The 144,179-nt window shown below is 39.0% G+C and overlaps 4 protein-coding genes and 1 long non-coding RNA gene across 7 annotated transcripts in view; 3 read left to right on the top strand and 2 right to left on the bottom strand.

Moving 5' to 3' along the window:
• Positions 1-3,342: 3,342 nt before the first annotated feature.
• On the bottom strand, positions 3,343-82,662 carry fam168a (family with sequence similarity 168 member A). 3 transcript variants are annotated; one of them, XM_026191728.2, is made up of 8 exons: positions 82,453-82,662; positions 15,836-15,943; positions 15,109-15,200; positions 11,359-11,436; positions 6,984-7,129; positions 6,024-6,210; positions 5,332-5,458; positions 3,343-5,091 (listed from the first exon to the last, which is right to left on the bottom strand). In XM_026191728.2, exons 2-7 carry the CDS (start codon positions 15,895-15,897, stop codon positions 5,346-5,348), a joined length of 678 nt encoding a protein of 225 aa, XP_026047513.1. In that variant the 5' UTR covers positions 15,898-15,943; positions 82,453-82,662; the 3' UTR covers positions 3,343-5,091; positions 5,332-5,345. The 3 variants fall into 3 exon arrangements, with proteins under 3 accessions (XP_026047513.1, XP_026047514.1, XP_080145123.1); XM_026191729.2 differs by lacking the exon at positions 15,836-15,943 and having other exon boundaries at positions 4,933-5,091; positions 82,453-82,631; XM_080288997.1 differs by lacking the exon at positions 82,453-82,662 and having other exon boundaries at positions 4,933-5,091; positions 15,836-17,165.
• Positions 82,663-83,793: 1,131 nt separating this feature from the next.
• Positions 83,794-90,284, top strand: kbtbd3 (kelch repeat and BTB (POZ) domain containing 3). The gene is made up of 10 exons (XM_026160805.2): positions 83,794-84,080; positions 84,330-84,621; positions 84,763-84,928; positions 85,808-85,990; positions 86,450-86,623; positions 86,727-87,017; positions 87,178-87,420; positions 87,518-87,808; positions 87,934-88,083; positions 89,188-90,284. Exons 2-10 carry the CDS (start codon positions 84,341-84,343, stop codon positions 89,308-89,310), a joined length of 1,902 nt encoding a protein of 633 aa, XP_026016590.2. The 5' UTR covers positions 83,794-84,080; positions 84,330-84,340; the 3' UTR covers positions 89,311-90,284.
• On the bottom strand, positions 90,224-93,439 carry LOC113017691 (uncharacterized). Its single transcript, XR_013901445.1, has 2 exons — positions 91,316-93,439; positions 90,224-90,920 (listed from the first exon to the last, which is right to left on the bottom strand). It is a non-coding gene; the product is annotated as an uncharacterized LOC113017691 (long non-coding RNA).
• Positions 93,440-99,807: 6,368 nt separating this feature from the next.
• alkbh8 (alkB homolog 8, tRNA methyltransferase) lies at positions 99,808-113,223 on the top strand. The gene is made up of 12 exons (XM_026193453.2): positions 99,808-100,143; positions 100,820-100,953; positions 101,067-101,167; positions 101,988-102,119; positions 102,218-102,313; positions 102,455-102,559; positions 103,221-103,291; positions 107,390-107,496; positions 107,771-107,931; positions 108,743-109,023; positions 111,487-111,636; positions 112,354-113,223. Exons 1-12 carry the CDS (start codon positions 100,006-100,008, stop codon positions 113,083-113,085), a joined length of 2,208 nt encoding a protein of 735 aa, XP_026049238.2. The 5' UTR covers positions 99,808-100,005; the 3' UTR covers positions 113,086-113,223.
• A 10,908-nt stretch (positions 113,224-124,131) lies between these two features.
• cwf19l2 (CWF19 like cell cycle control factor 2) overlaps positions 124,132-144,179 on the top strand; it is a 51,164-nt gene continuing 31,116 nt past the window's right edge. Inside the window, exons 1-9 of the mRNA XM_026192193.2 lie at positions 124,132-124,288; positions 126,181-126,291; positions 127,022-127,147; positions 127,480-127,593; positions 127,952-128,071; positions 128,662-128,755; positions 131,385-131,500; positions 132,303-132,837; positions 134,192-134,396. Of these exons, the coding sequence (XP_026047978.2) occupies positions 124,196-124,288; positions 126,181-126,291; positions 127,022-127,147; positions 127,480-127,593; positions 127,952-128,071; positions 128,662-128,755; positions 131,385-131,500; positions 132,303-132,837; positions 134,192-134,396 (1,514 nt within the window). The 5' untranslated portion in view covers positions 124,132-124,195. The remainder of the gene's footprint in view (positions 124,289-126,180; positions 126,292-127,021; positions 127,148-127,479; positions 127,594-127,951; positions 128,072-128,661; positions 128,756-131,384; positions 131,501-132,302; positions 132,838-134,191; positions 134,397-144,179) is intronic.

A 144,179-nucleotide genomic window follows, 5' to 3' on the forward strand; every position in this document is an offset into this window, starting at 1 on the left:
CACGGTTAAGACAAGTTTGCACACCCGCCCCCCTCACGCTGCAAAGTGTGCAACTGCCCATTTTCACTTACGGTAAGTGCAAATTGAAATAAATGAAACAAGGAATGGAGTGAAATGAGGAAGCACTTTCATCACTCTGGAAAAAAACTAAACAAAACTGAAACTGTTCCCAGCCTCTTCACTGGGTCTCCACATTAAAACAAAATAATTTGTTTTTGAACTTTGTTCCACAATCAAAAAAAAAGGTCAAAAATACAGGTCTGTATTTTTAGTGATGTTCTGGTTGTCCAGACATCTAAAACTATCTCCCAATAAACCTACAGCAATTTGAGAAAGTGTTCAAAGGTGACATTTAATTGTGAGTTTTACATGCAAATGATTAAAAAGGCTCAAAGCCATCAGACACAGATGCCACATTAGACTTTGTCACCAGCGACATCTAGTGTTTAAAAAGGCGTCGATGTAACAACCATCGCTTCTGCAGTTCAGACGGGGAGGTGAGGGATGCAAACTTTAGGCAGGTTGGCACAGAAAGGTATGAGAGTTAAAAAACAAAACAAAAAACAAGTGCTAAGAGTGAAGACGGGAGGAAACAATATATGATCCGACATCATTTTGCATCCCTGAATGTGATGAAACCAGATGTGTAATGGAATGCCGAGTGGGCACAAAGTGAAAACGGGGGTAAACCCAGAGAGGAGAGGAGCAAAAGTTAAGAGTCAGGCAGACAATATGCATCAACAGTGTGAGAAACAGGACAGCAATATGGGAAAAAACCCCAAAACTAAACAGATTCACATGAAGCCAGACGCAACGAGGACTCAGAATTCACCACTTAGGAGAACAAAGTAATATTTATCGAACAACAACTGGTGAAATATGGCACAGAACAAAGGGCACAGAGGCTGAGGGTTTTCAAGACATCATTCAATACAATTCTTTGAACCCACAAAACAGAAACGGACAGAAAAAAAGGAAAACTGATTCTAAAGGCATCCATTTCAGTTCTGTCACCGATCCTCTTTTTTAGCTTTTTTTTGTAACATATCGTAACGTCTGTAATTTCAATGGGAATCTGGTGATAAGAAATCCCACAGTTTTATGTAAAGACCTTGTGTGAACTCCACTCCCTCCTATAGAAACGGATATGAAGCGGACAGATGCAGAAGAGGTAAAACAAAAACAAAAAATAATATATATATATATATATTAAAAGCACAAACAGTAGCTGCCACACTGATGCAACCATGCTTAGCTAGAAATACATTACTGTACCACTTGCTGTATAAATATACTGCATGTTTTTTAAACTTAGAAATCCAATGCTATAGTGAAATACACCTGAATATTATGCATACCCATTATGCTCAATTGACCATAGGGAAAGAAGAAGAAGAAAGGAAACAAGATTTAACTGAGAAATACTGACAAAAAGTAGTGGTTGGTTAAATAAATCCTAATGGAGTAACATCACTGCTGTCGCAAGAAAATGTAGTTTGTGAACTTGTGAAGTTTCACCAGCTTTAAATTAAAATGTACAAGATCCTTAAGCGGCGTCATTTCCTCACTCTCATGCTAAAAACACCCACTTGATATCGGCTAAAATACAAGAGTCGCTTTAAAAACGGGGCCCAAACGTAGGCGCTTTTCTTCCGACAGCGGAATTATGCGATATTTTCTTGAGAATTAACATACTAGTGTACAAACATCTGGACTAAGAATACCTCAAACACTCGACCTTATTGTTTTATTTTTAATTAGGATATAAATTGCTTCTTCCTCCGTCTTGCACTACAAAGTCTAGGTACCTGTTACTTAGCATTAAATTATAGTAGTATAGTCAAGTTTCTTTTTTTTGTCTTATGTTGTGCAATATTTCCTCACAATGTTATTCAATACTTCAAAAAAATTTGATATGTCTACTTTTCTTAGCAGTAACTGTAATAATTATTGAAAGGCGGCTGCATACGGAGCCTTGAATCCATATTTAGAGATTACAACAATATGCATTTGTTTATTTAAACCCCCCCAAAAAAGAAAATCAATTCAAAATGCTGATAAAATAATTACTGTACGTTAAAGTTGGAGGCATTCCCCTCTTATTTTATTGCAATATCAAACCACTTCATCCACATACCCGTGCGCTAAATGCTTTTTTTTAAAAGACCAATCTACCCTCACAGGAATGTGAAGTTCTCCTTTGAGCTTTTTTCTTCTTGTAAATCCTGAAAAAATGCCACAGGCCTCACCTAAAAGTAAATCCCACCACGATCACGACTACCCCACACTGACGAGGACCAATACACAAAGACTTAAAGTGCCGCTATTACGTATCTGTGTTTAGATTTGCTTACATAGCCCAATGTTCTCACCGAATGGAGTCATTCTCTCCCTGAAAACACTGCCATGGAAATGCTTTGGCTATAGCCCAGGCTCTTCTTGTGTTACATATCTATGTCGCTATGTAACAGCCATAATCTTGGCCTAGAAACCAAGAAGTGAAAAAACAAACAAACACCCCACCTACTCGCCTATTATGACCTTTTTGTTGAGTTCTTGTACAAAATGATCAGTTTCTGCTGAATTACATTTGTCTCCACAACAATAATGAACCCTACATGTTTCATTTTAGCATGGCGCACAGGTATAAATATTTACTCGATCTGTATTGTATTTGACTGTAGACAAATTACCAATAAAGTTCTTCTTTCTAACATAAAAACACAAGAAGAAATGGGTGAAATAATTCCACAAAAACATCTAACAAGACTGTCATATTTTCAATTTCCTGACATTAAAGTTCAGAGATGAGAAAATCTGGCTGAAGCTAAAAGTTTGTTAGTATTTGATGGCTCTTAGAGGAGCATCCAGTTATGAATGTGACCAAGTTTGATTGTCAAACTCCTTTAAATCTGCATTCTATCTAAAGACCAGCAGATGGCGATAGCTGTGGCTGCAAAAACACTTGTGGTCCTAAAGAAGTTCACAGGCTCATCAACTCACTTTGAGTCACACTGAACAAAAAAGTCTGTTCTGTAAATCTTGGTGATTTTTTTTATTTTTTTATTTTTTTAAAATGATGATTATTTGCTTGCCCATGGGCTAATGACTTGCCAATCAAAAACCAATAAAATACAGTTTCCCAGTCAGACCCACGACTCCTTGTAACATCCATTCTTTTGCAAAATGGGGCTTAAACAAACATGAGACGTCACAGTATCCATCCATCTTTTATACAGTCTGGGTACAGTGAAGATTTCAAGAGCCAGGAGCCAAAACAGAGTGTTTCGGAGAGAGAATGACAAAGTTGCTGAAGCACTGTGGGAACTAATGTGTGACTAAAAAAAAACATGTTGTTGTTGTTGTTTTTAATTTGTTTAACTTTAAAATCAACGAAGTGGAAAAAATAATTGTGAATACAAGCGTAACTGGGCACTTCAAGCTACATGAAGCTGCAACATGGACCTTATATGCTGAACAGATTATTAACAGACTGCGTCCAATCAGAAGGCTGTGATGTGCATAACATTTAGACGGATGGACTAGATTGAATTCTATTCATCTATCCAATGATATTTATCTGACAGGCCCATTATTTAATAAAAAATTCAATAGTCTGGGCTCTCATCTGCAGGCCGTTTGGTTATTAGTCCTCGTCTGGAAAATGGAAGGAGGAGGACGAGATGATATATTCACAGTGAGAAAAATCAATGTGCATCACATACAGCACAAAAGAGCCGTCTGTTTGTGCACCTCCTTGCAGGCGAGTAACAAACTTAACTCTCTTGTGCCTTAAGATGACAGCTGTGAATATGTCATCTTGTCTACTGTTCTCATTCCTTCCGGCTCTCCTCCGACATCACCACCGATCCCTTTAAACTCCATCACTGCTGGCTGTGTCTCCCATGCACACCCCAGAAATCCATGTGTGCGTGTGTGTGCGCGTGTGTGTGTCCACCAGCTAAAACATAACTGGAGGTACTGTACAATAAGCGCCACTAAGTGACGGTGTTTCCCAAAACACAACAGGAGCCCCTGTGTGTGTGTGTGTGTGTGTGTGTGTGTGTGTGTGTGTGTGTGTGTGTGTGTGTGTGTGTGTGTGTGTCAGAAAGTGTGCACGACCGTCCAAGCTGTTGTCACTGTTAGTATAGCTGTATTTTTTTAAGGTTTTAAATGTACTTACCTACTCTAACCACAGAAAGAAAGCTGACATGACCCAAACCACCCAGGAACGTCCTCTATAGCTAGGATAAAATTTTGATAGTGTTACAACATACTAGCCTGCATAGTATGTAGCATGATGTTTGTACTAGGTACAATGCTAAAGCAGACAAAAAATGTGACGCGTAGCATTACAGGTGATGGCTGGTCAGTGCTCATAGCACTCCTATGGAGGCGTAACAACCGGGATGACAAACTACTGCTGGACACAGCTACACTGGAAGACGACCGAGATCAAACTGAAAAAGGATGAGGAAGAATTTGGGGGGAGAGACTGCAAAGTAAGGTAACTCATCTGAGTGTAGCAAAAAGAAGGAACATTAAAAATCAACAATCTGTAAAACTAAAATCCTAGTTGTGTTGAAACCCTGTGCTGATATCTAGTCATTAAAAAATTTGGCAGCATAAGTCAATAAGTCTTTGTGACCAATGGAGATGAAGAAGAATAAGTGCCCAATATTCTCCAGCCAGCTGAGTTGCAGCAGGCAGAAACACACACACACACACACACACGCACACATACACACACCAGCACAACACAGTAACAGGAGCGCTCGACACCCGTGATTGGTCAAGAGTCCTTCTGGAGTTCCAATGACAGACACAGCAAAGGAAAATGAGGAAATGAAATAAAATAACAATACAAAATAAGATAATGATTGGTTGGCAGATGAAAAGGAAAAAAGAAAAAGAAAACAAAGAAAAAGCAGCTTTTGTAAAAATGTTAGAGAATGTCGCATAATAACAATGATAGTAAAGTGGCTGTTGCACTTTAGTTTTGTTCTTGCAGACAGATGCAGAGTTCCCGTGATTACTGACGGGAGCTCGCGGTAAGATTCGAGCAGTTGCATACGATGGTGGACTCCAGATCTGGTGGGAAAGAAAAGCAGAGGAACACATAGGTGATTGAGTTAAGACTGCCTCAGACCTCTGAGGGAAGAAGGGGAAAAAAATGGCGAGGCAGCGCAGTTTGTTAAAGTCGAGAGAGACGGGGATGAGATGAGGAAAGGAAAAGGTGGAGAGGAGGGGAAGAAAAGGAGGAACCACCAGATGGAGCACAGAAACATCTTAAAGAGGAGGATCTGAAACATCAGGAGGGGAGATACTTACATGATGGATGGGCTCTACCAGTGAGGCGGTACGTAGCTGTACCCAGGTGTCCCTTGGGGCCTGTAGGTTGGCACAGTAACTGGGTGTGCTCCAATTGGGGGGTGTTGTGGCGTTGTCAGCAGAGTCCCTACACAAAGAAAACACCACCAAGGATGCAAAATCAATTTGTACCTGAGCTGCATCTACCAATCATGCACTTCTTTTTGTTTTTTTGCAGCAAAAAGGCAATAAAATAAAGAATAAAATGTTTTTTTAAGTCCAGGGACTTAAGGTAGGACTAAAAAGGTAACAAAGGGTCTTTGCTAAAAACATTTAAAATACACCAACACGCATTGGCCTGCACCATCTTCACAGATACTATCAGGGCTATTGCACTTTCACCCATCACAGGTGGGCAACAAAATCACACATTTTCATTTTTCTTTACCTTCTCGGGGGGCAAAGATGAAGAAAACGATCCTTTAATTAATGCTACAGCTTTTTTTAAGCAAACAAATTCAAAAGCTTTCATCAGTGCCGTAATAATAAGATTACTACAAAAAAACACATCAGATGCCCTCCTGACACAGCTCCAAAGGGATTTGTGTCTCCTCCAGTAGAGCCATCACAAATTATGGTCGAGAGTGAAGAACAGTTATTATGTTGGTACCATATTAGGCCCACATGGAAAGAGTTCACAGTTGCTTTCATACCTGCGCTCATGGCCATGGTTGTCCCAGCTACCATCCCCATGGCAGCCATGCCGTTGTTGCGAGGAGCAGGTACAGGGACAGGGGCCGGGTAGAGGGCTGTGGAGGGGATGCTGTTAGGCTGCACCACGGTGGTGTGATGGATCACATGTGGCTGAGCGGCAAACACTGGCTGGGTGTAGTACGCTCCCTGTCAGGACAAAACATCGGAAAACCTTCAATGATTACAAAACATCTTAGCAGAAGAAACTTCAAGTGATTTTGCATTACAAGAACAAGCAAAACAGACTGAAACACAATACTTTGAAATGGACAGAAATTGAAGCCGTCTCTTCTTTCCACTGCACTTTTCAAAGCACCAAATTACAAAACAACAACATGATTGCCTTATTGTTGTTTTATTGTGTGCGACTGAATCTCAAAACCAAGTTCAATTCAATCGGTTTTCTAATTTAATAATAGCGAATGTTTATTTCCCCGCATTTTTGGATAACCAAGCGTGTTACTACCGGCTAAAGTGTGCCATAACAAAAATCAGCCAACGTCAAATGTCTGTGTTTTCATTCATCCAGGTCACGGTTGTCTAAGGACATTAGAAAATAAAGAGAGGGTTCTTTAGCCCTCGCTGATGGTAGAGAGTGACATGTTCTGTATCCAAACAGTGTCCCTGTAGGCTGGAGAAATGCGCTTTTCACTCAACAGTCCAATTCTGCAGAACAGAAGCTACCTATGAACATGATAAGTGCTCTGAATTTAAACGAGGAGAATCAACAGCCATGTGACAGACCATTTACTGTCACAAACGCTTCGCCCTAATTGTTTTTAATACAGAGTAAAACGACGCAGACTGAGCAGGCAGCACAAATGTATTTACTGGAGTGGCTGCGTTAAACGGTTATGGCAGCCGAGCAGCTGCAGCAACAAACCCCATCAACATTTTCCACTCACTCCAGACATCCTCACCTGTGTGTATAGGTTCTGCTGAGGGTAGGCACTGCGGATGGGGTACATAGCTGTCGGGTACGGGGTAGGGGTCGGAGTATAAGGAGGAGGGGCTCCATTTGACTGAGTGGGGGGCACTTTGTATGGAGTTCCTGCTGAAGTATATCCTATACAACGAAAGAAAAGAGAAATACAACATAAATTTACCAGCTCACCAAGAAGAGGTCTTCTTAAATCTAGGAGAGTTTCTTATTTACACGTCAATAACACATTAGAATAATGAGATTGAATTCTCCACACTGTCTTTAGTCAGTTGAGCTCTCACACTGGGTTTTTATGAGTAACTCTATACCTTAAACATTTCATTGTTGTGTGTGTTTCTATGTTTAGGGGGAGCAGCAGCAACCAAAGAGAGTACAGACTCACCCTTTTAGCACTCATCCTCACATCTCATTATTTGCATTTCCTATAAAATCCACCAGATGGGGACGACTGCCATCTTTTGATGGGATTTGAATATCGAAACAATAAAGCTGACAGTTTATGTATATTTATCCAGTTTAAGCACGAGCTTTGAAGATAGGGGCTTTGCACTGTGTATTGAAAAAGCCATCTACTGACTGTATGTGAGGTATTTTCAGGTTTTTTTTCACAGATTATATTCTGCAGTATACGCTGAAACCAACAACCACAGCAGAGCTGCAACATCATTTCACATAGTATCCCCCCTGTAGCTGACGCTACGTCACTGGATGAAAAGCATGACGTTGGGGACAGTAAAGGAATCTGGCTCAGACCGCTGCATTCATGTCCGCTCTGATCTCTGGGGGTGTAGTACCTCTGAGCCGCCACCTGGAGGAGCCTGAAGGTCAAACATGCTACTAGCTAGTTGCTGCTGCTGTGGAGCTTATGAAAGCGCTTTTCTCACACAAGGACAAGGGAACAAAGAGATGCTGGCGCTGCTCTGTGGCTAAAAGTCTGTGTGTGTGTGTGTGTGTGTGTGTGTACACACATGCTCTCACATTCATTCTTTGCACTAACATGCATGCAGGGCATTAAAGGACAATGGTGCGTGACAATCACACAAAAGCCCTGCTGATAGAAAACACTTTGTCTCCTCAGCGGTCTTGAGAAATAATGACCAAGACACGTTTTCTAATCAGACGGAGGCTGGCTTGTCTGGCCGATTCATTGTTGTCACTGATACAAAATCTAAACATTTTAATTTCCCCATAAATTAACCACTGTGGAGTAAAGGGTAAGATATCTGCAGTCAAGCACACACACACACACACACACACAAAAAAACAAAAACAAAAAAAAAAACCCAAACCAAAACAACCCTGATAATGAGTCTCGGGTTTCGGCTGGAACAAAGCTGACAGAGCTTTGCCAAAGCATACCTGATATTTGGTTAGACTTCCAAAAGACGGAAAACAAACTCAGGGAGGGAACAAGGGGAGGAAGCTTCAAAAGCGGCACAGATGAAAAGTACAACCCCCACCCTCTCTGCTCGAGTACCACACTCAATATTTAAGACAATAGAAAACAATTTCAGTCGCTATCTTCGCTCCCTGCTGAGGAAATTAAATTTAATCCATACGTCCAGTAGCATTTTTTTTCTGAAAGGTACTTTAATCAAAATTTAAAGCAATTAATAGATTCTTGCATGATTATATATCACATCTTTACTGCTGTTATAAAAACACATCATTATCTCTGAATTCAGTAACAATGCATGTGTTCAAAGACTCCATTAAATAAAAACATCTTGCTGACACTACAAATCATTTATTTATTTTTCCCTGAGCTCATTATCAGTCCCATTCATTTCACCATTCCTACTCTTTTGGTTATTTTTTTTTAAAAATCTTTTTATTTAATTGCTCAACGTTGAACAATCCTTGTTGACCTCCTTCCTCGCCTACCCCCAATCAGATCAAATTGCATTACTGTATAATTACCTTTATTACCACAAATCTGCACAAGATTGAAAAATTGATATCCCGAATGAGCAGAACGATGAATTTAATGCTTTCAAACAATGTAATAAATGGTTTTTTTCTTACGCTTGGACTACAAGAAAGCCTGCAATCACCAAACCTAAACCATCTATACATGCATATCAGGAAAGCACAACTGTAGTCCCATCTGCTGAGGGGACCACACAATGAACCCCAACAGAGCACGCATTTGCTGCTATATGGGCACTAGCAGCTGCTACTGGCTAGCTTCCCACTCCTTCGCCATTAATGCCCCTTTAGGCTGAGATCATCACTTAATTCATATTGCCTTTAAACGACTCGAGTCTGTGTGCAGCTCTAAACAACATTGTAACTGCATGAGTGATGGTAATGCTCCGTCAATTTTTATGAGCATGGTTTGGTTCGTAACTTAATTGTAACCGCACGTGACTCTGATAACCATTAAATATGTAGGAAACTGTATTTGCTTTAGGTTAAACACGCATCATAAACGGACAAACTCATTGCATCTCTACGCAGCGCTGCAGTGCCGCAGTAGCAGTGATGGATCCTCTTTAAATTAAAATGTCATCAGTGTGTAATTTATTCAATACATTAAGTGTTAGACAACCTTAACCTTAACACTGACTAACTTTCATTTCACACCATCACATTACTCAGCTGCCAGACTGCGCGGTTACAGATTACTCATCAGGAAGATAAAAACATTTCTGAAAATTATTAAGATAAATTGGAGGCGCAGTTTGTTCAGGCTTTTCAAGGCATTTCACAAACACTCGGTTCTGAGTTTTTAATGATCATTTCTGCATCACGGCAGAATTCACAACGAGCAAACTAGGAACAGTAATAACACTGGACTCAAATTCACCAATGCAGGGATGAAAAAGCACGTATGCTAGGAAAAGAAGGCTTGTGAATTTATGTACCCATTTAACTCCACCTCAGTGTGAGGTTCTCTCCTGTAATCTTGCTGTCATTTTAAGTCATGTTAGTTTCTCTCCTTTGTGCTGCTTCACTCTGCGTGTGGGCGTAACCACTCCTAACCAGCTTGGTCTCGTGGTAAAACGAGAGAAAATACTTTTTTAAAATTTTATTTTATTCACACGGACATGAATTGTCACATTTTTTGCCATTAAAGTCAGCATTCCTCTTAAATTCTTGTATTTCAGTTGGAATTATGCTTTGAGCAGCCTGTAGCTCGTATGCTGTCGTGAGGCTTTCAGCGAGGACGCATCACCCTGACAACCAACAAGTCTTTAAAAAAAGAAAAAGAAAAAAGGGGCAGCGGTTGTAGTTTGACCCAAACAATGATTGAAGTGCTTTTACTGGCTAAACTTAACAGAGCAGTTTTATTAAGGAAGTTAAAGCGCCTCTTGGCTGCTGTTGTGATGAACTGATTTTATATAAATAAAACTGAATTAAAAATAGCATGAGTGGCAAAAATGTAGTCATGTAGTTCTCTTAGAACAAAACAAAAAAATCTTCTACTTTGTTTACATGTAGATATGAGGAAACTGTGGTCAGGAACAAAAAAAAATTGAAATGTCACAAGCTTTTAATAAACTGGTGTGAGACTGTCGTGTTGACTTAATGCACACACAGTCATGTAGACATTCAGAGTCTCAGTAAACATGCCCTTCAGTAGTTCATCGGGCAACTTAGAATACCTTTTTTTTTTTACTAAACTACTAAAACTACATATATGTTCTCCATATTTTGTATTTTACTTTACTTTCCCAAGTTGATAAAATCATTAGTGTTTTTAAACAATCACAACCATGTGGATGTGATGTGGCCGCCTTGTATTTTGAGCCTGGTCGATGTTACTGTTACTTACTCGGGAGCCAAATGAAGCATGACAGAAATTATTTGTAAAAGCATTTGTCTATTTTCCATTCTGCGTTGCTTTGCCTTAATATAAATCGTTTCTCATGTTTTAACTATTCTAATCTTGTATTCAATTCAATTCATTTTCATTTATATAGCACCAAATCACAATAACAGTCGCCTTGAGGTGCTTTATATTATGAGGTGAGACCCTAGAATAATACAGAGTAAAAACCAACAAACTTCTCACTAACTGCTCGCTCATAGGGGGGAAGGAAAAAAAACCCTTTTAACATGAAGAAACCTCTGGCAGAACCAGGCAAATAAATCAACCCAGCAAAGGCAGGCAGAAGAAAACAGTCTAGTAGCTTAATACTTGTAGCTGCATGATAATGATTTGTCTGAATTCATCGTGCACACAAACTTCAATGGTTCCTTGTAGTGCAATTATCCTTTATTCTTCTTAGAAAAAGAGAAAGAGCCCCTAATTAACTCTGAAAATTACTCTAAACTGACAATTTCTCCCAAGATATTACCTTGTTAAATATGAGCTCTTTGTGTATGGGGAGGAGGGTAGAGCTTACCTGGTGGATACCCAGGACTGCCTGTTTGGTACAGGTTGGTGTAGGTAGGAGCTGTAGCAGGATACCCCCCTGGATAGCCTGCAAGACGCCACAGGCGAGACAGAAAATATTAGAAACCTTAACATCAAGCAGAGGGGACGCACAACTGAAGTCCCCCTCCTTTCCCCAACCCGCTCACTTATTCACACAGACACACAGGTAGGGGAGTATTTGGTTTGAAGCAGGATGTGCACAGATGGCGCTCATTAAAAAAATGTCTGCACCAATAACACAGTTGGCTGAATGCGTCTTACATACACCAATTTGGCAGACGGGACACACCTGCCAATATGGTGTGGGAGGAGAGACAAATTCAGAAACATTAGCAATGCCTGCAGACACGTGCGAGGGATGCACGCACGCATGCACCACGCATCCTCCCGTGCGTCATAAATTACGTGTCGAGCGAACAAAAAGTCAATCTGACCTGCGAAAAAGCTTCTCCTTATAAAAAGGTGCAGGTTCGACAGGGCGAGACAAAGACGATGGAAGTAAAAGGGGGGGAAAAGCAGCACAGAGTGAAGAGAGGGAGTGTAAGCGAGCTAAGTGCTGTTCTCTCCTCACTCTTTGCTATTATTGGCAGTCTCGCAGATCTGTTCTGTAGCCGTGAGCCTCCGCTATATCGAGCTTTGGCTGCTGTAGGTTGAGATACGGTCGGATGTAACAGTTCCAATAAACGCAGTTATAAGACGGTCGAGATGTTAATCACGATCACACAACATCCCGTGTTTATTTCGTTCATGCTAATGCAAAGAATACTTTTTAATTTAACAACACAGCAGACACACGCATGCATAAAATTAAAGCATAGCATAATGAGCACTCAAAAATTTACAGATTGGTTCCGGAAAAATCTGAAAATAGTAAGTCATCAATCTTCATTGTTTTTATTTCAGATTTGGAGGATGTGTTTCTGGTCAGGAAAAAAACAAAACCAAACAGAAATCATGAAGATTTAAAATAAACTTTTTTTTTTTAATTTCTCACCTTTTTTGAAGGAAAAAAAAAAGTGGCAAAATCTGCATTTACACTACAATTCAGTGTTATATTAAAGAAACAGCTTCTTGCCAGTTCATCATAAGCACCAATTAAAGAGTCCTGAATCAGATGACACATTAACACAACAGATGTTGCTACACTCCAGTTAAACATGCATGCTACGATCCAACTTTAACACCACAAGTTGGATTTTCCCCTTTAACTGAATCCATCTTAAAAATATATATAGATCAGTAGCTTTCACTTCTATATACTATAACTTTATAACCAGAGGTGGGACCAAGTCATTGTTTTGCAAGTCTCAAGTAAGTCTCAAGTCTTTATCCTCAAGTCTCAAGTCAAGTCTCAAGTAATGTCAGGCAAGTCAGAGTCGAGTCTCAAGTCACTGGTGTAAAAGTCCGAGTCAAGTCACAAGTCTGAAATTTTGAATTTCAAGTCCTTTCGAGTCTTTAAAAAAAAAAAAACGAAAAAAAGCATGTTGCAGTTATGCTAAATGTAAATATTAGACCATGTAATTTTTAAATCTGTGTTTTTCTCAACACATGACAAAATAGTGAACTTAGAAAATATACACAAATTGTGAAATTGCACCTCTTTAAAATGCAGCTCAATTAAACCTAGCTCCAAGAATAATTTTCACCGACAGTTCTGAGATAAGCTGCATGTTATTCTTGGATGCGGTTGTAGGACCGGCTTTAAAATCGCATGACAAAAATATCATACATATTAAAAAAAACTGCATCACCAACGTAGCCTGGAAAACATTTGCTAGTTAGATGAAGTCAGCTATCTCATCGTAGCATATTTATATGCACATTTATAATCATACGGTTCTTGGAGTGAGTGCATACACTCATGAAGTTTAGTAACTTCCGGTCACTGCAACAAGCCCAGGTACAGTTTACCGACGGATGGGTGCAGGACCTTGAAATGCACCGTGTAGAACGAAAGACCATCGTACGTATCATAAGTTTACCAGTCTCACAAATCGTCGTCATAAATACACATTCCTTAACCGTTTATTAATAGGACCTTTGAGCTCAACGGTAATTAATTAGTAGTGGAAATAATTTCTGGTAGCATCACAGAAATGTAGCAGTGACAATAATACTGTATGCTGTAATCGTACTGGGCAATTAGTGATACAAAAACCCTGTTTTACCCTGTGAATAAAAGTATATGTTTTTGTCAATGTACCATAATAACAGAAGCGAAACGCAATATTGTGTCAGGACAATTCACTATTTATGCACAATAAATAAAGGAGCATAGCGCGACAATTTCTGTTCAGCGCCAGACTTGCTTGTAACCTATATCACCAATTATGTTAAGAAAAATGACGCATTAACTACAACAGCAGACTGACCTTTGTGGAAATGCTTGGAGCAGACTAACCTGTGAGCTGGAGGGTTCTGGGACGTTATATTTGATCTTTGAATGGCTGCAATCCAGGCCATCCGTCGCCTCTTTGTTACTTCGGAAACATGGCTCGAACAATTTCTCTTCAACGACGTAATCCGATAAAAACGATCTCTTTACCCGTCGGCTTCCCGTGGCTGTCATGCGACCGGCTATTGCAGTTAATAATACAACAGCTTCTTGACATTTTTGTGTTTCTTTTTATCGCTGTATAACTGATTTTAATTGAAAGCCTGCGTGCGCTAGTACCGCTTGCCACGAGTTCCCAGAATCCTTTGCGGTTCTACCCGTGAATGACGTCACATTTTCAATCTCTATATAATATGCATGTTAAATTTTATATTTGGGGTAAAATATCAAGTCTTTTCAAGTAAACCGGTTCAAGTCCAATTCAAGTCCCAAGTCATTGGTGTAAAAGACAAGTCAAGTCTAAAGTCATAAAATTAATGACTCGAGTCTGACTCGAGTCCAAGTCATGTGACTCGAGTCCACACCTCTGTTTATAACTATTATAACCTTTGAGGCCCAAGATTAACAATGGCCTATATTTTTGTCTCTTTCCTTTTATCTCTTCTTGCAAACTCACTTCCTTGGGCACTTTATTAGGTGCACTTTGCTCCCTTTGCATTTGTAGCACAGATTCAACAACGAAACATTCAGGTTTTGACCCATATGGATATGACAGCATCACAAAGTTGCTGCAATTTTGTCAGCTGCACGTCCATGATGCAATCCTGTTACACCGCATCCCAAAAGATGCTCTACAAGACTGAGATTTGGTGGCTGTGGAGGCACTGTTCATGTCTTGTTGATGCCAAATGTCTATTCTCTGTAAACGTGAGAGATGGTTGTGTGGGGAAATCCCAGTAGATCAGCAGCTTCTGAAATACTCAGACTGCACAAACAACCACACCATGTTCAAAGTTACTTAAATCATCCATTGTGATGCTTTGTTTGAACTTCAACAGGTTATCCTAACAATGACATGTAGTCATTGTAAAAAAAAATAAATAAAAATTAAAAAAAAGCAGCTAAACAAGTTCTATTATAAAGTGCCCAGTAAGTGTATATACAAGAGAGAATATAATTCGATTTTTTACTGTACTGCATAATTGATTGCTGGAGTCACTGGTAGGGATGTTAATAGAAACAATGTTTTTTTGCACAAACTTGAATACAATGTCATATTAGCATTTCTGTCCTATCAGAACTCTGTTAGGCATATCTCAACTGGCTTAAACCTCGGTATTCAGTATTGAAGACGTCCACAGACGTACAGGTCTGCCATCTTACCTGTGAAGGCCATATTCTTGGGGTTTCCATATGGAGTTCCAGGCTGGACAGGGCTGTAGACTGGATTCATAGCTGAAGATAACCTGTTCTTACTAGGAGAGAGAAAGAAACAGAAAAAGTGGAAAACAGAAGAGAGAGAGTTAAGAAAAGACAAGGAGGGGAAAATGGAGGGGAAAAGAGACATAAGCCATGTAAACTGGAAAGAAAATTGTTACCATTATCAAGCACACTCACCACACGCATAATCCCAGAGTCAGATTCTTAAAGCGGCATCCAGCTGAAGGATTTTGCTGGCATGCAACAAAATCAAGCCCTGCGACTCCCCAACCTCAAAGCAGGCTCAATATAAGTATGGACTTAAAAACACAGACTGCTTGGATTTAAAAGAAAAATGCACAAGTTCTGACTCAAAGGCACAAGAATGCTTGGATCAATTGAAAAAGAACGCTTTGGTTCAATGCTGCTACCTGCCTTATTTTCCCACCACTGCACCAACAAGGCGCTACCTTCTGGGTTTTTCAGACACAGGGCCAGTAATCAATTCAGATTGGGGAAAATGGTCGGGCTGAAGGTGCCAGATAATGACCCATAAGGCATCCTTCTCCACACCGTAGAAGACTTCAAGTGCACGCTCTTCATTTCCACTTACCTGCTCATTGTGAATACAGGCCTACGAAATTTCGTGTGTGTGTGCGCATGTAAGTGTGTGTGCATGCGTGCCCCGTACCTCTTGTGCGTGTCTGGTTGATACATGAAACTGAATTTGTCTGTGGGATGCCCGCTCGCCATTCTTGCTGTATGCAAATGAGGAAGGAGTGGAAGTGGATATGCAAATCTGAAATTAAAACAGCGAGAGGTCATGATTACAATGAACACAAGGGAAAAAAATTAATTAAAAGAAAAACAGCAAAATAATAATAAAGAAAAAAGCAAGCACCAGTGCAACAGCAAATGGTTAGTGATAGCAGCAAGGGAGACAGTGATCAGGACCATGTCTGAGTGAGTGTTTGTGTTAACATTGTGTCTTTAATGTGCTCGATACAGCATGGATTAAAAAAAGGATGTGTGATAACTTCTCTCAGTTTTAAGGTGTGTGCAAGTGAAGCAGTTTCCAGAGGTGCTTGGAGATTATTAATATGGGTGTTAATAGAATAGAATAGCCCTTTATTGTCATTGTACATGTACAAAAAGAAATTGTGGAAATTTGCATAAACTTTACAATGCGTGTCCCAAAGGAGAGTGAAAAATGAATATGGACTTGCATGTACATGTGTGATGTCCTGTTCAGAACGACAAGTACAAGAAGCAAAGCTCAACATCAACACAGCCAATGGAAAAGCACAGCACATCCAGTGAAAGGTGCAAGTGGAAAAGCAACACAACGGTACTGGGGTGGGTGGGGGGGGTGGGGGGGGGGGGGGGGGGGGGTACCAAGCTGAGTTTTGCACCGAGCCAAGAGTAAGCGTGATCCAGAATTATAAGAGAGCTGCACAAACACAGAGTGAAACGGCTGAGCAATAACTGAAGAGAGGAAAGGTGTGCGCGGGCTGTGTGTTATATGAGTTCATGTGTAGCTTGTGTTGATTTTAACCCCCCTTCTCTTTGAAATTTCGGACTTGGCATGTGATGGCAGGGATCAGAGTGGTGCATTGTGGTTTTGAGTGCGGGCCCATAAAACACTGTGTTGGATGTTACGTGGTGATCCCTCTAAACACGGCACATCCCTCACCCAGTCGCCGTATAAAAAAACCTATCAAAATGTATTACGTGTGCGACTTCAGTTTGCACTGTTCCATCCTGAGCTTCTGCTTCATGGACAGTTAACAACTGACAAAACACAAACCCTTTACACGATTATTGCGTTGGTGTCATAAGAGCTGGGCATACGCTGTAACATGGTGATGCCAAACGGCACCAAGTGACACTTCAGATTAGCCAAGGAAGCATGCCGGTGCTTTGTAAAATAGCACTGACGTCAAAACACCCCAAAACGCAGACAAATAAATGCAAGCACAAAACACGTGGGTGAGGTTGCTTTTCAGTTGTTTTGTGTGCGAATCCCCTTTAAAAATACATGCTCATCCTCCCCCCGCCCCCCCCAAAAAAATAACATGAACCTGTGTGTCTGTGGGTGTGCAAGACAACAAAAGTGGTGATATGCAAGCCGTGCTTCATTACTGAAACTCATGTCTCATAGCTAAAGAATGTGTCAGGGGAATTGATTAACCTACTGGCACCTTCCTTTTTCTCTTCACTGCACTTCGTTGTTTAATTTATCATTAGCCTTCTCTACCTCAGTTAATCAGTACCTCTGCATGCAAAACAACACTTTGATTGTAGCAGAATTACGTGTACAGAGATACGTGCAAACCCGGTTACACTAAAGTACTGTAACTCGAGGGATGAAGCAATGCGTTTACACACAGACAACTTAGCAACAAATCACTTCTAAAATTCTATCTTGAGGCACTTTGTTACTAGCCTGCCAGTAAAACACTTCCTTTGTTCCCATTTCTTTGGTTGAACTTATGAAAAAAACAAAACAAAGATAACACAGCCCAAGACGGCATTTTTTCACCAACAACATGATTCCTAAAGAGCTATTAGAAAATACTGAGAAAAATGGAAAAATGGGAGGAGCAGCTAAAGAACTAGAAAGTGCATTTTCTGAAGAAACTGCAGTGTGAATGCTTGAATCTGAATGTATGCACTGAAATGAATTAATTGCTGAATTTTGAGTTAAAAATATTGAATGAGATTAAAAAAAAAACAAAAAAAAAAACGAATTTAACCTGAAAACAAAGGTGCTGAACTGCTAAAAGCTGAAGGTTACACAGAAGAAGGAGTTGGAAAAAAACTGAAAATGTTTTAATTTTAAATTAGAAAAACCTAAGAAATGAGAAAAGAACATTTAGAGTCAGAAAACATCTGAATGAATATTAAAAGGTCATATTCTTTGAATCACTGAATGACTAAAATGTGATCCCTCCACTTGGACCCACACAGTTTAAAAAGTTTACATCTCTGAGCTTTGAAAGACAAGATGTTGGAAAAAGAACAACAATGGCGACGTTTTGAGGGTAAAATGATGGCTGTGACACTGTGGACACAGCAGCAGTTGAAAGAGAAGTGTTTAAGATGAATCTTGGCAGAGTGGCAGGCAGAGGTCGTTAAGCAGGCAGGTGTGAGCCTGGTTGCTATAGTGACTGCACCCAATGGCTCCATACACACGTACACAGACATGCGCCTCACTTTTGCTGCTTAAAATGAACAGAAAAGTCAGGCCGAAACAAATCGTTCCCATATGAAAAGTAAAAGTCGTATTGACGAAATTCTTTCACCGTGAGCGACAGCAGCTTCTAGTCTACTGAATTCTCAGTTTTCATGCCTGTGGAGTTTATTATATGGACGTGGTGACAGTGGAAAGACACCATGCTCTTCTGATTTTCAAACGAACCTTCTGAGACATTTTAACATTAGAGTCTATGGAAGAGTTGGAGGGAGGAGGCTGTGCATTGGTGACATTTATGAAAGAACCATAACACCTAGGACAATAGTAAACACATTGGATGAAAGAGGACAGCCATGGCTACGTTTTGAGGGTAAAATCATACCTGTAGAGCAAACGCTGCAGACACAGCAGCAGTTTTAAAAAAGATTTTAAGATTAATTTTTTTGCTCCTCTCACTCTAGCAGTTGAGCTGCCTCACTCTAGCCCCAACATTCCGTCCCATACACACCCATTATAAACTCTGAAACGGGTGAAAAAACATCATGAAACTTAAACTGGAACTGAAGAAAAAGTATAATAGATATTGAAAAGATAAATACAAGTTGAATAGTTGAATGTCTTGTCTTCGTTTTAAAGTTTGAATGGTGGCTCTATGTCAACGTATGTGGAAGTAGTAGGAGTTTAAAAATGAGTAAGTTGAATGAGAATTTGAAGGGTCTCCCCATTGAAATACATGGGAAATTTTTGTTGAATAAAGTTGAATAAAATTAAAAATATAAATGTTAAAAATGAGAAAAGTAGAAGCAGTCATGTCCAAAAGAATAGGAATCTAATGGTGTTTGAATGGTTTTTCTAAGTTGAACGGTTTTGAAGGAGATAGATTACAAAAAACGTACGGAATAGATAATAATAAAATAGAACTAGAAAGTGCATTTTCTGAAGAAACTGCAGTGTGAATGCTTGAATCTGAATGTATGGACTGAAATGAATTAATTGCTGAATTTTGAGTTAAAAATTTTGAATGAGATAAAAAAAAAACAACAACCTGAATTTAACCTGAAAACAAAAGTGCTGAACTGCTAAAAGCTGAAGGTTACACAGAAGAAGAAGTTGGAAAAAAGCTGAAAATGTTTTAATTGTAAATTAGAAAACCCTAAGAAATGAGAAAAGAACCTTTAGAGTCAGAAAACATCTGAATGAATATTAAAAGGTCATATTCTTTTAATCACTGAATGACTAAAATGTGATCCCTCCACTTGGATCCACACAGTTTTAAAGGTTTACATCTCTGAGCTTTGAAAGACACGCTGTTGGAAAGAGAAGAACGATGGATACGTTTTGAGGGTAAAATGATGGCTGTAACACTGTGGACACAGCAGCAGTTGAAAGAGAAGTGCTTAAGATGAATCTTGGTACTGTGGCAGGCAGAGCTCGTTAAGCAGGCAGGTGTGAGCCTGGTTGCTATAGTGACCGCACCCAATGGCTCCATACACACGTACACAGACATGCGCCTCACTTTTGCTGCTTAAAATGAACAGAAAAGTCAGGCCGAAACAAATCGTTCCCAAATGAAAAGTAAAAGTCGTATTGACAAAATTCTTTCACCGTGAGCGACAGCAGCTTCTAGTCTACCTAATTCTCAGTTTTCATGTCTGTGGAGTTTATTATATGGACGTGGTGACAGTGTAAAGACACCATGCTCTTCTGATTTTCAAACCAACCTTCTGAGCCATTTTAACATTAGTGTCTATGGAAGAGTTGGAGGGAGGAGGCTGTGCATTGGTGACATTTACGAAAGAACCATAACACCTAGGACAATAGTAAACACATTGGATGAAAGAGGACAGCGATGGCTACGTTTTGAGGGTAAAATCATACCTGTAGAGCAAACGCTGCGGACACAGCAGCAGTTTTAAAAAAGATTTTAAGATTAATTTTTTTGCTCCTCTCACTCTAGCAGTTGAGCTGTCTCACTCTAGCCCCAACATTCCGTCCCATACACACCCATTATAAACTCTGAAACGGGTGAAAAAACATCATGAAACTTAAACTGGAACTGAAGAAAAAGTATAATAGATATTGAAAAGATAAATACAAGTTCAATAGTTGAATGTCTTGTCTTCGTTTTAAAGTTTGAATGGTGGCTCTATGTCAATGTATGTGGAAGTAGATACAGTTTAAAGAGGAGGAATTTGAATGAGAATTTGAAGGGTCTCCCCATTGAAATACATTATAAATTTTTGTTAAATAAAGTTGAATAAAATAAAAAATATAAATGTTAAAAATGAGAAAAATAGAAGCAGTGTTGTCCAAAAGAATAGGAATCTAACGGTGTTTGAATGGTTTTTCTAAGTTGAACGGTTTTGAAGGAGATAGATTACAAAAAACGTACGGAATACAGAATAATAATAAATACTAGAAAGTGCATTTTCTGAAGAAACTGCAGTGTGAATGCTTGAATCTGAATGTATGCACTGAAATGAATTAATTGCTGAATTTTGAGTTAAAAATATTGAATGAGATTAAAAAAAAACAAAAAACCCGAATTTAACCTGAAAACAAAGGTGCTGAACTGCTAAAAGCTGAAGGTTACACAGAAGAAGGAGTTGGAAAAAAACTGAAAATGTTTTAAATGTAAATTAGAAAACCCTAAGAAATGAGAAAAGAACATTTAGAGTCAGAAAACATCTGAATGAATATTAAAAGGTCATATTCTTTGAATCACTGAATGACTCAAATGTGATCCCTCCACTTTGATCCACACAGTTTAAAAAGTTTAAATGTCTGAGCTTTGAAAGACACTGTGTTGGAAAGAGAACAATAATGGCGACATTTTGAGGGTAAAATGATGGCTGTAACACTGTGGACACAGCAGCAGTTGAAAGAGAAGTGCTTAAGATGAATCTTGGTAGAGTGGCAGGCAGAGCTCGTTAAGCAGGCAGGTGTGAGCCTGGTTGCTATAGTGACTGCACCCAATGGCTCCATACACACGTACACAGACATGCGCCTCACTTTTGCTCCTTAAAATGAACAGAAAAGTCAGGGCGAAACAAATCATTCCCAAATGAAAAGTATAGGTCGTATTGACGAAATTCTTTCACCGTGAGCGACAGCAGCTTCTAGTCTACTGAATTCTCAGTTTTCATGCCTGTGGAGTTTATTATATGGACGTGGTGACAGTGGAAAGACACCATGCTCTTCTGATTTTCAAACGAACCTTCTGAGCCATTTTAACATTAGAGTCTATGGAAGAGTTGGAGGGAGGAGGCTGTGCATTGGTGACATTTATGAAAGAACCATAACACCTAGGACAATAGTAAACACATTGGATGAAAGAGGACAGCGATGGCTACGTTTTGAGGGTAAAATCATACCTGTAGAGCAAACGCTGCGGACACAGCAGCAGTTTTAAAAAAGATTTTAAGATTAATTTTTTTGCTCCTCTCACTCTAGCAGTTGAGCTGTCTCACTCTAGCCCCAACATTCCGTCCCATACACACCCATTATAAACTCTGAAACGGGTGAAAAAACATCATGAAACTTAAACTGGAACTGAAGAAAAAGTATAATAGATATTGAAAAGATAAATACAAGTTGAATAGTTGAATGTCTTGTCTTCGTTTTAAAGTTTGAATGGTGGCTCTATGTCAATGTATGTGGAAGTAGATACAGTTTAAAGAGGAGGAAGTTGAATGAGAATTTGAAGGGTCTCCCCATTGAAATACATGGGAAATTTTTGTTGAAAAAAGTTGAATAAAATTAAAAATATAAATGTTAAAAATGAGAAAAATAGAAGCAGTCATGTCCAAAAGAATAGGAATCTAATGGTGTTTGAATGGTTTTTCTAAGTTGAACGGTTTTGAAGGAGATAGAGTACAAAAAACGTACGGAATCCATAATAATAAAATAGAATAAAGATTCGAATAACAATACTGTGAATGCTTTTCAAGCATTCACACTAAAAATAGAATAAAGATTAGAAGAACAATACTGTGAATGCTTTTCAAGCATTCACACTAACTAGAAAATGCATTTTCTGAAGAAACTGCAGTGTGAATGCTTGAATCTGAATGTATGCACTGAAATGAATTAATTGCTGAATTTTGAGTTAAAAATATTGAATGAGATAAAAAAAACCAAAAAAAAAACCCGAATTTAACCTGAAAACAAAGGTGCTGAACTGCTAAAAGCTGAAGGTTACACAGAAGAAGGAGTTGGAAAAAAACTGAAAATGTTTTAAATGTAAATTAGAAAACCCTAAGAAATGAGAAAAGAACATTTAGAGTCAGAAAACATCTGAAAGAATATTAAAAGGTCATATTCTTTGAATCACTGAATGACTCAAATGTGATCCCTCCACTTTGATCCACACAGTTTAAAAAGTTTAAATGCCTGAGCTTTGAAAGATACGGTGTTGGAAAGAGAACAATAATGGCGACAATTTGAGGGTAAAATGATGGCTGTAACACTGTGGACACAGCAGCAGTTGAAAGAGAAGTGTTTAAGATGAATCTTGGTACAGTGGCAGGCAGAGCTCGTTAAGCAGGCAGGTGTGAGCCTGGTTGCTATAGTGACCGCACCCAATGGCTCCATACACACGTACACAGACATGCGCCTCACTTTTGCTGCTTAAAATGAACAGAAAAGTCAGGCCGAAACAAATCGCTCCCAAATGAAAAGTAAAAGTCGTATTGACAAAATTCTTTCACCGTGAGCGACAGCAATGTCTAGTCTACCTAATTCTCAGTTTTCATGCCTGTGGAGCTTATTATATGGACGTGGTGACAGTGGAAAGACACCATGCTCTTCTGATTTTCAAACCAACCTTCTGAGACATTTTAACATTGGAGTCTATGGAAGAGTTGGAGGGAGGAGGCTGTGCATTGGTGACATTTATGAAAGAACCATAACACCTAGTACAATAGTAAACACATTGGATGAAAGAGGACAGCCATGGCTACGTTTTGAGGGTAAAATCATACCTGTAGAGCAAACGCTGTGGACACAGCAGCAGTTTTAAAAAAGATTTTAAGATTAATTTTTTTGCTCCTCTCACTCTAGCAGTTGAGCTGCCTCACTCTAGCCCCAACATTCCGTCCCATACACACCCATTATAAACTCTGAAACGGGTGAAAAAACATCATGAAACTTAAACTGGAACTGAAGAAAAAGTATAATAGATATTGAAAAGATAAATACAAGTTGAATAGTTGAATGTCTTGTCTTCGTTTTAAAGTTTGAATGGTGGCTCTATGTCAATGTATGTGGAAGTAGTAAGAGTTTAAAAATGAATAAGTTGAATGAGAATTTGAAGGGTCTCCCCATTGAAATACATGGGAAATTTTGGGAAATTTTTTTTGAATAAAGTTGAATAAAATTAAAAATATAAATGTTAAAAATATGAAAAATAGAAGCAGTCATGTCCAAAAGAAGAGGAATCTAATGGTGTTTGAATGGTTTTTCTAAGTTGAACGGTTTTGAAGGAGTAGGAGTACAAAAAACGTACGGAATACAGAATAAACTAGAAAGTGCATTTTCTGAAGAAACTGCAGTGTGAATGCTTGAATCTGAATGTATGCATTGAAATGAAATAATTACTGAATTTAAGTTAAAAATTTTGAATGAGATAAAAAAAAAAAACAACCCCGAATTTAACCTGAAAACAAAAGTGCTGAACTGCTAAAAGCTGAAGGTTACACAGAAGAAGAAGTTGGAAAAAAGCTGAAAATGTTTTAATTGTAAATTAGAAAAACCTAAGAAATGAGAAAAGAACATTTAGAGTCAGAAAACATCTGAATGAATATTAAAAGGTCATATTCTTTGAATCACTGAATGACTAAAATGTGATCCCTCCACTTGGACCCACACAGTTTAAAAAGTTTACATCTCTGAGCTTTGAAAGACAAGATGTTGGAAAAAGAACAACGATGGCGACGTTTTGAGGGTAAAATGATGGCTTTAACACTGTGGACACAGCAGCAGTTGAAAGAGAAGTGCTTAAGATGGATCTTGGTACAGTGGCAGGCAGAGCTCGTTAAGCAGGCAGGTGTGAGCCTGGTTGCTATAGTGACCGCACCCAATGGCTCCATACACACGTACACAGACATGCGCCTCACTTTTGCTGCTTAAAATGAACAGAAAAGTCAGGCCCAAACAAATCGCTCCCAAATGAAAAGTAAAAGTCGTATTGACAAAATTCTTTCACCGTGAGCGACAGCAATGTCTAGTCTACCTAATTCTCAGTTTTCATGCCTGTGGAGCTTATTATATGGACGTGGTGACAGTGGAAAGACACCATGCTCTTCTGATTTTCAAACGAACCTTCTGAGCCATTTTAACATTAGAGTCTATGGAAGAGTTGGAGGGAGGAGGCTGTGCATTGGTGACATTTATGAAAGAACCATAACACCTAGTACAATAGTAAACACATTGGATGAAAGAGGACAGCCATGGCTACGTTTTGAGGGTAAAATCATACCTGTAGAGCAAACGCTGCGGACACAGCAGCAGTTTTAAAAAAGATTTTAAGATTAATTTTTTTGCTCCTCTCACTCTAGCAGTTGAGCTGCCTCACTCTAGCCCCAACATTCCGTCCCATACACACCCATTATAAACTCTGAAACGGGTGAAAAAACATCATGAAACTTAAACTGGAACTGAAGAAAAAGTATAAAAGATATTGAAAAGATAAATACAAGTTGAATAGTTGAATGTCTTGTCTTCGTTTTAAAGTTTGAATGGTGGCTCTATGTCAATGTATGTGGAAGTAGTAAGAGTTTAAAAATGAGTAAGTTGAATGAGGATTTGAAGGGTCTCCCCATTGAAATACATTATAAATTTTTGTTGAATAAAGTTGAATAAAATTAAAAATATAAATGTTAAAAATATGAAAAATAGAAGCAGTGTTGTCCAAAAGAATAGGAATCTAACGGTGTTTGAATGGTTTTTCTAAGTTGAACGGTTTTGAAGGAGTAGGCTTACAAAAAACGTACGGAATAGATAATAATAATAACTAGAAAAATTTGCATTTCCTGCGAAAATGCAGTGTGGATGCTTAAAGCTGAAGCTGTATGCAAAAACTAGCTGAAAAAGCTGAAAAGTTGCAGAAATTGTAAAAACTTTGCAGAAGCAAAAGAACTTTGCTAAAATGGAATAACTTAGCAGAACTGCAATATCTTAGAGGAAACATAATACTTGGCAGAAATACAATAGCATAGCAGAACTTTGCAGAAATATTGTAACTTACCAGAAACATGATAACTTCTCAAAAATACAAGAATTTAGGAGAAATAGTATAAGATAACAGAAAGAATATATTTAGCCAAAAATACTTAAACATTACAGAAACACTATGATTTAGAAAAATAGTACAACATAGCAGAAATACTGTGATTTACCAGAGACACTGTGATGAACTATGAATATTGTAATTTTAAATTAAGACTATGTTTTAGCACAAATATTATAATTTGGCAGAAATACTATAATTTAGCAGAAATACTATATTAAGCACAAATCCTATAAAAAGCAGAAATGGTATGATTAAGCATAAATACTACATTTAGTAGAAATACTTTGTTTTAGCACAAATCCCATAAAAAGCAGAAATACTGTACTATGATTTAGTAGAAAAACTATAATTAATCAGAAATACTAAATTTAGCAGAAATACTATATTAAGCACAAATCCTATGAAAAGCAGAAATAGTATGATTAAGCATAAATACTACATTTAGCAGAAATACTATATTAAGCACAAATCCTATAAAAGCAGAAATAGTATATTAAGCACAAATCTTATAAAATAGCAGAAACAGTATGATTTAGCACAATAGTAATAAGTTAAACAGAAAAATTGGAAAAGCAAAATGGACAGCTGAAAAAATGCTGAACATGCTGAGGGTCCCTCAAATATACTTGTTAAATGACAAAAATCTGCAAAAAAATTTATTACAGCCACACAATCACAAATATGTACACATGAGGAAACACACATGCACAGAGAGACCCACACACAAGATCCAATTCAGTCAACCAGTCTAAATATATTGAATTTAAATCTTAGAATGAGATCATCCCATTAAAAGCCTTTCTCTCTCTCTCTCTCTCTCTCTCTGTCACACACACACACACACACACACACACACACACACACACACACACACACACACACACACACACGGAGAGAGAAGTAAGTTTCTAGGTCAGCCTGGGAGCTGGTGAATTTGAATCCACCAATCAGAGAGGCTGTGCACTTTTCCCCACCAAAACAGGTGCATCTGTTTACACACGCAGCAGCACAGAGAGACACAGGATTTTTGCAGTCTATTTCTCATAGTGACGACTCCCCTCAAACAAATGACCGTAATTTCCTAACCGTAGGGGCTAGAACGGTCATTCTTACACCGTTTTGTTCAGAAGAGATGGGGGAATCTTCAAGTGTTGACAATTTAATATTAAAATATGAATTTTTAGAGATATATGACATGGATGACTTGTTGACTTAGAAGCCACGAATTCCCCAATATGCAAATTTGAATGCCTGAGACCACATATGTGATTGGCTGGCTGGGAAGCCGTGCAGGCCCTGATTTGTGGATTTGAATTCCTCAGCCCTCAGATATGATTGGCTGGCTTAGAAGCCACGAAGGCCCCAATATGCAAATTTGAATGCCTCAGGACACTTATTTGATTGGCTGGGAAACTGTGCAGGCCCTGATTTGAAAATTTGAATGTCTCAGTCCTCACAGAGGATTGGCTGCCTGGGGACCTGGCAGAAATATATAGAAATACTATTATTAAGCATAAATACTACATTTAGTAGAAATACTATGTTTTAGCACAAATATTATAAAAAGAAGAAAAACTATAATTTAGCAGAAATACTATATTAAGCACAAATCCTATAAAAAGCAGAAATACTATAATTTAGAACAAATAGTATAAAAAGAAGAAAATACTATAATTTAGCAGAAATACTATGTTAAGCACAAATCCTATAAAAAGCAGAAATACTATAATTTAGCAGAAATACTATGTTAGGCACAAATCCTATAAAAAGCAGAAATACTATAATTTAGCAGAAATACTATATTAGGCATAAATCCTATGAAAAGCAGAAATAGTATGATTTAGCAGAAATACTGTATTTAGCACAAGTACCGAAAAGTACCAGAAATACTATGATTTAGCAGAATAGTAATAACTTATTGAAACACAAATGCACAGAGGGACACACAAACACAGGCTCTAATCCAGTCAACCAGTCTAACTATATTCAATTTAAATCCTACAATGACATGCTGCCAAATAAGGGCAGGGTCCTCTCTCTCCCACTAAACACACACACACACACACACACACACACACACACACACACACACACACACACACACACACACAGAGGGAGAGAGCTGCCGAATTTAAATCCACCAATCAGAGTGGCTGTTTACGTTTTCCCGCCAAAACAGGTGCATCTTTTTACACACGCAGCAGCACAGAGAGGCACAGGATTATTGCAGCCCATTTCTCATAGTGAGGACTCCCCTCAAACAAATGACCATAATTTCCTAACCGTAGGGGCTAGAGCGGTCATTCTTACACTGTTTTGTTCAGAAGAGATGGGGGAATCTTCCAGTGTTAACAATTTATCATTAAAATGTGAATTTTTAGAGATATATGACATGGATGACTTGTTGACTTAGAAGCCACGAATTCCCCAATATGCAAATATGAATGCCTGAGACCACATATATGATTGGCTGGCTGGGAAGCCGTGCAGGCCCTGATTTGTGGATTTGAATTCCTCAGCCCTCAGATATGATTGGCTGGCTTAGAAGCCATGAAGGCCCCAATATGCAAATTTGAATGCCTCAGGACACATATATGATTGGCTGGGAAGCCGTGCAGGCCCTGATTTGAAAATTTGAATTTCTCAGTCCTCACAGAGGATTGGCTGCCTGGGGACCTGGCAGAAATATATAGAAATACTATGATTAAGCATAAATACTACATTTAGTAGAAATACTATGTTTTAGCACAAATACTATAAAAAGCAGAAATACTATAATTTAGCAGAAATACTATATTAAGCACAAATCCTATAAAAAGCAGAAATAGGATGATTAAGCATAAACACTACATTTAGTAGAAATACTATGTTTGAGCAAAAATCCTATAAAAAGCAGAAATACTATATTAGGCACAAATCCCATAAAAAGCAGAAATAGTATGATTAAGCATAAATACTACATTTAGTAGAAATACTATGTTTTAGCACAAATAGTATAAAAAGCAGAAATATTGTAATTTAGCAGAAATACTATATTAGGCACAAATCTTATAAAATAGCAGAAATAGTATTATTTAGCACAATAGTAATAAGTTAAACAGAAAAATTGGAAAAGCAAAATGGACAGCTGAAAAAATGCTGAACATGCTGAGGGTCCCTCAAATATACTTGTTAAATGAAAAAATCAGCAAAAAAATGCACAGGGAGAGAGAAGTAAGTTTCTAGGTCAGCCTGGGAGCTGCTGAATTTGAATCCACCAATCAGAGAGCCTGTGTACTTTTTCCCGCCAAAACATGTGCCTCTTTTTACACACGCAGCACAGAGAGGCACAGGATTATTGCAGCCTATTTCTCATAGTGAGGACTCCCCTCAAACAAATGACCATAATTTCCAAACCGTAGGGGCTAGAGCGGTCATTCTTACACCGTTTTGTTCAGAAGAGATGGGGGAATCTTCCAGTGTTTACAATTTATCATTAAAATATGAATTATTAAAGATATTTGACTTGTAATGCACCATAACTGAGTAGAGCGAAGCAAAAACTGCCTTGACTTGCCCTCAAACAACGCTTTCTAACTCGAAATCTATTTGGAGTATCGATATCATTCTTTCACCGTAAGAGACAGCAGGCTTTGGTGAACAATCATGGAAATTTTCAGGTCTTTGTGGAAATCCAACAAAAAGTTATGACGAGAGAAAAAAGTGATTCATTTCCACAGTTTGAAATCTGAAGAAATCTGAGCGAAGGACGAATTTCCTACCCTCAAACAAGTCCAACTCATTTCAGAACGGTAATAGGTGAGAAAGAAATTCTTGAATTGTGAGCGTCAGGGGTGTCTGAAGATATTCGGGGACAAGCCTCATGTCTTAACTTTGCTTCGTCAAGGAGATATGACGATTCGAATATGCCTCTCATTACAGAAATCCAGCGGTGATTTTGAACAAGCTCTCCATTCACTTTATATGGAGAGTTTTCTGACCTTGTGTTAGTCTGAGGAGATTTGCAAAAATTCTATAAATCCCACAACAATGATAGTGACATTTTCTGAAAGCCAGCAAAAATACCTACGTTTTGATGTATAATTTGTGGAAGTTGAGTGAAAATTGAGCAAGTAGCAGGAAGTTGTTCGGACATGAAGTGAAAATTGCAAAACCTTCAGTGGCACACTGGAAGCCAAGAGCATAGCAACCATAACAACGCATGTATTTTGTGAAAAATCACAATTTTGCAACTCAAAACTTTAAGAGGCATAAAAGTAAAACAGTAGAAGATTTGAAAAAGCTGAATCATACCTGAATAGCCCAATAATTTGTGAACATTTTAAAATTTGAATGGTTGTTCTAGGTGAAAGTATGAGGAAGTAGTTAGGTTTCAAAAACAAGCAAATTTTAGCAGAATTGCAGAAGTTTCCCATTCATTTCAATGGGACAAATTAAAGGAAAAAAGCTTAATATTTTAAAAAGTATAATAGCAAAAAATAGCAAAAGTCATAGCCCGCATTAGCAGAAATAGTAGAATAGTTTAAAATTTGAACGGCGAAAATCGGCTGAAAATTGTGGGACTAGTTAAGTGCCAAAGAAGTACAAAAATTGGCAACTAGAATAACTAGAAAAATTTGCATTTCCTGCGAAAATGCAGTGTGGATGCTTAAAGCTGAAGCTGTATGCAAAAACTAGCTGAAAAAGCTGAAAAGTTGCAGAAATTGTAAAAACTTTGCAGAAGCAAAAGAACTTTGCTAAAATGGAATAACTTAGCAGAACTGCAATATCTTAGAGGAAACATAATACTTGGCAGAAATACAATAGCATAGCAGAACTTTGCAGAAATATTGTAACTTACCAGAAACATGATAACTTCTCAAAAATACAAGAATTTAGGAGAAATAGTATAAGATAACAGAAAGAATATATTTAGCCAAAAATACTTAAACATTACAGAAACACTATGATTTAGAAAAATAGTACAACATAGCAGAAATACTGTGATTTACCAGAGACACTGTGATGAACTATGAATATTGTAATTTTAAATTAAGACTATGTTTTAGCACAAATATTATAATTTGGCAGAAATACTATAATTTAGCAGAAATACTATATTAAGCACAAATCCTATAAAAAGCAGAAATGGTATGATTAAGCATAAATACTACATTTAGTAGAAATACTTTGTTTTAGCACAAATCCCATAAAAAGCAGAAATACTGTACTATGATTTAGTAGAAAAACTATAATTAATCAGAAATACTAAATTTAGCAGAAATACTATATTAAGCACAAATCCTATGAAAAGCAGAAATAGTATGATTAAGCATAAATACTACATTTAGCAGAAATACTATATTAAGCACAAATCCTATAAAAGCAGAAATAGTATATTAAGCACAAATCTTATAAAATAGCAGAAACAGTATGATTTAGCACAATAGTAATAAGTTAAACAGAAAAATTGGAAAAGCAAAATGGACAGCTGAAAAAATGCTGAACATGCTGAGGGTCCCTCAAATATACTTGTTAAATGACAAAAATCTGCAAAAAAATTTATTACAGCCACACAATCACAAATATGTACACATGAGGAAACACACATGCACAGAGAGACCCACACACAAGATCCAATTCAGTCAACCAGTCTAAATATATTGAATTTAAATCTTAGAATGAGATCATCCCATTAAAAGCCTTTCTCTCTCTCTCTCTCTCTCTCTCTGTCACACACACACACACACACACACACACACACACACACACACACACACACACACACACACACACGGAGAGAGAAGTAAGTTTCTAGGTCAGCCTGGGAGCTGGTGAATTTGAATCCACCAATCAGAGAGGCTGTGCACTTTTCCCCACCAAAACAGGTGCATCTGTTTACACACGCAGCAGCACAGAGAGACACAGGATTTTTGCAGTCTATTTCTCATAGTGACGACTCCCCTCAAACAAATGACCGTAATTTCCTAACCGTAGGGGCTAGAACGGTCATTCTTACACCGTTTTGTTCAGAAGAGATGGGGGAATCTTCAAGTGTTGACAATTTAATATTAAAATATGAATTTTTAGAGATATATGACATGGATGACTTGTTGACTTAGAAGCCACGAATTCCCCAATATGCAAATTTGAATGCCTGAGACCACATATGTGATTGGCTGGCTGGGAAGCCGTGCAGGCCCTGATTTGTGGATTTGAATTCCTCAGCCCTCAGATATGATTGGCTGGCTTAGAAGCCACGAAGGCCCCAATATGCAAATTTGAATGCCTCAGGACACTTATTTGATTGGCTGGGAAACTGTGCAGGCCCTGATTTGAAAATTTGAATGTCTCAGTCCTCACAGAGGATTGGCTGCCTGGGGACCTGGCAGAAATATATAGAAATACTATTATTAAGCATAAATACTACATTTAGTAGAAATACTATGTTTTAGCACAAATATTATAAAAAGAAGAAAAACTATAATTTAGCAGAAATACTATATTAAGCACAAATCCTATAAAAAGCAGAAATACTATAATTTAGAACAAATAGTATAAAAAGAAGAAAATACTATAATTTAGCAGAAATACTATGTTAAGCACAAATCCTATAAAAAGCAGAAATACTATAATTTAGCAGAAATACTATGTTAGGCACAAATCCTATAAAAAGCAGAAATACTATAATTTAGCAGAAATACTATATTAGGCATAAATCCTATGAAAAGCAGAAATAGTATGATTTAGCAGAAATACTGTATTTAGCACAAGTACCGAAAAGTACCAGAAATACTATGATTTAGCAGAATAGTAATAACTTATTGAAACACAAATGCACAGAGGGACACACAAACACAGGCTCTAATCCAGTCAACCAGTCTAACTATATTCAATTTAAATCCTACAATGACATGCTGCCAAATAAGGGCAGGGTCCTCTCTCTCCCACTAAACACACACACACACACACACACACACACACACACACACACACACACACACACACACACAGAGGGAGAGAGCTGCCGAATTTAAATCCACCAATCAGAGTGGCTGTTTACGTTTTCCCGCCAAAACAGGTGCATCTTTTTACACACGCAGCAGCACAGAGAGGCACAGGATTATTGCAGCCCATTTCTCATAGTGAGGACTCCCCTCAAACAAATGACCATAATTTCCTAACCGTAGGGGCTAGAGCGGTCATTCTTACACTGTTTTGTTCAGAAGAGATGGGGGAATCTTCCAGTGTTAACAATTTATCATTAAAATGTGAATTTTTAGAGATATATGACATGGATGACTTGTTGACTTAGAAGCCACGAATTCCCCAATATGCAAATATGAATGCCTGAGACCACATATATGATTGGCTGGCTGGGAAGCCGTGCAGGCCCTGATTTGTGGATTTGAATTCCTCAGCCCTCAGATATGATTGGCTGGCTTAGAAGCCATGAAGGCCCCAATATGCAAATTTGAATGCCTCAGGACACATATATGATTGGCTGGGAAGCCGTGCAGGCCCTGATTTGAAAATTTGAATTTCTCAGTCCTCACAGAGGATTGGCTGCCTGGGGACCTGGCAGAAATATATAGAAATACTATGATTAAGCATAAATACTACATTTAGTAGAAATACTATGTTTTAGCACAAATACTATAAAAAGCAGAAATACTATAATTTAGCAGAAATACTATATTAAGCACAAATCCTATAAAAAGCAGAAATAGGATGATTAAGCATAAACACTACATTTAGTAGAAATACTATGTTTGAGCAAAAATCCTATAAAAAGCAGAAATACTATATTAGGCACAAATCCCATAAAAAGCAGAAATAGTATGATTAAGCATAAATACTACATTTAGTAGAAATACTATGTTTTAGCACAAATAGTATAAAAAGCAGAAATATTGTAATTTAGCAGAAATACTATATTAGGCACAAATCTTATAAAATAGCAGAAATAGTATTATTTAGCACAATAGTAATAAGTTAAACAGAAAAATTGGAAAAGCAAAATGGACAGCTGAAAAAATGCTGAACATGCTGAGGGTCCCTCAAATATACTTGTTAAATGAAAAAATCAGCAAAAAAATGCACAGGGAGAGAGAAGTAAGTTTCTAGGTCAGCCTGGGAGCTGCTGAATTTGAATCCACCAATCAGAGAGCCTGTGTACTTTTTCCCGCCAAAACATGTGCCTCTTTTTACACACGCAGCACAGAGAGGCACAGGATTATTGCAGCCTATTTCTCATAGTGAGGACTCCCCTCAAACAAATGACCATAATTTCCAAACCGTAGGGGCTAGAGCGGTCATTCTTACACCGTTTTGTTCAGAAGAGATGGGGGAATCTTCCAGTGTTTACAATTTATCATTAAAATATGAATTATTAAAGATATTTGACTTGTAATGCACCATAACTGAGTAGAGCGAAGCAAAAACTGCCTTGACTTGCCCTCAAACAACGCTTTCTAACTCGAAATCTATTTGGAGTATCGATATCATTCTTTCACCGTAAGAGACAGCAGGCTTTGGTGAACAATCATGGAAATTTTCAGGTCTTTGTGGAAATCCAACAAAAAGTTATGACGAGAGAAAAAAGTGATTCATTTCCACAGTTTGAAATCTGAAGAAATCTGAGCGAAGGACGAATTTCCTACCCTCAAACAAGTCCAACTCATTTCAGAACGGTAATAGGTGAGAAAGAAATTCTTGAATTGTGAGCGTCAGGGGTGTCTGAAGATATTCGGGGACAAGCCTCATGTCTTAACTTTGCTTCGTCAAGGAGATATGACGATTCGAATATGCCTCTCATTACAGAAATCCAGCGGTGATTTTGAACAAGCTCTCCATTCACTTTATATGGAGAGTTTTCTGACCTTGTGTTAGTCTGAGGAGATTTGCAAAAATTCTATAAATCCCACAACAATGATAGTGACATTTTCTGAAAGCCAGCAAAAATACCTACGTTTTGATGTATAATTTGTGGAAGTTGAGTGAAAATTGAGCAAGTAGCAGGAAGTTGTTCGGACATGAAGTGAAAATTGCAAAACCTTCAGTGGCACACTGGAAGCCAAGAGCATAGCAACCATAACAACGCATGTATTTTGTGAAAAATCACAATTTTGCAACTCAAAACTTTAAGAGGCATAAAAGTAAAACAGTAGAAGATTTGAAAAAGCTGAATCATACCTGAATAGCCCAATAATTTGTGAACATTTTAAAATTTGAATGGTTGTTCTAGGTGAAAGTATGAGGAAGTAGTTAGGTTTCAAAAACAAGCAAATTTTAGCAGAATTGCAGAAGTTTCCCATTCATTTCAATGGGACAAATTAAAGGAAAAAAGCTTAATATTTTAAAAAGTATAATAGCAAAAAATAGCAAAAGTCATAGCCCGCATTAGCAGAAATAGTAGAATAGTTTAAAATTTGAACGGCGAAAATCGGCTGAAAATTGTGGGACTAGTTAAGTGCCAAAGAAGTACAAAAATTGGCAACTAGAATAATAAAGAATAAAGAGAAACAGGAACTCAATAGTGTGGATGCTTAAAGCATCCACACAATAAAGAATAAAGAGAAACAGGAACTCAATAGTGTGGATGCTTAAAGCATCCACACAACTAGAAAGTGCATTTTCTGAAGAAACTGCAGTGTGAATGCTTGAATCTGAATGTATGCACTGAAATGAATTAATTACTGAATTTAAGTTAAAAATCTTGAATGAGATAAAAAAAAAAACCCGAATTTAACCTGAAAACAAAAGTGCTGAACTGCTAAAAGCTGAAGGTTACACAGAAGAAGAAGTTGGAAAAAAGCTGAAAATGTTTTAATTGTAAATTAGAAAAACCTAAGAAATGAGAAAAGAACATTTAGAGTCAGAAAACATCTGAAAGAATATTAAAAGGTCATATTCTTTGAATCACTGAATGACTAAAATGTGATCCCTCCACTTGGACCCACACAGTTTAAAAAGTTTACATCTCTGAGCTTTGAAAGACAAGATGTTGGAAAAAGAACAACGATGGCGACGTTTTGAGGGTAAAATGATGGCTTTAACACTGTGGACACAGCAGCAGTTGAAAGAGAAGTGTTTAAGATGAATCTTGGCAGAGTGGCAGAGAGAGCTCGTTAAGCAGGCAGGTGTGAGCCTGGTTGCTATAGTGACCGCACCCAATGGCTCCATACACACGCACACAGACATGCACCTCACTTTTGCTGCTTAAAATGAACAGAAAAGTCAGGCCAAAACAAATCGTTCCCAAATGAAAAGTAAAAGTTGTATTGACAAAATTCTTTCACTGTGAGCGACAGCAATGTCTAGTCTACCTAATTCTCAGTTTTCATGTCTGTGGAGTTTATTATATGGACGTGGTGACAGTGGAAAGACACCATGCTCTTCTGATTTTCAAACGAACCTTCTGAGCCATTTTAACATTAGAGTCTATGGAAGAGTTGGAGGGAGGAGGCTGTGCATTGGTGACATTTATGAAAGAACCATAACACCTAGTACAATAGTAAACACATTGGATGAAAGAGGACAGCGATGGCTACGTTTTGAGGGTAAAATCATACCTGTAGAGCAAACGCTGTGGACACAGCAGCAGTTTTAAAAAAGATTTTAAGATTAATTTTTTTGCTCCTCTCACTCTAGCAGTTGAGCTGTCTCACTCTAGCCCCAACATTCCGTCCCATACACACCCATTATAAACTCTGAAACGGGTGAAAAAACATCATGAAACTTAAACTGGAACTGAAGAAAAAGTATAATAGATATTGAAAAGATAAATACAAGTTGAATAGTTGAATGTCTTGTCTTCGTTTTAAAGTTTGAATGGTGGCTCTATGTCAATGTATGTGGAAGTAGTAAGAGTTTAAAAATGAGTAAGTTGAATGAGAATTTGAAGGGTCTCCCCATTGAAATACATGGGAAATTTTTGTTGAATAAAGTTGAATAAAATTAAAAATATAAATGTTAGAAATGAGAAAAATAGAAGCAGTCATGTCCAAAATAATAGGAATCTAACGGTGTTTGAATGGTTTTTCTAAGTTGAACGGTTTTGAAGGAGTTAGATGCCAAAAAACGTACGGAAGATGATATAATAATAAAGATTAGAAGAACAATACTGTGAATGCTTTTCAAGCATTCACACTAATAAAATATAATAATAAAGATTCGAATAACAATACTGTGAATGCTTTTCAAGCATTCACACTAAATATAATAACTAGAAAGTGCATTTTCTGAAGAAACTGCAGTGTGAATGCTTGAATCTGAATGTATGCACTGAAATGAATTAATTGCTGAATTTTGAGTTAAAAATATTAAATGAAATTTTAAAAAAACAAACAAAAAACCCCCGAATTTAACCTGAAAACAAAGGTGCTGAACTGCTAAAAGCTGAAGGTTACACAGAAGAAGGAGTTGGAAAAAAACTGAAAATGTTTTAAATGTAAATTAGAAAACCCTAAGAAATGAGAAAAGAACATTTAGAGTCAGAAAACATCTGAATGAATATTAAAAGGTCATATTCTTTGAATCACTGAATGACTCAAATGTGATCCCTCCACTTTGATCCACACAGTTTAAAAAGTTTAAATGCCTGAGCTTTGAAAGATACGGTGTTGGAAAGAGAACAATAATGGCGACAATTTGAGGGTAAAATGATGGCTGTAACACTGTGGACACAGCAGCAGTTGAAAGAGAAGTGCTTAAGATGAATCTTGGCACAGTGGCAGGCAGAGCTCGTTAAGCAGGCAGGTGTGAGCCTGGTTGCTATAGTGACCGCACCCAATGGCTCCATACACACGTACACAGACATGCACCTCACTTTTGCTGCTTAAAATGAACAGAAAAGTCAGGCCGAAACAAATCGTTCCCAAATGAAAAGTAAAAGTCGTATTGACAAAATTCTTTCACCGTGAGCGACAGCCATGTCTAGTCTACCTAATTCTCAGTTTTCATGCCTGTGGAGCTTATTATATGGATGTGGTGACAGTGTAAAGACACCATGCTCTTCTGATTTTCAAACGAACCTTCTGAGCCATTTTAACATTAGAGTCTATGGAAGAGTTGGAGGGAGGAGGCTGTGCATTGGTGACATTTATGAAAGAACCACAACACCTAGGACAATAGTAAACACATTGGATGAAAGAGGACAGCCATGGCTACGTTTTGAGGGTAAAATCATACCTGTAGAGCAAACGCTGCGGACACAGCAGCAGTTTTAAAAAAGATTTTAAGATTAATTTTTTTGCTCCTCTCACTCTAGCAGTTGAGCTGCCTCACTCTAGCCCCAACATTCCGTCCCATACACACCCATTATAAACTCTGAAACGGGTGAAAAAACATCATGAAACTTAAACTGGAACTGAAGAAAAAGTATAATAGATATTGAAAAGATAAATACAAGTTGAATAGTTGAATGTCTTGTCTTCGTTTTAAAGTTTGAATGGTGGCTCTATGTCAATGTATGTGGAAGTAGATACAGTTTAAAGAGGAGGAAGTTGAATGAGAATTTGAAGGGTCTCCCCATTGAAATACATGGGAAATTTTTGTTGAAAAAAGTTGAATAAAATTAAAAATATAAATGTTAAAAATGAGAAAAATAGAAGCAGTCATGTCCAAAAGAATAGGAATCTAATGGTGTTTGAATGGTTTTTCTAAGTTGAACGGTTTTGAAGGAGATAGAGTACAAAAAACGTACGGAATCCATAATAATAAAATAGAATAAAGATTCGAATAACAATACTGTGAATGCTTTTCAAGCATTCACACTAATAACTAGAAAGTGCATTTTCTGAAGAAACTGCAGTGTGAATGCTTGAATCTGAATGTATGCATTGAAATGAAATAATTACTGAATTTAAGTTAAAAATTTTGAATGAGATTTAAAAAAAAACCCGAATTTAACCTGAAAACAAAAGTGCTGAACTGCCAAAAGCTGAAGGTTACACAGAAGAAGAAGTTGGAAAAAAGCTGAAAATGTTTTAATTGTAAATTAGAAAAACCTAAGAAATGAGAAAAGAACATTTAGAGTCAGAAAACATCTGAAAGAATATTAAAAGGTCATATTCTTTGAATCACTGAATGACTAAAATGTGATCCCTCCACTTGGATCCACACAGTTTAAAAAGTTTAAATGTCTGAGCTTTGAAAGACAAGATGTTGGAAAGAGAACAACGATGGTGACGTTTTGAGGGTAAAATGATGGCTGTAACACTGTGGACACAGCAGCAGTTGAAAGAGAAGTGCTTAAGATGAATCTTGGTACAGTGGCAGGCAGAGCTCGTTAAGCAGGCAGGTGTGAGCCTGGTTGCTATAGTGACCGCACCCAATGGCTCCATACACACGTACACAGACATGCGCCTCACTTTTGCTGCTTAAAATGAACAGAAAAGTCAGGCCCAAACAAATCATTCCCAAATGAAAAGTATAGGTCGTATTGACAAAATTCTTTCACCGTGAGTGACAGCAATGTCTAGTCTACTGAATTCTCAGTTTTCATGCCTGTGGAGTTTATTATATGGACGTGGTGACAGTGGAAAGACACCATGCTCTTCTGATTTTCAAACGAACCTTCTGAGCCATTTTAACATTAGAGTCTATGGAAGAGTTGGAGGGAGGAGGCTGTGCATTGGTGACATTTACGAAAGAACCATAACACCTAGGACAATAGTAAACACATTGGATGAAAGAGGACAGCGATGGCTACGTTTTGAGGGTAAAATCATACCTGTAGAGCAAACGCTGCGGACACAGCAGCAGTTTTAAAAAAGATTTTAAGATTAATTTTTTTGCTCCTCTCACTCTAGCAGTTGAGCTGCCTCACTCTAGCCCCAACATTCCGTCCCATACACACCCATTATAAACTCTGAAACGGGTGAAAAAACATCATGAAACTTAAACTGGAACTGAAGAAAAAGTATAATAGATATTGAAAAGATAAATACAAGTTGAATAGTTGAATGTCTTGTCTTCGTTTTAAAGTTTGAATGGTGGCTCTATGTCAATGTATGTGGAAGTAGTAAGAGTTTAAAAATGAGTAAGTTGAATGAGAATTTGAAGGGTCTCCCCATTGAAATACATGGGAAATTTTTGTTGAATAAAGTTGAATAAAATTAAAAATATAAATGTTAAAAATGAGAAAAGTAGAAGCAGTCATGTCCAAAAGAATAGGAATCTAATGGTGTTTGAATGGTTTTTCTAAGTTGAACGGTTTTGAAGGAGTAGGAGTACAAAAAACGTACGGAATAGATAAAATATAATAATAACTAGAAAGTGCATTTTCTGAAGAAACTGCAGTGTGAATGCTTGAATCTGAATGTATGCACTGAAATGAATTAATTGCTGAATTTTGAGTTAAAAATATTGAATGAGATTAAAAAAAACCCCAAAAAAACCCGAATTTAACCTGAAAACAAAGGTGCTGAACTGCTAAAAGCTGAACGTTACACAGAAGAAGAAGTTGGAAAAAAGCTGAAAATGTTTTAATTGTAAATTAGAAAACCCTAAGAATTTAGAAGAGAACATTTAGAGTCAGAAAACATCTGAATGAATATTAAAAGTTCATATTCTTTGAATCACTGAATAACTAAAATGTGATCCCTCTGCTTGGATCCACACAGTTTAAAAAATTTAAAAGTCTGAGCTTTGAAAGACACGGTGTTGGAAAGAGAACAATAATGGCGACAATTTGAGGGTAAAATGATGGCTGTAACACTGTGGACACAGCAGCAGTTGAAAGAGAAGTGCTTAAGATGAATCTTGGCACAGTGGCAGGCAGAGCTCGTTAAGCAGGCAGGTGTGAGCCTGGTTGCTATAGTGACTGCACCCAATGGCTCCATACACACGTACACAGACATGCGCCTCACTTTTGCTGCTTAAAATGAACAGAAAAGTCAGGCCGAAACAAATCGCTCCCAAATGAAAAGTAAAAGTCGTATTGACAAAATTCTTTCACCGTGAGCGACAGCAATGTCTAGTCTACCTAATTCTCAGTTTTCATGCCTGTGGAGCTTATTATATGGACGTGGTGACAGTGGAAAGACACCATGCTCTTCTGATTTTCAAACCAACCTTCTGAGCCATTTTAACATTAGAGTCTATGGAAGAGTTGGAGGGAGGAGGCTGTGCATTGGTGACATTTATGAAAGAACCGTAACACCTAGGACAATAGTAAACACATTGGATGAAAGAGGACAGCCATGGCTACGTTTTGAGGGTAAAATCATACCTGTAGAGCAAACGCTGCGGACACAGCAGCAGTTTTAAAAAAGATTTTAAGATAAATTTTTTTGCTCCTCTCACTCTAGCAGTTGAGCTGTCTCACTCTAGCCCCAACATTCCGTCCCATACACACCCATTATAAACTTTGAAACGGGTGAAAAAACATCATGAAACTTAAACTGGAACTGAAGAAAAAGTATAATAGATATTGAAAAGATAAATACAAGTTCAATAGTTGAATGTCTTGTCTTCGTTTTAAAGTTTGAATGGTGGCTCTATGTCAATGTATGTGGAAGTAGATACAGTTTAAAGAGGAGGAAGTTGAATGAGAATTTGAAGGGTCTCCCCATTGAAATACATTGTAAATTTTTGTTGAATAAAGTTGAATAAAATTAAAAATATAAATGTTAAAAATATGAAAAATAGAAGCAGTGTTGTCCAAAAGAATAGGAATCTAACGGTGTTTGAATGGTTTTTCTAAGTTGAACGGTTTTGAAGGAGTAGGCTTTGAAAAAACGTACGGAAAAATAAAATATAATAATAATAATAACTAGAAAGTGCATTTTCTGAAGAAACTGCAGTGTGAATGCTTGAATCTGAATGTATGCACTGAAATGAATTAATTGCTGAATTTTGAATGAAATTAAAAAAACAACAAAAAAAAAACAACCAAATTTAACCTGAAAACAAAGGTGCTGAACTGCTAAAAGCTGAAGGTTACACAGAAGAAGAAGTTGGAAAAAAGCTGAAAATGTTTTAATTGTAAATTAGAAAAACCTAAGAAATGAGAAAAGAACATTTAGAGTCAGAAAACATCTGAATGAATATTAAAAGGTCATATTCTTTGAATCACTGAATGACTAAAATGTGATCCCTCTGCTTGGATCCACACAGTTTAAAAAATGTAAAAGTCTGAGCTTTGAAAAACAGTGTTGGAAAGAGAACAACGATGGCGACGTTTTGAGGGTAAAATGATGGCTTTAACACTGTGGACACAGCAGCAGTTGAAAGAGAAGTGCTTAAGATGAATCTTGGTACAGTGGCAGGCAGAGCTCGTTAAGCAGGCAGGTGTGAGCCTGGTTGCTATAGTGACCGCACCCAAGGGCTCCATACACACGTACACAGACATGCGCCTCACTTTTGCTGCTTAAAATGAACAGAAAAGTCAGGCCGAAACAAATCGTTCCCAAATGAAAAGTAAAAGTCGTATTGACAAAATTCTTTCACCGTGAGCGACAGCAATGTCTAGTCTACCTAATTCTCAGTTTTCATGTCTGTGGAGCTTATTATATGGACGTGGTGACAGTGGAAAGACACCATGCTCTTCTGATTTTCAAACGAACCTTCTGAGCCATTTTAACATTAGAGTCTATGGAAGAGTTGGAGGGAGGAGGCTGTGCATTGGTGACATTTATGAAAGAACCATAACACCTAGGACAATAGTAAACACATTGGATGAAAGAGGACAGCGATGGCTACGTTTTGAGGGTAAAATCATACCTGTAGAGCAAACGCTGCGGACACAGCAGCAGTTTTAAAAAAGATTTTAAGATTAATTTTTTTGCTCCTCTCACTCTAGCAGTTGAGCTGTCTCACTCTAGCCCCAACATTCCGTCCCATACACACCCATTATAAACTTTGAAACGGGTGAAAAAACATCATGAAACTTAAACTGGAACTGAAGAAAAAGTATAATAGATATTGAAAAGATAAATACAAGTTGAATAGTTGAATGTCTTGTCTTCGTTTTAAAGTTTGAATGGTGGCTCTATGTCAACGTATGTGGAAGTAGTAAGAGTTTAAAAATGAGTAAGTTGAATGAGAATTTGAAGGGTCTCCCCATTGAAATACATTATAAATTTTTGTTGAAAAAAGTTGAATAAAATTAAAAATATAAATGTTAAAAATGAGAAAAATAGAAGCAATGTTGTCCAAAAGAATAGGAATCTAACGGTGTTTGAATGGTTTTTCTAAGTTGAACGGTTTTGAAGGAGTAGGCTTTCAAAAAACGTACGGAAAAATAAAATATAACTAGAAAGTGCATTTTCTGAAGAAACTGCAGTGTGAATGCTTGAATCTGAATGTATGCACTGAAATGAATTAATTACTGAATTTAAGTTAAAAATCTTGAATGAGATTAAAAAAAAACCCGAATTTAACCTGAAAACAAAAGTGCTGAACTGCTAAAAGCTGAAGGTTACACAGAAGAAGGAGTTGGAAAAAAACTGAAAATGTTTTAATTGTAAATTAGAAAAACCTAAGAAATGAGAAAAGAACATTTAGAGTCAGAAAACATCTGAAAGAATATTAAAAAGTCATATTCTTTGAATCACTGAATGACTAAAATGTGATCCCTCCACTTGGACCCACACAGTTTAAAAAGTTTACATCTCTGAGCTTTGAAAGACAAGATGTTGGAAAAAGAACAACGATGGCGACGTTTTGAGGGTAAAATGATGGCTTTAACACTGTGGACACAGCAGCAGTTGAAAGAGAAGTGTTTAAGATGAATCTTGGCAGAGTGGCAGGCAGAGCTCGTTAAGCAGGCAGGTGTGAGCCTGGTTGCTATAGTGACTGCACCCAATGGCTCCATACACACGTACACAGACATGCGCCTCACTTTTGCTGCTTAAAATGAACAGAAAAGTCAGGCCGAAACAAATCGCTCCCAAATGAAAAGTAAAAGTCGTATTGACGAAATTCTTTCACCGTGAGCGACAGCAATGTCTAGTCTACCTAATTCTCAGTTTTCATGCCTGTGGAGTTTATTATATGGACGTGGTGACAGTGTAAAAACACCATGCTCTTCTGATTTTCAAACCAACCTTCTGAGCCGTTTTAACATTAGAGTCTATGGAAGAGTTGGAGGGAGGAGGCTGTGCATTGGTGACATTTATGAAAGAACCATAACACCTAGGACAATAGTAAACACATTGGATGAAAGAGGACAGCCATGGCTACGTTTTGAGGGTAAAATCATACCTGTAGAGCAAACGCTGTGGACACAGCAGCAGTTTTAAAAAAGATTTTAAGATTAATTTTTTTGCTGCTCTCACTCTAGCAGTTGAGCTGCCTCACTCTAGCCCCAACATTCCGTCCCATACACACCCATTATAAACTCTGAAACGGGTGAAAAAACATCATGAAACTTAAACTGGAACTGAAGAAAAAGTATAATAGATATTGAAAAGATAAATACAAGTTGAATAGTTGAATGTCTTGTCTTCGTTTTAAAGTTTGAATGGTGGCTCTATGTCAATGTATGTGGAAGTAGTAAGAGTTTAAAAATGAGTAAGTTGAATGAGGATTTGAAGGGTCTCCCCATTGAAATACATTATAAATTTTTGTTGAATAAAGTTGAATAAAATTAAAAATATAAATGTTAAAAATATGAAAAATAGAAGCAGTGTTGTCCAAAAGAATAGGAATCTAACGGTGTTTGAATGGTTTTTCTAAGTTGAACGGTTTTGAAGTTATAGGATTACAAAAAACGTACGGAATAGATAAAATATAATAATAATAATAACTAGAAAGTGCATTTTCTGAAGAAACTGCAGTGTGAATGCTTGAATCTGAATGTATGCACTGAAATGAATTAATTGCTGAATTTTGAGTTAAAAATATTGAATGAGATTAAAAAAAAACAAAAAAAAAAAAACGAATTTAACCTGAAAACAAAGGTGCTGAACTGCTAAAAGCTGAAGGTTACACAGAAGAAGGAGTTGGAAAAAAACTGAAAATGTTTTAAATGTAAATTAGAAAACCCTAAGAAATGAGAAAAGAACATTTAGAGTCAGAAAACATCTGAATGAATATTAAAAGGTCATATTCTTTGAATCACTGAATGACTCAAATGTGATCCCTCCACTTTGATCCACACAGTTTAAAAAGTTTAAATGCCTGAGCTTTGAAAGATACGGTGTTGGAAAGAGAACAATAATGGCGACAATTTGAGGGTAAAATGATGGCTGTAACACTGTGGACACAGCAGCAGTTGAAAGAGAAGTGCTTAAGATGAATCTTGGTACAGTGGCAGGCAGAGCTCGTTAAGCAGGCAGGTGTGAGCCTGGTTGCTATAGTGACCGCACCCAATGGCTCCATACACACGTACACAGACATGCGCCTCACTTTTGCTGCTTAAAATGAACAGAAAAGTCAGGCCGAAACAAATCGCTCCCAAATGAAAAGTAAAAGTCGTATTGACAAAATTCTTTCACCGTGAGCGACAGCAATGTCTAGTCTACCTAATTCTCAGTTTTCATGCCTGTGGAGCTTATTATATGGACGTGGTGACAGTGGAAAGACACCATGCTCTTCTGATTTTCAAACGAACCTTCTGAGCCATTTTAACATTAGAGTCTATGGAAGAGTTGGAGGGAGGAGGCTGTGCATTGGTGACATTTATGAAAGAACCATAACACCTAGGACAATAGTAAACACATTGGATGAAAGAGGACAGCCATGGCTACGTTTTGAGGGTAAAATCATACCTGTAGAGCAAACGCTGCAGACACAGCAGCAGTTTTAAAAAAGATTTTAAGATTAATTTTTTTGCTCCTCTCACTCTAGCAGTTGAGCTGCCTCACTCTAGCCCCAACATTCCGTCCCATACACACCCATTATAAACTCTGAAATGGGTGAAAAAACATCATGAATCTTAAACTGGAACTGAAGAAAAAGTATAATAGATATTGAAAAGATAAATACAAGTTGAATAGTTGAATGTCTTGTCTTCGTTTTAAAGTTTGAATGGTGGCTCTATGTCAATGTATGTGGAAGTAGTAAGAGTTTAAAAATGAGTAAGTTGAATGAGGATTTGAAGGGTCTCCCCATTGAAATACATTATAAATTTTTGTTGAATAAAGTTGAATAAAATTAAAAATATAAATGTTAAAAATATGAAAAATAGAAGCAGTGTTGTCCAAAAGAATAGGAATCTAACGGTGTTTGAATGGTTTTTCTAAGTTGAACGGTTTTGAAGTTATAGGATTACAAAAAACGTACGGAATAGATAAAATATAATAATAATAATAACTAGAAAGTGCATTTTCTGAAGAAACTGCAGTGTGAATGCTTGAATCTGAATGTATGCACTGAAATGAATTAATTGCTGAATTTTGAGTTAAAAATATTAAATGAAATTTTAAAAAAACAAACAAAAAACCCCCGAATTTAACCTGAAAACAAAGGTGCTGAACTGCTAAAAGCTGAAGGTTACACAGAAGAAGGAGTTGGAAAAAAACTGAAAATGTTTTAAATGTAAATTAGAAAACCCTAAGAAATGAGAAAAGAACATTTAGAGTCAGAAAACATCTGAATGAATATTAAAAGGTCATATTCTTTGAATCACTGAATGACTCAAATGTGATCCCTCCACTTTGATCCACACAGTTTAAAAAGTTTAAATGCCTGAGCTTTGAAAGATACGGTGTTGGAAAGAGAACAATAATGGCGACAATTTGAGGGTAAAATGATGGCTGTAACACTGTGGACACAGCAGCAGTTGAAAGAGAAGTGCTTAAGATGAATCTTGGCACAGTGGCAGGCAGAGCTCGTTAAGCAGGCAGGTGTGAGCCTGGTTGCTATAGTGACCGCACCCAATGGCTCCATACACACGTACACAGACATGCACCTCACTTTTGCTGCTTAAAATGAACAGAAAAGTCAGGCCGAAACAAATCGTTCCCAAATGAAAAGTAAAAGTCGTATTGACAAAATTCTTTCACCGTGAGCGACAGCCATGTCTAGTCTACCTAATTCTCAGTTTTCATGCCTGTGGAGTTTATTATATGGACGTGGTGACAGTGTAAAGACACCATGCTCTTCTGATTTTCAAACGAACCTTCTGAGCCATTTTAACATTAGAGTCTATGGAAGAGTTGGAGGGAGGAGGCTGTGCATTGGTGACATTTATGAAAGAACCACAACACCTAGGACAATAGTAAACACATTGGATGAAAGAGGACAGCCATGGCTACGTTTTGAGGGTAAAATCATACCTGTAGAGCAAACGCTGCGGACACAGCAGCAGTTTTAAAAAAGATTTTAAGATTAATTTTTTTGCTCCTCTCACTCTAGCAGTTGAGCTCTCTCACTCTAGCCCCAACATTCCGTCCCATACACACCCATTATAAACTCTGAAACGGGTGAAAAAACATCATGAAACTTAAACTGGAACTGAAGAAAAAGTATAATAGATATTGAAAAGATAAATACAAGTTGAATAGTTGAATGTCTTGTCTTCGTTTTAAAGTTTGAATGGTGGCTCTATGTCAATGTATGTGGAAGTAGATACAGTTTAAAGAGGAGGAAGTTGAATGAGAATTTGAAGGGTCTCCCCATTGAAATACATGGGAAATTTTTGTTGAAAAAAGTTGAATAAAATTAAAAATATAAATGTTAAAAATGAGAAAAATAGAAGCAGTCATGTCCAAAAGAATAGGAATCTAATGGTGTTTGAATGGTTTTTCTAAGTTGAACGGTTTTGAAGGAGATAGAGTACAAAAAACGTACGGAATCCATAATAATAAAATAGAATAAAGATTCGAATAACAATACTGTGAATGCTTTTCAAGCATTCACACTAATAATAAAGATTCGAATAACAATACTGTGAATGCTTTTCAAGCATTCACACTAACTAGAAAGTGCATTTTCTGAAGAAACTGCAGTGTGAATGCTTGAATCTGAATGTATGCACTGAAATGAATTAATTGCTGAATTTTGAGTTAAAAATATTGAATGAGATTAAAAAAAAACAAAAAAACCCCGAATTTAACCTGAAAACAAAGGTGCTGAACTGCTAAAAGCTGAAGGTTACACAGAAGGAGTTGGAAAAAAACTGAAAATGTTTTAAATGTAAATTAGAAAACCCTAAGAAATGAGAAAAGAACATTTAGAGTCAGAAAACATCTGAATGAATATTAAAAGGTCATATTCTTTGAATCACTGAATGACTCAAATGTGATCCCTCCACTTTGATCCACACAGTTTAAAAAGTTTAAATGCCTGAGCTTTGAAAGATATGGTGTTGGAAAGAGAACAATAATGGCGACAATTTGAGGGTAAAATGATGGCTGTAACACTGTGGACACAGCAGCAGTTGAAAGAGAAGTGCTTAAGATGAATCTTGGTACAGTGGCAGGCAGAGCTCGTTAAGCAGGCAGGTGTGAGCCTGGTTGCTATAGTGACTGCACCCAATGGCTCCATACACACGTACACAGACATGCACCTCACTTTTGCTGCTTAAAATGAACAGAAAAGTCAGGCCCAAACAAATTCTTCCCAAATGAAAAGTACATGTCGTATTGACAAAATTCTTTCACCGTGAGCGACAGCCATGTCTAGTCTACCTAATTCTCAGTTTTCATGCCTGTGGAGTTTATTATATGGACGTGGTGACAGTGTAAAGACACCATGCTCTTCTGATTTTCAAACGAACCTTCTGAGCCATTTTAACATTAGAGTCTATGGAAGAGTTGGAGGGAGGAGGCTGTGCATTGGTGACATTTATGAAAGAACCATAACACCTAGTACAATAGTAAACACATTGGATGAAAGAGGACAGCCATGGCTACGTTTTGAGGGTAAAATCATACCTGTAGAGCAAACGCTGTGGACACAGCAGCAGTTTTAAAAAAGATTTTAAGATTAATTTTTTTGCTCCTCTCACTCTAGCAGTTGAGCTGTCTCACTCTAGCCCCAACATTCCGTCCCATACACACCCATTATAAACTCTGAAACGGGTGAAAAAACATCATGAAAGTTAAACTGGAACTGAAGAAAAAGTATAATAGATATTGAAAAGATAAATACAAGTTGAATAGTTGAATGTCTTGTCTTCGTTTTAAAGTTTGAATGGTGGCTCTATGTCAATGTATGTGGAAGTAGTAAGAGTTTAAAAATGAGTAAGTTGAATGAGGATTTGAAGGGTCTCCCCATTGAAATACATTATAAATTTTTGTTGAATAAAGTTGAATAAAATTAAAAATATAAATGTTAAAAATATGAAAAATAGAAGCAGTGTTGTCCAAAAGAATAGGAATCTAACGGTGTTTGAATGGTTTTTCTAAGTTGAACGGTTTTGAAGGAGTAGGCTTTGAAAAAACGTACGGAAAAATAAAATATAATAATAATAATAATAATAATAATAATAAAGATTCGAATAACAATACTGTGAATGCTTTTCAAGCATTCACACTAATAATAAAGATTAGAATAACAATACTGTGAATGCTTTTCAAGCATTCACACTAACTAGAAAGTGCATTTTCTGAAGAAACTGCAGTGTGAATGCTTGAATCTGAATGTATGCACTGAAATGAATTAATTGCTGAATTTTGAGTTAAAAATATTGAATGAGATAAAAAAAAAAAAAAAAAAAAAAAACGAATTTAACCTGAAAACAAAGGTGCTGAACTGCTAAAAGCTGAAGGTTACACAGAAGAAGGAGTTGGAAAAAAACTGAAAATGTTTTAAATGTAAATTAGAAAACCCTAAGAAATGAGAAAAGAACATTTAGAGTGAGAAAACATCTGAATGAATATTAAAAGGTCATATTCTTTGAATCACTGAATGACTCAAATGTGATCCCTCCACTTTGATCCACACAGTTTAAAAAGTTTAAATGCCTGAGCTTTGAAAGATACGGTGTTGGAAAGAGAACAATAATGGCGACAATTTGAGGGTAAAATGATGGCTGTAACACTGTGGACACAGCAGCAGTTGAAAGAGAAGTGTTTAAGATGAATCTTGGTACAGTGGCAGGCAGAGCTCGTTAAGCAGGCAGGTGTGAGCCTGGTTGCTATAGTGACCGCACCCAATGGCTCCATACACACGTACACAGACATGCGCCTCACTTTTGCTGCTTAAAATGAACAGAAAAGTCAGGCCGAAACAAATCGTTCCCAAATGAAAAGTAAAAGTCGTATTGACAAAATTCTTTCACCGTGAGCGACAGCAGCTTCTAGTCTACTGAATTCTCAGTTTTCATGTCTGTGGAGTTTATTATATGGACGTGGTGACAGTGGAAAGACACCATGCTCTTCTGATTTTCAAACCAACCTTCTGAGCCAATTTAACATTAGAGTCTATGGAAGAGTTGGAGGGAGGAGGCTGTGCATTGGTGACATTTATGAAAGAACCATAACACCTACTACAATAGTAAACACATTGGATGAAAGAGGACAGCCATGGCTACGTTTTGAGGGTAAAATCATACCTGTAGAGCAAACGCTGCGGACACAGCAGCAGTTTTAAAAAAGATTTTAAGATTAATTTTTTTGCTCCTCTCACTCTAGCAGTTGAGCTGCCTCACTCTAGCCCCAACATTCCGTCCCATACACACCCATTATAAACTCTGAAACGGGTGAAAAAACATCATGAAACTTAAACTGGAACTGAAGAAAAAGTATAATAGATATTGAAAAGATAAATACAAGTTGAATAGTTGAATGTCTTGTCTTCGTTTTAAAGTTTGAATGGTGGCTCTATGTCAATGTATGTGGAAGTAGTAAGAGTTTAAAAATGAGTAAGTTGAATGAGGATTTGAAGGGTCTCCCCATTGAAATACATTATAAATTTTTGTTGAATAAAGTTGAATAAAATTAAAAATATAAATGTTAAAAATATGAAAAATAGAAGCAGTGTTGTCCAAAAGAATAGGAATCTAACGGTGTTTGAATGGTTTTTCTAAGTTGAACGGTTTTGAAGTTATAGGATTACAAAAAACGTACGGAATACAGAATAAAATATAATAATAACTAGAAAGTGCATTTTCTGAAGAAACTGCAGTGTGAATGCTTGAATCTGAATGTATGCACTGAAATGAATTAATTACTGAATTTAAGTTAAAAATCTTGAATGAGATAAAAAAAAAAACCAAATTTAACCTGAAAACAAAAGTGCTGAACTGCTAAAAGCTGAAGGTTACACAGAAGAAGTTGGAAAAAAGCTGAAAATGTTTTAAATGTAAATTAGAAAAACCTAAGAAATGAGAAAAGAACATTTAGAGTCAGAAAACATCTGAAAGAATATTAAAAGGTCATATTCTTTGAATCACTGAATGACTAAAATGTGATCCCTCCACTTGGACCCACACAGTTTAAAAAGTTTACATCTCTGAGCTTTGAAAGACAAGATGTTGGAAAAAGAACAACGATGGCGACGTTTTGAGGGTAAAATGATGGCTGTGACACTGTGGACACAGCAGCAGTTGAAAGAGAAGTGTTTAAGATGAATCTTGGCAGAGTGGCAGGCAGAGGTCGTTAAGCAGGCAGGTGTGAGCCTGGTTGCTATAGTGACTGCACCCAATGGCTCCATACACACGTACACAGACATGCGCCTCACTTTTGCTGCTTAAAATGAACAGAAAAGTCAGGCCGAAACAAATCGTTCCCATATGAAAAGTAAAAGTCGTATTGACGAAATTCTTTCACCGTGAGCGACAGCAGCTTCTAGTCTACTGAATTCTCAGTTTTCATGCCTGTGGAGTTTATTATATGGACGTGGTGACAGTGGAAAGACACCATGCTCTTCTGATTTTCAAACGAACCTTCTGAGACATTTTAACATTAGAGTCTATGGAAGAGTTGGAGGGAGGAGGCTGTGCATTGGTGACATTTATGAAAGAACCATAACACCTAGGACAATAGTAAACACATTGGATGAAAGAGGACAGCCATGGCTACGTTTTGAGGGTAAAATCATACCTGTAGAGCAAACGCTGCAGACACAGCAGCAGTTTTAAAAAATATTTTAAGATTAATTTTTTTGCTCCTCTCACTCTAGCAGTTGAGCTGCCTCACTCTAGCCCCAACATTCCGTCCCATACACACCCATTATAAACTCTGAAACGGGTGAAAAAACATCATGAAACTTAAACTGGAACTGAAGAAAAAGTATAATAGATATTGAAAAGATAAATACAAGTTGAATAGTTGAATGTCTTGTCTTCGTTTTAAAGTTTGAATGGTGGCTCTATGTCAACGTATGTGGAAGTAGTAGGAGTTTAAAAATGAGTAAGTTGAATGAGAATTTGAAGGGTCTCCCCATTGAAATACATGGGAAATTTTTGTTGAATAAAGTTGAATAAAATTAAAAATATAAATGTTAAAAATGAGAAAAGTAGAAGCAGTCATGTCCAAAAGAATAGGAATCTAATGGTGTTTGAATGGTTTTTCTAAGTTGAACGGTTTTGAAGGAGATAGATTACAAAAAACGTACGGAATAGATAATAATAAAATAGAATAAAGATTCGAATAACAATACTGTGAATGCTTTTCAAGCATTCACACTAATAATAATAAAGATTCGAATAACAATACTGTGAATGCTTTTCAAGCATTCACACTAATAATAAAGATTCGAATAACAATACTGTGAATGCTTTTCAAGCATTCACACTAATAACTAGAAAGTGCATTTTCTGAAGAAACTGCAGTGTGAATGCTTGAATCTGAATGTATGCATTGAAATGAAATAATTACTGAATTTAAGTTAAAAAATTTGAATGAGATAAAAAAAAAACCCCGAATTTAACCTGAAAACAAAAGTGCTGAACTGCTAAAAGCTGAAGGTTACACAGAAGAAGAAGTTGGAAAAAAGCTGAAAATGTTTTAATTGTAAATTAGAAAAACCTAAGAAATGAGAAAAGAACATTTAGAGTCAGAAAACATCTGAATGAATATTAAAAGGTCATATTCTTTGAATCACTGAATGACTAAAATGTGATCCCTCCACTTGGACCCACACAGTTTAAAAAGTTTACATCTCTGAGCTTTGAAAGACAAGATGTTGGAAAAAGAACAACGATGGCGACGTTTTGAGGGTAAAATGATGGCTTTAACACTGTGGACACAGCAGCAGTTGAAAGAGAAGTGTTTAAGATTAATTTTGGCAGAGTGGCAGAGAGAGCTCGTTAAGCAGGCAGGTGTGAGCCTGGTTGCTATAGTGACCGCACCCAATGGCTCCATACACACGGACACAGACATGCACCTCACTTTTGCTGCTTAAAATGAACAGAAAAGTCAGGCCGAAACAAATCGTTCCCAAATGAAAAGTAAAAGTCGTATTGACAAAATTCTTTCACTGTGAGCGACAGCAATGTCTAGTCTACCAAATTCTCAGTTTTCATGTCTGTGGAGTTTATTATATGGACGTGGTGACAGTGGAAAGACACCATGCTCTTCTGATTTTCAAACGAACCTTCTGAGCCATTTTAACATTAGAGTCTATGGAAGAGTTGGAGGGAGGAGGCTGTGCATTGGTGACATTTATGAAAGAACCATAACACCTAGTACAATAGTAAACACATTGGATGAAAGAGGACAGCCATGGCTACGTTTTGAGGGTAAAATCATACCTGTAGAGCAAACGCTGCGGACACAGCAGCAGTTTTAAAAAAGATTTTAAGATTATTTTTTTTGCTCCTCTCACTCTAGCAGTTGAGCTGCCTCACTCTAGCCCCAACATTCCGTCCCATACACACCCATTATAAACTCTGAAACGGGTGAAAAAACATCATGAAACTTAAACTGGAACTGAAGAAAAAGTATAATAGATATTGAAAAGATAAATGCAAGTTGAATAGTTGAATGTCTTGTCTTCGTTTTAAAGTTTGAATGGTGGCTCTATGTCAATGTATGTGGAAGTAGTAAGAGTTTAAAAATGAGTAAGTTGAATGAGGATTTGAAGGGTCTCCCCATTGAAATACATTATAAATTTTTGTTGAATAAAGTTGAATAAAATTAAAAATATAAATGTTAAAAATATGAAAAATGGAAGCAGCGTTGTCCAAAAGAATAGGAATCTAACGGTGTTGGAATGGTTTTTCTAAGTTGAACGGTTTTGAAGGAGTAGGATTACAAAAAACGTACGGAATACAGAATAAAATATAATAATAATAATAATAATAAAGATTACAACAACAATACTGTGAATGCTTTTCAAGCATTCACACTAATAAAGATTCGAATAACAATACTGTGAATGCTTTTCAAGCATTCACACTAATAAAGATTCGAATAACAATACTGTGAATGCTTTTCAAGCATTCACACTAATTATCTACAGCCGATGAACAATATCTTAAAGTCATATACATGTATCCAGCATCGTATAAGACCTGATGCAGGACTTATATGATACAGGAGATGCATCGGGCAGCTGTCAAGCAGCCATTCTCTAGGAAGGGAATGCAGTGATGAATCAAAACCATAATCAGTGTCTACGGAGGAGGTCAGGAGACAGGTATTAACTCTCTACATCCATCTGTAAAAAAACTGTGAAAGCCATGTCGTGGTGTGGAGCTGCATTTCTTGTTAAAATTGATCCAATTATCAACACAGAAAAGTATCATCAGATTTTGACCCACAAGGGAAAAAAAGCTTAATTTTGCAGCATGGCAAAGATCCCAAACACACTGCCAACGCAGTGAAAACAAACCTGGATAGAAAAACACACAAGATAGAACATTGTCAGTCATGTATGGGCCTCTGGATAGCCCGGACATCAACATTACTGAAGTAGTGTGTGATCATTTTACCTAACATTCTCCCATTTTGTATCCTGTTAAGATGCTAAAAATATATTAAAGTAATGCTACGAATTTCAATGTGTGAATCAACAGAAGTAAAAAGGAAACTGAAAAATTGTCACAAATTATAGTCCAAGATAAAAACGTGCATCAAGGTTAAATTAAGGACAATTCATATGATTGAACACAACAGATTGCTACCAAAGCACAAAGAAAAACGAATGTCTTTCCTCAAAAAAATTCTTAATTAAAAGAAGAAACCACAAACAAGCCAGTTTTGTTCAAGTTCTCAATATTTGGGTTAACAGGCCTTTTAATGAAAAAAACTAAAATCAAATGAAAAGGTACAGCAGGCCATGTAAGAGTATTAATCAGTAATACTATATAAAGGTAAAAACCTTTTATATATTAACACATAGACAAACCATCCCTGAGGGGCCTGTCCTCAAAACACACACGTACACAATTACAGCTCTGAATGAATAGAGGAGCGAGAAACGGGTGTGTTCATCTGTTTCACTGCACCCATGTGAATGCAGAAAAAGGTGATGAAAAGTTAAAACGGGAGAACAAGAGCGGCTGGACAATGCATCATAATGAGGGTGTGCACAAGAAACAGAGGACTGCAGAAATGCATGTGGTGAGTAGGAGTGTCCAACCATGCCTCCATTTGTTTTCGGGGGGAGGTGATGAGGTCTCTACTCCTAAAAAGCCCCTTTCTAACCAGAAGACCTTCTGTTCGGCACTGCATTATGGTAGAAGACCATTAAACAGAGTGTGCTCGCTATACAGAGGGAGACTGAAAGAGAGACATTGCTTTTATTTCTAGAACAAGCTGTAAAAGGGCAGATACAAGTCTAAACATATCCATGCATTTATATACTTCAGAAAGGTCAAAAACACATCCTTACTTGCTTACAGACTAACAAAAAGTAAGTGCTGTAGGCAGGTTCGGGTTTAAGAACAGCAAATCATTATGGGAAATGCACTTAGATGTGATAAATATTGGAGTCAGACTAATAATGACAGCATTAATTCTTACCATCCTTGGCCAAAAGAAAATATTCTCACCATATGTTTACACCGTGTATTTATATGCGGTAAAAATGTATACCATATATTCTATTTCTGTGCCACGGTTGTTTTTTGCACCATGACACGTTTTGTGTACAAATTTGTCAGAAAGCATCAATCTGATTCAGAAGAATTCAAATTTTTCAATAAACATTCAGGGAGTCAAAACCGAGCTGATATTGCAGAGTACTACATATCAATGAAATGTCTTAACTTTTAGAAACTGGAGCCCAGTTATTACAATCAGATAGGATCAGATAGTAAGTATTTTTTGTTTTTTGAACAGAGGCTTTTTTGTTTGTTTGTTTTTGTAATTTATCTTTGATTTTAAATCAAACAATCAATACTGGATCACAGTGCAGATTTTCAGCTTCAACGTAAGTTAAGGCCAAAATCTTTAGGAATTACAAACATTTTTATGCACAGTCTCACATTTTTAGAAGCTCAAAATTAATTGAGAAAACATACTCTTAAAAAACAAACAAAAAAACTGCTTTTAATCGGTGAATGAAAATAGTTTGCAGTAGGGCTGCTCGATTATGGCAAAAATGATAATCACGATTATTTTCACTGAAATTGAGATCTCGATTATTTGACGATATTTATTTAACCCTTTAAGACCTACTATAGAACCAAGTCCGCCAGAGCTTATATTATATTTTTACATGTTGTAGTGCCATTTGTGGGAGCATTTCAATTTGCTATGCAACTGTTATAGCCCATATTTTAATAATATGTATGCATTAAGTCCATAGTAACTACATTAATTGCAAAAAAGTGCAATAAACTACAAAAAAATTTGAAAATCATTTTTGTTTTTTTTTATATATATATATTTCTACTTGGAGAAATTTAAGAGGCTTATCCTTCAAAACTTTAAATACAAAAAAGTTGCAAAAAATAGTTTACAACAACAGGAAATTTATTTTGAGTGTCTTCATAGTTTTATTTTGGAGATACACCAATTTTTATATACTGCAGGAAAAACGAAAAAACAATCCTATGATGCAAATTTGCAAAGAAAACAGCATGTGCATCAAAATAAAATATTTCCAGCAGTGCAATTCGAGTTCTAAGCATCCCAGAAACTATTCAGAAAAGTCAAACATGACCAGTATAGGTTTTTAAGGCCTACAAGTAAAAAAAAACTACAATTTCCGCGAAAATGACGTCACTTCCGGTTTCGGGCAGGAAATGGCGGACATGTGACAGTTCGCGCTGACATCTGTTTAACTGTGGGAAGTGTAACGAACAGCTGATCAGATCGGCAAAGCGTGTTTCTGGAATATTATGTTTTTGTTCCTGCAAGCGCTTTTTATGCAATTTTTGCAAAGCTTTATGTGGAAGGAAACCGTGACCGAGGACAAGCTGATGGCATCAGATGTAAGTACAACTCCTCCGGTTTCATATGCAAAACAAATTATTGCGCTAGCTTCCACGGTTCCGGTTCTACAAGGATTTAAAAATAGTTACACAAAACGGAGCGTGCTGCTCTGACCGGCTTTAAAGGGTTAACAATGACTTTAAAAAAAATAATATAAAATAGTGTGCAACACCACTGAAGTTTTTTTAACCTCTCTTTTCAACCAACAGCAGTCACACTCTCCTCTCCAAATAACTTCTGCTTAGCTTTCCGAGCTTCCCTCGGGTCCTCTTAATCAGCGGTCTCCACCCTTTTTTGCGCCACGGACCGGTTTATGCCCGACAATATTTTCACGGACCGGCCTTTAAGGTGTCGCGGATAAATGAAGGAGGGGCTAATAATCGGCTCCGTCATTTTTAATGATCGTTGAAAGCCCAGATCGTAATCGTGATTAAAATTCGATTAATTGAGCAGCCCTAGTTTGCAGTGATACCTACGTGAAGTATGAAAACCATGGACATCGTCGAGTGTTGTGATTCCCCCCCTTGAGATGCTCTCCTAGCCCAGTATGTTAACTGTAGTCATGAATGACTAACGGGTCACAACTGCTGTTTGAAAAGGACAAATCTGGATTCAAAGTGGCTTTTCTTTTTACTGCCTGCATTAAACTCCATGCTGATGCACTGCAGACTATTTTCTTCTGTTTACTGAGCCTAGAGCTGGGCGATATAAGATTTTTTCATATCACGATATGTTTTTTTCATTTCAGGCGATAACGATATCTATCACGATATAAGCCAAATAACTATATTTGTAAGATTTAAATATGCCGTTGCTCACAAGTAAAATGTGAAATAATCAGCAGTAGAGCTGGGCGATAGAACGATAACGATATGTATCGCGATATAACTTTTACTCGATAGAGAAATTAAGCTACCGCGATAGACCTCGCCGCTCTTGTCCTCTTAAAAAAAAAAAAAAAAAAAAAAGGTCAGCCAATCCAAATTAAGTAGCGCAGAGCCAAACCAATCACAGCCGCAGCGTCACGTCGCGTGACTTGTTAATTCTACTCTCTGCAGTGTTTAAATGCTTACATATACACACAGTTACTGTCCGTCCACACAAACGACTCGGTTCTGCTTCTATGCCCCAGCTTTGTTTACTTTTTCCCACCGAGGCTTCTAGACTTCTGATTGGCCAACATTTCGGCACGCTTAGGAATCTAGCGCCACCTGCTGCTTTGGCATGTTCATAGCAGCGTTTTCCTTCATTTCTGCCTTTATGTGTGGACGGGATTATTTTTTAAAACGAAAACGGAAAATCTCCGTTTTCAAAAATACCCGTGTACGTGTGGACGTAGCCTCAGTCTCTGACTGGAAGCGCTAATTCGTCATTCTGCTTTTGTCAGACTAAAGTAACTGTTAAAACTGTTTGAAAAGCTCAGCTATACAACAAGGAGAGATTGAGAATTTCCTTTTAGTTCTCAGTTTATTTGATATTGACAAAAGTTAGTCAGTTTTGTCTGTTCTTCTGTAAAACAAACTAAGATTTATTTTTAGAATTAATATTTTGTTTCTAAGTGGAATTGACAGTTTAGTCTGTTTTGTTTGTTCTAGTTTGAAACTTAAACGCTTTAGTGGCTGCCTTTTGTGTAGTTTGCAATATTTGTCTTTATTTATCTGAAAAAGTCTCATGTTCCTTAAGTACATCTACCCTGTTGAACTTATTATGGGAAATAAATATTTAAATATGGGTGAGGGACCAGACAAAGAGCGATTCATAAGACCCTTATGAAAAGGAAACCGAGGGAACAGTTTACCCTGCCCGGGATAGGGTTACCGGGGCCCCGCCCTGGAGCCAGGCCCGGGGAGGGTGCCCGAGGGCGAGCGTCTGGTGGCCGGGCCTTAGTCCATGGGGCCCGGCCGGGCACAGCCCGAAGAGGAGACATGGGCCCATCCTCCCGCAGGCCCACCACCCGCAGGAGGCGCCATAGGGGTCGGGTGCATTGTGTGCCGGGTGGCGGCCAGGAGCGGAGGCCCTGGCGGACTGACCCCCGGCTGCCAAGACTGGCAATAGGGACATGGAATGTCACCTCTCTGGTGGGGAAGGAGCCTGAATTAGTGCGTGAGGTTGAGAGGTACCGGCTAGATATAGTCGGGCTCACCTCTACACATGGCTTGGGCTCTGGAACCAGTCTCCTGGAGAGGGGCTGGACTCTGTCTCAGTCTGGAGTTGCCCCTGGTGAGAGGCGGCGGGCTGGGGTGGGTATCCTAATATCCCCTCGGCTTGCTGCCGGTGCGTTGGGGTTTTTCCCGGTGGACGAGAGGGTTTGTTCCCTGCGCCTTAGGGTCGGGGAACGGGTCCTGACTGTCATCTGCGCTTATGCGCCGAGTGGCAGTTCAGAGTACCCCGCCTTCTTAGAGTCCCTGGGGGGGGGGGTGCTGGAGGGTGCTCCACCTGGAGACTCTGTTGTCCTGCTGGGAGACTTCAATGCTCACGTGGGTAGCGACAGCGAGACCTGGAGGGGCGTGATTGGGAGGAACGGCCTCCCTGATCTGAACCCGAGCGGTGCTCTGTTATTGGACTTCTGTGCTAATCACAGTTTGGCCATAACGAACACCCTGTTCGAACATAAGAGTGTCCATAAGTGCACGTGGCACCAGGACACTCTAGGCCGTAGGTCGATGATCGATTTTGTAATCGTATCAGCAGACCTGCGACCATATGTTCTGGACACTCGGGTAAAGAGAGGGGCTGAGCTGTCAACTGATCACCACCTGGTGGTGAGTTGGATCAGGTGGCGGGGGAGGACGCTGGACAGACCTGGTGCACCTAAACGCGTAGTGAGGGTGTGCTGGGAACGTCTAGCAGAGGCCCCAGTCCGCGAGATCTTCAACGCACACCTCCGGCAGAGCTTCAACAGCATTCTGAGGGAGACTGGGGACATTGAGTCCGAATGGACCATGTTCAGCGTCTCCATTGCCGAAGCTGCTGCATTGAGCTGCGGCCGCAAGGTGGTTGGTGCCTGCCGTGGTGGTAATCCCCGAACCAAATGGTGGACACCAGAGGTGAAGGGAGCCACCAGGCTGAAGAAGGAGAACTATCGGGCTTGGTTAGCCTGTGGGACTCCGGAGGCAGCCGACAGGTATCGACAGGCCAAGCGGAATGCGGCTCGGGCAGTGGCTGAAGCAAAAACTCGGGTGTGGGAGGAGTTCGGAGAGGCCATGGAAATAGACTTTCGGACTGCCTCGAAGAGATTCTGGCAAACCGTCAGACGTCTCAGGAGGGGAAAGCGGTGCTCTACCTGCACTGTGAATAGTGCTGGCGGAGCGCTGCTGACGTCGACTGAGAAAATTGTCAGGCGGTGGAAGGAATACTTCGAGGACCTCCTTAATCCCACTGACACGTCTTCCGAGGAGGAAGCAGAGTCTGGGGATGAGGGGAATGACCCGCCAATTTCCGGGGGCGAGGTCACTGAGGCAGTTAAACAACTCCTTGGTGGCAGAGCCCCTGGTGTTGATGAGGTCCGCCCCGAGTTCCTGAAGGCTCTGGACGTTGTAGGGCTGTCCTGGTTGACACGCCTCTGCAATGTTGCGTGGAGATCAGCGGCAGTACCTGTGGACTGGCAGACCGGGGTGGTGGTCCCCATCTTTAAGAAAGGGGACCGGAGGGTGTGTTCCAACTACAGGGGGATCACACTCCTCAGCCTCCCTGGGAAAGTCTATGCCAGGGTGCTGGAAAGGAGAGTTCGTCCGTTAGTCGAACCTCGGATACAGGAGGAACAATGCGGTTTTCGTCCTGGTCGCGGAACACTGGACCAGCTCTTTATCCTCTCCAGGATACTTGAGGGTGCATGGGAGTTTGCCCAACCAGTCTACATGTGTTTTGTGGACTTGGAGAAGGCATTCGACCGTGTCCCTCGGGGTGTCCTGTGGGAGGTGTTGCGGGAATATGGGGTGTCTGGCCCATTGCTACGGGCCATTCGATCCCTATACAACCGTTGCAAGAGCTTGGTTCGCATTGCCAGCAATAAGTCGGACTCATTCCTGGTGGGTGATGGGCTCCGCCAGGGCTGCCCTTTGTCTCCGGTTCTGTTCATAATTTTTATGGACAGGATTTCTAGGCGCAGCCAAGTGGCGGAGGGCTTTCGCTTTGGTGGCCTCAGAATCTCATCTCTGATTTTTGCAGATGATGTGGTTCTTTTGGCTTCATCGGGTGAGGGCCTCCAGCTCGCACTGGAACGGTTCGCAGCCGAGTGTGAAGCAGCGGAAATGAGGATCAGCACCTCCAAATCTGAGGCCATGGTTCTCAGCCGGAAAAGGGTGGAGTGCCCACTCCAGGTCGGGGATGAGTTCCTGCCCCAAGTGGAGGAGTTCAAGTATCTCGGGGTCTTGTTCGCGAGTGATGGGAGAAGGGAGGCGGAGATCGACAGACGGATTGGGGCTGCAGCTGCAGTAATGCGGACGCTGCACCGGTCCGTCGTGGTGAAGAGGGAGCTGAGTGTAAAAGCGAAGCTCTCAATTTACCGGTCGATCTACGTCCCTACCCTCACCTATGGCCACGAGCTGTGGGTAGTGACCGAAAGAATGAGATCGCGGATACAAGCGGCAGAAATGAGCTTCCTCCGAAGGGTGGCTGGCCTCTCCCTTAGAGATAGGGTGAGAAGTTCGGCCATCCGGGAGGGGCTCAGAGTAGAGCAGCTGCTGCTCCACATCGAAAGGAGCCAGCTGAGGTGGTTCGGGCATCTGACAAGGATGCCCCCTGGGCGCCTCCTGGGTGAGGTGTTCCAGGCATGTCCCACCGGGAGGAGGCCCCGGGGCAGACCCAGGACACGCTGGAGAGATTATATCTCTCGGCTGGCCTGGGAACGCCTTGGTATTCCCCCGGATAAGCTGGAGGAGGTGGCTGGGGAGAGGGAGGTCTGGGCCTCTTTGCTTAGGCTGCTGCCCCCGCGACCCGGCCCCGGACAAAGCGGATGAAGATGGATGGATGGATGGATGGATGGATGGAATATTTAAATAAAAACAAGCTGCTGATTATTTCACATTTTACTTGTGAGCAACGGCACATTTAAATCTTACAAATATAGTTATTTGGCTTATATCGTGATAGATATCGTTATCGCCTGAAATGAAAAAAACATATCGTGATATGAAAAAATCTCATATCGCCCAGCTCTAATCAGCAGCTTGTTTTTATTTAAATATTTATTTCCCATAATAAGTTCAACAGGGTAGATGTACTTAAGGAACATGGGACTTTTTCAGATAAATAAAGGCAAATATTGCAAACTACACAAAAGGCAGCCGCTAAAGCGTTTAAGTTTCAAAATAGAACAAACGAAACAGACTACTAAATTGTCAATTCCACTTAGAAACAAAATATTAATTCTAAAAATAAATCTTAGTTTGTTTTACAGAAGAACAGACAAAACTGACTAACTTTTGTCAATATCAAATAAACTGAGAACTAAAAGGAAATTCTCAATCTCTCCTTGTTGTATAGCTGAGCTTTTCAAACAGTTTTAACAGTTACTTTAGTCTGACAAAAGCAGAATGACGAATTAGCGCTTCCAGTCAGAGACTGAGGCTACGTCCACACGTACACGGGTATTTTTGAAAACGGAGATTTTCCGTTTTCGTTTTAAAAAATAATCCCGTCCACACATAAAGGCAGAAATGAAGGAAAACGCTGCTATGAACATGCCAAAGCAGCAGGTGGCGCTAGATTCCTAACCGTGCAGAAATGTTGGCCAATCAGAAGTCTAGAAGCCTCGGTGGGAAAAAGTAAACAAAGCTGGGGCATAGAAGCAGAACCGAGTCGTATGTGTGGACAGACAGTAACTGTGTGTATATGTAAGCATTTAAACACTGCAGAGAGTAGAATTAACAGTAACAGTATTGTAGAAATTCATTTCACCGAAACAATAACGTGGCACACAGTGTGACGCATGCACCAGTTTATTGTATTTCCAGACTTGCTTTCGGCACAATTTACAGTGCACGCTACTCTGTTTTTTGTCAGACTTGAAATAGCCGAAATACCTTCACACTACGGAACTTCTTTGGCTCTTCCGTTCGACAATCTCTCCGGCATTGGAACCATCATCTGTTTTCTCTTCGGTCACGCTCGGTTGATTTTTCTAGTCGGCACACTCATTTCCTCCATTACCCGGGCGGTACGGTGGCTGGCTGCTTCCCAAACAAATACACATGTGCGGCTTGGCACTTGTGCTGTACGTAACAAGTCACGCGACGAGACGCTGCGGCTGTGATTGGTTCGGCTCTGCGCTACTTAATTTGGATTGGCTGACTTTTTTTTTTTTTTTTTTTTTTTTTTTTAAGAGGACAAGAGCGGCGAGGTCTATCGCGATAGTTTAATTTTTCTATCGAGTAAAAGTTATATCACGATACATATCGTTATCGTTCTATCGCCCAGCTCTAGCTGAGCCTTTTTGTAAAAATGGATTTAACTGTCTTTTCGCTCTTCTCTCCTTGATCCAAACACATCTGACTGAAGACACGGGGCTTGCTGCAGTGTAACATCTCTCCATCAATCAAAAGACTGCTGCTCTGACAGCAATGATAAAACTGCACTTGTGATGATAGCATTTTCACTTATCTGTTGACAGCTATTACACTTTCCTGTAGGTTGTGACAATCAAACCAATGACCATGTTACCACGTTTGGCTCTATAACCGCCCCACTCAATTTTTTACCCTTCTACCTGACTGTGACATTGCAATGATGAAAAACATTATCAGAAAATTGGATTTGCACTGAAAGATGACAGAAACCAACAGATGCCGTTTAGTAGGTGAGTGTTGTAGGTGACTTCACTGGGCAGTGTTAAAATTCGAAAACTGATTTCAATCCCTGCAATCGTGGAAGCATGCTTTATTGCACATTGAGTCATTTTAAGTTTCAAATATGGTTCTGGTAGGTGTTTTAATAGTTTTTGTTTTTTTTTAATCCTGCAGCAGAGGAGGCAGAGGAGATGAGGCACTGCTCGGCTGAGACATCTAATGAATATTATACTCACAAGGCCCCCTCAGTGGGTAAGAAAATTACATCAGCTCCATATCTGATGATTCTTCATCTGACAACAGTAGACAGGCCTCAATACACAATCAGTACAGGCTCCAGCTTCTGTACATACTGGCATGCTTTGTGACAACTTTGTTTGATGATTTCTCTGTAAAGTGGACTATGGAGAGGGCAACAGATATTATGAAGCAGTGTCGCAGCCTCAATCTGGATCATTTACCCAACCGTGCATGGAAAAGGTGTTTTAAAGCCTTAATTTTATTTAAATTTACAATGGCTTGAACATGCTCCGTTTACAGTTACCTCAGATTATGTTATCACAATTGTGAAATTTTACCACCAGTGTCTTTTTCATATGTTAAGCTTCAGCTTCCTGGTTAGCATCAATGCCAGACCCTCACCCACAAACATACAGGACTTCTTACTTGAAACAAAAGAGAAACTACCAGTCAATGCTAACCTGATGTGGCAACAGCACTCCTGATAATCCAAGTCGTGTTATGGCCAGCAAGGATAAAGACAGAGGAATAATAGCCTCTGGTGAAGTGATTCTGACTAGAGAACAGCATGTCTACAGCAAAAAGGCACCAATCCTTTAGGAGCAGTGTCTTTTTAAAACCATCCAGCTGCAATGGAGGCAAAATAACTTCCTCTGTGATGATCCCACCCAAGTTGGCTAGGCAATACTTTTGCATCCAAGGGATTGGATATCTTGGAGATTGTTTGTAGTTTCCATTTATAAAGCACACTATTTTAAAAAATGACTTCAATCTGCCTTGTTGTTTTAGAAATGGTAGCAGTGGCAGTCCTTTGGCATTGTTCTGTCTGGCGGCAACCTCTGTTGAACCTTGTGAAAAGCACAGCTGTTTCCTGCAGGAGTCCATTGTTTTATTATCCTGTTAGCTTAAAATGTTGATGTTTCAATAATATTGTTTTTGAATAAGTTTCATATAACTACCATGGTATTAGATGTATAAAATAAACCCAGGAAATAATATTTTGTGTATTACTCGATGCATTTATTGTTAGCATGTTCAGACCAGTTAGGGAAAACACACAGAAACTGCAACCCTTACATTAAACCACAATAGAAATGGGTTTTTTGGTTATGTGTACACACACACACACACACACACACACGGACAGACCCACACACACACGGACACACACACACGGACACACACACACACACACACAGCAAGGATTTACTGACGACTGACTGACATTATTAAAGGAGACCTTCCCACTCCCTGGCTTAACTTGGGTAATTTTTCAGGACTTTGTTAGGCTTAAACTCTATTAGCGGGACTTCATTTTAGCTGAACTCAAAAGCTATAGCCTCAAGGCCTTAGCACAAAACGCAGCTTACAAACCTGCATGCTAACAGAGCTGGTATTTGTGTCCGTCTATCTTTTAACGTCTGTGTGACACTCAAGCTCATTTGTGGACATCAATATAAATATGAGCTTGTTTCAAAATAATAATGTTGGTTCCACTCCATCAAGGGAGACTCCTGTAGCCTGGGGGAGTCAGAAGAGGCTATAATGAGGGAGGAGGGAAAGATTGTGAAAGAATAAAACCTCTCCCGCTCTTTGATGTACTCGCACACACACAAAGAAATACCATTCCTGGAGAACATGTACAATACGCCACAACCCCCACGCCGACTCCATCTTCCCACATAATACCTCACCAGGCATCTACTCTTTAAGCAACAAATCAAAACCGGTGGGCGTTATCACACTTCAGCATGGGAGAGAATAGTACTGAACAGCTTTGTTTTTCTGAAGTCCTCGAGAAGGAAAGCGCTTCACTGGGGTCATATGAAGAAACAAAGAAAAATCATAAGACAATAAATTGAGGAGTGTAATTTGGTTTGTAAATTGCTTTTTTAAAAATGCAGCAGTTTAGGTTTTATAATTGTAGATTTTGTCCTGTAGCATTTGAATTTAGCTTCCACTAATTATATTTTAAAGCTGAAGTAATGATGAATGATTCCAGCTTTCCACTTTAGTAGTTCATTAAAAAAAAAAAAAGCACACAATTTTTATTTTAATAAAACAAACATAAAAAGTGCATTTATGGCATTTTTTATTTGCCGCTTTCAATTTCAACTGGTGACCCACTGATAATGAGTTTTTGCAGATTGAGATTTTCTTTCTATTAATTATAGCTAAAGTATATACAATTAAAAAAAAAAAAAAATCACATTTTCTTCAGAATTTTATTTTCATAATAAGAGAAATAATTCAACTTTAAAAATGCCCCACAATCTTTTTTCACTAAAACTACTCAAAAATGAAGTGCAAATAATTAACTAACGTATTTAAAAAGCGCAACAGCTTTATAGAACACAACAAATGTCAGGTACTTACATTATTTTCCAGTATAAATTCAAAACCTTTATCTGTATTAATTAGGTTTGATCCAATAAGGTTTGATGTCAGCGGTCAATGATCAACAGCAGACAGCTCGCAAATATTTAATTTCCCAATTGAGGAATTCAATTATTATTACCAGTCTTTTTCTAATTCATGACGCTCTTTTTTTTTTTTAAATCTGCCAAGCCACATTTTCATGTCGCATCTCATCTAACACTTGCAACACAGATGCATCTGGGCGCGCATGAGTTTGCATGCCTGGACTTCTGTACGCTTTGTTAATGTGTGCGCAGAGCAGATACACCGATCCATCATCATCGTCAGTGTGTAATACAGGCACATTGGCAGAGGTGCTTGTTTCTATTGGAAAGAGTCGATGACTCTTTATCTATTTATTTTTCCCGTGCATGTTTGGGTCATACATTGTACTTAATGGAGGGTGAATAGCACTAACATAATGGTAGGCTCCTCTGCTCTGCAGGCTACGCCATCCAAAAAGTAACAGCTACACAGTGTTGTGTATTTTAAGCCGAGGTAATTTATCAAATTTCTGAAGGCTCCATTTTCAATTATGGAGAGCGGCTGGTCCTCCAGGGCCATAATTTTCCTTGTAATTGCTTTGGTTCTTTTCACTGCTCATACCAAGAAGAGGCTGCTGGCTTATGACTGGCTCCGACCTCTAGCTAGTTTTAGCTTTAGCCACTTTCCGTTTGTTAGCCTCTTCATTCTGGAGACGTTCAGTTGAATGATAGTGTTTTAAAGCTGCATTCCATCTGAAATGGGAAGTTGGAAATCCCAATATCAGAATCTGACTTTTTAAGATGGAACACCCCCTCAAGTTGGATTTCCCTCTGAGAAAGTTGGAGAAACGCCACCAACCCCGACTTTACAATCCAAGATTGGATCAGTAAACATAAACAGTAGTAAAATTGTACAACATCTACACTGTAGTGCCACTGTTGTGCATTTCTGACTCACTAAATAAGCCACACAGAGAGAACTGACCGGCATCTATCTGTGATTGTGCTGCTAGTGGTGCATGAATTGCACCAACTTGCTAAGGAAGAGAAGCCCTTTTTCCCCAGCTACCACCACTGAAACACAGATTCAGGAGTAAAATCTGAATTCTGAGGTAAAAGAGATACCCAGTGTCTGATTATGTACATGTATTACAGAGTGCAAGCTTTCGCAATGAGAACTGATATCTATAATCAAGTCCAAGAAACAAATCCATCATGCTGCAGCATTGAAAGGCAGTGTGATTGAATGGCTGATGACACCCCCATTTTTTCTACACAATCAGACCTGCCCTGGAGTGATGAGCTCCAAACAGCTCTGGGCTATTTTAGATCTAGGACAGTACAATTCACTTTGGGACAGCATCTCCCCTTTTCTCCGCACTGCCTTTCTCCTCTTCTATTCGCTTTTCCTGAAACATCTCATCACTCAAACACCTCATGGGTCTGTATTCCTAGATTGAGTGAAATCCTAACATAAAATAGGAATGATTTTCACATCTAAAGCACCTAGACTGTTGAACAGCAGTATTCATTTATGGAGATTGTTACCCTGGTTAGCATTAGACATTTCGAAGACCTGCGCTACAGTAAAGAGTAATATTGACTGCAACATGCTTCGAATAAAATATCAACACACAAGAGTGACTTTTTTCCTCTCTCTTAAAATGGATGATGTGATTACAATACTAAAATTAACAGTACATGCTGAAGCTGAAGAGCAAAAGGTTAGCAACATCACCTTCGCTGAGGTTAAAAGAAAGTGGGTGGTAAGTGTTTATTTAAAGGTGTTCATTAGCAGCTTCTGTCTAACTTTTTTAAATAATATGACTTTTAATGAGTTCTCACAGCAACTAGGAAATTAAAGTAATGGCAGTTGGGCTGAACAGCAGTGGGAAAAAAACTTGGAAGTCTACAGCCACACTAATTGGTCAGTGAGACTGCAGTCACGCATTAAAGAGCAGACAGCAAGTGTTGAATCGGTGATAAATGGAGGTTAAAGGATCTAAAGACACCCCCCCCAAAAAAAAAAAACCAAAAACAAAAACACACTCAGGTAAGCCCAAGGTCAGGTGAAACACTGCAATAGACCACAAAGTGTACTTCTGAGGGAAGTTGGCTATTAACTTGTATATCCCTAATAACAGGATATTCTACAGATTAGCAGCACAGTGTGGTTCTAATGACAGAAAAGGTTCGACAATATTCATAAGGCTGCTAGTATCTTCTCACAATTTAATGCAGCTGGGAGTAAATTAACCTGAGAGGATTTCCACTGTAACACCTGACGGCTGCATGCGGTGCAACTTATGGGCTTTGCATAAACAGAATTTGAAATAACAATACATAAAGTGACTAGGGCTTCACGATATTAGGAAAACCTGCGATGTGCGATAACTGTGATCAATATTGCGATAACGATATGACTTGCGATAAAATAAATAGCAAAACAAAAAAATGAATACATAATTTCCGTTTTACTGCAACAGTTTTATTTAAAGAAAGCGGCTGTATTAGCAGTGTAACAACAAAGTGCACTTTAACATTGAAGTGTCTGTGAAGGTTCTCAGTCATGCAGGTCATCGTAGTCAAAGGAGCTTGCAAAGAAAAGCGTCTGGACTTCTTTAAGTTGCTTGAAGCTGTTTCACCTCTCATCCGAGAAGCTTCTTCAGTTCTAAGGTCAAATGGTGGGGAGTCCCAGATTTAAACCTAGTGGGAGTATCCCCCCCCCGCAGAGGGACAAAAGGACCCCCTGATGATCCTCTAATCGCCTGAGCCAAGGTGTGAAACTGGGTGTGGGTCCCAATCAGCCAGGGTTTCGGGTGAGCTCATTGTGAAACCTGGCCCCACCTTATCATGCGAATTCCTGAGGTCAGATGGCCCAGGACGTGAGTGGGCGTTAAGGTGTCTGGGGAGGGAACTCAAAACTGGATTATAGATGGCAGACAGTTGGTGTCGTAAACCCCCGCCTCTGTTCAAAGATGGTAGCTCACAGTGGACGTAAATGGCTTCTTTCACTCCTCTTTCAAACCATCTGTCCTCTCTGTCCAAAATGTGAACATTGGCATCCTCGAAAGAGTGTCCTTTATCCTTAAGATGCAGATGGACTGCTGAGTCTTGTCCTGTGGAGGTGGCTCTTCTATGTTGTGCCATGCGCTTGTGAAGTGGCTGTTTGGTCTCTCCAATGTAGAGGTCTGGGCATTCCTCGCTGCACTGTACATCAGGAGGTCCTTTTGTCCCTCTGCGGGGGGATACTCCCACTAGGTTTAAATCTGGGACTCCCCACCATTTGACCTTAGAACTGAAGAAGCTTCTCGGATGAGAGGTGAAACGTCTTCAAGTAACTTAAAGAAGTCCAAACGCTTTTCTTTGCAAGCTCCTTTGACTTTAACATTGAAACATTACCCCCATAAAAAAAAATTCCTGAGGCTTGAATTCTGAAAGACATCCTTCCTGGTCTCTATAATTAGTTTTAAATAAACATAATATAAATTATACTGCAAATTATTTCAATGCAGTTGTTCATCATTTTACCACTCACCAAGTAGTAATGATGCAAGTCAAAACTGGAGAGTAAACTTTACTGTAGTGCTTGCGTAGTTTTCAGCTTGGCTCAGTTCAAACATGACGGTCTTGCGGCATGTTTCGTACATTTGTGGAATGGCGACATGGGAAAAGTAGTTTCGTGAGGGGATGCGGTATCTCTGGTCCATCTTATGTATCAGACTGGTGAAGCCCTCTCTGTGAAGTGTATTTATAGGCATCATGTCTTTAGCCAAAAAAAATGTGTAATGGCCTCTGTTATTTCTTTATACCGCTTCGACGTTTTCTCATAAGGAGTTCCACTTGAAAAATCTGATAGAGACGGCTGTTGGACTGCTGTGCTCTTTGTCTTAACATTAGCAACCTTTGTTTGTCTAGCCCTGTCTTTGTATTGAAGATGATGGTGGAGATTAGTCGTGTTTCCTCTGGTGGTTGCCACGAGTGTTCGGCAAGTTTTGCAGAGTACCTGTGTTTGTAGAATGTCGTCTTTATCAAATCCAAAGTACCTCCAGATAAGCGAGGTACTATTTTGTTTTTTTAGCCATGAGTTCATAGTCAGTAGCGTTCTCGTCATGTGTCTCACTCTCAGCCATTACAGCTCCCCACCTCTAATCCATGTGATTGGTTAATGCCGTGAAGGGCTCTATACGACTGATCAAATGGGTAAAGTGGTTTCTTTTATTGGTAAATTCTTTAAAGCACGTGTGTAAACATTTTAAGGTACCCAATTATCGCAGTTTACGCCATCTTTTGCGATGGGCCCATCACACAGGCTGATATCGCAATGACAATAAATTTTCAATTTATTGTGCAGGCCTAAAAGTGACTGTTGCACACCTGCAATAACCTTAATATTTTCTACCAAATACTAACCTGTACCTGCAGCTGGTAAGTATCTACTAAGGTCTATTTATAAAAAAAAAAACAAACAAAAAAAACGTTTTGCACCACAGTTGTTATGTGTCAGTTACATATGTTCAGACTTTAAAAAAAATGCTTAATCTCGAGTCACCTCAAATGGTCTGGACAGCATTTATCTGTAGGATATCTAGCCTGTTGGTCTGCTGTTTAACTCTGCTGTCAAAAAGCCATATGTGGTGTGCCTATTAGAGCTGGGCGATATATCGAGTTTTTAAAAAATATCGATATATTTTTATACGAGATATAAGATGTGACAATATCCTTTATATCGATATAGTCTATGTTACGTTATAATTATACTTGTGGAGCCGCAAGTTTGCCTCTCTTTCGTCTACTTTCGTCTTTATGCAATGTTACTCGGCCTCGCCTTCACTGAACACAACTCCCCTTCCTCCCCCATCGCTTCGCCTGCAGGAAGCGACAAGATGGACACGGCAAATCTCCGTTAACGAGTTACTGCGCATCGCCCCGTGCGTGGGGCTGGATGGCGTCAACGTGTTAGCTAGCTAACCACGCTAACGCCATGCAGCCCAGAGGTGCTGCATGGACTAAAATCCTTTCATTTTCTCAAAAGTTGACAGCGCGCCTTATGTATGAATTCTGGTTGTGCTTGATGGCCGCGAACCGATTTTATGTGGAACACGGCGCTCAGCAATCTGTCAAAAAATGTTTTAGTACGACTTTGGTAAGCTACGGAGCTGCACCGCTTGATGGATTGTCGGAGCATTACGGCTGAGCCTCGCGGAGTGATACGTACTGTGCTTCAACGTAATATTACCCTACTGTGTATAAGGACCATAAATGGCACCTGTTAAGAGACGTGGTTACGAAGCGGATTTCAAACTCCAGGCTGTCAGTCACGCAGTAGAAGTTGGGAACAGAGCAGCTGTGAAATCTGTCTGTGTTACTATGCTCAGCGTCTTTTAGTTTACATTTTGACTGCACAATTGTGTTATGCACAAAAACAACATTGTTTTCTTTTATTTATGGAGCATTATTATTTAATAAATGCTCATAATTTATTTTTGAGTAAATTTTATGTACATCTGCTCTATGTTAATAAAAGTGCCTGTGTGACATCTGGGACACAGCTTTGACTAAGAACTCTCTTTTTGTTCTTACTTCATGGCTTTAAAAAAAATAAATATCGAGATATATATCTTATATCGCCACCCAGCTAAAAAATATCGAGATACGAATTTTGGGTCATATCGCCCAGCCCTAGTGCCTATGTCTATTTACTCTTGAGGAGACTGATATGCAAGTCTGATATGAATCGATGAGTTATTGAAGCACATTTACACTAAGTAAAGCGCTATACAAATACAGGCCATTTACCATTTTTAACTGATAATTGTGTTACTGAAGCTGAACTGAACTTGATGTTGTTAGCTTCTGTTAGCAGCTTTTACTGAAACATTCTTAGAAGTGGGTCTAACATCGTCTAACCCAGGCAACTGCAAAATAAACTCCCATGTGATACAAGAGTGGTATCAAACTGTTTATCAGAAAGAAAGTGCTGGCATAACCTTAAAGCTTATAACCAGATGCTGTTATAGCCGGTCACACCTCTAATCTGCTGACAAGTCACTACGGCACTATCAAGAACAAACAAGCATGTTAACGCATGTTTTCTTATGTTACAGCCCTGACTTCAGAGCTTTTCTTTCTTAACCCAGCACCAGCACTCACAGCAGCTTGGTTACCTGCCTATACTGCCAGTTATCTATCAGCACCTTTGGTTGTGTACCACAATAGATGTGGTTAACAGAGCATCTCTTTGTCAGTTTAATAGGGAGATGTTTTTGTCAGGGTGCACACTTACACCTTCAGGCTTTGTAAATAGAGTGTTCATTGATAGCATGAAACATTTTACTTGCAGATAGTACATAAATCCATCCTGCAAAATAAAATATGGAATTTAAAACTTTAGTGTAAAATACAGCTTTTACAATAAGCAATGTTAAATATATCAAAATGTGATTGCCATTGAATTTATATTCTGAATAATTTGATCACACAAAGGTATATACACACACAAACACAAAAACTCATACATACTAGACCATACAGCTTTATGAGCCAGGACTTGGTGGTTAAACCCAAGGTAAACAATCAATTCTCAGAGGCAGTATTAACAGCAGACAGGCATTATTGCCTGCAATGAAGGTGGGACTTGACAAATATGGGTGGAGGGAAAGAAAACAAAAGAACACCACCATTATATTGCAGTTAATATAGAAAGAACAAAACTGACGCGAAACTTTTAACATTTCGTCGTCTTCAAATGCAATGACACTGTGGGTGGGAATCACAGTAATTCACAAGCAAATACTATCACAATTTGTTGCCCACGATAATGACAGTATCACGATACATTGAATCGCAAAACACTGCAAGACAATCATCTACAGCACAGCATGATATCCTCTATTTATTCACATTATTGCGAAGTGGGTGAATTAAATCTTCCTGGATTTCTGAGGCCGATCAGTATTACCCCTCAGCAAATACATATTTTTAAAGAAATAATTCTAAAACTATTGATATTGGGCACATTGATAACTGCAATACTATAGTTGGCCAATCCGAAGGTACACTGGAGCATTTTTTCCAGTATCCCAAAAAGCCCCTGACACTGAGGCACTGTGCAAAGAACCATGAGTGTAAAACAATGTTTTAAAAACAGCACACTAGCTAACATGATAGTAACCCCTTTAACACAGCCAAAGATTAAAGTTCTGTTTATCTTGTCAGTTTTCAAAAAAGAAAGTAGATAAGTCAAGTCTTTGTCACTATAAAAACACAGTGGGACATTTTATTTCAAACTATGCAGTTACTGTATTACTTCAAACCTAGTTGGCATTTCTCTACTCTTATTATCAATCAGCTTGTGTAGATGGCCAATTAAGATCAATGATGGTCAGAGCTAACGGCTATACCTCTATCTCGTCCACCTAACCGTTTCTCTCTATTTCTCTCTCTCTCACACACACACTTAGAAATAAAAGTCTAAGTTCAGCTGACATCCAACCGCTTAATTTCACTAACTGAAGTTGGCCAAATCAGTCCGTGTTTTATGTCAATGTGCAAAAACATTTCTTAATTCTGGAATTCTGAAACAACCTCCCTTTGTTCATGTTCCCGTTTCTCTTTGACTCACCACATATTTTATTTTCGTTTTGTTATTTTGTGTAAGTGTGTGTATATTTAGGCCACACACAGTTACATAGGGTGGATAATGACACCATAATGGTTGGCTCCTCTGCCATGAGTCATAATATGATAGGAATGGGATAACTGGACTATGAAGCAAATTTCCCAACCTTAACATATAGATATCAATACACTTGCAAGAAGCTCATAAAGACTAGTAAATTTATTGGTATAGCTCTATACGCTACTAAAGACCAATGTTTCATGTAGCCCTTTTCCACTAGTACCTGACTCTACTGTACCTTTCAGTCCTTTTCCATTATAGTCGTGTACCACCTAATGTGTGTAGGGTTGTAATAGCAGCATGGTTGGGAGTCCTGTGACACCATTTGAACACCGAAAAAAGGATGACATTGAGGCGACGGTACATCTGTTGCTCAGTGTGTGGCTTTTTTCTAGACTCAGGCACCACTGTGGTTTTTTGTGTAGCCATTTCCCTCATTGCTGGAATTCAAAAATGGCAGATGTGATTTTCGTGAAGGCAGTGGCATGCAGTCTTTCAGCGTCACATTTTGGATCACCTCAGATTGCTTGGAACCCCAGCCAATTGGGTACTAAAAAAGTACCAAACACCAAAGAGTGGGTAAGAGTGGAAAAGGATTATTAGTAGCATTGCTCATTGTCCTGGTTAACAAGTACACACTGAAGGCTGGTGGGAAATTTGCCACACTTAGCTGAGACTAGGGCTGGGCGATATGGCCTAAAATTCATATCTCGATATTCTTTAGCTGGATGGTGATATATGATATATATCTCGATATTTTTTAAAGCCATAAAGTAGGAACGAAAAGAGAGTTCTTAGTCAAAGCTGTGTCCCAGATGTCACACAGGCACTTTTATTAACATAGAGCAGATGTACATGAAAAAATTACTCGGAAATAAATTATCAGCATTTATTAAATAATAATTCTCCATAAATAAAATAAAACAATGCTGTTTTTGTGCATAACAAAAAGCTCACAATTGTGCAGTCAAAATGTAAACTAAAAGACGTTGAGCATAATAACAAACACAGACAGATTTCGCAGCTGCTCTGTTCCCAAGTTCTACTGCGTGACTGACAGCTTTGAGTCTGCTTCGTAACCATGTCTCTTACAGGTGCCATTTGTGGTCCTTATACACACAATACGGTAATACTACGTTGAAGCACAGTATGCATTACTCCGCGGGGCTCCTGACTACAGTAGCTGTAATGCTCCAACAATCTATCAAGCGGTGCGGCTTCGTAGCTTACCAAAGTCGTACGACAGCATTTTTGACAGATTGCTGAGCGCTGTGTACCACATAAAATCGGTTTGCGGTCAGTAAGCACAACCAGAACTCATACATAAGGCATACTGTCGATTTTTGTGAAAATGAAAGGATTTTAGTGTAAGGTTATAGTCCGAAAAATACGGTATACGAGTTTTGTAAGGTAGTTTGTTTCGGGGCAGGAGGCTGGGAGACAGCACACAGTTTCACACACGCTTCATTTTGCCCTTTATGGTGCTGTTGTAAATTGTGAAAATACTAGTAATGCTAGATGCACGGCGTTAACGAGGTAACCGCTAACGCATTGACGCCCACGCACGGGGCAATCCGCGGTAACTTGTTAACGGAGATTTGCCGCGTTAATACAGTTATGGCATAAACGTCAGTTTAACAAGTGTAACGTTGCAGCACTAAAATAGTAATCTCCAAATGTTTTCTTTTACTGACCAGCTCCTCTTTGATAGCTGCCGTGTCCATCTTGTCGTTGCCTGCAAGTGAAGCGATGGGGGAGAGGGAGGCAGAGTAACGCAGCATAGAGACAAAAGTGGACGAAAGAGAGGCAAACTTGCGGTTCCACAAGTACAATTATAATGTGACATTAGGGCTGGGCGATATGACCTAAAATCCATATAATATATCGCGACATATATCGTTACCGCACATGCTTCAAATTATATCGCGATATATTATTTTCTTCTGTGTAACGTATTTTCCACACTAAAAGGCACACTTAAAATCCTTTAATTTTCTCAAAAATCGAGAGTGTGCTTTATGTATGAATTCTGGTTGTGCTTACTGACCTCGAACCGATTGGGGTGTGCAAAAATCTGTTAAAAATGTTTTAGTACAACTTTGGTAAGCCGCACAGCTTGATGGATTGTCAGAGCATTATGGCTGCCGTAGTGAGAAGCTTCGTGGAGTAATCTGGGTCCAAAACTCCGTCCCTTCAGGTCCCAAAGTCAAACGAACACAGAGTTAAAAACGGTCTAAATTCTTTCATCTTTAATAAAATCATCAGCGTTGCTGCTTTACCAAGTGTAACAATTAAGTTTAACATCCATGCATCCATGAAAACAGAATTTATTAAATTTAACGGAGTTACAAGTTAACAGGAAGTTAGCTCGCTAGTTTCCACCTAAACATGACATAGCATGTTCTGACTGAGAGATTTTTGAAACTAATTAAAACGTACAGCTCTGCTACCACTTCCAACATAAACGAAGACAGAAAACTAAACAGCAGTGGCGTTTGCAGGGTTACTGAAGTTGGACTACCTGGTATATAATGTTGTGCTACGTGATTGCTAGCGACACAGCTATGTTAGCATAACATTAGCACAATGAAGCTGGAGGATGAACGCCAACTCGATAAAAGTTAACGTGAGGGATTCTGGTGGTTAGGGACAAATGCAATCGCATAGCAGGATGCTATACACGGGCCAAACTTCAGTCAGGAGAACAACTGAGATTATTCATCCAGTCATTTGCTATGACTGTCTCTATCGTTGGCCAAATTTATATTGTTTCTATCGTATATCGTTTATATCGCCCACCTCTACGTGACATAGACTATATCGATATAAACGATATTGTCACATCTCATATATTTAAAAACTCGATATATCGCCCAGTCCTAGCTGAGATAGAATTGTTTCAAGAGTGCTGTCCATTCGCACCAGTGCTCTTGTCACTCAATATCTGCTGTGTGTGTAAGCAGCCAAAACCCAAACCTACACTATATCATAATCATCGCGGCTTTAGCTCAGGAGCTACTAATCGGAAGACTGGTGGTTTTAGATCCTTGAGTCTGCATTCCACAGTATCCTTGGGCAATATACTGAACTCTTCGATGCATGCGCTGGAGTGTGAATGTATGTGAATGTTAAACAGAAAGCACTTAGGTAGAAAAAGCATAGAAAAGGGGCTTGTATGAATTAGTGTGAATGAGATGTGTTTTATAAAGCATTTTGAGTGCTGTAGTGGAGTAGAAAAGCACTATGTAAGAACCAGTCCATTTACCATCTACCATCAACATGTATTTTCTGTTTGTTTTAGAGACAGTTGTCCTGGTGGTGGTCTAAAACTAGTGCGCATAGCTTAAGTAATCAATATTTATTACATTTATGTGGTCTGACATCATTTAGGGGAAGCACTTGAATGGCCAGTGCAGCAATAACTTTGGATTTGATCTTATTAAGTGTCCCAGAAAAGCCCTGACACTGTGACAGTGAGCCACTGTGCACAGAAAGATGACTGTAAAACAAAATCCACTTTAAAAATCAATCAACCATAATGAATTTTATGCTTTACATTTTTTTTTCTATCTGTCTTTACCTATTTAAGAAGTGGCCCAAGTGCAGTCTAGCCCTTGTTTACAGGAGTACATACCCACAGAGTTTGTGGGGTCATTCAAAAACACTGTGTGTCCCAATCCAATATAATTATACGAGAAACCAATGTGCAGCAGGAGCACATGTATCCTGACAGAGTGTCAAGATCCAGATACACTCAACTTAAAGCCAGAGAAATGTCCTCACTTCACCTCATACAATATTTTTTCCTTTCGGACTGCTCATAACACCCACTCTGTTACAGTTCTGCAGTGTGATGCAGTGCAACAATGGCTACTGACACCACAAAAAACTCTCAGCAGTCACTATAAGACATCTACTGTATTTCAGTAATAAAGATCAAATGTTGTCCCTATAGATTCAGCTAAAACTAATGAGGCTTACAACAATAGCTCTGCACTACGAAGTCTCGCTGACACAAAGGGGTGGATAAAACAATTAAAAAAAAATATTGCAAACTACCCAAATTCTCATTTATTTGAATCAACGCCTCTTTAAAGTAGAGTCAACAAAAACGCAACATTATCACATCCACAATGTTAAGATTTTTTGTACAACTGTTGTATGGCTGTGCTTAAGTTTCAGTCAGATGTTAATAATAAAACAGCTACTCTTTGTATAGGTTAAATTCAAAAGCTGCTACAGTAGAATAGCATAAAAAGAATTTCTAATAACTGTAGGTATCACTAATGAATAGCCAGCCCGCAGCACAGACGCATGTGAATGTCCATTTGTGCATGTGTACACACAATACGACTGACAGCTGAATGCATTACAACTTTGCCTCCAGGGATCTGTGTCCAACCTTTTATCCTGATGCTTTATTCCCTCTGACATCTCTCACCTGCCGCAGTTTGTATGCATGCATGCATACACTTACATCAAAATTTAATTGTCAAAGAGAGACGACAATCTGACTGAACCATTGTGGTAGACTGATGCTACACAGTGTGAATCTGTGTACAGGGAAAATAAGAGCACTTTGTTGTCTTATCCTCCTATCATCCCACTAGTTCATTTATGAAAACATCAAACAATGTACTTCTGTAAGACCTCTATACATTTTCTAAAATAAAAACACTTTTTTTTCCTTTTTTTTTTTTTTTTTTTTTTTTTAAATAGTGGACATCTAAGAACCTTATTTTCAGTTAATAACTGAATAAGAGCTGAAGAATGAGTCATTCAAGTGGTGCTGAGAGGCCTTGTAGCGAGATCAGTGGACCAAGTAACTACTGGGAAAGTACGCCTACATCTCTTACAGACATTTATGGAGTTGATTACTGAATACTATTTAAGTGAATCAGCTGCAATGCACAAATGTATCATGAGATGGTGTGTCTGTTTTAGTAAAATTAAAACAGTCAGTGCCTTTCAATATGTTGCAACTACCTCAAAAACAAAAGAATGTGTTGTTGTAAAATGCCTTTTTTTCTCGACCACCTCTCACTTATAGGGAAAAGGCCACTGCAATGTCACGGATCTAACACGGCAAGCTTCTCTCAGCTGTTCCCTTCCTGGTAAGAGGTCACCACAGAGGATGGATCCACATATTTGATTTAGCACAGGCTTTCAGGCCAGACGTCCTTCCTGACACAACCCTTCCAGGGATCTGACTCTCCTTTCACTCCCAAAGCGGGGGATAACCACTACACTTTAATAATCCTACAACAGAACTGTGGATGTAGCATTTCAGTATACATCTAGAATATATTATTTATTGAACCGATTAAGATGAAAGCAGATATAGCACTACAACAATCACCAGCATGCCTTCATAAAGGGGGATGGAGAATGACAACAACATATCTGCCCTTTAATCCACAATATATTGATGTAGAACAAAACTGTAATATGCACGCAGGCAGCAAGGTGAGAAATGTTTCCCAATTTATTACTATGAAGCACGATGGTACAGGTGCGCTAAATGTCATCTCAAACCAACACGTAGAAAAATACAATTTTAAATTAAATAAAGCATTACTTCTTCTTTTGGCTGCTCCCTTTACGGGTCGCCACAGCGGATCATCTGCCTCCATTTCACCCTCCCTTTAATATCCTCTTCTGTCACACCAGCCATCTGTATATCCTCCTTCACTACATCCACAAATCTTCTCTGTGGTCTAATTAAGGCCTTACTTAATAAAACAAAAAAATATTTTCAGTGCTTAATCACCATTTCATGTGGATTTCATGAAGGTATGACCTACGAATGGTTTGCACGTCTATTTTAAGTGCTGCTTAATCGCTTCAACTGATAGTTAATCAGGAATAAAATGTTGGCCAATTTGTCTGATAATGCTGTAATAACCAATGTTACTTTTCAGGGAAAAGTTCAAAAGCTCCCTTTTTCTCAGTGTGTGTTGCTGCCATCTTTGGTTAATAATACAGTGAAACATCTTTTGATTTTAGACTGTTTGGCAAAATACTGGGACACATTTATTATATTTTTCTAATGTTGATTTTATCCAAATGAACAACTGAAAAAATAAATAACCCCTCTTGATTGATTCCTATACAAGAGAAATATTCAGAGTCCCCAAAATGCAGTTGAATGAATCTTTATGTACAGCAACCTTATTATTACTATTAACCATTGATTTCTTCTAAGATGGTCCAACCATTGAAATGTTTACATCTGCTAACCTCTAAAAGAACAGTAGCATTACTGGAGGTTGAAGTTGAGGGACCGGGAGCTGGACGAGGCACAGGAAATGAAGGTGACTCTGGAAGCTGCCGTCTGTCGGTGCTTCATTCGCCGATCTGTGATGAGCAAATCACTAAGTGGTTCAAACCACACGGGAATGAAGTGCTGGAAAGCTCTGTTACAGAACCGCTGTCTGTCGTAACATTAAGTGACTCCCGCTTTCAACAGTCTGACGGTTTTATGGCTGCATTGTACAGCCTGCCATTCATATACATGAGCCTGCACCCCACACATGCCAAAAGCCATACGACATCCACCGTCTTCCTCAAGCGAAGTAGACAGATGAATCAACTTTAGCATATAGGAACAACACTAGATCTCATCCAGTAGGAAAAAACAAAACCACAAACGTAGTATTTTCTGAGTAGAGCTCCTAAAGCGAACCACTGACCTTTAAGTTAATATACTTTCATCTGGTGGATGCAGTTCTAGTGGATGCCTTTTGATTTATCTAGAGTCACAAAAATAAAGTCAGCCTTTAAAAAAGACTTCCTTGTTTGTATATTAATAAGATTTAGGGTCTTCAGTCCCCCCCCCGCCCCAATCACAAAGGAAAGCATTTCTAGATGTCATAATTACAAACAGGACGAAAGTATCACCTATTAGAATCACTGAATGTCTATCATCCACAGAGCAGTGTGCATCTTCCAGTCTCGATCGTAGACTATTATTTTAAATGTACATAGTTTGCTTACACAGTAATGCTCTGGTGAAGCCAACAACAGTAGCATCTCACAAATCCCTTTAGACAGATAAGGCTTCTTGAATTAAATGGGATTAGTAGTCAGTGACTAAAGCAAGTAATCCCCCACCCACCGCCTACAAAAAAGGGAAAAAGAGATGATGGCAAAAAGGATTCATTTCACTGATAAGACTAGTCAAAAACAGGAGGGTAAATAAATAAATAATTACCTGTAACATTTGGAATAATCCTATCTGATATGCACCATTTAAACACACATCTTGTAGTATCAAGTTTTTTAAAAAGTGCCTTTTTTAACTTCTGCCACTGCTCGTTGCATTAGGCATAAATAAATGATCCAGCTTGCATATGTTACCCTGAGCACTGCACTTGGAACTGGCATGTTCACTGATTTCCTATACTGTATACGACGAAAAGCAATTAGATTTAAATCAAATTGAGATGAATAAATAATGACAACGAGCATTAGTTGCAGTGGATATCTGTACACCAGGACTTAGCTGCTGTGCAAGTGACATTCAGATAAAGTATACATTTGTTATGAACCCAGGCAGGAGTTGATGGGCACTGACATAGTTAGCCACTTTAATCCAGTGTGCAAACATTTGCACATGCAGAGTAAACCTTTTCTACCCATTTTGACCTTTCCCACTTCTCTCATTCGTCTCCTTCCCCTAAATTCAGCGCCAAACTCTTAACAAATTTAACTCCAGAAACAGTCATTTTCTCCATAGTGGCTGCTGTAGCCTTGAGGCGTTTGTATTTACCCTCACATCAGTGGTTAATATGTAGATATATCAGTCAGAGTGTGGCATGCACTGGCAGTGCACTGCATACCAGAGATAGCAAGCAAAGCCAAAACAGCGATGGTTGGACAAAAATGGTCACACTCAAACAAGCTTAAGACACCATTTTGAAAAATCCACCGATTTCTAGATAACCACTCCGAGATGCCATCTTGCCAATTATCACTAGATTAGCCAGCGTTAGCATGGCGATCCATCCATTCCGAAACACTCCGTGCAGGAATCTGCACGGGTCACATATTACTAACGTTAGCTTAGCTTGCGTGCTAGCCTGAAAAGCCAGTCGCTAACCCGTCGTAGCATCCCTGCATCTCTCGGCACACGCTGCCCCATTTTAAAAAAAAAACGCTAATTAGCAAGTTAGCCGGGGCAAAATTAGCAATGACAATGAAAACCACTCGCAGCAGGTCAGACCCGCAACGCACTGGGAAAACAGCTGCTAACACTACTACCTGGCGGACGACAAATAAAGTGAAAAAACAAAACAACAAAAAACCTGACACATGCTTCAAATAGTATCACTTTAAGTCCGCTGTTTAAGCTAGCCGCTTTAGCTTAGCCCGCTAGTTCCCCACTGTAGCCACCACGGAGGACAATTAAAGGGATACGGAGGGGAAAAAAAGATAGGAAAAAAACCCCGAACAAGCATCAAGAAAACACACAGACATTTCTCCTCTTTGTGATAAAAAGCATAAAAGACTTACCAAAGCTACTCGGTCGATCACGGAAGGGAAAAAAGGAAAGATTCCCCGAATGTGTACGTGCTCTCTCCCGTGTGAGTGTGCTGCCTCGGGTCGGTGCGGAGTGGCTCTGCTACAGCAGCGTTTTGTCGGGCCAGTGGCGATGGGAAGACAGCTTTCACCCGGAGAGACGGCCACAGTGTGGGGGATGGGGATGCACTGCCGGGAGGGGAGAGAGGGAGGGATGCAGGGATGCAAGAGACAGAGGAGGGGGGCCAGACCCACCAATAATATAAACTGGAGAGGCTCTGATAATAGCCCGATAATATGTACACCGATTCAGTGCAGTCTCGTAAAAACTGAAATCAGTAAATGGCGTTAGTATGTGCTGCCCGTTTACACTGATTTCACTCCAGTTTCACAACAATGGGACGGTCTCTGACTTTTATAGGATGGTCTGTTGTATTAAGATGAAGGAGGATAAAGCATATAGAGTATAATGACAGTTTTTTCCCTTTTTTTGCTTTTCTGTATATTTGCATTTTATCCATGATTGAGCCCACGTTTTATGTAGTAATAGCATAATAATAATAATAATAATAATAATAAGAAGAAGAAGAAGAAGAAGAAGAAGAAGAAGAAGAATTGAATTGTGTCTACAAAAGCTCTTATTCTGTAATCATGTTTTTCAGGCGTTTTCAAGAGTGTGTTTTTGTGTCACTGTGGTGGTGAGACGGTGTTTTGAGAAACCGTCCTACTTTGGCAAAGCGTCCAACCTGCATTATAATTTGACCCTAACCCTAACCATAAGAAATATTCACAATGGGTTAAAAAATGATGTAAATTTGGGGGTTGTGTTACGCGCATGCGCAGCGTTTGCGCAGAAACAACGGTTAGGATGGTTTGTGAAGTAGGATAGATTCCCAGAACAACACGATACTGCAGCACCGCTTTAAGTTCACGTTCTAATTCAGATTCAATGGCTGTTGTCCTATGCATCCCCATAATCATTTCTCCGCAGCACGGCAGCGTCACCCAGTGGTAAGAAATATTACTGCATCAACATAGTGTCAATGAGAAGCACACAGGAGTAAAGTTCTGCCCATAGGAATTTTCCGTGTGACTCAAAATTACTTGATATGTTTGAGATATGTTTTCATTTGCAACAGAGAAAGCACCCATGGTTAACTAAGCAAGCTAACCTGTATAACTGCTGAACGTTAACTGTTCTAAACTTGTAACTAAAGCAAATAGAAAGGTTGACCAGAACACTCGCCAGAAATAACCGACCAATAGGGGAGAACTACAGTTCCCAGCGGCCATTGCGCCTTTTTCTGCAATAAATAAAGAGTACAACGAAAATAAATGAGGGGGATATAAAGGAGACACGGGCATTATTCTTTTTAGGGAAAATCGCAAATTCAGTAAACAAGATGACAGGAAGAAGACGATTAAACGCAAAAAAACAAACAAAAAGCGGACTGAAATCTCGCGTGATTTCAGGCTTCCGGAAACTAGAATAGCATGAGAGCTCTCCGAGGTGCTGACACTGTCTTGAGTATTACTTGTCCTGCCTCAGACTAACTAGCTGCATATTTCACGCATTTTATACTCATATATTTTTGACTTTTAACGTCCAGACATCACCTCAGGTAATATCTAATGTGCTTATCTTGAATGCAGTAATCGTGTCAGACACTCAGTGTCAGACACAATGATACTACTGCATGTCTTAATGGTAGAGGAGGACTGGACTGTGTGTTACAGATCTGTTCATGTAAATTAGTTTGTTGCATTCTTGTATCTCTTATTCCCTCTGTGTGTGCGTGTGTCTCTCACAGACTCACTCCATTACTATAAATTGCATCATTTTTCTATTCTTTTTTTTCTTCTTTTTTCAGATTCTGGCGTAATGGATGAAAATCATGACTTGTCCTTGTGTTTGACCAACACCCACAACCCCTGCAGCAGCAACAGCCCACCCAGCAGTAAACCTGGCAGTGCTCCACAATGCAACGGGGTCTCAGAGCGCCGGACAATGCTGCGGGTGTCTGAGTCCCATGGACTGCAGCTCCTGGGCGTGCTCAGATCGCTCAGGGAGAGAGGCTTGCTGTTTGACTTCACCATTAAGGTGCAGGAACGCAGCTTTCCCTGTCATCGCTGTGTTCTTGCAGCATGTAGTGATTTTTTCAGGTATCTATCTATCTATCTATCTATCTATCTATCTATCTATCTATCTATCTATCTATCTATCTATCTATCTATCTATCTATCTATCTATCTATCTATCTATCTATCTATCTATCTATCTAAACACATGTGTCTTGGGTTTAGGGCCATGTTTGAGGTGGATATGCGAGAGCGTGATGATGGTTCAGTAACGCTGGGTAATCAGTGTCCAGCAGCGGTGGCTTCTTTCCTGGACTTTGCCTACTCTGGGGAGGCGCTCATCACTGATGGCAACGTAGACATGTTGTTTCAGCTCGCCTCTTTTCTGCAGGTAGAAATGCAACTGCTTCATCTTCCTTCTTACCCTTAAACATGTTCATTTTGCCATGACTTCCTGGGATACTGCAGTAAATCAATAATCTTATTATTAATAGTTATTGTACCAGACTGTCGGGGTCAAGAGAGAGCTGAGTAATCACTGAAAGAGTAAGATCATGAATACAAGCGGCCAAAATGAGCTTCCTCTGCACGGTGGCTGTGCTCAGCATTACAGATAGGGCAACGAGTTCAGACATCTGGAGGGATCTCTGAGTGGAGCCGCTGCTCCTGCGTTTCAAAAAGAGTTGAAATGGTTTGAGCATGTGGTTAGGATGCCTCCTAACCAAGCTTCCCACTGGGAAGAGACCTCAGGGTAGACCCAGAACCTGCTGGAGAAATTATATTTGTCACTTGGCTTGGGAACACCTCGGGATCCTACTGGAGAAAACTGAACAGTTTGCCTCAGGAGAAGGATGTCTGGAATGCCTTGTTACCTCTTTCCCCCATAAAGATGACACTTGATGACCTCCCCTGTACCCTTGAAAGACAAGTTTCGACACCTCGGTATTTATCAATAAAGATTTGGTTGGATGATCATTAGAATAGTTTCAGGTTTTTTCTGAGGCTAGGCAGAGACCATTCTCACTGACCTCTGCTGCAAACCTTGATGCATTTTGTTCTTCAAGCAGGTATGAAATATAACAGAAATAGTTCAGTTCAGAAGGAGCTTCAAGTCTTACTCCTATTAGGCTTTAAAGGGGTAAAGAGTTAAAGACCGAACACTTAAAATGAAAAAATCTATAGTTGTGACAGTCAGCTAGGCACTTATCTTCTTGTTGCCAAATGTCATTTTAACATGAAAATTTCCCTGCTCTTGCTGTTGTGCCTTCAGGTGTCTGTCCTGTCCAAAGCATGCAGCGACTTCCTGATAGGAACCATGGATCTTTATAACTGTCTGTCTCTCTTGTCTCTGGCTGAGGGATACGGCTCAGCCTCTCTCCTGCAAAGTGCCAATGAGTTTGTGGTCCAGAACTTCTTTGAACTCTCCAAAACGCAGGACTTCCTGGATATGCAGGTGAAACCCAATCTTGCACCTAAACATTGCATCTATGCAGAGAAAGGCTGGAGGCTGATCAGAGTCTCTGTTGTAATTTATTCTCTATATCCAGTTGCTAAACACTTCATTATGTCTGACTTAAGAACTAGTTAAGGCTCAAAGCACCAATGATGTTGGATTTCTTGCATATTTGGTGGGATTTTTCATATTATTATTGAGATATTTTGGTTCATTGTTATAACAGTTCTGAAATCCATTAAAGCAAAAATAATATGCAACTCTTATTGTTTTATGTATGTATTGTTATCATTAATAAGCCCAATAGTTAAGCTAATGGTTCCTCTGCAACATGTAAAAAACATTGTATACACAATATATTTCATTAAATCTGCTTCTATATCAGTAACAAAACATCTTTTTGTTTCATGTTTTTAAGCTGACAAATACATCACATTAAAAAAAAGTAACTCTTTTCAGGTTAATGTCTTGGAGTTGTGCCTCAGGTCAGATGCTCTAAACGTGCCCAGTGAGGAGGCAGTGGTGGTGTCGCTCCTTGGATGGATTCGCCATGATCTCCCAGGAAGACAGAAGCTGATGCCGGGATTGCTGTCTCTGACCCGGCTGCACCATCTTCCTGCACCTTCACTAAAGGTACAACCGAACCTTTACCTGTACTGGGTTTAAAGACTTTTTGCAGTTTGTGGATTTGTGATCGCATCACCTTTCCTGTGTTGACTCTTACATTCTCTCTTAGTCTCTGTGTGATTCTGACCCTCTCCTCTGCAACGATGAGTCCTGTCTCGCCCTTGAGTCAGAAGCCCAGAGCAGACAGACAAAGCACAATGGCCTGCTCACTGATGCCAGGCCTTCCACCACGCAGAGTTATATCTACATCCACAAGACAGAGGAAAATGGAGAGATCCGGCACACCTTCTGCTACTGTCTGGAAACAGACCAGTGGAAAGAGCTGGGCACAGGGCAAGAAGAGGGGACAACTATGATGCCAGATCCACCAGGATCTTACCTTACCAGCTATGCTGAGAAGGTAAGGTTTACAGCATCAAATGAAATAATGTCAATTTGTGAATATTCTTTATAGTTATATGGTGCTGTTTACTAGAAAAAGGCATCATCTTTTCTTACTCTTTGTCCTTGTTGACTAAAGATTTTGATCACCATCTTTTCTGCTATCTACTGGATTGAAGATGTTTGTCACAGGTGGTTGCCAGGGAAATTGCTGCCGGGCGATACGCCTCCACGTGGCTGAACCTTTCCATGATGCCACTGATGAGGTTTGGTGCTTCTGTCCCGTGACCTTAACCTGCACACCTGCACCTGCCATGCTTAAGCCCAGAACCATGCACACAGCTGTAACGTGCCTGGATCGAGTGTATGTCATTGGAGGACGGACCAAGGGATCCAGAGGGGGGGCTCCCAGTCTGCTGGAGGTAACAGTGTTGGTTGGGATATGCTTCCATTAGTAGGTCATGGAATCAGTCATGGCCAACAGTGTTGATCTAATTCATGTGCGGTGTTGGATTTTAGGTGGAGTATTATAACCCTTTGGCTCAAACCTGGCGCTCTGTCAGTCCACTTCCCACTGCTATCTTCTACCCTGAGGCCAGTGCTTGTGGCAGTGTAATCTATACGCTGGGGTCAGAGGTGGAGATCACAGACTCCTTTAACCCCTCACTCGACTGCTTCTTCTGCTATGACGCCCTGCAGGACCAGTGGAGCCGCCTGGTGGCAGAGTTTGGCCAGTTCTTCCACGCTACACTGGTCAAGGCTGTGTCAATTAATAAAACACTGCACCTCTGTGACTTATCTACATACAAAGTGAGCAACGATTTAGTTTATCAGTCATGCCATTGCAGCCAGAGAGCCTTAAAAAGATTCTGAAGCTTAATTCTGTGGTAAAATACACTGAGCTTGTGTAAAAGTGTCCCTTTTTTTCTTTTCAGGTCTACAGTTTTTGCCCAGAGACCTGCGTCTGGAAGGGTGAAGGATCATTTGAATGCGCTGGGTTCAATGCCGGAGCAGTGGGCATGAGGGACAGAATCTACATTCTGGGCGGAGACTATTCACCTGATGAAATCACTGATGAGGTTCAGGTAGGATAGAAAACTCACATTTATATTGCTAGGAACTGAATAACCTTTACCTTTAACCCAGACCCAGACAGAAGTTTACAGACTCTTTATGGGCATGGATGTCATGATGATTTTGGGCTTTTAGTGATTTCTTTGAACTCTTTTTTTCCCCAGAGCGGGATGATTGTAAATCATACGTTTTTAATGACTTTAAATTCAAACTTGAAATTCGAATTTATTTGGGAATTTTTTTGCAATCCACTCAGGGTCAAAGGCATGCATACAGGCTCAAATACATACACGCATCCTTTTTTCCCCCCCGCCTGTCCCGTTTGGTTCTTTTGCCATCAGAATTATTGTCTAAAGGCAAAGAAAGATGCCCAACGGATTTACATGCACACATCCTAATATAATCCTAATATTTGGTTAAATGTACTTTTGCAAGCTGCAGACACTTTTGGTAGCCATCAACAAGCTTCTGGTACAATTCCAGGTATTTGAGCAGCCTTCTCTGCAGAAATAGTAGAGTTTATTTAAATTGCTTGGATTCTTGGCATAGACCTGGTTTTTCAGCATCACCCACAAATTTTCAATAGGGTTGAAGTTGGGGATTTGGGAAGGTAATTCCGGAAGCTTAATGTTAGCCTGTTTTATCCATTCGAAAACTAGTTTTGATGTGTTTGGGATCATTGTCCTGTTGGAAAAACTGATTGTGTTTAAGTTTCAGCTCAGCTAGCTGTTAATTTTAGGTGATGTTGAATAATTTGAAGGTCTTCCTCCTCCTTCATTATTCCATTTCATTTTACTTATTGCACTATACCAGTACCACTGGTAGTAAAACTGTATGGATACTTTTGACCCTGTAGGGATTGGAGAAAATACAAAAACAAATTTAAAGTTCTGCAACCAAATTTTCTTAAAAAAAAAAAAAAAAAAAAAAAAAAGTTAATATGTATATAGTGTACAATCATTCCAGTCTGGAAAAAGCACAATTCAGAGAAATCATTTGAAACCACAAATTACCATGATATTCATGCCTATGATGAGTGAATTTCTGACTACACCTGCACTCTTAGTTTTTACTAATTTAACTGTCTACTGTTTTCTTTCTTACTACCTACGCAGGTGTACTACAGTGGGAGGAGTCAATGGGAGGAAGTGGCACCCATGCCCAAAGCACTCACAGAGTTCCACTGCCAGCTCATCAGCTTCAACAGATATAGAGACCCGTGGGGTGATACAGCATAACTGATGGCAAACACATACATGCCCACCAACGCAGCAAACATGCAAGCGAAAGTTTGATGTCTGTGTGAATGAGCTTCCCTCGGCTTTCCAAACTGTGTGCATGACGGACAGCTAACACTTCAAGAGAGAATGCTATTCCCGTATTTAACCAGCAAATAGACACTCTTGAAACATAGCTCTCTTTTGAGAGAGTATCGTAGCCAAAGATAGGCAACTGACACCACATTTCCTGTCACAGATCATCAGTATATGTGAACACATTAACCTAGTCTATTTATTTTTTTATTTAGGGTCAAGTTTGATCTTTGTATTGTATGTGCGGAGCTCCTGTCATCATAGGAGCTTTGCTGTCACTCTAATTATTGCCCCTCCCATGGAGGACCCCTTTAGAATTCTATTTTAGTATCCGAGTATTTTTTTTGACAGCATGTTACAGATAGAAAATCCACATAAATAATTAGCATGTTCTGTAAACTTACCAGCCTTCTTGCAGCTACAGACTCTGTTCAGGAATTCAGACTTCTTTCATTTTTCTGAATTTGGGGATTTTGATTTTGATTTTTTTTGGCAGGAATACACAAATTATGCCACAGAGAGCCTCTGGGAGGCAAGCCTCTCTTGCTTTTACTTTAAAGGGGAAAATCAGTCAACAGGTCAACTTTTGAAAGCACATGTCAGTATGCACTTTAATCAGCTTGCCTTTATTCTGTTACTACATTGCCATGTGTCCATGCATGTTCTGGTTCTCCTCTCCGGGTGCACACAACAGTTTTTCATGTGCACTTTATCAGTCATAGAGAAACACTCTGTAGCTTCAAAAGGATAGTATAGACTAAAGTTTAACAAACCTGCAAAGAGCAAATGTGGGTGTGAATCATGACTGCATGGCAAGTTTGTGCTGAGAAACAGAAGCTAAACAAATGAAAGACTGTTTAATGTTAAGAAGTGATCATAAACATAATGCTTCAACAGTCGTGTTGTCTTGTTTTATGAGTTTGTCGTGTTCATTCCTTTGACAAAAAAACTGAAAAATTGGACACAACAGCATTGTTAAATGTGTTGGGCACTTAGACATACAGACTATGGTATGCACTCCTGTTTATAGTGACATTGCATTTTTTTTTAGAGTTTTCAAGCCATCCCATTTGGGTTTTCAACAATTTTATTCTTATTTATTAACCCTGACCACTATGCTGTGATTTCACATTCATGGCCTTATTCAAAAAAACTAAACAAAAAACACTAAAAATACAGATTCTGAACTATTTTATCCTTCATAGTTTGTCCCGGCTATAGTAACCACTTATTGTTGACCTCACATGAATAAGCAGAGCTATAGGTGTAAACACTGTATTATAAAATTTAGCCAGCAGCCAAGTCTTCCGATAACCCGACGCACGTGTCTCTCCATCCCCTCCGCCTCACGTCCGTTTCCTCTCTCATTGCTTAATTTTTTAGTCCTGGTAAGATTTCACCAGCAACCACATCAGCAGCACAGTGATTAAGACGATCATGAAGTTGAGGAACAGCTCCTGCACCGAGCGATCCATGGCAGCGTGCTGGATGGAGAGGATAGGTGAGACAGTCGAGGAGAGGTTGGTTGCTGTAAACTTTTAAGACAGAGGTAGGAAAAAGAAACTGCGTTTCAGTTGTTAAAGTGTAGACAAAAATGCAATACACAATGGTGCACATGCTCTGTGCTGGTTTATGCAGTCCCTGTTACAACAGGTTAGAGGGATCAGTGACTTCTCTGCTGAGTTACTGTTTACAGTCACCAAAGGTCAGCAAAGAAAAGGACAACAACATCCCCTCATATTAGCATGGGGCAGAAACACACGCAAAGCATACACCCTAATACACTAATAAATCAGGTTAAACATGTTCTATACATTTAGAAGTTGGGCTGTTTTGATATGTGCCATTAATAGCTTAGATAAAACTGGCAAAACTGAGGCTTTGCTGAGGACAATAGCACAAAGCCAGACCCAGTCGCAGTCGCTGTTACCTTGATTGCTTGGCTGTGATCGCACTATGAACAGGACAAAGAGAAAGCAAATGTTATCGTCCGCTCCTTGCCTTGCCCTCCAAGAGAAGTGTATCTTCTTCTTGGAAATGTCTCGATTGCAGCAGTTCTCCCCGTATCATCTGTTTCTTGCTGTTGTCCAGTTTTCTGCTGTTGCCAGGGGCACGGCCTGCTCCTAAAGTAGCCAACCTCAGTGGACCGCCCATGGTTCACATACACACCGACTGATGTCACACACCAATTAAACAACCAATAGAGTGTGTTATTTTCCACAATCTCATCCACTGGAGTTTTCCTACCCATAACCATACAGAGTCTGTTTCTCTCGCTCTCATACACACACACACACACAACAGAGGAGGGTCTCAGGGTTATTTATAACACATTATTGGAGATACTAGGTGGATTACAGTTGTTCCAAACACAATACTTATATCATCCAATGGATATAGGAAACTAACAATATCGCCCAGTATCAGAGGAATTGTCCTCAAGAGCAGTCTCTTCAAAATGTAAAATACCAGGCATGCTTGTTTTAAACCAACTGAAGCCTCTGTTAACCAGTCACCGATCGAGTCCCTTCTCAACTTAAAAGCAAAGAATTTGTAATGGCCCAAAAGTATCGTCAGTATACACACTTACGTGGAATTTCAAATAGGTACTGATTATAGAGGGGTGTCAAGCACAGTGGCTTGCACCCTTCATTAAGTTGCTTATCCTTGATGGATGAAGAGACAGAGGATACATAATGCTCTTAGTAAAATCCACACATGTGGATGGGCAAAGCAAAAAATTAAACCCCTTGATTATGCCTGGACCTAATCTGAATTTCTCATCTTTTCTACTGATTAAAGAAATTGTTACTCAGTGCTGATTTGTGGTTATTATCTTACTGTTACTTTCTTGACAAAGCCAGGCAGGGCTGGATAGTAATGGGATGGATTGGTATTATATATCAATATAACAAAAATTAGCAACTATAATTAGTTTGCATGATACGTATCTTTATACCCACCAGCCATAGTGGTAGCTACAACTGTTCAACTGCTTGTAAACACAAATATCGAATCAGTCAATCACAGGGCAGCAGCTTAACTTAGGCTAGCAAACATAGTCAGACACCTGCTGAAGTTCAAACTGAGCATAAGAAAAGGCAAGAAAGGTGATTTAAGTGAGTTAGAACGTGGCATGGTTGTTGGTGCCAGGCTGGCTGGTCAGAAACTGCTGATCTACTGGGACTTTGCCACACAAACATCTCTGGGGTTTACAGAGAACGGTCTAGAAAAGGCAAGCTATCTAGTTCTCTTTTATGTCAGAGGTCAGATGAGAATGGGAAGACTGTTTAAAGCTGATGGGAAGGCAACAGCAACTCAAACAACCACTCGTTGCAGCCACGGTCTGCAGAAGAGCAGCAACACGATGAATCTTGAGGCAGCTGGGCTCCAGCAGCAGTAGACCACACCATGTGCCGCTCCTGTCATCTAAGAACAGAAAACCGAGGATACAATACAAACAGGTTCACCAACATTGGACAACAGACATTTGGAAAAGTGTTGCCTGGTCTGAAGAGTCATGATTCCTCCTGCGACATTCTGATAGTAGGTGCAGAATATAGTATAAACGTCTTAAAAGCTCGGACCCATCCTGTCTGGTGGTGTTGGTGTAATTTTGTGGGGGATGTTTCCTTGGCACACTTTGGTCCCCTTAGTACCAACTGATCATTGCTTAAATACCACAGCCTACTTGAGTGGTGCTGACCATGTTCATCCCTTTATGGCCACACTGTTCCCATCTTCTGATGACTGCTTCCAGCAGGATAAAACACCAAGCCACAAAGCTCAAATCATCTCCAATTGGTTTCTTGAACATTGAATTCACTGTACCCAATGGCCTACATAGTCACCAGATCTCAGTCCAAGAGTGTTCCTTTGGGGTATATTAGAACAGGTAGATTTCCAACATGGATGCACAGCTGACAAATCTGCAGCAACTGTCTGACGCTATCATAACATTCTGGGTTAAAATATCTGAGGAATGTTTCTAGTACCGCGTTGAGTCTATGCCAAGAAGAATTAAGGCAGCTGTGAACAGTGGCGGTCCTAGCCCTGGGCGAACACTCCCTCTGCCCCCCCCCCCCCCCCCCCACACACACACACACAGACACACACATAAAACATATTAAGGATTGTACATTAACATAAAACTGTTGTCGGAACCAGACTGAATTTCACCAGAGAAAGACACACGCACACACATGAAGAGAGAGAGTGTATGCATAGTATGCATACACTCATACAATGAGAACAGGACAAATCAACAATTGACAACATCTGTAACATAATGTTTGGAGTTTAGTCTGTTACTGTTGCTATATTTACCATTTCTTCTTGGAGCAACTGTAATCCACATTATTTCCTTAGGGATTAATATTAAAGTATTCTGATTCTGATTGTTTCAGGATACATGACCTGCCATTATCCAACGACACATCTGCTTACCTGTATCTTTTGCTCGTTTCTCCTCCTCTTCTTTTCTATTTTTTCTAAACTGAGCACCTGATGGCTTTGAACTTTTCTTGTCCATCTTCCATTGGTTTTAATTTTGCACTCCAGTATGAACACAAGTCCCCCAACTCGAGGATCACCACAACATAACCTAATAGACCCACGCCTTAGTTCACAGATTCACTTTGTCTAAGGTGTATTTCTGGGATTTCGCACAACCCGGGATTCAAATCATGAATACATAATAGGCTTGGATTTCAAACATTATGAATGAAATGTGCTCTATTTGGAAGCAGCCGCCCCCCTCCCCTTTGTGTGAGACTTTAAATCATCAAACTGTAAATTATAAATTTTAAATTGTTATTGATCCCTTTACCCCGAGTCCTAAAGTGTATATTTATTTTCTTACTGTTCTTATATTTATTGTTTGTTTTCTTGCACTGCTGTAACTGAAGCCTCATCATCCACAGCTTTCCTTTAATAGAAACTAAATTGAGAATAGGTTTTCGTTCTTTTGTGGATTCCTGATATTCTGTATTATGCTCGTGCTAAGAGAGGATTTTGACATTTCATCAAAGCAAACATCTCACCTCACCTCACACTTGACAGCTGCTAAAAACTGTGTTATCTCTGACCTAGTGTTAAACCCCCTTGACAAACACACTTTCTCCTGCACACACAGAGGGGCCACAGAAGGACAAAGTCCAAGCACAGATCACTTGAACCTTTCCATCGCAGGATTCCAAGGCCATTCCCAGAGGATTAAACAGATCAAACCGGTTGAATTTTATCACCCTGCTGCTCTGCCAGCCTCGGACCAAGCACTATTTCACCCAGGGATTCCCATTGTCACAGAGATCCAATTCTGGGGTGATTGAATAACACAGCGTGAATTGTGCTGGCATCTCTGTGCGGGGTGGACTATGGCCCACTGTGACAGCTGTGTGTGCATTTAAGATAGAAAAGTGCTGGGGGAGTTGCCCTCTAAATCTGAGGGGAGACAGAGTGGTGTCAACAAGGCCTCAGAAACACCATTCCACAGATTCTGGGACACTAGATGTGTGTGTGTGTGTGTGTGTGTGTGTGTGTGTGTGTGTGTGTGTGTGTGTGTGTGTGTGTGTGTGTGTGTGTGTATGTGTGTGTGTATACACATCCATTTTCTGAATGCAATATCACTATGTTTATTCTGATGTGTAAGTTAATGTGGTGACAGTTTCCAACTGTAAACATTATGGAAAATAAATAACAGCAGTAATGTATCTGAATCAAAGCAACACATCTAAAATACAAGTTATGCTTTATTTATTCCAGCTCTAGTGAAAATTCTTTTGTCGTGACAGTTACTACTACTACTACTACTAATAAACATATTATAGTAATACACAAAAATAAAATAATAAAATATTACACCTCCTAGACCATCAGGTATCTATTCAATGCCTGAAGGTTCTTATCTATATAGGATAATGTGGAGTCATCATGTTGCCTAGCAACCAGAGCAACAAGCTAAAATTACCCCTCTTTATAATTTGTAAACTATAAGACTAACCACATTGTATGATTTTTATTTCATGACAAGAACATCCTATTTATAATCACGCACACTGAATTATGCCTAATATTTTCTGATGCCACCATGTTGCCTAGCAACCACCTAGCAATAGGCTAATATGACCTGGTTTTAGTTTTAACACCTTATGAACACTATCATTTTAATCTATTAACAGTAGCATATAATTTATATCCACAAAGGCTGAATTACACATGTCTGGCAGCCACCTAACACCAGACTAAAATGACCTATTTTTAGCATGTAAACAACCAACCCAATATCATGGCAAAGCATGAAATGCAGAAACTGCAGTACATCCAGAAATTGCAATATCTGGAGGGGGAAATAGTATGTTTAAAGCCAAGAAGTCCGAGTGACCAAGCAAGTACATTCCTGGGTCCTTCTATCCTACAACAATTAAGCTAGGTGGCTAATTTGTACTTACATGTAAATGTGTAAGTAATGTCTCTTTAAATGATTTCCTGTGATTATTTTGATGATGGCTTGAAATAAAATCTCCCCTTGGTGGTACTACAGCTTAACTGCAACTTACTGCAATTTCTGCATGCTTGTCTATTGCACTCTTGGTGTTAGTATAGTATAACAGGCTGCATTGTAACAAGTGGGAAGAGGAACCTGTATTACATGGCAACTTCATTTTATAACATAAGAAAATAATTCTTTAGCTAGCTACTAACTAGCTATGGTATGGTAAACTAAGCTAATATTAGCTTCTCAATGGCGTTTGTGTTAGAGCAGACAGCATGTGTCTGAGTATGGTATGAGTCTTACCAAAAGACAGCAAATCTAATTTCAAATTACAATCTAGTGTTTAGATTATAACAAATTACTTTAGAAGTCTTGTCTCTGAATTAAACCTGATAGAAATTGAATATTTTTGCATTCCCCCAAAAGTGGTGGAACATATGTTTATTCCATTTTATATATTTGTGTAGCCCTAAAAGGTGCATTTCATTCCAATGCCAGTAAAAACATCAATTGGCTTTCTTGGCCTTAGGTTGTGGAAAATATCATGTCACAAGTTCCCCATATTCATTAAATACTGTGGGTTAGTCTGAACATTGGTCTATAAATAGCTGGCACTGGAAAATTATTTAGCTCACAACTTTGCTCATTTATAGTGGCCAGATCTTTGCCATAGCAATTATCAGAGGATAGGACTTCATCCCAGCTGACTGCCATTCTGGCAGAGAGATTATACACAGATCAGATGGATCTCCAAACACACTTCTCAGACCTCTAAATATTTTGACCGGTTAAAATGTTTCAACATAAGATCTGCTGCTTTAGCTTCTATTTCTGCCCATCCTTACCCCTCCCTGTTAGTCCTTGAATAGGCTAATCTTTTGTCTTCTGCAGGAATGGTAATATTTTTGTGTTGATGATTTGTCATTATTACTAATTTCATGCTTCTCTTTCTCCATATGCATGAAAAGACATAACCACCATTGGCAGATGTAGAATATCTTTGATAGACTGCAGTTTTTATAACTCACCTTTCTCCAACTACCAATCATCTGCTCACACGTCTCCAGAGAGAAGCAGACATCAGAGTCACTATTTTAAAAGGCAGCATCTGGTTTCTTCATCCTGTGGTCCCAGCTAATTACAATACAAAGATGCCAGCAGCAGGAGTTTGGCAAATAGCTACCGGTCCTGCATTTCAAAGGTTGATGGCATGCCTCAGGTTACAGAAGTGATTCCACTTGTGTTCTCACCATTACATTGCTTTTGAGATTTTGGCTGGTGCTGAAGGTGAAACTGCCCTTGAACGATGGCATGAGGAATACCTGAATTACTGTGCAGCTTCAAGCATTTCCACTTGGTGCAATGTTAACGCTAACTTCTTCCCCTTAGTATTTAAGACATTTGTGTATGGCCAACCAAATGAGAAATGTAATGTTAAAATGATATCTGAGTTTTCAGGTCCAAATTTTATTTTTGACTCTGGAAACTGGGGTTGACAAAGGATAGGATTCTGTCACTGAGTCATTATTGGATCATTCATTAGCTTCTAAATTGGGCTTTTGGCATGGGATGTTTTCTTTCAGTTCTAAAAATGAAACTCAAACCTTGGGTTTTAAGCCAGTGGAGGCTTGGAAGACACTGAAGGCCCTGAAAGTGGTTTAGAAATTCTTCCCATCTCCAAGTAAATGAAACTGATCCATGTGTTATAAAAAAAAAACTGTGCAACATCAGTATAATAAATTGCAACAAACGTTGTTGGTTTGCAATGTTGGAAATTATTAGAAAATAGGAGAGGAACTGAACATCAATCATTTAATGAGCCATTTTACCAGTTTAGCAAAACCATCACATACAGTGGATACAAATTGTACTGAATGTAGTGAATGCTCCGTACTAGAGATTAAAGCTTGAATTCTTACTGATATTGCACCTGATATCACCTCCAACAGTGATAAATGGGTTTAATTTATTTGAATGCTTAAAAAAAGAGCAGAGTGTTGTTATCATGTTGGGAGAGGGCAGCCACATGCTCTCCTGCCTGACCAGCTGTTGTTTTGTAGGATAAACAGAGTCTGCCGTTGAGACGACCGAGGGCTCGCACTGGCCAGCAGTGTAATTACGGAGATGGCAGAAGACAGGTGAAGGCCTCATTACACAACACGCCCGAGTATAAATGCACAGGGACACAGCAAAGCACTGAGGCGCACGCACAAATGTTTCAGAACACAGAGAGACACGCGTGCTGGAACACGCACTCATGTTCAGAGGGGTTGCAGAGTCATTCATCTGACAGAAGAGGAATTTGGATGCAGGATCTGAGATAATTGGCCCCACTGAGAGAGAAATCAGACAGGGAACAGTGGCCAGGGCAGGCAATGCATCAAAGACAAAATAATGGACAGAATACATAAATCACAAGTCAATACCTATGCTAGAATATGAGTGAATGCTCATGCATGATCAGAATATGTCCAGCTGTGTTGGGTATGGTGCTTTGTTGAAAATAACAAATATGAAGGATACCAACTGTCTGGGTCAGCTGCCAACATTTAAGTTGAATCTGATGATAGACGAATGAAATGATTGAAAATGGAAAGGTAGAGTCCAACACTCGATATTTAATCCCTTACTGTATCAAGTTGGAGATCAAGTGGATTTGACATTACCGTTTATAATGCCAGCAAAACGGAGCCAAAGGACAGAACAGAAGCTTTGACATGAGAAGAGAACTGAATAGAATCACTTAGCTAAGACTAAAGAACAAGTTTAACAATGTTGCACTGATTGCTCTAAAGGACATCAAAGGGAAAATGCGTGTAATGCAAAATGCAACCTCAAGGAAAAGAAAAGTCACATGGTCACAGTCACAGGTTCTTTTTTGAATCTGCAACTTTATTCCAGACTGTTGGATCAGGGGTCATCAAGAGCATCATAGCTGCACCTGTGCTTTGTTCTATACTGTACTCTTATGCCTTCATGGTTCACGGTGGACAAAATTCTTTCAGATGCTGGAAAAATGACAGGCAAAGTCCAAATGCACATTTTAAAAATGCGCTGATGCTAATCAAGAAAAACACTGTGGAAAAGTGAGACACTCTGAGTCATCCATCTGGAATAGAAGAATGAGTGTCTCACTGAAGTTCATATGATCAGATTTTTATATTATGTGCACTCAGTGGTATGCACCTCCCTTTCATCTTTAGAACAGCCTTAATTCTTTGTGGTGCACATTCAACAAGGTGCTGGAAGCACTTCTCAGAGATTTCGGTCCATGTTGATACGATAGCATCACACAGTTGCTGCAGATTTGTGCTCTCAGCAATGTGCTCTACAGAACTGAGATCTGGCGACTGTGGAGTACAGTGAATGTATGTTCAAGACATAGGTTTGAGATGATTTGAGCTTTGTGACATGGCATGTCATCCTGCTCGAAGCCTCTGTCAGTATTTGTTGTTTTTATCTGACAGACGTGCCACCTGAAGTGGTCTTCCACTACTGTAACCCATGTGCTTCAGGGTTCCATGTGTTGTGAGACGCTCTTATGTATACCATGGTTGTAGCAAGTCGTTAATTTAGTTACTTTTGCCTTCCTCTTAGGCTGAAGTAGTCTGACCATTCTCCTCTGACTTCAGGCATTAATAATACATTTTGACCCAGAAAACCCATGTTAACGGGATATTTCTCTTGCCATACATTTCTCTGTAAACCCTAGACATGGTTGTGTGGGGAAACTCCCAGAAGATCAGTGGTTTCTGAAACACTCAGACCATTCCATCTGCCACCAAAAACCATGCCACGTTCAAAGTCACATAAATCACATTTTTTGCCATTCTAATCCTCAGGTCGTCCTAATACGTCCACGCGTTTAAATGCACTCAGTTGCTGCCATGTGATTGGCTGAGTAAGACAAGATGATAATAAGTTAACAGCTGTAGCTAACAAAGTTCCGAGAAGTGCATATATATATTTTATTCACATGTAATAATTTCATTTTATTCTTAACAAATCAGAATTATGTAAGATAAACACTTTAGTTACATTTTACAAAATGTCTCCTGGAGAGGTAATCTTTGGGAACCGAAGTCTTTCAGTCCCCGTTGCACCCGGACGGATTAAAACAACGTACCATGGATGCTAGTGAGGAAAACAACGTGAAGGCCGTCAGGAGAAGTAAAGAAGAGAAAAAACTTCTCAGAAAACAAATTAAAGCCAGTCACACATTACTGAAGCATGAAGGCATCCATACGACCCCGCAGCTTACCAGGGTAAAGAAAAATAACGTTTATTTGACGGGAAATGGTTCGTTGTCATATGTTTCATTATTCTTCGCTTGTTTTATAACATTAAAATGATTTTAAAAGTTACCTGCATATCTAATATTTAATTGTTCTATTCAAAATTTTTATATATATATTTATTACTATTGTTGTTATTATTATTGATAAATTAACAAGAAAATCAGCCGCTGTTTATGGAAAATACCTTGAATATTTTACTCGTTATAAGAGACTTTTCATTTGCTCCTTTTAAATGGGATTCATTTTTGTGTTCCTGCAGCAGTCTGAGACAGTTTTAAGAACCATTTCTATTTATCTGAAACGATTTCACGCTGTTATCTCTGCAGACAAATACAAATACGAGTTCATAAAAATTGGGTTTCATAGCAAAAGGGAACAAACTACTTTATACTAGAGACAAATATCAACAAACAAACATCAACATTTTAAGCCAGTAAAAGCATCACAACAAAAACACAAACTACTTCATTTGTTTAGTTGTTTTTTCATGAGAGTATGTGTTGTAGGTTGATTGATTGCTAAGCAGTCTAACAATCCTTGAGAAAAGGCCTTTTCCCCCTTTTTTCTGACATCTTCTTTTTTTCAGTTATTTTCAGGTTTGTTTGTTTTTGTGTGATTTTTACTGTTTATTTCACCTCTGCAGAGTCTGGTGGTGGCTAATGGTGGCCTGGGGAACAGCGTTAGTCGAGAGGAGCTCTCGGCAGCGCTGAAAGAGATGGGAGAAGTGGAGAGCCTGCTCATGCCTCCCCATAAGCCCTATGCTTTTGTCACATACAGGTACACTTGGGGCACAGACAGCACTTTGCCACAGCAGGAATGCGCTTTGTACATTGAGGACCTTTTTATTCCAGTTAAAACTAATATTATTGTCATTTTCATTCTCGTTCCAGGTGTGAAGAGAGTGCTCTAAAAGCGTACACCCACCTTAATGGACAGAAGCTGCAGTGCGGAGAGAGCAGCGTCATGCTCTACCTCGCTTATGTCAACTCAGGTACTTTTACTTTCAGTACCATCAGGAACATTGTGAGTTCTTTCAGATATAGCCTGGCTTAGACATAAATTCTCCTTTCTCTTTTAAATGGATTTACACTTGCAGGGTTTTTTTTATTGTGTTTTATTAATGTAATGAGTTATTGCAATGCATTTGACTGAAAGTTGTCTTCTTAAAGTTCCATATGACATTACAATGGCTTCAGATGCCGGTGATTGTTCTGTATGGGTCTTATTAGAGCTTAGCTCAGCTTTCGATACAGTGGATCTTACACTGGATTGGGTTTCTTCATATGTTACTAATAGAAGTTGTTCAATCTTTGCAAAGACTATGTCAGTGTATGTCTGATGTTTTTTTTGGGTCTGTATTTTCTGCCACTTGGTCAGGTAATTGCCAGTGCTGATAGTGTTTCTTGCCATTTTTTTGCTGATGACCGTCAGCTGCGTTACTCTTTTAAACAGCATGTGCACTCTGCACTCATACTTTTGATTGGCTGTTTATCAGCTGTTAAGGATTGGCTAGCTGGATTTTTTTTCTTTTAGTTAAATGAATAAGAAGCTTTATTATTGCTTTTTCATATTGCTTCTTATTGAAGCATTTGTTGGGTTCATAGGCTCTTCTGTCAAGCGATTTATAAATAACCTTGTGTTTTACTAGATAGTTCTTTGTCTCTGGATGCTCATGATAAAACTGATACATGTGCCCGACAAATCTTAGGTTTACAAGTAAGTCAAATAATCTGAAATACTCTGAAAGGTTTTGTTGGTTTTTTTGCAGCCAGTATTTAAGATCTACTGTGTATTTTCACGCTCTTGTATAGTGACCTATGAGGAGGAAGCATCCGTCCCATTGCCAGAGGGTTTAGTTCTGCTGGAGGATTTTGTGTCCCCAGAAGAAGAAGCTCTGCTGCTTGCTGCTGTAGACTGGTCATCCACTAATGAGGATGTTACAGGTGAGGGTATCATTTCCCCCCCAAAAAAGCTGTGAAGAAAAGCCAGGCATACACTTTTGATTACTGTTTCTGAATAATCCCCTTTAACTGATTCTTAGCGCAAAAAGCTCTGAAGCACAGAAGAGTGAAACATTATGGCTTTGAATTTCGCTACGACAACAACAATGTGGATAAGGACAAGCCATTACCTGCAGGTAATCTGGATCTTCTTTTATCAAACATATTGTATCAGGTGTGGTTTTGTGGACTGTGTTTTTCGTGATATGGTCTTCAGTCACTAGACAAGCATATAATAAAGCAAAACAGAAGTAGCAGAGGAATATGTGTGTTTCTAGGTATCCCTGCGGAGTGTTTACCTGTTCTGGAGCGTTGTTTAAGAAATGGACAGATCAACGTTATGCCAGACCAGCTGACTGTAAATCAGTATGAATCTGGACAGGGTGAGTTACAGCTCGAATAATTCACAGAAAGTTTTTGCTCATTCCCAACTCTTATTTTTTAATTTCTGAACTCTACTAGCTGGGATTGGTTCCAGAGCCCCTGCAACCCTTTGTTAGAATATTGTGATAAGGAAGGATAGATAGATTAGTGCTGTATGATTCTCAGCTCAGAATAATAATAATAATTATACTGGTCCTTTGGGCAGTTAATAACTGAAACAAGGACTTTTAGTCCCCGTCGCCATTATATTGTAATTTTAAATATACAATATAAATGTAACAAATTTATTAGACCACCACCCAGTGTAAGGTTTATGCCACAGCTGCTCTAAGTTAACACAGTATTGTTAATTACTAAGATGCCAAATTATGATTATTTACTTGCATTCATGGACGGAAAAATTGGTTTTAGTGGTTGAGTGTTACGCTTGATTAATAACTGCTTTTATAACTGATAATTAATCTGTTATTAAAAATGAATAAGAGAGCACACAAACAGAGTTTACTGATTTGCACCACTGGGTGGCAGCAGAGCCTTTCCTGAACCAGTCGATGAGGAGTTATGGAAGCCTTTGGGCTGAGAGAAGTTTCTTAAATGTTTCGCTTGATTAACTTTGCTCTGAAGGTTTTCATTTTTCATGTTTGTTTATGATATTTCCAGGTATTCCTCCTCATGTGGACACTCACTCTGCCTTTGAGGACACCATCCTGTCTCTGAGCCTGGGGGCAAAGGTGAGAAGTCGGTCAGGCATCTGTGATTTGATCATCGTCATCGTTGCCACAGACCTGTGAGCTGTTGGTAATTAGTAGCTGTTTGAAGCCAGCATCAGTCAGCAGTACTCGACGTGCAATCATCAGTGATTAAAATGAAAGTTGTACATAAAGATGGTCTAAAGAAAACACTGCCAGCTTTCATCTTAAAACTGTTAAGAGGTGGTTATTCGTTTAAACCCAGTGAGATCAAGTCTGTGTGTATTCATTTATAAGTTCTAGTTTAATCTGTCAAATTAACCGCAACCTTCCTGAGCTCTGTGATTTATCTGCTTCAGAGAGCTGTCAGTAGTGTGTGTGTGTGTGTGTGTGTGTGTGTGTGTGAGGGTGCGTACGTGCACACATCTTGTGTCCTTGTGTTTTTCCTGAGAACACTGTGTTACCTTCTCGGTGTGTCTCATTCTTTTCAGTTCCTTCTCACCGTAGCATCCGTTCATCCAGCAGGCACTTAAGGAATTAAAGCTCGCAAGAAATTTTGTAAACAAACGGATGTACACAAGAGTTATAGATTTTCCATTTTCATGTCCTTCACTCTTCCAGGTGTTCACAGGTGTTGCGACCTATAAACTAAGATCGTGGGTTTAGTCTTTGCTGCCTGATTGCTGTGGATGAACACCCATCTGTCCCTGCTTGTCTGAAAAGCAGGGGCTCTGCTAGCAATCAGCTGTCATCTGCTGTGGCATCTGTCACACACACACACACACACACACACACACACACACACACACACACACACACACACAGACTGACAGTGTGTGTATTCATTGTCCTTGCTTTTCAGTGGAGATTCAGAGCCACAGAAAAAGTGGGCATATTAAATCACGTTAAAAAAGGAAGGGACACTTGGAGGAATATTTGAAGCGAATAGACCCCGAAAGAAAGTTTTATTGAGTGCAATTAAACTGGCTCTTCTTTAAGCGATGCATGGGAGTAATGGTACTGTTAAGCTGAGCGGTGGTATTTCTCGCAGTATTTCCTGTTTAACACCACTCAAGTACGCATTTACATGTAGTCATGGTGACCTGCTGAAGCTCAAACTGTGCTTTAGAATTGGAAAAAGTTGATTCGAATGACTAAACGTGGCATGGTTGCTGGTGCCAGATGCGCTGGTCTGATTATTTATCCAGTGAGCGGCAGTTCTCTGGGTGAAAATGTGTTTTTGATGTCAGAGGACTGAGGACTGCTTGAAGCCGATAAGAAGAAGAACCACCGCACGCAGAAGAGCATCTCTGAACACAGAACGCATTGAAAACTTGAAGCACATTGGCTACGTCAGATTGCCGCTGCACTCTGCAGTAAACTGAGGCTGTAGTTCCCATCAAAATTGGATAGTGTAAGCATGGATTCATGCTCCCTCGTATCAACGGTTCAGGCTGTTTGTGGTGGTGGGGGGGTATTTTCTTAGCACACTTTGGACACCTAGTACCAACTCAGCATTGTTGAAACACCACAGCCTCCCTGAGTATTGGGAAGAAGGTGCTCTGCTCCATCTCAAAGGGGCTCCGACTGGGTACTAGTAATGAAGCTCTGAGTGCACATTAGGATTTCTAAATTTGATGTTGTGGTGGTTGCAGAGAATACAACAAGTAGCTTATTTTAAAGACTATTTGGAAACCTTGTTAAATATTTTGCTACTCTGTGGATTTAATGAGTGCACTGCAGTTTGATTCAGCTTTGATTTAAGCAGACAGGATTTGGTGCATAACAAACCTTTATGCCATTCGCTCAGTTTCATTGGATTTAATTTCTCTGAAAATGTAACACAAGTGATTCAGTCATTATTAATGAAACACTTGTTTCCTGGTAATTACACGAACTATAACTGCATTATTGAGCTGTTTGTGATGTTGTATATTGGCAGCCTTTTTGGTGTGTGCTTGTGTGTTTGTGAGGACCAGTTGTAGACTACAGAAGCAAGGACTGACTTTAGGGCTAATTGTAGAAGTTAGGCAGAGGTTTAGGGTTACTTATTGTGATGCTTGAAGTTAAGGTAAGGAAGTAAAGAAGTAAAGAAGCTCTCTGTAATTGATTGTACTCAGAAAGATGTACAAACCTGTGTGTGTTTGTGTGTGCGTGCATACGTGTGAGGAGGGAGGGAGATGATGAATAGTTGTGAAGTAAAGCGTAGTTGCCGGCGTCACCATCGATTTAGTCACATTCCACCCTTTCATTGATTGGCTAACACTCCTCAGAGGGGAACACACACACACAGTAGTGTGTTAGTGAGGACCTTCATTGACATAATGGCTTCCCTAGCCCCTTACCCTAACCATTAAAAATGAATGCCTAACCCTTACCCTAAACCTAACCATAACCTAATTGTAACCCTGACACTGAAACTACATTTTGAGCCTCAAAAAGGCCTTCACTATACTTGTGAGAACCAACAGTCACTTGTAAGGACACACTCACCGGTCCTCACAAGTATAGTAGAATGCAGATTTCGGTGCTCATAAAGATAGCTAGACAGGAACACACACACACACACACACACATATACATGAATGCCATCTACTTCACAAAATCCAATTTTCCTGCTGTCAGAATTTGGAGGGATACAATTGGAAATTGTTGTAGATGTAATTTCCCAGCAGAGCTTATTCTGTTATGTGCTGTAAGGAAACATTAGGATCAAACACCAACGCTGTGTCTGCTAGCTGCAAGTGAGAGAAAACATGAACAGTGTTTTAGGTGGTCGACAGTGTTTTCCTTTGGGTGACATCAGTCAAAACTGTGTAGTTTGGAAGTTTTGTGCCAAAGTCTCTTTCAGTCCTGAGCTACTGCTGGATCAGTAAAATATTAGCTTTGGTGCAAACGTTAAAAAAAAAAAAAAGTAAATGAAAAATGAGTCAAAGTTTTTTAAATTTGTCATACTACTACTGCTACTAATAGTAGTAGTAATAATAATAATAATAATAATAATAATAAATAATAGCTGTACAGCAGTATGGCTTAATTAGAATATAGAAACAAACCATGAAATTGCCCAACTCTCTACTGAAGAACTAAAAGCATAAAAACTAGTGCGTAACTTGTTTCCTGTACTTGCAGATACAGAAACATTTTGATGAATAATAAAAATATAAAGGTGTATTATCAGCAGTTATTACTTGCAGCAGATGCACAGTAATATGTAGGGAAACACTGATGCAGGATGCCAAATTATTATTGCTGTTGAACTGTTAGTTGGAATTGCATGTCCACAACAGGAGCATCATGATGTCTTCTAGGTGGATGTCCTGCTGCTGTGATGGGCCTTCATGCTTATAATGTTGGCCTGATCTTTGTTGATGTTGAGACTGATTCCCAGTTCTGATGTCAGAAGTGCAGTTTTTGTCCAGCCTCTGGGGGCAAGAGCACCGTGTCATCAGCAAAGTCAGAGTTGCCATGTTGTGCTGATAGTGCCGAGTGAATGCTGTTCCTTCTTCCTACTGTAGAACTCGTGATGCAGTGAGTTGGAGAGGAATAGATATGTTTGGGTGTCTACTCAGCAAAATGCACAGGTGCAATGAGAGAGGACCAGGACCCATTCCTTGAGAGACTTCTTACATCATAGCAGTTCTTTCTCATTCACCATCATTGATGATGGCTGCATGTACCATGTGTGAGGAATCTGATTGCAGTTCCTGCCTTTCCTATTTAGAAGTGATCCACAGTATCAGATGCTGCTAAGATCAAATGCAGTCGAGTCTGTGAAACTCCCCGCATTATTCCTCAGGCAAATTGTGTTCAAAACCTTTGCAAGGGCTGCTTCTATGCTGTGATACGAGCGGAAATCTGACTGAGAGCTGTCAAGGATGTCATCCATCAGTAGAAAATGATTGGGTTACAAAGGGAAGGGCCTGGCGGCTGTTTTTTTTTTTGTGTGTGTGTGTGTGTGTGTGTGTGGCATTGGAAATATGCCTGCAAGAAATATATATGTATATAAATCCACACCCAATGACTTTAAAACCTTCATAAAAATTTTTAATTTAATCAGTAATTTGTTATTATCGGTGCAGTGAAGTAATGAGTAGAAACCACTCTTACTTTTAACACAGCGCGTTTGTGTTTGTGCAGACGGTGATGGAGTTCCGACATCCTGATGGTCGTGTTGTTGCTGTGGTGCTGCCTGGACGGAGCCTGCTGGTCATGAAGAGCGAGAGCAGATATCTCTGGACTCATGGGTAAGCTGGACTGTGTCAAAGCATCAGTCTCTCCTTTTGGAGTCAGGTTCTTTTGACCTGATCTTTGGATTGATGCTTAATTTGCTGCTTTTTCCTCTGAAAAAGAAACTATTTATTTACTACAATTAGTACATTTCAGTCTGTTGATGGTCTTCGTCTTCAACCTTTGCATTGTATTTGTTCACATCCACATCCTCTCATCCTCTTCACCAGTTGGTTTGTGTGTTTTTGTCTTTTATAACTACTAAGACAAGCTCTTTGTGTGTCCTTTTAGGATCACTCCTCGTAAGTTTGACATGGTGCCGGCCTGTGAGCAGCAATCCCCCGATCATGTGACGCCTGAACCTGGAACACGTAGCAATCTGACTCTGAGCAAGAGGGGCACACGCACTTCTTTCACTTTCCGCAAGATCAGGCCTGAACCCTGCCGCTGTGGTGAGAGTGAAGCAAAACACACTTTGCTTTTATAAACTGCTTTACTCACATTATGAGAGTAAGTGAGGTTTTGAGAGGTAAATTTAATTTTAATATATGTAATATGTTACGGGGCTCCTTTTTCTCATTTTTTCATTTCTGTTGTTCTGGGTTCTTTTGTGACCTGGATGAGTTGTTGATGCGCTCTTGGAGTAATTTTGTTAGGCTGGCCACTTCTTGGGAAGGTTCACCACAGTTCCAACCATGGCTGTCACCATGGTGACAGGAGTCCCAAACCTTAGAAATGGCTTTGTAACCCCGTTTCACACTGATCAAGCAACTTTGTTTCTCAGACGTTTCTTTAGATCCTGACATGATGCTTTGCTTTTTGAGGTCTTTCAGCCTGCTTCACTTTGTCAGGTTCAGTTTAAGTGATTTCTTAATTCTACAGGTATGGCAGCAATCAGACCTGGGTGTGGCTAGTGAAATTGAACTTGGCTTTCCAAAAAATGTGGTTAATCACAGTTTAGGCTACTACTTTATCCCCCACAGGGCCAGATTGATAGGTTTGTTTACCTTTTGTCGCTTAATAAATGAAATTGTCAGGATATCTTTGTCTAATATTAAAATTAGACAGCAGGATTATGTTATTTTGTCTGACAGTTTCATCGCATGAGAATCCTAAACCCAGAGCATAGCTAGCGCTTTTGCATAAAGACAATAATAAAAGATATGCGAACGATATGATTGTAATTAAACGTTGCATGGCAACGCAGGTCAAAGATAAACGATCGGCACATCTCACCAGTGAACGCCTTCTCTCTGTCTCCAGCCTTCCCCTCTGCCTGTGACAGTCAGGGAGCTCCTTCAACACTCTCGCCCTCTACGCCGTCCCCTCCCGCGCTTCCATGTTGCCATGCCGATGCAGCCCGTCTAGAGGAGGAGTATGTGCACCGGGTGTACGACGCTATCGCCTCCCACTTCAGCAGCACCCGCCACTCCCCCTGGCCTCGCGTTTGCCACTTCCTGTCCTCGCTCCCACCGGGTAGCGTACTAGCTGATGTGGGCTGCGGAAATGGGAAATACCTGGGCGTAAACCCAGAGATGATTGCAGTGAGTGTCATTTTATACTGAAATGTCTGCGCCTCTGAGATACTTCATTGATCCCTGCAGGGTAATTTCCTCTATCACTGCTTTTTTTATTGCTGCTGTTTCTTAGATTGTCAGCGCTTTGAAATGCTACACATTTTCATAACAGGCGTTTATCTGCAGAAGCATTCATCTGTGTATTCGAGCTAGAACTCCTCTCCTTCATTTCTCACATAGGGATGCAAAATCTAAGATGGCTCTGGGCTTTTTCAAACATATGTAGATCAGCATGACTCATCCAATAACTACTAATGACCTTACACAACACTGTCGCTCTGATAAGGCCACAGAGGTGAGGTTAGAGATGTAACATCAGGTTTAACTTTGGGTTAAAGCCTTTAAACACCATCAGACTTATAGGTGAAAGGATAAAAGAAAGTGAAATGGACTTACATAAAACATCAAAGCATGGCTGTAATAAATGGAATACAGGGTTGTAATTATAGTCAGATCTGCTTGTGCTTTAATGACGGGGGAGTGATACTGATGAGCTTTTTAACTTACACATTCGAGCAGTCTTGAATGACTGCTCGAATGTGACAAACCGTTCCTAAAAACAACACAGCTTTAAATTCTTGGGAGAATTCAGGAGCTCTAAATTCGTCCATGTTAAAGGTTGATTGTCTGGTGGCAACATTTTATTTTGGTGAATTGGTGGATTGGTTCACTTGAATGAGTTGTGATGTTTAATAGAACCGGAAAACAAAAAAGATATCCTAGTTGTTTAAAAATCTCTTTAGTTGGAAGAAATTGAGACAGTATTGCGATATATACAGGGACACCAATTATCAATATTCAAGTAAATAAATAAAAATTAATCTGGGAATATTCAAAACAAAAGGCCTCATCTCACCTGATAAGAAGCAACCTTTCTGCAAACAATCGGGGAGATTGTTGAAGGTTTCCAAAGAACTTTTTCATTTATAACATAATAGTTAATGGGAATTTCTGTCTATGCAGACAGCATCAGGGATTTTCACTGATTTATCACAGTTAACTGTTGTATTGACAGACATAGATTGCATGTTATTGGCAACTTGACCCCATGCAGTCCAGACTGACTTCACATTTATGGCAGGTTTCAGTGACAGTGCTGGTGTGGTTCACCGTGTCATTTTGCAGCAAAAAACAAATCGCTGAAGTGAGATAACTTTGTCTTCTTGGATAAAACAAGTATTGTTTACATTTAAAAAAGTTCAAGGTGAGCTGTTCATCTGTAATTAGGGTACACTGTTCACCTCAGCTGTCAATGCTGGGTGTGAAGTATCCACATCTATTTACTCTGAAGGAGGCTGAAAACTTTATACTGTCAGTTAAAAAAGAATCGCCCCTGTACAGCTATACATATCATAATTTCTGCCCTGAGTGTTTTAACATTGGAGACTATGGGGTTTATTTCCTCTCAAAGCCAACCTCAAGTGGCCATTTGGGGAACTGCAGCTGTTGCGCATCAGCTAAAGCTTCTTTCCCCGAACAGTAGACAGACCACGTCGTGGTCACACTCGCAGTGCTCGGGATTTTCATAAACATAAAAAGAAAAGGAGGAACCTGAGCGAGCCACTTCAGGACCTGGTTGCATAAGCCTGACCTCTGTGCTTCAGAATGAAGCAAAGTTTGCATCATTGGGCTAGACGCTGCAGCTTACACGTCTACCTCCAGTGGTAGAGCTTTGGGTCTCTGGGAGGGTATAACTGAATGTGAAATGTAGGCGTGAGTTAGCAGAGAGTTTGCTTTTGGCCACAGGTGTAAACATCACGTCTTGCTTCAGGACGGCTAAATAAATAAGAGTAAGGCACAGCAGGATGAGATTCCTGTTGTTGCTCTCATTTCTTCCCTGTTTCTTTTTTTGTTGTTGTTGTTTTTTTTGCATAAGCTCAGTTTCCATGGTAATATCCTACATTTCCTGTTTACGTATGCACACTGGGATATTCTTGTTTGGGATTTGGGGGTGCATGTAAGCAGCTTATCCTGACTCAGAGTGTAGCTGTGATAAATCAGAACAGAGAACACTGTGATCATGCAGCGAGCACAGCAGCTACCCGAGTTTTATTCTGCTTGTTCTCATTTTCTCCCAACCCAGGCCTCTGCTCTTCTTCTGTTTTCTCGCCTCAGTCCTTCCCTCTTTTTGTGCCTCCTGCTCTACTTAATCTTTCTGTTTGCACGTCAGCAGTAGATCGAGGGTGTGTGTGCATATGTGTAGTGTTCCCGCTCTCTCACTTGTGTCTGCTGTCTCTTGTTCACCTCGCATAGTTTATCTCCATTCTTGCTCATTTTCTCTGGCTTAAATGATCACGAGCAGTTTGTAAACGTGTTCTTCTTCAGACCTTGTACGTGCTGACACTCTGCTGACGTGTGCGTTTGTTGCCGTTTGAGAATGATAGTCCACTGAATGGCCTTGTTACTCTCTCTCTGTATGTTTTATTTCAGGTGGGATGTGATCGTAGCAGCGCTCTCGTCCAAATTTGTGCAGAGAGGGGTTTCCACGCATTTGTTTCTGATGCTCTGAATGTTCCTCTGCGAACAGCCTCCTGTGACGCTTGCATCTCTATAGCCGTCATACACCATTTCTCCACAGAGGTACACACAGCTCATCCTCATACAAAGAATAACCAGAATAGAACCGTTATATCAGTTTTATTTAGAAAGATGGACCTACAAAAAAAGACTTGTATTAATTGTTAGTAGCTCACTAAAGTTTTCATGTTCTGAACTTTTCATGGAACCGTGTGCAAAAGCCAGCTCTTATTTCTTTAAATTCTACTAGGAACATGGGAATGGATGCAGTGATTTATTCAAACATGTGCAAACATACTTGGTAATACTGATATAAGGCATAAGGAGACAGACTTAAATATTTGGTATGACCACCTTTATTCTATACAGCCTGAACTCTCTTGGGCAGCTTTCCTGTAAGGTCTGGAAGTCTTCAGGAATAGTTCTCTAAGCTTCTTGAAGGACATTCAAATCTCTTCTTGGGATGTTGGCTGCTTTTTGTTCTGTTCTCCATCAACATGATCCCACAGTGCTTAAATAATGTTGACATCTGGGCTCTGGGGAGGCCAATCCATGACTGATAGTGTTGCACTGTATGCTTTTCTCTCCAGATACGCTTTTACTGCATTAGCAGTAGGTATTGATCGGTGGATCAAAATCTGATGGTATTTTTCTGTGTTCATAATTCCATCAATTAGGAATCAGGTTGTTGGTGCAAAATCTCTCTGACAATGATTCACATGCAGTGAGTTGCATGTGATTCTGTCTTTAATTAATTTTTTTAATGTGTGTGTGTTGTAGGAGCGGCGGCTAGCAGCTATGAGAGAGTTGGTGAGACTTCTAAAGCCTGGAGGTCATGCACTCATCTATGTTTGGGCTTTTGAACAAGAGTACAACAAGCAGAGGTCCAAGTACCTCAAAGACCACAACAAAGAGCATAATGGGAAGGAAAACCTTACTAAAAACACATCCGAAGACAGACGGGAGCCTCATGGGAAATCGGCTATCCAGAATAGCGGACATTTAGAAGAAGGCTACGAACCTGTTGGCAAAGTGACTGATGGCAAGCTTAGTGTGCACACAAACCGCACAGCCTTTAACACCCAGGACGTTTTAGTTCCCTGGCATCTGAAAGAGGGGAAAAAACCAGGGGAGGAAGAGTCAGGAGATGGTGTGAAAAGGAATAAAAGAAAGGAGAAGTCTAAAAAGGTTTTAACTAACCAAACCAGAACTGACAGTAACCCTGGTCTCAGTCCAGGTTTTGATGCAAGTATGTCTCCTGGATTAAGACTTGACACTGATGACGCCACTCACAGCCCAGGCTCTAAGCCCAGTCCGAGTGGCACCACTCAGACCTCGAGTTCTCATCTGAAATCAGAGTCTGAGAGCCATCTAACCGCCGTCTTTCACCGCTATTATCATGTCTTCCACCAGGGGGAGCTGGAACAGCTGTGCAGCCAGGTGGATGGAGTCAAGGTACAGAGCAGCTACCATGACCAGGGTAACTGGTGTGTTATATTAGAGAAGGACTGACACACACGTCATTAAAATCATTTTTATGCAACTACAGATCTGCATAAATAAAGAATTTTAACTTAAAATTAAAGGATCCAGTTTTTGCCTTTTACATATATATGATTTTTAACTGTGTTGGAATAAATTAAAAACAAATCTCTGCTCCTGTTGTGCTTATTTATATCACCATGTTTTGACCTTGGCTGAGCAAACACACCTTTTCCCTGTTATGGTGTCATGGATCGAATAATCCCACTGCGATAAATCCCACCAGCTTTACTCAAAAATAAATGCAACTAAATGAAACATTTCTGGAGTTAGTATATCTACTAAGCATACTCTGGCTAGCTCACTGAAACCCCACAATAAAAACAAGCCTATTCAGCCGAGTGCAAAGACAAGACTGTACCTCACAGGCGATACAACCCTAATCTCAAAAAAAGTTGGGACGTTGTGTAAAACGGAAATAAAAATGATGCGATGAAAATGTCTCATTTTAAGACAAATATTCGCTCATTTTGAGTTTGATCACAGCAACATGTCTCAAAAACATTAGGGCAGGCCATGTTTACAGGTGTGTAGCAACCTTGCTTCTTTTAAGATCTGGGAACTAAGGAGACCAGCTGCTGGGCTTTTGGGAGATGAATGTCGTAGCTGCTCAACATTCCTGGGTGGTCTTTGTTTTATTTTTGTTTCATGATGCATCAGATGTTTCCAACTGATGAGAGCTCTGGACTGCAGGCACGTTCAGCACCAGGATTCTTCTGATAAGATTGACATGATGTGAGATAACTTAATGCATTATGTAGTTCAGCATTATCTTTTGAAATATGCAAGACCTTCCCTGAAAAAGACATCACCTGGGCGGGAGCATATGTTGCTCTAAAAGCTGTTTATACCTTTCAGGACTGATTGTGTCTTTCCAGATGTGCAACTGTGCAATTCCATAGGTACTAATGCACCCCTGTACTATCAGCGATGCAGGCTATTGAGCTGAACGACGTCATATTGTTCGTGAAATAGTAAAATGTTTGTTTTGCGACACACATTTTCCCCACATTTTGTTTGACATTGTAACTCGCTGCTTTGCTTCCTCTCCTGACCTCAGTGTCTGCTCTGAAATCACTGAGCTGTAGTTCAGTTGTAGCCTGTCTGCCTGACCTTTTCAAGGTAAAGGGCTGAGGTGTAACACAGCAGTTCAAGGCTGCGGGTAATTTGGTCACATTTAGGAACTGGTCTATATTTTTTTTTGTCCTTTTAAATATGACAGAGGTGGCACCTCACGGTTAGGCATCATACAGGCACATGATTAGCTACACACTGTATGCATACAGTGATTAATAACTGTTTAACCCCACCTTTTCTACCATAAATCCTTACAAACAAACAATACAAAACTAAGAATGCTCTTAACTAAGAATAAGAGATCACAACAGGAAAATAACATATAGCTCTATTCTGTTGCCCACATTGTAAAGGGTGACTTTGCATGTAAACAGGAAAATGAGTAGGGAAGAGGTGAAAGTGGGATTGAGCACTTTAAAATTGGTTGTAATGGCTCAGCGTGGGGAAAAGAATCACAACGCAGAATCATTTCTATAGAGAGCTCCAGTAGATTTTCTTTAAACACATCATGTATTTCACATGGTTCACTTCTGAATTACAAAATCTTAGAAAAATCTGAGGCTCAGTTAACTGAAGAATCACACAAAAGAACAACTTTAATTTCACCATAACCCTCTGGAAATTTAAATGACTTTACAATTGTTGTACATTACTCTAAAATCAGTGCTATGAGATTGATTTTAAGATGACAACCTGATTTAAAACAGAATCTAACAAACAGTCTTGCCCCTGGAAATAGCTCTAAGATATTAAAACAAAGGCAAATGAGATCATTTGGAAAAAATGTACTTGTACTGTGATGAATGCAGTGCGTTTATTTACAGTGAAATCACAACAAGATGCAGACTGAATTCGGTGAATGTATGTCCCCGACTGCCGTGCAGGATCTCCTCCCAGTGACTATGGTCCGTGTTTCCGCTCACTCCGTTTCTAAATCCCGTGCGCTCGCTACGCGATCCTGCAGGAAACCACAAAAGCAGCCGTAAAAAAACACGAAGGGCAAACCACGCACTTCTAAACATCTATGTTCACCGGGTAAACTGACGGTTTCTCACGCAGCGATCCAGTGTCGACCGGAGATCACTCTGTTAAGAAGCTCCACAGGCGAGGCTGATCAGCTGCAGGTGTGTGTGGTTATGCTCCCAGGTGTGGCGGGTCCCCAAGGCGGGAACACACTCGGCAGGCCCCGGAATCAAAAGAAGATGAGCCCATGAAATAAAAAGAAGTCTACAAACACTCATGAATTCTGGGTCACTATAAATGAAAATGTGACATATTTTCAAAGCATAAAAATAAAATTTTACAAAATTCATGTTCGTTGACCATCATATTCCACGTGTCACAATTGAAAAGCATAATATACTTAGAAAGTGTTCAAAGTTGAATTTCCAGATCCCAACTAACCCAATTATTGTTTTTTTTAAGCTGCAGAGTAGTTTTCCGCTCTTCTTGCCCGTAAGATGTTTCTAATCATACATTACCCATCTGACCTGATACATTAGCATTAAGTACCACCATGTGATCTGTAAGTACAGGAGTGATTGTTACTAAAAATGGACCCCTGTATTACTGTGTACATATATTCTTATTACTGTTAAATTTCATGTAATATTACATGAAAACCAATGGAAATTTGTATTTACAACAAGGACTTTTCACCCTGACGTCAAACTTTTGAGCAGTAGTGTGTATTGTATGCATGTATCTGTGTGCATGGGATCAGGATTTTGTCATCACTTCCAATCAAAGACTACATTTTTTAGCTGTGTCCGTCTTTACAAATTGAGTTGGAGTGTTTCAAGGCTGATGGAAAACTCTCCCTAACAACTCCACTTTATTGCGTGCACATGTATTTTCTCCTATAAGTGGCTGATAGGTATCTAACTAGTCCACTTTATGCATGCTGCCTGGCTCATGGTTGCTTAAAGCCTATGTCTGTACTTGACCACAGAGGCAGAGCATCATTCAATCCTGCCAGCTGCCTATCTTGGTAGCATTTCAAGGATGACCGACTCCACTTTCTCTGCAGCAAGACAGCTCATAACTTTTTAACAGTGTCTCCCTGTCCTGATATCCAATATCATCTGCTATAATCAAGGACCATTCACTATCATTGCAATCTACACTACAGCTCAAAAGTTTGAAGTGACGTAGAAACGACTAATTTTCTAAAAATATTGAAATTCATAATGACGTTCAATGGAATATATACAGTTGTATACAGACTAGGGCTGGGCGATATGGCCTAAAATTCATATCACGATATAATTTTAAGCATGTGCGGTAACGATATATATATTTTTCTTCTGTATAACGTATTTTCCACACTAAAAATCCTTTAATTTTCTCAAAAATCGAGAGTGTGCCTTATGTATGAATTCTGGTTGTGCTTACTGACCTCGAACCGATTTCTGTGTGCAGAAATCTGTTAAAAAATGTTTTAGTACAACTTTGGTAAGCTGCACTGCTTGATGGATTGTCAGAGCATTATGGCTGCCGTAGTGAGGAGCTTCGTGGAGTAATCTGGGTCCAAACCCCCTCATAGTCAGGTCCCAAAGTCAAACGAATACTAAGAGTTAAAAACGGTCTAAATTCTTTCATCTTTAATAAAATGATCAGCGTTGCTGCTTTATCGGGTGTAACAATTAAGTTTTACATCCATGAAAACAGAATTTATTAAATTTAACGGAGTTACAAGTTAACAAGAAGTTAGCTTGCTAGTTTACAACTAACCATTTCATACCATGTTCTGACTGAGAGATTTTTGAAACTAATTAAAACGTACAGCTCTGCTACCACTTCCAACATAAATGAAGACAGAAAACTAAACAGCAGTGGCGTTTGCAGGGTTACTGAAGTTGGACTACCTGGTATATAATGTTGTGCTACGTGATTGCTAGCGACACAGCTATGTTAGCATAACATTAGCACAATGAAGCTGGAGGATGAACGCCAACTTTTTCTCCACTCGATAAAAGTTAACGTGAGGGATTCTGGTGGTCAGGGACAAATGCAATCGCATAGCAGGATGCTATACACGGGCCAAACTTCAGTCAGGAGAACAACTGAGATTATTCATCCAGTCATTTGCTATTATTCATCCACAATACGAGGTTAGTTATTAATATACTACAACAACATGGGAATAGAACAGCTGCGAGAGAATTCAACATTAATAAATCAATGTTACGGAAGTGGAGGAAGCGCAGTTTTCGGCTTTCCCCATATTTCAAAAGTGCTTCATCTCTTTGCTATGACTGTCGCCTGGCATTATTTGCAGATGATAATGGTTTTAGCCGCTGCCATGCTTTTGACCAAAACAGGCGCAGCTTGATGACATCATCAACATGCGCTTTCGCGATAGCGCGGTATAGTCAAAATCTCTATCGTTGGCCAAATTTATATCGTTTCTATCGTACATCGTTTATATCGCCCACCCCTAATACAGAGGCCCATTTTCAGTAATATCTGCTGTGTTTTAGTGGTACATTGTGTTAACTGCTGTCAGTTTGTCAAGTGTGTCAGTTAAGAAGTTATTTTTAAAACACATAAGCATCGACCAAAATCCTTGTGCTTTTTAAGAAAATAATGCATTTTTCCACACACTGTGTGAATCATCCCTTTGTTTTTCCAACTGCAGTTTCTGTGACAGTAGTAGCACACTGAGGTGTTTAAAATCTTTAGGTTTTTTTCAGTTTGCCACATCTATTAGCTCTCATTTCTTACAACACGATTTCTTCAACAAGCTTTTCATATCCATTTTTTCATGCCTTTTAAGACAACTTGAACCCAAATCTGAAGCTTTAGACCCTGACCTAATCAAATGTAAAATTTCTTTAGTTCAGTATAAATTTTTTTCTCCACCGTTAATATAATTGCATCTAACCAGTACTAAGCTACTTTGAATTATCCGTTAATTTCCAGTGCTCTTTATGTGTTATGTTACTCACAGTTTTGCTGTCTGTTTCTTTGACTTGATTGATGATCATGTCTCGACATTTTCTTCTCCTTATCCAGTACCTTAATGTGTCCTGTCTTCAGATGTAGAGATGGGCAGTAACGCGTTACAAGTAACGCGTTACTGTAATCTGATTACTTTTTTCAAGTAACGAGTAAAGTAAGGGATTACTATTGCAAAAACGGTAATTAGATTACCGTTACTTTCCCGCAGGAACGCTGCGTTACTGCGTTACTAAAACCGTGATTTTTTGCGAGAATGTCTCATGACAGTAAGCGAGTGCGCCGTTCGTGACAACAGCTGTGTGCAGATCAACAATGGTTCACATATCGATTGTGGGAGAGAGTATGAGCGTGCAGCGTTTAAAGCGTGGAAGTACTGACCTTACTTTGAGTTTGATTCCATAAAAAGTGACAAAAACATTAGCGTCCATCGTGCGTGGGAAGAAAACTTCTTTTTACAGCGAAAAAAACCCCTAAACTTCCAAGCAAGCACCGAGTGCGCTATGACGTAATGGGAAACTCACAGAGAAACTCGCGGATTCTTCAACTGACCGCGGCACACCTGCACCAGGGTAAACCTCCGCCTACCACAGTCCTGCTTTACAGGTGAAAATAGAGCAACAGGACCGCTAGTCTTTGACTTTATTTATTTTCTGCTGCGTTTTACTTGCATCTATTTGAAAGACTGAGTGTAAACACAAAACATATTTTATTTTATGTGCTGGAATGTGTAGAAAATAGGTTTAAATGTTAAACTAATTTATTCAAGTCAGAGAATGTTGCATATAATTACATTTTTGCTTGATGCATAAAGTTAAAAGATTAAAACTAATAAAACAAGTTTAAAAAAAGAGACTTTTCCATTTGATTACATTTTGTATGATGGATTATGCAGAAAAAGTAGAATTGGGCTGAAAGATCTATCGCTTTATCACCTCTTCAGGTTGTAAATTGTGTTTTTAAAAAGTAACTAAGTAACTAAGTAATTAATTACTTTTGAAAATAAGTAATCAGTAAAGTAACGGGATTACTTTTTTGGGAAAGTAATCAGTAATTAGTTACTGATTACTTTTTTCAAGTAACTTGACCAACACTGTTCAGATGTAATCCTGCCACCTGCCTTCAGGTTTCCGTCTTGACTTGTGTTGGCAAAATATCCAAAGTTAAGAGAAATCCTGAAAAGTTTTTCATCTTTAAATCCTCCTCTCTTCCTGCTGCCAGTCTTGTTGACCTCTTTTAAATGTGTTCTATTCACTTTTTGTTTTCTTTACCTAGTATTACCATGACAACATGACACAAAGCATTATGGTAGGTTAAATCAGGGGGTCCTGTCCTCCTGATGTCACATAATTCCAAAACTGTGTTAATGATGCTAATCTTTAAAATGACACTCAATGCCTGAATTTACACATTATAAGATCTTACATATCATTGGTGTTTTCTTATTATTGCTTTTTCTCGTTTCACATTATTTTTAATTGGATTTCTTTACATACAGAGAGAGAAAATCCAGGTCAAATCAATTCTACGCCGTTCCTCTTTGACTTTTTTAAGAACAGCTGTCTACACTGATTGTTACTGTGTACTTGTACTTATTATGTTGACTGTTTCTTTTCTAAATAAATGTGTGTGATGGCTCTCAGGCCTCTATATCCCCTTCCAGGATTTTGTTAAAATGTTTGTTACTTTGGTAATTGCTCAGCTATCTTCCACTGTTCTAGGCCATCTGGGATTGTCTGAATTTTGTTAGCTTTACACAGCACAGAAACACCCATCCACACAATACACACATTAACAATCAAGCGATGACAAGTTTAACGTTTTGATAAATCATGTGTGATATCCATAATTTGCCTTTCCCGTCGAGCCAGGGGTGTGACATGTTGGAATGTCACACGAAGATGCCTTTAATGACACTCACACATAATTTAGGGCACACCCTAGACTTAATCATCTGTCAGTCTTCATATTTTCAAAGTGGAGCTGCCTGATAACGCTCTTGATATTTTTATTTTTAGATAACTATCCATCCGTATGGTTAGGATAAAAAAAGTTGGAAATACATATTTAGACATTAAATTTATTTTATAACATAAAACAATAAAGTAATCATTGTTTAACAAAATGTTAACATTTTATTGAATAAAGTATAGAGTGAAGGAAAATTCAAAGAGCAATATCCCCATCTCCTCCTAAGAACCGAGGATAAAAGTATCTTTCAGTTTAACCAGTTTGTCCGCTATGATTGTGCTGGATGTCCAAATTGGGTGAGATTTCTTTAGGTTTGATTAGGAGTTATATCCAAGTTCAATTTGATGTGATGCCATTCAATTTATGTAGCGCCAATTTACAAGACAGTCATCTTATATTGTAAGGTAAAGTCCCTACAGTAATCAAGAGTAAACCGTAACAATCACATAATCCCCTCTAAACACTCACTTGGCAACAATGGGAAGAGAAAACTCCCTTTGAACACAAAGAAACTTTCAGCAGAACCAGGCACAGGGAGGAACAACCATCTGCTCCAATCAGGTTATAGGGTTATGGGAGGGAGACAGGACCAAAGACTCACTGTGGAAGAGAGAAGGCAAATGTTAATGACATGCAGTAGTGGTATATGAACATGCTGACAGTGAAAGACATAACTCGAAGTGCTAAGTGCATCACTGGAAGTCTCCTAGTGGTCACAGCCTAAATCAGGATAACTAAAGGATAGGTCTGGGTCAACTGATCCAGCTCCAACTAATAAATTAAGGAAAAGAAATAAAGGAAAGTTTTGAGTCTCATTTAAAAGAGGAGAGTCTCTGTCTACTGAAAATAAATTGTGGGCTGGTTCCACAGGTGAGGGTGCTGATAGCTGAAAGTCTGCCTCCCGTTCTACTTTTAGAAAAAGAACGACAAGAGTGATTCTCAATTTCTGATGAAAGACAGTTTTAGAAAAAGCTACTAACGTGTTTCAAAGATTTGGACTAGGCAACCGAAATACTCTTGTAATCAACAACTAAAGAATGCAGTTAAGAAAAAATTCCTATGCCTCACAGCCCTTTATAACCACACAGCAAAATCTCCAGTGTTAAATTAACACTGGAGAGTGTCTATATGGGTCCACACCTCTGAGTGTTAAATACAACACTGTTGAGTGTTAAATTAACACTTTTGACAGTGTTATATGTTTAAAAGTAACTTAGTCAGTTTTGAAGATTAACAATGGCTAACACTGAGAAGTGCTGGTTTTCTAACACTGGAAAATAACTCAAAATGTTAGAAATATTCCAGTGTTAGAAAACCAGCACTTCTCAGTGTTAGCCATTGTTAATCTTCAAAACTGACTAGGTTACTTTTCATTCATTTTTATCAGGATGTCCTAAAAACTCCCTGAAAAGCCAAAATGCTGCAGCAAGAGTACTGACAGGGACTAGAAATTGAGAAAATATTGAAAAAATATTTCTCCTGTATTGGCTTCTCTTCATTGGCTCCCTGTTAAGTCCAGATTTAAATTCTTAATCCTGCTCCTCACATACACGGACTTGAATAATATGTGCACCCTGTAATGTGTTTGTGTTTCTTAAGGCCACATTAATTAACAGACCCTGTAAGGCCCTCCTTTGTTGTTACAGAGCTATGCCACGAAAAAAGTGAGGAAACAACTCCCAGTATGGCTATATCTTTTAGGAGTTTCTCTGACAGACTACAATATTTGAGTAGAGTATTTATATAATGTCGTATAGTGTAGTAGTGTGAGTAGTGTAATTTATGTAAAGTATTGAAAGCCATACTACCACATGCACTGCTCCATTACCTTAATGTTATCTGGGTAGTTTGTAATCACGTCTGGACATATTGTCTTGGACATAGAAAGATTTACTTATCATTTTAAATATGGTGCATCTGTGATTATAGCGTCAAATTAAGTAGTTATGAAGGCATGTATCCAGTACCCATGCATGAGAGTACAGCTGTGTGTAGTTCTCGAATTGCTCAGCTCGGTGTAGCCACTACAGCACAGCATACTGACATATTCACTATGAGTATATGAGGCCATTGTTATGTACTGTTACAGTGTTATTATTAACATTATTATTATCACTATGAGAGATGGGAATCATGAACTGGTTCCCTACAAGAGCTTGTTCCCAGTATTTCAGGTGCTTCAGGTACAAACAACAGGCGAAGCCAGAGCACAATGAAAAGGTTTATTTCATTTGGTACCTGCGATTAATATCATTTCATGTTTGGAAAAATGAGAAATATCAGATGTTATCAATTCCCTTGTTCACAGCTTATAACTGCTGTGATTAGTTCAAGATAAATATGGATTTAATTAATTAAAATATCTTTATGCTCAGTTCTCTCTAATTTTGATGGTATAATGCACTAATGCTGGAGTATAATTGAATAACAACTCCTTCTTTTTCTATAAACACCTTCAAAACTATCTCTTTTTTTTTTTTTTTTTTACTAGGCAGCTAAAAGATCGAGTGGATTGTAGGATAATGGGCTATTGATGTCTGTGGAGTGAAGCGTGGTTATTCCATGTGGCTCCTCTGTCAGGTCAGTAATTGATCGGCAGCTCCTCCGGGACCCACAGAGACAAACACATTAGGTGCTGAGACGGCGGATGGGTTGGAGGCTTTTATTGATAGTGGTTTATTGACTAAGTAAAACAGGCTGCATGTGAGAGAAAACATTAACAGAAAAGATGTGAGTGTACAGTAGTGGTTGTGTCAGACAGCAGTTTCAGCACTTGACATTCTGAGACATGTAAAGCTTTAGTGTTTTCCCTTAGGTGTAGCCTATTTATTTGGGAATCTGCAAGACATTTAAATCAGCTCACAGGAGTCAAGAGACATTTCTACTGAAAGCAAGTCCTTTCCTGATCCATAAGTCATATGTGTGATCTGAATAAGACAATAACAAACCTTGATTGATTTCCTCACCAGCCACTTTGCTAGGGACACTTGTTCGACTGCTCATCCTTCCATTCTCTTTCATTTATCCTTATCAGGATTGCGTGTGGGCTAGATCCTATCCCAGCTACCATAGGGCGAGAGGCAGCCAGGATACACCCTGGCCAATCTGCACAGGGCTAACACAGAGAGACAGACAACCATCTGCACTCACATTTATGACTATGGGCAATTTATAATCCTCAATTAACCTAACCCCACACTGCAGGTCTTTGAACTGCCGGAGGAAGTCGCTTAATTTCTGCAGCAACATTGAGAGGATGTGGTGTAATTTGGCAACAGGAAAGCATGGATTCATCCTACCTATATCAACAGTTCAGCCTGATGGTGGTGTAATGACATGAGGGGTAATTTCTTGGCGAACGTTGGGCCTCTTAGTACCAGCTGGGCATTGTTGTCACAGCTTACCTAAGTCTTCCTGCTGACCATATCGAATTTCTTCTGTGACCAAACTATATCCATCCTTTGATGACCGCCTACAGCAGGATAACACACCATGTCACAAAGCTCAGATGATGTCAAACTGGTTTCTTGATTATGAAAATGTATTCAAATGTCCTCCAGAGTCATGGGATCTAACTCCAGTAGGGCACATTTGGGACGTGGTAGAACAGGAGATTGGCATAATTAGATTAGATGAAACTTTATTAATCCCTTGGATGGGTTCCTCCAGGAAATTCAGTAATAAACAAGAAGCAAATAAATCTGCAGCAACTGTGTGATGATAACATGTCAATATAGGTCAAAATCTGGGGAATATTTCCAGCACCTAGCTGAATGACTGTGGATTGTAAATACAGTCTGTATTTATGATTACTATCTTCATTGTAGACACTAAAATCACATTCTGTTGAAGTGAATTAAATTGTCATTGTAAATGTTAACTGTCAGGTGAAACATTGTGCCAAATCATAAGTGTCCATATATAATGAAATAGGATAAGGAGAAAAAATTGAGTCGAAAACATTGGACGACAAAATTACTGCCGTCTTTTTGAACTACAACAACCACAAAACGACAGTAGTCGTAAACCTCAACGCTTTACGACACTTTACAAAAACATTGACGGCGTTGTTATGGCGGAGTACGGACTCAGTTTTGAGAGTACAAGTAGCATCGATGAAAGGAAAGAAAAGAAACGACAGGCACGACAAGAGGCGCTAGAGAAGGTACGAAATGTTAGCTTCCGAAACCGTATCTCTCTGTTTAAATCTCAATTTGTTTATTTGCCATCATTTTTGGTTTAAATCATACGCGTTTTATTCAAAGGAAAGCTAGCAAGCTAAGTAGGCTAACACCCACAGTCATGTTAACTCTTAGTGTGAGTGTTTTGTGACACAGCAGCTTCTTTTCAGGGAATTATCCGTACTTGTTATATAAACCGGCACCTTTGTGTCGTTTTTGGTCCCCATTTCTCTGTTGGAAAGCTAACAGGACTTGTGTATCTTCACAATAACCCGATGACATTTGTGTATCTGAACAGGCAGATCCTGTCAGGCTCGTAGAGAGAAGGCAAACACTGAATGAGGTAGATAGCAGACATGTGTTTAACAGATGATATATGCCACAGTGTCAGCTACTCGCGCTGCCCGTTTTAAAGATTAGGACGGCCTCGTTGTTATAATCACATATATACACAGTTTGTCGATTGGGCGTTATCTTTTTGCCGTGCAGCTTTGTTTACACTGTTAGCAGATGGAGGTACTCCCACAGAGTGCACCTGATGATGCCTCCAGTAGATGAGCCACACTATCTGCTTTGCTCACACGTAATTGAGGTGGCTAAAGCAAAGAGTGCCACCTGATTTATTATACTGAGTTTAAAGTGGAATAGAAATGATTAATCAATGTCACACATGTAAACATAAACTGAAAGGCCGTTTAATGTTTAAATATTTGACAACTTCAGCCCTCATCTCCTGTGTAATAAGCAAAACAAAGAGTTTGGGGACTGCCTTTTCGATATTGAGCTGTCAAATTCTAATAATTTTTAATGTCAGCTTTTCGGTTTCTGGCCACCGCATCAGGCTAGCTCTGCATCTTCCTGAACTGGTCTTGGAAACTTTGCTCAGATTTTGGTCCTTATTGACGTGATAGCAACACACATGAATTGAGATCTGGTGGCTGAGGAGGGCATCGGAGTACAGTGAACTCATTGACGTGTTAATATTTTTTATTTGTAACATGGTATTTCATCCAGCTGGAAGCAGCCTTCTTAAGATGGACACACTGTGGTCACAAAGGGATAAAAAACACATGCAGTGATATGCAGTTAAACTGTGGCATTTAAACATTGCTAATTTGTTATGAAGGAGCCCAAAGAGTGCCAAGAAAATATTCCCCACACAATTACACAACCACCAGCTGCCTGAACTGGTGATACAAGGCAGGATGGATCTATGCTCCCATGTTGTTTCCACCAAATTCTTACCATATTCTCTTCTGTTATGGCAAGAATCAAGACTCAGCAGATTAGGAGACGGTTTACAAACTTCTGATGTCCAATTTTGGTGAGCTTGTGAACTGCAGCCTCAGTTTCTTGTTTTTAGTTAGAGTGACACCCAGTGTGCTCTTCTGCCACTGTAGCCTCAAGGTTCAATGTGTTGTGGCTTCAGAAATGCTCTTTTGCATACCTTGGTTGTAACGTGTGGTTATTTGACTTACTCTTCCAATAATAATAATAATGGATTGCATTTACATAGCGCTTTTCAAGGCACCCAAAGCGCTTTACAATACCACCATTCATTCACTCTCACATTCTCACACTGGTGGAGGCAAGCTACGGTTGTAGCCACAGCTGCCCTGGGGCAGACTGACAGAAGCGAGGCTGCCATATCGCACCATCGGCCCCTCTGGCCAACACCAGTAGGCGTTAGGGTAAAGTGTCTTGCCCAAGGACACAACGACCAGGACAGAGAGCCCAGGGATCGAACCGGGGACCTTCCGGTTACAGATGCGCTTCCCAACCCCCTGGTGTACCTAATAAAGTGTCTAATAAATATATGTCACAATGCAAATGCTAGTAAAACTTTTGAAGTGTTTATTTCCATTTTGTCATCCAGGCCAAGCAGCAGTATGACAAGGAACAGAGGAGGAAGGAGCTGAAAAGGCAGAGAGGGGAGGACACTTGGATGCTCCCTGAGGTCAACGAGAGGCTGCAGCAGATAGAAGACGTAAGATGGAACATTTATACTCGTGCAGACAGTGCCTTTAGATAGTTGCATGAACCATCCTTACTGCATTTGCTCAAATATGACTGGCCTCGTAAAAATATGTATTTTTAAGACTTATATTACAGATTTAATACTTTTAATACATTTAATACTTAATTTAATACTTATATTACAACAAAATAAAACTTTTATTATTTCCTTGAAGTAATGGCTGCTGGTACACTGGGGAAATCTTTGCAGTATAATCATTTCTTAAGTTTTACAGTAGGTTTGTGTAATTGATTTGTGTGCACTTTTCTGTGTTGGAGCAGTTTACGTCATGAAATAATTAAATAGGTAAATATGTTTTTAAATACAATTAATCAGTACATTTGATTAATTATGCATTTGATAAATAATTAATTTTCTATTGAAGGTGTAATTAATGACACATTTTATACAATTATTTATCTATTTTCAATTTTGGTTAATTAATTAGACGATTTATTATTTCATAGTGTATTTATTTAGTTCTTTATTCATTTCATTTTGGAAATGGATGTCGATCACTGTTGGAGACACATTCCTGTGTTTGTTCTTTATTGGAGAACTTTAACCTGGGGAAAAGCACACGTGCATATCTTTTATGATTAAGAAATGATTCTGTGGACATTTTTGACAAATTATGGTTATCTAACAAACTTAAGGTGAAGTTAAGAGAAAATAATCATTCCCTCTGCATCTGCTGCAGGAGGGTTCTGTCAAGAGCAAAAAAAAGAAAGAGAAGAAATCAAAAAAGAAGAAAGAGAAGAAGAAGAAGGCCAAGAAAGAGAAGAAGGCGGCAGAAACAGGAGATGGCTCAAGTGACAGCTCACAGGTAGATTACAGAGTCATTTACTGCAGGATTCCTTTAAGCGTGGCCTCAAGTTAAATCCTGAAGATTTATCTCCGATTTAAAGCTGATATCTGATAAATGAGCAATCGTTGAGCTTTGTAGTTGAAGATTTCATATTGTGACATTTCTGAATGATCAAAGCATGTTTATTTTGTTATAAAGTGACATCCCTGTCAAGTGGCAATGCTATTGATTGAGAAGACTGCAGCTCTTGTCACTCTTTGATTGATTTTTTTTTTTTTATTGCTTCCCTTCTTTGTTATCATTTCCTCTCTTATTCTCTTTTCCTTTTATTTCCTCTGACTCTGTGTCAGGACTCTGAAGATGAGTGGGTTGAGCTTCAGCCTCAGACACAGACTAAAGCCTGGCAAGTTCCCAGTGAGTCCAAACCTTCAGAGAGCGACGTCAGCCCAACACAGAATGTCCAGGTCACTTCCTCAACAAGTCTTTCTTTACTAAATAATTATTAGACTCAGAAAGTAATTTTTCAAGGTATTTTTAATTGTAGAATCAGGTTTCCTGAATGATAATGACCTTTCCTTTTTCATTTTTCATTATAAGAGGCGATGCTGTCTATAGAGATATGAAAGCATTTACACGTGCACACAAGCTTTGTTTGCTTTTAAACTGTACTCATACTCATTAATTACTTCCGTAAAGTAGCAAATTTGAAAATGTTTTTGGAGTTTTTCACTTCTTTGTTTGCTGTATATGAGAGGAAACGTGTTATGTGTTAAGTTGTGTATTTTCCTCGTTTAACTCTCCACTGTCTTTCTCACGCCGCAGAGAGACGAATGGATGACTTTTGACTTCCTGGCAATGAAGACTACATCCACTGCTGATAGAAGGGCTGAGAAAGAACGTCAGAAAGAGGAAGAGAGAGCCAAGGCTCAGGCCATTGAACAGGTTTGTGTGTGTTGTTTTTTTTCCCCCACTTAGTTTCTGGCTGCAGAGTGACACTACCCAAATGCATCGCATCATAATAATCTTTTCAGCATACCATGCAGTTTCTGAATCATCAAATTAAAACGAACCTTCTAGTATTTGCTTGCTTTGTCATAACTACTGGGAGCTGGGTCGTGTGATGAGTGTAGCTTTCTTTATAACTGCAAAATATTCACTGCAGTTAATGCTCACAGGTTGAGCATTAACTGTTGGTGGTGCGTGGCATAGCTACAGTTTAATGTACATATCACATTAATTGTTTTAAGGGTGTAACAGAAAACCTACAGTGAATTATGAGAACTGCTCAGCACAGCACGTCCTTGGATTCCTAACAGGATGCCAGTCAAGTAAGAAGTAGCTTTGATGAACTGCTGTTAAGAAAATTAAAGAGATCGTTTATGTCCAAATTGTTTCTCTGCAGCTTGGGTCGAACCTCTCACCCAATCAGTGTGAGTGAGACGTTCGTTTGTCACCGCTTACTGTTTTTGTGCTCCTGTTGGATTATTTAAATGAATATAAGATATTCTTTTATGTGTGTTTATAATTCTTAGGCTGGTTTGCACAAATTAGAGCTAAACCCATACTGGAAAGATGGAGGAACTGGACTGCCCCCAGAGGAGATGACTGATTCTGCAGCAAGAAAAGGTAACATACTAGACTCTATTGAGTTTTCCAGTTTTATGATTGCGAAATGTAAACTATTCTTTGAGGATTTTTGTCTCATCTCCTCAGAATATAATTTGATTCTTAATTGTATTTGTTTGTTTCACTTTATCATCAGCGAACATGAATATCCATTAGTTATATTGGTTTAGATTGAAGTGAAGAGCAGCTTATACTCTGTACATAATTTAGAGTAACCTAACACTGAAAATAGTGTGCTACTCAGATGTTCCACCTGTTTGTCCCGTTTTCTGTCTTCTCTTGCTCATGTGACCTTGATTGTCATGTTTTCTCTTCCATCCTTCTCCCTTCTGCTGGGCTTCAGCTCAAGTAAATGAGACATTTGACAAATCCGTGGTTTACTATACTGCCCATTCGCTCGAATTGGTATTTGAAATGTTGGCTTTAAAATAAGTCCCTTAAATGTACATTGATTTTAAAACTGGGCCTACTTAGTAGTGTTGTCTTTGAGGTTATATCACACTTTTTTTTCCTGTGTTTTCTCAGCTTCTCTTTTTATGTACTTTAAGGACCTTTGTTCATGTTGGCTTGGAAGTTGAGTTCCATATTTAATTCTCATCCTTTGAAGCAACTATCTTGATTTAGGAAAGATCTTGTACATACTGTTTTCGAGTATTGTAAATAAACGTACTAAATGATTTGTAAAATACTATGCGGGGGCTTTAACATCTTCCCTTCCTGCATGCCTTTTAATTGATGGATATTTTATTTGGATACTCTTACAATCTGAGGCCTCAGAGGAACATTCCTACTATTACAAATAGTGACCCTCTCAACCCCACATTTATATTTCACCCTGAACCTGCCCACATTGAAAAAGACTGATTTCTTTGAGCCACAGTCCTACTCAAGGGAGTTTCTGTAAGTTTGCATTGTTTTTTGGGAGGGTTTTTTATGTGTTTGTTTTTGTTTTTTAATTAGCCAGAGACTTTGCTGGTGTTCTGAATGTGCAGAAGAAGGTAGAATAAGATAAAAAGAAAATAATAAAAAGCATGTTTGTAGACAGAAAACAAAATTGGCCGTGTGACAGGAGAGGAAGAGAAAAGCAAGGCTTCTGAGTCGGGGATTTGGGAAAAGAAAGTGAGAGAGCTGCGTTAAGCTGACAAGCAAATTCAGATATGTACGCACGTGTCTGTGATCTCTATACCATAAGTGAAGCTCCCCTTGAGAGCTCGCATAGCCTCTTGTAAACTTGAATTGAAAGCAAAGCAAAATAGGATGAAACAAAAACAAATACATGGAGTATTCATGTTTAATTCAAATTTAGTGTGGTTGAGGAATGTTGTTCACCTCATTTCTCCACACTTTTTTAAAAGAGAGAGACAGAAAAAAGACTGTAGTCTTATATTTGTACAGCGTGCTTTAAGGACGACAGAGTTTTAGCTTTTTGCTCTCCTCTCTTCAGCTTTGAAGCAGATATTTAAGCAGTGGCGTGCTCCCAAACACAAAGAAATAAAATGCTCATTGCTGACCTTGACCAGAGAGACATTTGGCTTTGGTCGGTGCATTCGTCATGTCGTATTGCTCTGGGAAGTTGGAAGGAACATTAACTTCCCATAGATTTGAGAAATGTGTTTATCTAGTTTTTTCCCACCTCCCTAATCCTGACCTTGGGTTCGTCTCTATTACTCTTCTTCTTTTTGCCTCAGCCTGGCTTTCTTATTTTGTTCACTCGCTTTTTGTGGATTTTTTTTCTTTGTACCTGGGATTAGGTGTTTGTTTTTGGTTTTGTTTTCTTTTGTTTCTATGATGGTGTGTGCAAAAAGTCCACTAGTGAAAGGCCACCTGGATCTACTGTAGAGTTTAATGTAGATAATGCTAGTTAATGTCTGGTACAGGGTTGTCAAACATAAGGCCTTCGGGCTAGAATCAGCCCAGCAAATACTCCAAATCGGCCCATCTTAAGAAAATGTGAAGGTGTGCATACATTTGTAACTTTTAAATGAAATTTATATTTTACAGTTTTTCCTGTTTCCTTTTTTGTAGTTTTGCATCTGTACCCCACCACAGTGATGTTAAAATTCACAATCAAGATATGATTGAACTGCTTAAAATGAATTGGACAGACTAGCTTACTTTTAAATATCAGGATTATTTTTGAAGGAAAATCCTTTGCACCCAGTGACCATGTGAAGTCTAGACCCCGTAGGCTTCACCAAACGTGTGTTTCCACCCTTGAGATGCTCCGCCTGTCCTTTACTGCAGTCACCTTCAGCTGCTGCTTGTTTGTGTCGTTTTTGTAGCATTTTGCATCAGCTCCAAATCTTTCATCTGTGTAATTTGCCATGAAACAAAGAGGGTAGAAGCCTCGCCATGAAACTGCTGTCAGTTATTTGTCCTAATGATTCTGAGCCTTTGAAAATGTGGGGACTGTGTATAAAAATGACTGCAGTTCCAAAACCGATTTGTAAAAATTTTGTAAAACCCTTTGAATTAAAGCAGAGAGCCTGCACTTAAATCACAGCCTTGGTTGTTTGATTTAATTTTGCCTCTGGCATACAGAGGCAAAATGTAAAAAAAATATGTTTATTAAAATAAATGTGTTATTCAAAAACCTAACTGTATGTGTTTTCCCTGTGTATGCCTGCAGGCCCAGTAGTGAATGATGGTGGTCTGAGCTGGCTGAGGAAAAGCTACCAGAGGATGAAGGAGCAGGCAGAGAGGGAACAGCGCAGCCTCAGTGATGTGGTGGCTGAGAGATACGGAGTGAGAATTAACTTTTGCTGCTCTGACACATTCGCACACATACATTTGCACGTAACGGATGATGACGCTGCATAACAATTGAGATTTGGACATAAAAACATCGACTGACGTTCACGTTTATCTTAGTAAGAAAGGCTTAACTGTCAAAGCAAATGCACTTAGAAGACGAGGATTTATGCACACATATTCCCTCACTACTGTGGGAGGAAAGAGACACCTTGGACACCTTGTTCTATTATTAATCTGTGTCTTTGCTGTTTGACATCACACACACACACACACACACACACACACACACACACACACACACACACACAGTGCCTGGTGTCCTTTGTTGTGTCACTTTCAGCAGTTTCAGCGTTTGTGCATCTATTTATCAGCGCAGAAAAAATTCACTGTCAGAACATTGTGTGAATAGAGCGTGTGTGTTTTTCTGTGTGCATGACTTCTGTTTCCTTTGTCAAAACTTTGTCAGCAGCGCAGCTCTTGTTTCTTATAGTAACGCAGCTGACTTTCAGCTTAGTCAGGCAGCCAGAAAGCTGCTGCTTTTTTTGCCTGATTCATGTTGAACTGCAGTAAAAATACCTTCAGAGTCACCTGCATCTGAGGCCAACAAAATTTTTACACATCAGAGTAGCCTGCTGGAAATTATACACCAGATACATTATGCATTCACTCTATTGTTTCCTGCCACTTTTTGTTTTATGTGCCTTAGGTCCAGAGTAAAGTTCAGGTATGTGATCTGAAGATCTGAACTGAGAACATTTGCCTTGTGGTGTTTTGTATTTCTGTCTTTTTATAGTCAATGGAAGAATTTCAGCAGAGACTTGATGAGGCTGAAGAAGCTATGTACGACCAGAAGAGAAGAGAAGGAGATGGCACAAGCAGAGGCGGGTGGAGGAAAGGAGAAGAGGAGTACAGGGAGAGGTGGAAGAGAAAGGATGAGGACGGGGAAGACAGAGATCGGTGGAGAAAAAATGAAAAGGACAAAGACTCGTCATCGGAAAGCCGAGAAAGATACCACGGTGGAAGGGGAGGGTATAGAGGAAGAGAGGAGGAGCGAGGTCGAGATGGAGACAGGTATAGAGAAAATGAAAAGGATAGAGAAAGGAACAGGAATAGAGACAGAGAAGGAGAGAGGGACAGGGATAGAGGACGAGGCAGAGATGCAAGCAGAGAGAAAGATGGGGATAGGTGTAGGGATGGAGAAAGAGAAAAAGGTAGGACTGATGCAGCAGCATCATCTTCTGGGCAAAGCTGGAATCAACGCTCCCTCACGCTTGGATCATTGCAAGGCCGCTTCCTCAAACCCTCAGAAGATGATGACAGTGGTGAAAGTGAGTTTGCGTCAAGACCTTTTCTTATATGTACAAAGAAGCATCAATATATTAATCCCATTTAGGGAACATTTGCTACATAATGCTACAGTCATTATAGGAAAAACAGCAATTGGAGATCATGACATGGCCATAAGAATTGTGACCATGCACTATTAATTTGTGATCTTATTCACTTTGCTTTGAAGACGGTGAACATGTCTGCGACCACTCGCAGTCAGCTGATGTTTACAAAGCAACTTGAGTGCATCGAGATGGCGTTAAAACTGTGATAAGACAGTCTGCTGTCAGTTTACAAGGTAGACGGTGGAAAAAAATGCTAATCTGTTGGCATCTACAAACAGAAATTCACATGCAGAGTCCAGCCAGAACCTCATAGATTTGAATTAGAAATTCAGAAATTCCTCCACAAATTCTGATGTAGTTGCTGTAGAATCACATTTAACCACAAAATGGCATATATGGTGTATAAATATGGAATATAAATCCCATATAAATATGGGATTATAACCAGAGTCATACAGTTGGCACCCATTTGAGTCAAGTCACCTCTTCAAATCAAATCAAATCACTTTTATTGTCACATCACATGTGCAGGTACATTGGTACAGCTCTTGCAAAGAGACGTATTGCAGATCTGCAGACCTTTGCTGAGAGTGATTGCAGTCAGTCTGAGTCGGACCGCGATTTTTTTCGGAGGCAGGTTTCCTCCCACCAGGCAACCTATACAATCAAAAGTGATCGCCAGAGGCTGAGGGTGCTGCCTCTGAGTGACTACTTGGCCATTATAACTGCTTGCGATCGGTCACTTGACGATGCAATCACTGGGTAATCAATTTTTGTTTTTCGGTTGTTTTTTTTTCCTTTTATTTTCTCCTTAGTCAAAAGGAGGTGGCCGTCTTATTTTTAATCCTGTGTGAGAAAACACCAAAACACCTTAACGTTGCTTCTTTCAATGTGGATAAGCAGCAGCTCCACTCTAAACCCCCTCCTGAACGAGTGAACTCCTCCTCCTATGCTAAAGTCCATCCACCCTTCGACGAAAGCTCATTTTCCACACTTGTGTCTGTGATCTCATTCTTTTGCCTTTAAAAATTAACAATAATAATGTCAATAAAAATGTCAGCCCAAGGTTAACAAATTTATGAAGTTTCTCAGCAACGATGCTTCATCTGGCGGCACATGGCTACATAACATTTAGGACACTACTATTTACCATCATTGGGCATCAGTTACAATGATTGCAATTAGTCTGCGACTGGTACGTTTGGTACCGACTAGTGACAGAAGAGACGATTAGTCATCTTGTCAACTATTTGTGCACGTCCCTAATCTTTAGTTCGTTCCTCTCCAGCTCCTCAGCGTCTTCCTCCTCCTGCACGACCATCCAAAGGGTTCCTGAAACCCAGCTCTGATGATGAAGACTCCAGCAGAGCTCCAGCCTGGAAGAAGAGCAGCAGTCCTGCCTGTGAATCTGACACCTCTGATAAACCACAACAGGAACACAAGAGAGATGCTGAGAAGACTGTAACTGTTCCTCAACCTGCTGCACCACCAAGGTTTAAAGTTTTTTAAAAATTATTTTAATGCATAAAAACCAAAACTTTCTATGATGTTAAACTGCATAAAGCTGCAATAGGTGCAATTTATAAACATTCTCATATTTTTCTCTCCTACATGCTAGCTTACCTAATAATATCTTAACCACTGTTGCATATGAACAGACAGACTAAGCTCTAAGCTTAGCCAGTTGTCTTTTATCTATGCTGTTTTTTGTTTGTTTGTTTTTTTGCTGTATCTAAAACTGTAAATGGCCCCTGCAGCGGAGTTTCTGCCACAATGCTGTTTGCTCCATGTTTCTGGTGTCGGACATCAGTCACTTTGTGAAAGCATTTGTTATGAGCTCCTTCACACAGCGTTTCCCAGTAGTCAGACTGATGCAGTTTAGCTAATTCCACCATGCCCCCTGCAAGTCTTCTTTTTAAAAAAAAAAAAAAAAAAGAATTTCCGTCTCTCTTATTCGCCTCTGTATTATACATACATACATACTAATCTCAGACAAAACCTTTTTAGAACAGGGTTTTCAGCATAACCTTGCGTTTCTAACACTGAAATGTTTAATTAGTGTGAATGCTTGAAAAGCATTCACAGTATTGTTGTTGTAATCTTTATTATTGTGTGGATGCTTTAAGCATCCACACTATTGAGTTCCTGTTTCTCTTTATTCTTTATACTTTATTGTGTGGATGCTTTAAGCATCCACACTATTGAGTTCCTGTTTCTCTTTATTCTTTATTTTTATTATTATTATTCTTCAAGTTGCTTCCGTACACTTTTCGCCGTAGAACTACTTCCACAATTTTCAGCCGATTTTCACCGTTCAAATTTTAAACTATTCTGCTATTTTTGCTCTTTCCGGCTATGACTTTTGCTATTTTTTGCTATTATACTTTTTAAAATATTAAGCTTTTTTCCTTTAATTTGTCCCATTGAAATGAATGGGAAACTTCAGCAATTCTGCTAAAATTTGCTTGTTTTTGAAACTTAACTACTTCCTCATACTTTCACCTAGAACAACCATTCAAATTTTAAAATGTTCACAAATTATTGGGCTATTCAGGTATGATTCAGCTTTTTCAAATCTTTTACTGTTTTACTTTTATGCCTCTTAAAGTTTTGAGTTGCAAAATTGTGATTTTTCACAAAATACATGTGTTGTTATGGTTGCTATGCTCTTGGCTTCCAGTGTGCCACTGAAGGTTTTGCAATTTTCACTTCATGTCCGAACAACTTCCTGCTACTTGCTCAATTTTCACTCAACTTCCACAAATTATACATCAAAACGTAGGTATTTTTGCTGGCTTTCAGAAAATGTCACCATCATTGTTGTGGGATTTATATAATTTTGGCAAATCTCCTCAGACTAACACAAGGTCAGAAAACTCTCCATATAAAGTCAATGGAGAGTTTGTTCAAAATCACCGCTGCATTTCTGTAATGAGAGGCATATTCGAATCGTCATATCTCCTTAACGAAGCAAAGTTAAGACATGAGGCTTGTCCCGGTATATCTTCAGACACTCGTGACGCTCACAATTCAAGAATTATTTTCTCACCTATTACCGTTCTGAAATGAGTTGGACTTGTTTGAGGGTAGGAAATTTGTCCTTCGCTCAGATTTCTTCAGATTTCAAACTGTGGAAATGAACCACTTTTTTCTCTCGTCATAACTTTTTGTTGGATTTCCACAGAGACCTGAAAATTTCCATGATTGTTCACCAAAGCCTGCTGTCTCTTACGGTGAAAGAATGATATCGATACTCCAAATAGATTTAGAGTTAGAAAGCGTTGTTTGAGGGCAAGTCAAGGCAGTTTTTGCTTCGCTCTACTCAGTTATGGTGCATTAGAAGTCAAATATCTTTAATAATTCATATTTTAATGATAAATTGTAAACACTGGAAGATTCCCCCATCTCTTCTGAACAAAACGGTGTAAGAATGACCGCTCTAGCCCCTACGGTTAGGAAATTATTTTCATTTGTTTGAGGGGAGTCCTCACTATGAGAAATAGGCTGCAATAATCCTGTGCCTCTCTGTGCTGTGTGTGTAAAAAGAGGCACATGTTTTGGCGGGAAAAAGTACACAGGCTCTCTGATTGGTGGATTCAAATTCAGCAGCTCCCAGGCTGACCTAGAAACTTACTTCTCTCTCCCTGTGCATTTTTTTGCTGATTTTTTCATTTAACAAGTATATTTGAGGGACCCTCAGCATGTTCAGCATTTTTTCAGCTGTCCATTTTGCTTTTCCAATTTTTCTGTTTAACTTATTACTATTGTGCTAAATAATACTATTTCTGCTATTTTATAAGATTTGTGCCTAATATAGTATTTCTGCTAAATTACAATATTTCTGCTTTTTATACTATTTGTGCTAAAACATAGTATTTATACTAAATGTAGTATTTATGCTTAATCATACTATTTCTGCTTTTTATGGGATTTGTGCCTAATATAGTATTTCTGCTTTTTATAGGATTTTTGCTCAAACATAGTATTTCTACTAAATGTAGTGTTTATGCTTAATCATCCTATTTCTGCTTTTTATAGGATTTGTGCTTAATATAGTATTTCTGCTAAATTATAGTATTTCTGCTTTTTATAGTATTTGTGCTAAAACATAGTATTTCTACTAAATGTAGTATTTATGCTTAATCATAGTATTTCTATATATTTCTGCCAGGTCCCCAGGCAGCCAATCCTCTGTGAGGACTGAGAAATTCAAATTTTCAAATCAGGGCCTGCACGGCTTCCCAGCCAATCATATATGTGTCCTGAGGCATTCAAATTTGCATATTGGGGCCTTCATGGCTTCTAAGCCAGCCAATCATATCTGAGGGCTGAGGAATTCAAATCCACAAATCAGGGCCTGCACAGCTTCCCAGCCAGCCAATCATGTATGTGGGCTCCAGGTATTCAAATTTGCATATTGGGGAATTCGTGGCTTCTAAGTCAACAAGTCATCCATGTCATATATCTCTAAAAATTCATATTTTAATGATAAATTGTCAACACTTGAAGATTCCCCCATCTCTTCTGAACAAAACGGTGTAAGAATGACCGCTCTAGCCCCTATGGTTAGGAAATTATGGTCATTTGTTTGAGGGGAATCCTCACTATGTGAAATAAACTGAAAGAAGCAGGTCTATGTCTCTGTGCTGCGTGTGTAAAAAGATGCACCTGTTTTGGCGGGAAAACGTAAACAGCCTCTCTGATTGGTGGATTCAAATTCAGCAGCTCCCAGGCTGACCTAGAAACTTAGTCCTCTCTCCCTGTGTGTGTGTGTGTGTGTGTGTGTGTGTGTGTGTGTGTGTGTGTGTGTGTGTGTGTGTGTGTGTGTGTGTGTGTGTGTGTGTGTGTGTGTGTGTGTTTAGTGGGAGAGAGAGGACCCTGCCCTTATTTGGCAGCATGTCATTGTAGGATTTAAATTGAACATAGTTAGACTGGTTGACTGGATTAGAGCCTGTGTTTGTGTGTCCCTCTGTGCATTTGTGTTTCAATAAGTTATTACTATTCTGCTAAATCATAGTATTTCTGGTACTTTTCAGTACTTGTGCTAAATACAGTATTTCTGCTAAATCATACTATTTCTGCTTTTCATAGGATTTATGCCTAATATAGTATTTCTGCTAAATTATAGTATTTCTGCTTTTTATAGGATTTGTGCCTAACATAGTATTTCTGCTAAATTATAGTATTTCTGCTTTTTATAGGATTTGTGCCTAACATAGTATTTCTGCTAAATTATAGTATTTCTGCTTTTTATACTATTTGTTCTAAATTATAGTATTTCTGCTTTTTATAGGATTTGTGCTTAATATAGTATTTCTGCTAAATTATAGTTTTTCTTTTTTTTATAGTATTTGTGCTAAAACATAGTATTTCTACTAAATGTAGTATTTATGCTTAATAATAGTATTTCTATATATTTCTGCCAGGTCCCCAGGCAGCCAATCCTCTGTGAGGACTGAGACATTCAAATTTTCAAATCAGGGCCTGCACAGTTTCCCAGCCAATCAAATAAGTGTCCTGAGGCATTCAAATTTGCATATTGGGGCCTTCGTGGCTTCTAAGCCAGCCAATCATATCTGAGGGCTGAGGAATTCAAATCCACAAATCAGGGCCTGCACAGCTTCCCAGCCAGCCAATCATGTATGTGGGCTCCAGGTATTCAAATTTGCATATTGGGGAATTCGTGGCTTCTAAGTCAACAAGTCATCCGTGTCATATATCTCTAAAAATTCATATTTTAATGATAAATTGTCAACACTTGAAGATTCCCCCATCTCTTCTGAACAAAACGGTGTAAGAATGACCGTTCTAGCTCCTACGGTTAGGAAATTATGGTCATTTGTTTGAGGGGAGTCGTCATTATGAGAAATAGACTGCAATGATCCTGTGTCTCTCTGTGCTGCGTGTGTAAAAAGGATGCACCTGTTTTGGAGGGAAAGAGTGCACAGGCTCTCTGATTGGTGGATTCAAATTCAGCAGCTCCCAGGCTGACCTAGAAACTCACTTTTCTCTCCCTGTGTGTGTGTGTGTGTGTGTGTGTGTGTGTGTGTGTGTGTGTGTGTGTGTGTGTGTGTGTGTGTGTGTGTGACAGAGAGAGAGAGAGAGAGAGAGAGAGAGAGAAAGGCTTTTAATGGGATGATCTCATTCTAAGATTTAAATTCAATATATTTAGACTGGTTGACTGAATTGGATCTTGTGTGTGGGTCTCTCTGTGCATGTGTGTTTCCTCATGTGTACATATTTGTGATTGTGTGGCTGTAATAAATTTTTTTGCAGATTTTTGTCATTTAACAAGTATATTTGAGGGACCCTCAGCATGTTCAGCATTTTTTCAGCTGTCCATTTTGCTTTTCCAATTTTTCTGTTTAACTTATTACTATTGTGCTAAATCATACTGTTTCTGCTATTTTATAAGATTTGTGCTTAATATACTATTTCTGCTTTTATAGGATTTGTGCTTAATATACTATTTCTGCTAAATGTAGTATTTATGCTTAATCATACTATTTCTGCTTTTCATAGTATTTGTGCTTAATATAGTATTTCTGCTAAATTTAGTATTTCTGATTAATTATAGTTTTTCTACTAAATCATAGTACAGTATTTCTGCTTTTTATGGGATTTGTGCTAAAATAAAGTATTTCTACTAAATATAGTATTTGTGCTTAATTATACCATTTCTGCTTTTTATAGGATTTGTGCTTAATATAGTATTTCTGCTAAATTATAGTATTTCTGCCAAATTATAATATTTGTGCTAAAACATAGTCTCAATTTAAAATTACAATATTCATAGTTCATCACAGTGTCTCTGGTAAATCACAATATTTCTGCTCTGTTGTACTATTTTTCTAAATCATAGTGTTTCTGTAATGTTTAAGTATTTTTGGCTAAATATATTCTTTCTGTTATCTTATACTATTTCTCCTAAATTCTTGTATTTTTGAGAAGTTATCATGTTTCTGGTAAGTTACAATATTTCTGCTAAATTCTGCTATGCTATTGTATTTCTGCCAAGTATTATGTTTCCTCTAAGATATTGCAGTTCTACTAAGTTATTCCATTTTAGCAAACTTATTTTGCTTCTGCAAAGTTTTTACAATTTCTGCAACTTTTCAGCTTTTTCAGCTACTTTTTGCATACAGCTTCAGCTTTAAGCATCCACACTGCATTTTCGCAGGAAATGCAAATTTTTCTAGTTCTTTATTATTATTCTTCAAGTTGCTTCCGTACACTTTTCGCCGTAGAACTACTTCCACAATTTTCAGCCGATTTTCACCGTTCAAATTTTAAACTATTCTGCTATTTTTGCTCTTTCCGGCTATGACTTTTGCTATTTTTTGCTATTATACTTTTTAAAATATTAAGCTTTTTTCCTTTAATTTGTCCCATTGAAATGAATGGGAAACTTCAGCAATTCTGCTAAAATTTGCTTGTTTTTGAAACTTAACTACTTCCTCATACTTTCACCTAGAACAACCATTCAAATTTTAAAATGTTCACAAATTATTGGGCTATTCAGGTATGATTCAGCTTTTTCAAATCTTTTACTGTTTTACTTTTATGCCTCTTAAAGTTTTGAGTTGCAAAATTGTGATTTTTCACAAAATACATGTGTTGTTATGGTTGCTATGCTCTTGGCTTCCAGTGTGCCACTGAAGGTTTTGCAATTTTCACTTCATGTCCGAACAACTTCCTGCTACTTGCTCAATTTTCACTCAACTTCCACAAATTATACATCAAAACGTAGGTATTTTTGCTGGCTTTCAGAAAATGTCACCATCATTGTTGTGGGATTTATAGAATTTTGGCAAATCTCCTCAGACTAACACAAGGTCAGAAAACTCTCCATATAAAGTCAATGGAGAGTTTGTTCAAAATCACCGCTGCATTTCTGTAATGAGAGGCATATTCGAATCGTCATATCTCCTTAACGAAGCAAAGTTAAGACATGAGGCTTGTCCCGGTATATCTTCAGACACTCGTGACGCTCACAATTCAAGAATTATTTTCTCACCTATTACCGTTCTGAAATGAGTTGGACTTGTTTGAGGGTAGGAAATTTGTCCTTCGCTCAGATTTCTTCAGATTTCAAACTGTGGAAATGAACCACTTTTTTCTCTCGTCATAACTTTTTGTTGGATTTCCACAGAGACCTGAAAATTTCCATGATTGTTCACCAAACCCTGCTGTCTCTTACGGTGAAAGAATGATATCGATACTCCAAATAGATTTAGAGTTAGAAAGCGTTGTTTGAGGGCAAGTCAAGGCAGTTTTTGCTTCGCTCTACTCAGTTATGGTGCATTAGAAGTCAAATATCTTTAATAATTCATATTTTAATGATAAATTGTAAACACTGGAAGATTCCCCCATCTCTTCTGAACAAAACGGTGTAAGAATGACCGCTCTAGCCCCTACGGTTAGGAAATTATTTTCATTTGTTTGAGGGGAGTCGTCACTATGAGAAATAGGCTGCAATAATCCTGTGCCTCTCTGTGCTGCGTGTGTAAAAAGAGGCACATGTTTTGGCGGGAAAAAGTACACAGGCTCTCTGATTGGTGGATTCAAATTCAGCAGCTCCCAGGCTGACCTAGAAACTTACTTCTCTCTCCCTGTGCATTTTTTTGCTGATTTTTTCATTTAACAAGTATATTTGAGGGACCCTCAGCATGTTCAGCATTTTTTCAGCTGTCCATTTTGCTTTTCCAATTTTTCTGTTTAACTTATTACTATTGTGCTAAATAATACTATTTCTGCTATTTTATAAGATTTGTGCCTAATATAGTATTTCTGCTAAATTACAATATTTCTGCTTTTTATACTATTTGTGCTAAAACATAGTATTTCTACTAAATGTAGTATTTATGCTTAATCATACTATTTCTGCTTTTTATGGGATTTGTGCCTAATATAGTATTTCTGCTTTTTATAGGATTTTTGCTCAAACATAGTATTTCTACTAAATGTAGTGTTTATGCTTAATCATCCTATTTCTGCTTTTTATAGGATTTGTGCTTAATATAGTATTTCTGCTAAATTATAGTATTTCTGCTTTTTATAGTATTTGTGCTAAAACATAGTATTTCTACTAAATGTAGTATTTATGCTTAATCATAGTATTTCTATATATTTCTGCCAGGTCCCCAGGCAGCCAATCCTCTGTGAGGACTGAGAAATTCAAATTTTCAAATCAGGGCCTGCACGGCTTCCCAGCCAATCATATATGTGTCCTGAGGCATTCAAATTTGCATATTGGGGCCTTCATGGCTTCTAAGCCAGCCAATCATATCTGAGGGCTGAGGAATTCAAATCCACAAATCAGGGCCTGCACAGCTTCCCAGCCAGCCAATCATGTATGTGGGCTCCAGGTATTCAAATTTGCATATTGGGGAATTCGTGGCTTCTAAGTCAACAAGTCATCCATGTCATATATCTCTAAAAATTCATATTTTAATGATAAATTGTCAACACTTGAAGATTCCCCCATCTCTTCTGAACAAAACGGTGTAAGAATGACCGCTCTAGCCCCTACGGTTAGGAAATTATGGTCATTTGTTTGAGGGGAATCCTCACTATGTGAAATAAACTGAAAGAAGCAGGTCTATGTCTCTGTGCTGCGTGTGTAAAAAGATGCACCTGTTTTTGGCGGGAAAACGTAAACAGCCTCTCTGATTGGTGGATTCAAATTCAGCAGCTCCCAGGCTGACCTAGAAACTTAGTCCTCTCTCCCTGTGTGTGTGTGTGTGTGTGTGTGTGTGTGTGTGTGTGTGTGTGTGTGTGTGTGTGTGTGTGTGTGTGTGTGTGTGTGTGTGTGTGTGTTTAGTGGGAGAGAGAGGACCCTGCCCTTATTTGACAGCATATCATTGTAGGATTTAAATTGAACATAGTTAGACTGGTTGACTGGATTAGAGCCTGTGTTTGTGTGTCCCTCTGTGCATTTGTGTTTCAATAAGTTATTACTATTCTGCTAAATCATAGTATTTCTGGTACTTTTCGGTACTTGTGCTAAATACAGTATTTCTGCTAAATTATAGTATTTCTGCTTTTTATAGGATTTGTGCCTAACATAGTATTTCTGCTAAATTATACTATTTCTGCTTTTTATAGGATTTGTGCTTAACATAGTATTTCTGCTAAATTATAGTATTTCTGCTTTTTATACTATTTGTTCTAAATTATAGTATTTCTGCTTTTTATAGGATTTGTGCTTAATATAGTATTTCTGCTAAATTATAGTTTTTCTTCTTTTTATAATATTTGTGCTAAAACATAGTATTTCTACTAAATGTAGTATTTATGCTTAATAATAGTATTTCTATATATTTCTGCCAGGTCCCCAGGCAGCCAATCCTCTGTGAGGACTGAGACATTCAAATTTTCAAATCAGGGCCTGCACAGTTTCCCAGCCAATCAAATAAGTGTCCTGAGGCATTCAAATTTGCATATTGGGGCCTTCGTGGCTTCTAAGCCAGCCAATCATATCTGAGGGCTGAGGAATTCAAACCCACAAATCAGGGCCTGCACGGCTTCCCAGCCAGCCAATCACATATGTGGTCTCAGGCATTCAAATTTGCATATTGGGGAATTCGTGGCTTCTAAGTCAACAAGTCATCCATGTCGTATATCTCTAAAAATTCACATTTTAATGATAAATTGTTAACACTGGAAGATTCCCCCATCTCTTCTGAACAAAACGGTGTAAGAATGACCGCTCTAGCCCCTACGGTTTGGAAATTATGGTCATTTGTTTGAGGGGAGTCCTCACTATGAGAAATAGGCTGCAATAATCCTGTGCCTCTCTCTGCTGCGTGTGTAAAAAGATGCACCTTTTTTGGCGGGAAAATGTAAACAGCCACTCTGATTGGTGGATTTAAATTCGGCAGCTCTCAGGCTGACCTAGAAACTTACTTCTCTCTCCCTGTGCATTTTTATGCTGATTTTTTCATTTAACAAGTATATTTGAGGGACCCTCAGCATGTTCAGCATTTTTTCAGCTGTCCATTTTGCTTTTCCAATTTTTCTGTTTAACTTATTACTATTGTGCTAAATCATACTGTTTCTGCTATTTCATAAGATTTGTGCTTAATATAGTATTTCTGCTTTTAATAGAATTTGTGCTTAATATAGTATTTCTGCTTTTTATATGATTTGTGCTTAATATGGTATTTCTGCTAAATTATAGTATTTCTGCTTTTTATAGTATTTGTGCTAAAACATAGTATTTCTACTAAATGTAGTATTTATGCTTAATCATACTATTTCTATATATTTCTGCC

The sequence above is a fragment of the Astatotilapia calliptera genome, chromosome 14 (assembly GCF_964374335.1).
Source record: "Astatotilapia calliptera chromosome 14, fAstCal68.1, whole genome shotgun sequence".
In the NCBI taxonomy this organism is placed as follows: domain Eukaryota; kingdom Metazoa; phylum Chordata; class Actinopteri; order Cichliformes; family Cichlidae; genus Astatotilapia; species Astatotilapia calliptera.

Bases quoted from the DNA above. Each gene is read 5' to 3' on its own strand.
- fam168a (XM_080288997.1), bottom strand. From the start codon at position 15,969: ATGACCTCTCGCTGTTTTAATTTCAGATTTGCATATCCACTTCCACTC. The intron at 7,130-11,358 runs GTAAGCTCTACC...TTCGTTGTATAG, and splicing joins CAGTCCTGGGTATCCACCAG to GATATACTTCAGCAGGAACT. The intron at 6,211-6,983 runs GTGAGGATGTCT...TTGTCCTGACAG, and splicing joins AGCAGAACCTATACACACAG to GGAGCGTACTACACCCAGCC.
- kbtbd3 (XM_026160805.2), top strand. From the start codon at position 84,341: ATGGATGAAAATCATGACTTGTCCTTGTGTTTGACCAACACCCACAAC. The intron at 84,622-84,762 runs GTATCTATCTAT...TCTTGGGTTTAG, and splicing joins GCATGTAGTGATTTTTTCAG to GGCCATGTTTGAGGTGGATA. The intron at 88,084-89,187 runs GTAGGATAGAAA...CTACCTACGCAG, and splicing joins AAATCACTGATGAGGTTCAG to GTGTACTACAGTGGGAGGAG.
- alkbh8 (XM_026193453.2), top strand. From the start codon at position 100,006: ATGGATGCTAGTGAGGAAAACAACGTGAAGGCCGTCAGGAGAAGTAAA. The intron at 100,144-100,819 runs GTAAAGAAAAAT...TCACCTCTGCAG, and splicing joins CGACCCCGCAGCTTACCAGG to AGTCTGGTGGTGGCTAATGG. The intron at 102,314-102,454 runs GTAATCTGGATC...GTGTGTTTCTAG, and splicing joins GGACAAGCCATTACCTGCAG to GTATCCCTGCGGAGTGTTTA.